This window comes from Mustela lutreola, chromosome 7 (assembly GCF_030435805.1).
Source record: "Mustela lutreola isolate mMusLut2 chromosome 7, mMusLut2.pri, whole genome shotgun sequence".
NCBI lineage: Eukaryota > Metazoa > Chordata > Mammalia > Carnivora > Mustelidae > Mustela > Mustela lutreola.
The window spans coordinates 17695563-17839741 of NC_081296.1; the positions used below are offsets into that span (position 1 = coordinate 17695563).

A 144179-nucleotide genomic window follows, 5' to 3' on the forward strand; every position below is an offset into this window, starting at 1 on the left:
TATTTTTCATTATTGTCCCAACCAACTTGCTCTATCAACTTATGTTTTAGAAATTAAATTTTTTTCCTCATTTTTATAGGTTTATTCCATCCCTTCATTGTGCCTACTCTTATATGTCTTTCATGCTTTAAAAACCTTGGGAGGTAGTTTCCTCTAAGAGACCAAAATACTCCCAAAATTAAGAGAGTGACCCTGTTCTAGTCACAAGTCTAGTATATATATATATATTTTTTTTCTTTTTTAATATTTTTTCCTTGTTTTCTTTTTTTTTAAAGCATTTTTTCCCCTTGAACTTATTTTTTATCCCCTTTCGTTCTCCCACAACTTGGGGTCTCTTCTGATTTGGTTAAAGCAAATTTTCCAGGGGTCTTTACCATCCTTTTAGCATTTAATTGCTCCTTTGTATATTCTTATATGCTCAAAATGACAAGGTGGAAAAACTCACTGCAAGAAAAAGAACAAGAAGCAGTACCAAAGCTAGGGACCTAATAAAAACAGACATTGGTAATATGACAGAACTAGAGTTCAGAATGACAACTCTCAGGGTTCTAGATGGGCTTGAAAAAGGCATGGAAGATATTAGAGAAACCCTCTCCAGAGATATAAAAGCCCTTTCTGGAGAAATAAAAGAACTAAAATCTAACCAAGTTGAAATCAAAAGAGCTATTAATGAGGTGCAATAAAAAATGGAAGTTCTTACTGCTAGGATAAATGAGGTAAAAGAATTAGTGATATAGAAGACCAAATGATGGAGAATAAAGAAGCTGAGCAAAAAAGAGAGACAAACAAATACTGGACAACGAGGAGAGAATTTAAGAGATAAGTGAAACTATAAGACGACACAACATTAGAATAATTGGGATCCCAGAAGAAGAAGAAAGAGAGAGAGGGGAGCAGAAGGTATATTGGAGATAATTTTTGTAGAGAATTTCCCTAATATGGCAAAGGGAACATACATCAAAATCCAGGAGATGCAAAGAATGACCCTCAAAATCAATCAAAATAGATCCACACCCTGCAACCTGATAGTAAAATTTACAACTGTTAATGACAAAGGGAAAATCCTGAAAGCACCCTGGGAAAAGAAGTCTGTATTGTACAACAGTAAAAACATTTGACTGGCAGCAGACTTATCCACAGAGACCTGGCAGGCCAGAAAGAACTGGCATGATATATTCAGAGTGTTAAGTGAGAAAAACGTGCAGCCAAGAATACTATATCCAGCTAGGCTATCATTGAAAATAGAAGGAGAGATTAAAAAGCTACCAGGACAAACAAAAGCTGAAAGAATTTGCAAACACCAAACCAACTCTCCAGGAAATATTGAAAGGGGTCCTCTAAGCAAAGAGAGAGCCTAAAAATAGTAGATCAGAAAGGAACACAAACAATATACAGTAACAGTCACATTATAGGCAATACAATGCCACTAAATTCATATCTCTCAATAGTTATCCTGAATGTAAAGGGCCTAAATGTACCAATCAAAAGACACAGGGTATCAGAATGGATAAAAAGCAAAACCCGTCAATATGCTGCCCATGAAACTCATCATAGACCCGAAGATACCCCCCAGATTGAATGAGAGGGGGTGGAAAACAATTTACCATGCTAATGGACATCAGAAGAAAGCTGGGGTGGCAATCCTTATATCAGATCAATTAGATTTTAAGCCAAAGACTATAATGAGAGATCAGGAAGGACACTATATCATACTCAAAGGGTCTGTCCAACAAGAAGACCTGACAATTTTAAATATCTATGTCCTTAACATGGGAGCAGCCAACTACATAAACCAATTAATAACAAAATCAAAGAAACACATCGACAATAATAAAATAATAGTAGGGGAATTAACACTCCCCTCATTGAAATGGACAGATCATCCAAGCAACAGATCAACAAGGAAAAAGGCCTTAAATGACACACTGGACAAGATGGACAACACAGGTATATTCAACAGACTCCATCCCAAAATAACAGATACACATTCTTCTCTAGTGCACATGGAACATTCTCCAGAATAGACCACATCCTGGGTCATAAATCAGATCTCAATCATTATCAAACGATTGGGATCATCCCCTGCATATTCTCAGACCACAATGCTCTCAAACTAGAACACAAATACATGGAGGCTAAACAGCATCCTTCTAAAAAATGAATTGGTCAACCAGGAAATTAAAGAAGTATTGAAAAAATTCAGGGAAACTAATGATAATGAAAACAAAAGTGTTCAAGATATGTGGGATACAGCAAAGGTAGTAAATGTTAAGTGTTTATCATTATTTCAGCCATGTTTTTCTATGCTTAACTGCTCAAAGAAATTACACAGTCTGGTTTCTAAATATTCTACCAGGCTGTTAAACTAATGCAAAGTGTTTTATGGAATTTTCTATAACACCATCTAGATTTTCTACATTGGCTGTCACTCCTGAAAATTCTCAGTTTATAAATGTGCATGCATTGAAACAGCATATATTTACATTATAGTTAATACTCACTGGTTATTTACCTGGTTTATTACTGTATTTTAATCCTTTCTAATTGTTCACTTTCTTCCATGTTTCCCCCTTATTTCTACAAATGTCAATCAATCACATGTTATGTAAAGTGAAACAAAGAGGAACAGCTCTTAGTAGAAAGGATTAATAGGTGATTTGATGTTACTCTGTGAGATATTAAGTAATAGGCAAGGTATTTCCATATCATCATTTTAATATATTTCAGGAATAAAGCATAGTTGTTTTGCTTTAATTAAACCTTCATTTCGTCGTTTTATATATATATATATATTTTTTCCTAACTCACAAGTCCTCCCTTCATGTCCCATTCAAAACCCACTCATTTTATGGATTAATTGTTTTATCTTCCCAGTACAATCTTCATTTAACTTATTGCTGTGGTGTGCTCCTTTGGCAGCACATATATTAACTTATTGTTCTGGGTATACAAAAGGATAGGAATAGAATATTTTGTAATATGATATTTTGTCCTTTCTACACTACAGAGTCTGTGTAAGCATTCTTTGATCAGAGACCTAAGGAGGAGGTCCAAATTGAAGAAAAACAAACAGAAAAAAGGAAAATGTTCTCAGCCTTTTCTTGTAGTTTCATTTGCAGGAACCACAGAAGCAAAGATATTAAAATGGTTTTTTTTCTTATTTTTTAAAAGTAGTTTTAAGCTTTTTATTGGATTATGCTCCCTTAAACTCATCTGATACCATGAATAGAAAACCAAAGCAATCCACCAAATATTCTTTCATGATGTTGCCTTTAAACATGTTGCCTTTAAAAATTTTACAGAGTAGTCTCATCTGTAGAGTAGATGAGCCTTGACTCAAAAGTGTCATCAAAGACTGTGGTCACACTTTTCTTGCCACACACCCGCTGCTCCTGCCATGGCAGGCTCTCCTGCTTCATGACCGTTTCCCGACAGTAAGGCCAACGGCTCCTTCTCTTCTCCCGGGGCGGCGTGCTGTGCCTTCCCCAGACATGCTCCTGGGGAGTGCAGTGACAGACGACTCCCTTTCCTTAAGGCTGTTTCCACAGGCATAACCACGCTTCTCTCCCAGGCCGAGGGGATGCCGGACAAAGAGGATTTCGCTCCATGCGGGTGTATTACACCGTGCTTTGGAGACAAACTCAGACAAGCAGCAGCTGCATCCCACAGACCCGACTCTGATTTCCCCAAGAATGCTGTGCTTTCCCAGAGGGGATGCCCAGGCAAAGAGGCTTTTGCTCTATGCGGGTTTCTCCCAATATGCTGAGAATACTAAGGTAAGGCAACCAGCAAGAGCAGCCCAGAGAAATGACTCTGATTTCCCAGCGATGGCTATGCTTTCGCAGAGGTGTTCAGCTTGCTGCGAACCGCACTTCGCTGCTGCTTCTTCAGCAACGCTTTGGGCGTTTGCTCTGTCCCGTCAGAAATGAAGAGCGGTGGGAGAGCTGGTGCCTCTTAGGCCTTGCTTTCCTGGGCTCCATGTATGCGTCCTGGGTTCACCGTGCCAAGCCGAAATAAGCAGAAACATTCACAACCCTGCATGGCCTAGGATGGCACTCTATGCACTCTACAATCTCCCAGTGTAGGAAACGCTAGGCCTTTTGCTCTGGCGCTCAAGCCCATCTGCAGAAGGGACAGGTGGCCAAGGAGCTGCTTTTCCCTTGAGCCCAGGGGCACAGCACAGGCATGCCTTCTGCTCCTCAGAGTGGAGCACGCACCCCTACCTATTCGGCCCCTTGTGTCTTCCTCTCAGACAGGTTTCCAATTCTCCACACAGAGAGTGTGTGACACTTGTCTTGCCACCGGCCCACTTTTCCTACCGGGGCAGACTCTCCTGCTTCGCGACTGTTTCATGACAACAGGGCCAACGGCACCTTCTCTTCTCCCAGGGCGGCATGCTTCACCTTCCTCAGACTTGTTCCTGGGGGGCTCAGTGACAGATTTGTCCCTTTCCTTAAGGCCCTTTGCAGATGTGCAACCACTCTTCTCGCTCAGGCAGAGCGGGGATGCTAGGGAAAAAAGAATTTTGCTCCATGTGGGATTCAGCTAACGTGCTGCGGAGACTAGCTCAGGCGAGCAGCAGCAGCATCCCAAAAACACGATTCTGATTTCCCAACAAATGCTGTGCTTTCCCAGAGGAGATGCCCGGGGAAAAGAGGATTTGGCTGTATGAGGGGTTTCTCCCACAGTGAGACTGGGCTCCGGCAAGAAGCAGCAGCAGCCAGCAGATCCAACTCTCATTTCTCAGCGAATGCTGTGCTTTCGCAGAGGCTTTGGGCTTGGAGCGAACAGCACTTCGCCTCTGTTTCCTCAGCAAGGCTTCATTCGTGTCAGGGAAGAGAGTTGCGGGAGAGTTGGTGCCTCTTGGGCCTTGCTTTCCCGGCTCCATGGTCGCGTACTGGATTCAAACTGCCAAGGTGAAATAAGCATACACAGCCTCCACCCTGCAGCAGCGTGCATGGCCTACGATGGCACTGTGCTCACAATGCCATCTCCCAGTGTAGGCAAGGTCTGCCCTTTTGCTCTGGCGTTCAGGTGGACAGGGGACTAGGCCAGTGCTTTCTCCAGCCGAGAAGAGACGCGACAGGATCAATGTACACCACCCGCGCCCTGGGATGGGGAGTAACTGTTCCTCCTTCCCCGGGACACCCACTGCCTCCGCAAACGCTACCACATCCTGAAGGAAGACGGCTTCTGACTGCCCGTTCCTCCTGGAGCTGTTACTGTGAGTTCAGGGCGGGGCACCTGGAAGCAAGCCCACTTCTGCCCTATGGACAGGTGGCCAAGTAGCAGCTGTCCCCTTGGGCCCAGAGGCACAAGACAGGCCAGCTTTCTGCCCAGATGCCTTCCTCACAGTGGAGCACGCGCCCCTGCCCTCGTCGTATCTTCATGTCTCCTTAGCAGCCAGGCGTTGGTCTCCCCGCACAGGAAGCGGGTTACACTTGTCTTGCCACCGGCCCACTCTTCCTGACAGTGCCGGCTCTCATGCTTCGTGACCTTTTCCCGACAATAAGGCCAACGGCTCCTTCTCTTCTCCCGTGAAGCATGCTGCACCTTCCCCAGACATGCTCCTGGGGAGCGAAGTGACAGACTTGTCCCTTTCCTTAAGGCTCTTCCCACAGGAGCAACCAAGCATCTCTCTCAGGCAGAGGGGATGCCTGGGCAAAGAGGATTTTGCTCCATGCCGGTTTATTACACCGTGCTGTGGAGACTAGCTCAGGCAAGCAGCAGCAACATCCCACAGACCTGACTCTGATATCCCAAAGAAAGCTGTGCTTTCCCAGAGGGGATGCCTGGGCAAAGAGGCTTTTGCTCTATGCGGATTTTTCCCACCATGCTGCGAATACTAGGCTAAGGCAAGAAGCAAGAACAGCCCACAGAACCGACTCCGATTTCCCAGCCAATGCTATGCTTTCGCAGAGGTTTTCAGCTTGGCACGAACTGCACTTCTCTGCTGCTTCCTCAGCATGGCTTTGGGCGTTAGCTCTGTTCCGTCATGGAAGAAGAGCCCTGGAGAGCTGGTGCCTCCTTGGCGATGCTTTCCCGGGCTCCATGTTCACGCCCCGGGTTCCACCTGCCAACCCAAACTAAACAGACACAGTCAACCCTGCAGCAGCATGCGTGTCCTAAGGTGGCACTCTGCCAACTTCCATCTCCTGGCGTAGGCAAGGCTTGGCCTTTTGCTCTGGCGCTCAGGCGGACTTGGGATCTAGGCCAGTGCCTTCCTCACAGGAGAGGAGAGGCAACAGGATCCCTGCACACCGCCCGTGCACTGGGATGTGAAGTTGTGGGGGACTGTACCCACTCCTTCCCCAGCACACTTCCTGCCACCGACAACGCTGCCACATCTTGGAGGAAGATGGCATCTGACTGCCCATTTCTCCAGGGAGCTGTTTCTGCGAGTTCCAGTTATGGCTACTGGTGGCAAGCCCAAGTCTGCCCTAGGAACAGGTGGCCAAGGAGATGCTGTCCCCTTAGGACCAGAGGCACAGTACAGGCCTGCCTTCTGCCCAGACACCTTCCTCTGTGTGGAGCACTCGTGCCTACCCTAGTCGTCCCCTTGTGTCTCCTTAGGAGCCAGGCTTGTCTCTCCGCACAGGGAGTGGGTGACACTTTTATTGCCATCAATTCGCTGTTCCTAGCAGGGTAGGCTCTCCTGCATCGAGACTGTCTCCCGACAACAAGGCCACCGGCACCGTCTCTTCTCCCGGGGCGGCGTGCTGCGCCTTCCCCAGAATTGCTCGTGGGGAGCATGGTGAAAGACGTGTCCCTTTCCTTAAGGGCATTTCCAGATGTGCAACCACGCTTCTCTCTCAGACAGAGGGGATGCTAGGGCAAGGAGAATTTCGCTCCATGCGGGTTTTTTCCACCGTGCTGTGGAGACTAGCGCAGGCAAGCAGCAGCAGCATCCCACAAACACGATTCTGATTTCCCAACAAATGCTGTGCTTTCCCAGAGGAGATGCCTGGGGAAAAGAGGCTTTCGCTGTATGCAGGTATCTCCCACTGTGAACTGGTCTCAGGCAAGCAGCAGCAGCAGCCCGCAAATCCGACTCTGATTTCTCAGCGAATGCTGTGCTTTCATAGAAGTTTTGGGCTTGGAGTGAACCTCACTTCGCCGCTGCTTCCTCAGAAAGCCTCAGTCTCGTCAGGGAAGAAGTGCTGCGGGAGAGTTAGTGCCTCTTGGGCCTTGCTTTCCCGGGCTCCATGTTCGCGTCCTGGGTTCACCCCTCAATTCGAAATAAGCAGACACAGCCTCGACCCTGCAGCAGCGTGCGTGGCCTGGGATGGCACTCTGCTCACAATGCTATCTCCCAGCGTAGGCACGGCCTGCCCTTTTGCTCTAGCATTCAGGTGGACAGGGGACTAGGCTAGTGCCTTCTTCAGCCGAGAGGAGACGGGACAGGATCACTGCACACCGCCCGCGCCCTGCGATGGGGAGTAATTGGTAACTGTCCCTCTTCCTGGGGCACCCGCTGCCTCCGCCAATGCTGCCACATCCTGGAGGAAGGCAGCATATGATTGCCCGTTCCTCCAGGAGTTGTTTCTGCGAGTTCAGGACCGGGCGCCTGGTGCAAGCCCACTTCTGCCCTATGGACAGGTGGCCAAGGAGCTGCTGCCCCTTGGGCCCAGAGGCACAGGAGAGGCCTGCCTTCTGCCCAGACTCCGTCCTCAGAGTGGAGCACGCGTGCCTGCTCTAGTTGTTCGCTCGTGTCTTCTTAGCAGCCAGGCTTCCTTCTCTCCATACAGGGAGCGGGTGACACATGTCTTGCCACCCGCCTGCTGTTCCTGACATTGCAGGATCTCCTGCTTCGCAACCTTTTCCCGACAATAAGGACAACGGCACATTCCCTTCCCCCAGAGCGTCGTGCTGCCCCTTCCCAGACATGCATGCTCCTGGGGAGTGCAGTGACAGATGTGTCCCTTTCCTTAAGGCTGTTTCCTCAGGCGCAACCAGGCTTCTCGTGCAGGCATAAGAGATGCCTGAAAAAGAGTATTTCGCTCCATGAGGGTTTATTACAAAGTGCTGTGTAGAATGCTGTGCTTTTCGCAGCACGGTGGGAGAAACCCACATAGAGCGAAAGACTCTTTGCCTGGGCGTTCCCTCTGGGAAAGCACCGCATTCTTTGGGAAATCAGAGTCAGGTCTGTGGGATACTGCTGCTTGCCTGAGAAGGTCTCCACAGCACGGTGTAATAAACCCGCATGGAGCGAAATCCTCTTTGCCCCGGCAGCCCCACTGCCCGAGAGAGAAGCGTGGATGCGCCTTTGGAAAGAGCCTTAAGGAAAGGGACACGTCTGTCACTGCGCTCCCCAGGAGCATGTCTGGGGAATGTGCAGAAGGCCGCCTCGGGACAAAAGAAGGAGCCTTTGGTGTTATTGTCCAGAAACGGTCGCGAAGCAGGACAGTCGGGCCTGTGAGGAACAGCGTGTCAGTGGCAAGAAAAGTTTCACCCTCTACCTGTGCAGAGAAATGTGAGCCTGGCTGCTAAGGAGACACGAGAGGACGACTAGGGCAGGGGCGCGTGCTCCACTCTGAGGAAGGAGTCTGAGCAGAAAGCAGGCCTGTCCTGTGCTTCTGGGACCAAGGGGACATTAGCTCAAGACCACCTGTCAATAGGGCAGAAGTGGGTTTGCTACCAGGCGCTCGGCCCTGAACTCGCAGAAACAGCTCCAGGAGGAACGGGCAGATAGATGCCGTCCTCCTCCAGGATGTGGAAGCGTTCGCGGAGGCACGGGGAGTCCGGGAAAGGAGAGGGGACAGCCCCCCACAGCTCCCCATCACAGTGCATGGGCGGTGTGCAGGGATCCTGTCACCTCTCCTCTCCTGTGGAAAAGGCACTGGCCACGTCCCCGAGTCCACCTGAGCGCCAGAGTAAAAGGTCAAGCCTCACTTACGCCAGGAGATTGTAGTGGGCATAGAGTGCCATCCTAGGCCACGCACGCTGCTGCAGGGTGGAGGCTGTGTCTGCTTATTTTGCCATGACAGAACCCAGGACGCGAAAATGGAGCCCGGGAAAGCAAAGCCAAAGAGAAACCAGTTCTCCTGCAGCTCTTCTTCCCTGACGCGACAGAGCGATCGCCCAAAGCATTGCTGAGGAATCAGCGGTGAAGTGCTGTTGGCTCCAAGCTCAAACCCTTTGCAAAAGTACAGCATTTGCTGAGATATCAGAGTCGGTTCTGCTGGCTGCTGCTGCTTGCCTGAGCCCAGTCTCACGGTGAAAGAAACCCGCATAGAGTGAAAGCCTCTTTGTGTGTGCTCCCCTCTGGGAGAGCGCAGTATTTGTGGAGAAATCAGAATCGTGTTTGTGGGATGCGGCTGCTGCTTCCCTGAGCTAGTCTCCGCAGCATAGTGGAAGAAACCCGCATGGAGCGAAATTCTCCTTGCCCTAGCATCCCATCTGCCTGAGAGAGAAGCGTGGTTGCACATCTGGAAAGGGCCTTAAGGAAAGGGACACGTCTGTCACTGCACTCCCCAAGAGCATGTCTGGGGAAGGTGCAGCATGCTTCCTGGGTGAAGGAGCCGTTGGCATTTTTGTCGGGAGACAGTCGCGAAGCAGAAGAACCTGCCATGGCAGGAACAGCAGGTGGGTGGCAAGACAAGTGTCACCTGCTCCCTGTGCGGAGAGAATGAAGCCTGGTTCATGAGGAGATACGAGGGAACGACTAGGGCAGGCGCGCGTGCTCTACTCTGAGGAAGGACTCTGTGCGGAAGGGAGGCCTGTCCTGTGCTCTGGTCCCACAGAGACATCATCTCCTTGGCCACCTGTCCGTACGGCAGGCTTGTGCTTGCCACCAGGCACCATACCCCGAACTCGATGAAACAACTTCCTGGAGAAACGGAAGTCAGATGCCCTCTTCCTCCAAGATGTGGCAGCGTTGTCCGTAGCAAGGGGTATGCTGGGGAAGGAGTGGCAACACTCTCCCACAACACCTCATCCCTGTGCACGTGCGGTGTGCAGGGATCCTGTCCTCTCTCCTCTACTGTGGGGAAGGCACTGGCCTAGTCTCCGAAACAGCCTGAGCAACAGAGCAAAAGGCCAAGCCTTGCCTACGCCAGAAGATGGTACTGTGCATAGAGTGCCATCCTAGGTCACGCACGCTGCTGCGGGTTGTGGCTGTGTCTGCTTAGTTCGTCCTGGCAGGGTGAACCCAGGGCGCGAACATGGAGCCCGGAAAGCAAGGCCCAAGAGGCACCAGCTCTTCCATAGCTCTTCTTCCCTGACGCGACAGAGCGAACGCCCAAATCCTTCCTGAGGAAGCAGCAGCGAAGCGGTTCGCGCCAAGATCAAAACTATTGTGAAAGCATAGCAGTCGCTGGGAAATCAGAGTCGGTTCTGTGGGCTGCTCTTGCTGCCTGCCTTAGTCTAGTATTCACAGCACGGTGGGTGAAACCCTCATAGAACGAAAGCCTCTTTGCCCTGGCATCCCCTCTGGCAAAGCACAGCATACTTTGGGAAATCAGAGTTGGGTCTGTGGGATGCTGCTGCTGTTTGCCTGAGCTAGTCTCCACAGCACGGTATAATAAACCCGCATGGAGCGAAATCCTCATTGACCGGCATCCCCTCTGCCTGAGAGAGATGCTTGGTTGCGCTTGTGGGAAGAGCTTTAAGGAAAGGGACACCTCTGTCACTGCGCTCCCCAGGAGCATGTCTGGGGAAGGTGCAGCAGGCTGCCCCGGGAGACGAGAAGGAGCTGTTAGCCTTGTTTTCAGAAACGGTCTTGAAGCAGGAGAGTCGGTCCTGTCAGGAACAGCGGGCCGGTGGCAAGACATGTGTCACCCGCTCCCTGTGCGGAGAGACGGAAACCTGGCTGCTAAGGAGAGACGTGGGGACGACTAGGGCAAGGGCGCTTGCTCCACTGTGAGGAAGGAGTCTGGGCAGAAGGCATGCCTGTCCTGGGCCCCTGGGCCCAAGGGGCAGCAGCTCCTTGGCCACTTGTCACTTGTGCAGACATGTGCTTGCCACTAGGCGCCTACACTGAACTGGCAGATGTAGCTCCCTGAAAGAACGGACCATCAGTAACCGTCCTCCTCCATGATGTGGAAGCATTCGCGGAGGCACGGGTTGTCCCGGGAAGGAGTGAGGACAGTCCACCACTACTCCCCATCCTAGTGCACGGGCGGTGTGCAGGGATCCTGTCGCCTCTCCTCTTTTGTGAGGAAGGCACTCGCCTAGTCCCCTATTCCACGTGAGCACCAGATCAAAATGCCACGCCTCGCCTACGCCAGGAGATGGTAGTGGGCATAGAGTGCCATCCTAGGCCACGCACGCTGCTGCAGGGTTGTGACTGTGTCTGCTTATTTTGGCTGGTAGTTTGATCCCAGGATGCGAAAATGGAGCCCGGTAAAGCAAAGCCAAGGAGGAATTAGCTCTCCCGCAGCACTTCTACCCTGACGGGACAGATCGAACGCCCAAAGCCTTGCTGAGGAAGCAGCGGCGAAGTGGTGTTGGCTCCAAGCCCAAAGCCTTTGCGAAAGGACAGCATTTGCTGAGAAATCAGAGTCGGTTCTGCTGGCTGCTGCTGCTTCCCTGAGTCCACTCTCATGGTGGGAGAAACCCGCATAGAGCGAAAGCCTCTTTGCCCGGGCATCCCCTCTGGGAAAGCACAGCATTCTTGGGGAAATCAGAGTCGGGTCTGTGGGATGCTGTTGCTGCTTGCCTGAGCTAGTCTCCATAGCACGGTGTAATTTACCGGCATGGAGCGAAATCCTCTTTGCCCGGGCATCCGCTTTGCCTGAGAGAGATGCTTGGTTGCGCCTATGGAAAGAGCCTTAAATAGGGACACGTCTGTCACTGCACTCCCCAGGAGCATGTCTAGGGAAGGTGCAGCATGCCGAACCGGGAGAAGAGAAGGAGCCGTTGGCCTTGCTGTCGGGAAACGGTAGTGAAGCAGCAGAGCCTGCCCTGTTGGGGACAGCGGGCCAGTGGCAAGACAAGTGTCACCCGCTCCTTGTGTGGAGATATGGAAGCCTGGCTGCTAAGGGACACGAGAGGACTAGGGCAGGGGCGCGTGCTCCATTCTGAAGTAGTTTGAGCAGAAGGCAGGCCTGTCCTGTGCCTCTGGGCCCAGGGGGACAGCAGCTCATGGGCCACATGTCCATAGGGCAGACGTGGGCTTGCCACCAGGCGCCCGGCCCTGAACTCGCAGAAACAGCTCCAGGAGGAACGGGCAGTTAGATGCTGTCCTCCTCCAGGATGTGGAAGCGTTCGCGGAGGCACGGGGTGTCCGGGGAAGGAGTGAGGTAAGTTCCCCACAGCTCCCCATCCCAGTGCACGGGCGGTGTGCAAGTATCCTGTTGCCTCTCCTCTTCTGTGGTGAAGGCACTGGCCTAGTCTCTGAGTCCGCCTGAGCGCCAGAGCAAAAGGCCAATTGTTGCCTACACTGGGAGATGGTAGTGTGCATAGAGTGCCATCCTAGGCCATGCACGCTGCTGTGGGTTGTGGCTGTGTCTGCTTAGTTCGTCCTGGCAGGTTGAACCCAGGACGTGAACATAGAGCCCCGTAAACCAAGGCCCAGTATCTCACAGAGTAACATCAAATCACCTATTAATCCTTTCTACTAACAGCTGTTCCTCTTTGTTTCACTTTACATAACATGTGATGGATTGACATTTGTAGAAATAAGGGGGAAACATGGAAGAAAGTGAACAATTAGAAAGGATTAAAATACAGTAATAAACCAGGTAAATAACCAGTGAGTATTAACTATAATGTAAATATATGCTGTTTCAATGCATGCACATTTATAAACTGAGAATTTTCAGGAGTGACAGCCAATGTAGAAAATCTAGATGGTGTTATAGAAAATTCCATAAAACCCTTTGCATTAGTTTAACAGCCTGGTAGAATATTTAGAAACCAGACTGTGTAATTTCTTTGAGCAGTTAAGCATAGAAAAACATGGCTGAAATAATGATAAACACTTAACATTTACTTAACTTTTTGTTAATTTTTATCCTTTAATGCCCCTATTGTGTTCATAATGTCCTAAGTATTTGTGGTTGTTAGAGCAAAGTAAATTTGAAAATTTCCTTGGGGAGGGGAAATGGTATCTGTTTGTAAAACAAAACAAAACAAAGCAAAAACACAGGGCACCTTTCTTATGGTTGTGAGCTGCCCTTCCCTTACTGCTCAATGCATTTTCATTAACACCCATCTCACAGTCCATAGGAAACCATCTGTGTTCCCATCTTTAAGAAATTTTATCCTACAAGTCTTTCCCCATGACGCTGTTAGCTATTACATAAATCAAACAGACATTCAACCTCTTGGAATGGAATCAGAAACCCACAAAGCTGACTGCTGTCAGGACTCATAAGGAAGGCAATTAATAAATTTATTATTTAGGAGAGGAGTTGTTTGCTTTCCAAAAATCCATGCAAAATTGGAATGTTATCCGGAGTGTATATCAAACTAACGAAGCTAAAAGTGTCTTTTTATCTCAGGTTCACCCATTTGACAATCATTATATTTTCTCCTTTATCTCTGGTTTGGTCAGCCATGCTAGTGTCAGAACACTTAATTCATTCAGTCAATCAACAAAGACTTATTTAGTACTAACTTTTTGTGGGTGGGATGAATAAGACAAATATCTGCCACAATGCAGCATATGATCTAGAGTTTAAAATTCATATTTGAATTACTTACATACCACCACATACATGAATTACATACTTACCACCACAAATGTAAACAACACTTATAAAATTGAAAAAGAAATAGATGATAATGATGTTAAGGAGAAGACTTTAATATTAAAAGCAATAAAATTGATATGTCTATTAGTAGAAATAAAAAATGGTCATATATTAACTAAAGTAAAATTTAGGGGTCCCTGGGTGACTCAATAGGTTAAGCAGCTGCCTTTAGCTCAGGTCATGATCCCAGAGTCCTGGGATTAATACCTGCATTGGGCTCACTGCTGGGTAATAAGCCTACCACTCAATCTTCCTCTGCCTGCCACTCTGCCAAATTGAGCTCTCTCTCTCCCTCTGTCAAATAAACAAAATCTTAAAAAAAAAAAAAAGATAAATATAAAGTAACACTTACTGAAGATTTGGGGATGGTGATGTCATCAAGTTGGCAACATGGATGCATGGATGGATAAAGGTAAATGTATAGTCAAAACCAGATTCTCTAATATTGTAATGGTGATATATAAATCATTTACTAGTCTAGTTTAAAAGTTAAAAAAAACAAGCCTATTAAAAATAACTATAACTGCAATCATTTGTTACTGAAAGTACAATATAAAAATGATCAAAAATGTAAAAACATCAATAACCTGTTGTTATAGAAGTATAAATTTTCTGTACACTATTGAAATTCAGTTGTTTTCAACATAAAATGGAATGTTATAACTAACGTATTTTATATAAGCTTAATGCTAAATATAAAAAAATATGTAGTCGATACACAAAAGATTTTGATAAAGAAGTTAAAACGCACTGCCACAAAAAGTCATTAGATTACAAAGAGAACAATACAGGAAATAAAGAGCAGAGCATCTACAGAAGAGCAATTAACAGCGAAACAAAACAGATAAACACTGGGGAAAGAAAAAAATTTAAAAGAAAAAGGGAGGGGAAGGCAAACCATTTTACACTTAACTATACGTAACAAACTGTTTCTGGAGGGGAGATGGGCAGGGGAATGGGCTAAGTCAGTAATAATTATTAGGAGGTCACTTGTGATCAGCATTGAATGTTATATGTAAATGGCGAATTACTAAATTCTACTCCTGAAACTAATATTACACTATATATTAACTAAAATTTAAATAAATCATGAAATATCAAAAGAATGAAAGGCAAAAGTTAAGTCCTTACCTATCAATAATTACTTTAACTGTAAGTGAATGGAATCATCCAGTTGGAACACATACAAAGCTAGAATTGATTAAAAAAAACAAACAAAAATCACAAGATCCAACAATATGTTGCGTATAAAAGAATCACTTTAGCTTTAAGGACACACATGGACAGAGAGTAAAGCGATGGAAAAAGATATTCCAAGCTAAAGATAACAAAAGAAAACAAGAGTAGCATTAACTATAACAGACAAAATAGGGTTTATATAAGCTAAAAATCACCACAGGAGTCAAAGAAGGTCATTATACTATAAGCAAAGTGTCATCATTTCATCAATACAGTAATTGTAAATATCATGTACCTAATATTGAGCCACCAATATATAAAACAAATACTAAAAAAACAAAAAGGAGAAATAAATAGCAATACCATAATATCTGGGGACAATAATATCCCACTCTTACCTATGGATAGATCATCCAGACAGAAAATCAATAAGAAAATAGTGAATTTAAACACTATGCCTGGACAAATGGGTGGCTCAGTCAGTTAACCCTTTGCCTTTGGATCAGATCATGATCCCAGGGTTCTGAGATAGAGTCCCACATTGGGCTCCCTGCTCAGGAGGGGGTCTTCTCACTCTGTCTCTGCCCTTACCTCTTGCTCATTTTCTCTGCCCGGCTCTCTCAAACAAACAAACAAACAAAACAAAAAAAACAAACAAGAACTATGTCAAATGAACCAAACATATTTACAGGATATTCCATTTAATACTATCATAATAAATATTCTTCTCAAACACACGTGGAAAATTTTCTAGGATAGATCACATTTTAAACCACAAAACAAGAGTCCCCCCAAAATCAATAATATAGAAAGCATATTGAGTATATTTCCAGCCAAAATAATATGAAACTAGAAATCAATACAGAAGGAAATTTGGAAAATTTACAAACACACAGACATACACAGTTTTAAACAAACAAAAAATCAAAAAAAGAAGACAAAGTGGGAATAAAAATACATCTTGAGAAAAAAATATATATATCAAAAAATTATGAGAAGCAGCAAAAAGTTATAAAAGGAAATTTTGTAGCTATAAATGTATATTAAAAAAGATTTCAAATAAAGAACTTAATATAACAGCTCACAAAAACTACAAAGAGAACAAAGTAAACTTAAAAGTAGCAAAATGAAGGAAAAAAATAAAAATGAGGGCAGAAATAAATTAAATATAGAATTAAAAAAGTAGAAAGTTTTTATTAAATGGTAAATAAAGTTAGACTTGGTAATGATAAATTAAAAAAAAAACAGCTAGACTAACAGAAAAAAGAGAGAAGACTCAATAAAATCAGAAATGAAAAAGGAGACATTATCACAGATACCACAGAAAAATAAAGGATAAAAGACAGTTAAATGCTAGCGAATCAAAAGCCTAGAGGAAATGGACAAATTCCTAGGCACATACAACCTATCAAGACTGAATCATAAGGACATAAAAAATGTGAACAGACCAATAAGGGGTAAGGAGATTGAATCCATGATAAAAGACTTCTAACAAATAAAAGTCCAGAGTCAGATGATTTCCACAGTGAATTCTACCAAACACTTTAAGAAGAAATAATACAAACACTTTTAAAACCCTTCCCAAAAAGTTGAAGAGGTTGAAATACTCTGAGGCACATTTTACAAAGCCAGCATTATCTTGATATCAAAACCAGACAGGAGCACTACAAAAAAAAAAAAAAATCAACAACAAAAAGAACTACTGGATAATATCCCTGATAAATAAAAATGTTAAAATTCTCTACAAAATGCTACAAAACTGAATTCACCAGCACATATCAGTAAATTTGATGCATGATATTAATAGAATGATTAATAAAATCTCATATGATCAACTCAATATATGCAGAAAAGGCATTTGACAAAATTCAACACCCTTTCATAATAAAAATACTCACCTAACTGGGTACAGAAAGAATACACATAAACACAATAAAAACCACATATTCTGTGGAAGGATTCAAGGTGGCAGAGAAGTAGCAGGCTGAGGCGACTTCAGGTAGCAGGAGATCAGCTAGATAGCTTATCTAACCATTGCAAACACCTACAAATCTAATGGGAGATCAAAGAGAAGGAGAGCAACAATTCTAAAAACAGAAAATTGATCACTTTCTGAAAGGTAGAACCGGCAGAAAAGTGAACCCAAAAAACGGGAAGTTAGACCGTGGGGGGAGGGGCCAGCTCCCGGCAAGTGGTGGAGCAATGGAGCAGAAAATCAAGACTTTTTAAAAGTTTGATCCAATGAGGGATATCACCCCAGAGGCTAAACCAGAGTGAAGCCTAAGTGGGGTCAGCATAGCCCCAGGTGTCTCAGGGTCAGAGAAGGACCAGGGGTATCTGAGTGTCACAGAACTCACAGGTATTAGAGTGGGGAAGCTGGCTACAGAGACAAAGCTGAGGAGTGAGCTCTCAACCCAGGGTTACTTTGAACCAGGCATAGGCAGGGTGAGCTTGGAGCATGGCCAAGGGCAAGGGAGATGGGAGTAATTGAGCTCTTTTCTCCAAGCATGGCCAGAGGCCAGGGAGATGAGAATGACCAATGACTTTTCTCCAAGAGCGAATGACAGAGTGCTTTTCTCCAAGCATGGCCAGAGGCCGGGAAGATGGGAGTGATTAAGCACTTTTCTCTGAGGGTGCCCTGAGGAGTGGGGCCCTGAGCTCTCCACTCCTCTGGGCCGGATTGTGAGACCGCCATTATCATTCCATCATCCAGAACTCCACGGAAAGCCTTCAGGGAACAAAAGCTTCTGGATTACTTAGCCCTACCCCAGGTAAGGGCAGGACAAGTCCATCTCGGGCAAAGACACTTGATAATCAATACAACAGGCCCCTTCCCCAGAAGACCAACAAGAAACCCAGCCAAGATCAACTTCACTTACTAAGGAGAACAGTGGAATTCCAGAGGAGGAGAAAGCAAAACAAGGAATTCATGGCTTTCTCCCAATGATTCTTTAGTCTTGCAGTAATATATTTTTCCTTTTTTCTTCGGATAATATATTTTTTAACTTTTACCCTTTCCTCTTTGAATGATTTTTTTTAAACTAGTTTATTTTTAAAATACCTTAAAAAATAATCATCTATTTTGAACCGTCATTATTATAGTCATATTTTATCCTCCATTGTATCTAACTATATATTTTTTTAAATGTACGGTTTTTTCTTCTAAAACATTTGGGGTATAACTTCTCCTAATAGATCAAAATATACCCTACATCTACCTCCAAGATTGTTCTAGTGTCCAGCCTGAGAAAATTCTCTCCAGTTTATTTTTCATTATTGTCCCAACCAACTTGCTCTATCAACTTATGTTTTAGAAATTAAATTTTTTTCCTCATTTTTATAGGTTTATTCCATCCCTTCATTGTGCCTACTCTTATATGTCTTTCATGCTTTAAAAACCTTGGGAGGTAGTTTCCTCTAAGAGACCAAAATACTCCCAAAATTAAGAGAGTGACCCTGTTCTAGTCACAAGTCTAGTATATATATATATATTTTTTTTCTTTTTTAATATTTTTTCCTTGTTTTCTTTTTTTTTAAAGCATTTTTTCCCCTTGAACTTATTTTTTATCCCCTTTCGTTCTCCCACAACTTGGGGTCTCTTCTGATTTGGTTAAAGCAAATTTTCCAGGGGTCTTTACCATCCTTTTAGCATTTAATTGCTCCTTTGTATATTCTTATATGCTCAAAATGACAAGGTGGAAAAACTCACTGCAAGAAAAAGAACAAGAAGCAGTACCAAAGCTAGGGACCTAATAAAAACAGACATTGGTAATATGACAGAACTAGAGTTCAGAATGACAACTCTCAGGGTTCTAGATGGGCTTGAAAAAGGCATGGAAGATATTAGAGAAACCCTCTCCAGAGATATAAAAGCCCTTTCTGGAGAAATAAAAGAACTAAAATCTAACCAAGTTGAAATCAAAAGAGCTATTAATGAGGTGCAATAAAAAATGGAAGTTCTTACTGCTAGGATAAATGAGGTAAAAGAATTAGTGATATAGAAGACCAAATGATGGAGAATAAAGAAGCTGAGCAAAAAAGAGAGACAAACAAATACTGGACAACGAGGAGAGAATTTAAGAGATAAGTGAAACTATAAGACGACACAACATTAGAATAATTGGGATCCCAGAAGAAGAAGAAAGAGAGAGAGGGGAGCAGAAGGTATATTGGAGATAATTTTTGTAGAGAATTTCCCTAATATGGCAAAGGGAACATACATCAAAATCCAGGAGATGCAAAGAATGACCCTCAAAATCAATCAAAATAGATCCACACCCTGCAACCTGATAGTAAAATTTACAACTGTTAATGACAAAGGGAAAATCCTGAAAGCACCCTGGGAAAAGAAGTCTGTATTGTACAACAGTAAAAACATTTGACTGGCAGCAGACTTATCCACAGAGACCTGGCAGGCCAGAAAGAACTGGCATGATATATTCAGAGTGTTAAGTGAGAAAAACATGCAGCCAAGAATACTATATCCAGCTAGGCTATCATTGAAAATAGAAGGAGAGATTAAAAAGCTATCAGGACAAACAAAAGCTGAAAGAATTTGCAAACACCAAACCAACTCTCCAGGAAATATTGAAAGGGGTCCTCTAAGCAAAGAGAGAGCCTAAAAGTAGTAGATCAGAAAGGAACAGAAACAATATACAGTAACAGTCACATTATAGGCAATACAATGCCACTAAATTCATATCTCTCAATAGTTATCCTGAATGTAAAGGGCCTAAATGTACCAATCAAAAGACACAGGGTATCAGAATGGATAAAAAGCAAAACCCGTCAATATGCTGCCCATGAAACTCATCATAGACCCGAAGATACCCCCCAGATTGAATGAGAGGGGGTGGAAAACAATTTACCATGCTAATGGACATCAGAAGAAAGCTGGGGTGGCAATCCTTATATCAGATCAATTAGATTTTAAGCCAAAGACTATAATGAGAGATCAGGAAGGACACTATATCATACTCAAAGGGTCTGTCCAACAAGAAGACCTGACAATTTTAAATATCTATGTCCTTAACATGGGAGCAGCCAACTACATAAACCAATTAATAACAAAATCAAAGAAACACATCGACAATAATAAAATAATAGTAGGGGAATTAACACTCCCCTCATTGAAATGGACAGATCATCCAAGCAACAGATCAACAAGGAAAAAGGCCTTAAATGACACACTGGACAAGATGGACAACACAGGTATATTCAACAGACTCCATCCCAAAATAACAGATACACATTCTTCTCTAGTGCACATGGAACATTCTCCAGAATAGACCACATCCTGGGTCATAAATCAGATCTCAATCATTATCAAACGATTGGGATCATCCCCTGCATATTCTCAGACCACAATGCTCTCAAACTAGAACACAAATACATGGAGGCTAAACAGCATCCTTCTAAAAAATGAATTGGTCAACCAGGAAATTAAAGAAGTATTGAAAAAATTCAGGGAAACTAATGATAATGAAAACAAAAGTGTTCAAGATATGTGGGATACAGCAAAGGTAGTAAATGTTAAGTGTTTATCATTATTTCAGCCATGTTTTTCTATGCTTAACTGCTCAAAGAAATTACACAGTCTGGTTTCTAAATATTCTACCAGGCTGTTAAACTAATGCAAAGTGTTTTATGGAATTTTCTATAACACCATCTAGATTTTCTACATTGGCTGTCACTCCTGAAAATTCTCAGTTTATAAATGTGCATGCATTGAAACAGCATATATTTACATTATAGTTAATACTCACTGGTTATTTACCTGGTTTATTACTGTATTTTAATCCTTTCTAATTGTTCACTTTCTTCCATGTTTCCCCCTTATTTCTACAAATGTCAATCAATCACATGTTATGTAAAGTGAAACAAAGAGGAACAGCTCTTAGTAGAAAGGATTAATAGGTGATTTGATGTTACTCTGTGAGATATTAAGTAATAGGCAAGGTATTTCCATATCATCATTTTAATATATTTCAGGAATAAAGCATAGTTGTTTTGCTTTAATTAAACCTTCATTTCGTCGTTTTATATATATATATATATTTTTTCCTAACTCACAAGTCCTCCCTTCATGTCCCATTCAAAACCCACTCATTTTATGGATTAATTGTTTTATCTTCCCAGTACAATCTTCATTTAACTTATTGCTGTGGTGTGCTCCTTTGGCAGCACATATATTAACTTATTGTTCTGGGTATACAAAAGGATAGGAATAGAATATTTTGTAATATGATATTTTGTCCTTTCTACACTACAGAGTCTGTGTAAGCATTCTTTGATCAGAGACCTAAGGAGGAGGTCCAAATTGAAGAAAAACAAACAGAAAAAAGGAAAATGTTCTCAGCCTTTTCTTGTAGTTTCATTTGCAGGAACCACAGAAGCAAAGATATTAAAATGGTTTTTTTTCTTATTTTTTAAAAGTAGTTTTAAGCTTTTTATTGGATTATGCTCCCTTAAACTCATCTGATACCATGAATAGAAAACCAAAGCAATCCACCAAATATTCTTTCATGATGTTGCCTTTAAACATGTTGCCTTTAAAAATTTTACAGAGTAGTCTCATCTGTAGAGTAGATGAGCCTTGACTCAAAAGTGTCATCAAAGACTGTGGTCACACTTTTCTTGCCACACACCCGCTGCTCCTGCCATGGCAGGCTCTCCTGCTTCATGACCGTTTCCCGACAGTAAGGCCAACGGCTCCTTCTCTTCTCCCGGGGCGGCGTGCTGTGCCTTCCCCAGACATGCTCCTGGGGAGTGCAGTGACAGACGACTCCCTTTCCTTAAGGCTGTTTCCACAGGCATAACCACGCTTCTCTCCCAGGCCGAGGGGATGCCGGACAAAGAGGATTTCGCTCCATGCGGGTGTATTACACCGTGCTTTGGAGACAAACTCAGACAAGCAGCAGCTGCATCCCACAGACCCGACTCTGATTTCCCCAAGAATGCTGTGCTTTCCCAGAGGGGATGCCCAGGCAAAGAGGCTTTTGCTCTATGCGGGTTTCTCCCAATATGCTGAGAATACTAAGGTAAGGCAACCAGCAAGAGCAGCCCAGAGAAATGACTCTGATTTCCCAGCGATGGCTATGCTTTCGCAGAGGTGTTCAGCTTGCTGCGAACCGCACTTCGCTGCTGCTTCTTCAGCAACGCTTTGGGCGTTTGCTCTGTCCCGTCAGAAATGAAGAGCGGTGGGAGAGCTGGTGCCTCTTAGGCCTTGCTTTCCTGGGCTCCATGTATGCGTCCTGGGTTCACCGTGCCAAGCCGAAATAAGCAGAAACATTCACAACCCTGCATGGCCTAGGATGGCACTCTATGCACTCTACAATCTCCCAGTGTAGGAAACGCTAGGCCTTTTGCTCTGGCGCTCAAGCCCATCTGCAGAAGGGACAGGTGGCCAAGGAGCTGCTTTTCCCTTGAGCCCAGGGGCACAGCACAGGCATGCCTTCTGCTCCTCAGAGTGGAGCACGCACCCCTACCTATTCGGCCCCTTGTGTCTTCCTCTCAGACAGGTTTCCAATTCTCCACACAGAGAGTGTGTGACACTTGTCTTGCCACCGGCCCACTTTTCCTACCGGGGCAGACTCTCCTGCTTCGCGACTGTTTCATGACAACAGGGCCAACGGCACCTTCTCTTCTCCCAGGGCGGCATGCTTCACCTTCCTCAGACTTGTTCCTGGGGGGCTCAGTGACAGATTTGTCCCTTTCCTTAAGGCCCTTTGCAGATGTGCAACCACTCTTCTCGCTCAGGCAGAGCGGGGATGCTAGGGAAAAAAGAATTTTGCTCCATGTGGGATTCAGCTAACGTGCTGCGGAGACTAGCTCAGGCGAGCAGCAGCAGCATCCCAAAAACACGATTCTGATTTCCCAACAAATGCTGTGCTTTCCCAGAGGAGATGCCCGGGGAAAAGAGGATTTGGCTGTATGAGGGGTTTCTCCCACAGTGAGACTGGGCTCCGGCAAGAAGCAGCAGCAGCCAGCAGATCCAACTCTCATTTCTCAGCGAATGCTGTGCTTTCGCAGAGGCTTTGGGCTTGGAGCGAACAGCACTTCGCCTCTGTTTCCTCAGCAAGGCTTCATTCGTGTCAGGGAAGAGAGTTGCGGGAGAGTTGGTGCCTCTTGGGCCTTGCTTTCCCGGCTCCATGGTCGCGTACTGGATTCAAACTGCCAAGGTGAAATAAGCATACACAGCCTCCACCCTGCAGCAGCGTGCATGGCCTACGATGGCACTGTGCTCACAATGCCATCTCCCAGTGTAGGCAAGGTCTGCCCTTTTGCTCTGGCGTTCAGGTGGACAGGGGACTAGGCCAGTGCTTTCTCCAGCCGAGAAGAGACGCGACAGGATCAATGTACACCACCCGCGCCCTGGGATGGGGAGTAACTGTTCCTCCTTCCCCGGGACACCCACTGCCTCCGCAAACGCTACCACATCCTGAAGGAAGACGGCTTCTGACTGCCCGTTCCTCCTGGAGCTGTTACTGTGAGTTCAGGGCGGGGCACCTGGAAGCAAGCCCACTTCTGCCCTATGGACAGGTGGCCAAGTAGCAGCTGTCCCCTTGGGCCCAGAGGCACAAGACAGGCCAGCTTTCTGCCCAGATGCCTTCCTCACAGTGGAGCACGCGCCCCTGCCCTCGTCGTATCTTCATGTCTCCTTAGCAGCCAGGCGTTGGTCTCCCCGCACAGGAAGCGGGTTACACTTGTCTTGCCACCGGCCCACTCTTCCTGACAGTGCCGGCTCTCATGCTTCGTGACCTTTTCCCGACAATAAGGCCAACGGCTCCTTCTCTTCTCCCGTGAAGCATGCTGCACCTTCCCCAGACATGCTCCTGGGGAGCGAAGTGACAGACTTGTCCCTTTCCTTAAGGCTCTTCCCACAGGAGCAACCAAGCATCTCTCTCAGGCAGAGGGGATGCCTGGGCAAAGAGGATTTTGCTCCATGCCGGTTTATTACACCGTGCTGTGGAGACTAGCTCAGGCAAGCAGCAGCAACATCCCACAGACCTGACTCTGATATCCCAAAGAAAGCTGTGCTTTCCCAGAGGGGATGCCTGGGCAAAGAGGCTTTTGCTCTATGCGGATTTTTCCCACCATGCTGCGAATACTAGGCTAAGGCAAGAAGCAAGAACAGCCCACAGAACCGACTCCGATTTCCCAGCCAATGCTATGCTTTCGCAGAGGTTTTCAGCTTGGCACGAACTGCACTTCTCTGCTGCTTCCTCAGCATGGCTTTGGGCGTTAGCTCTGTTCCGTCATGGAAGAAGAGCCCTGGAGAGCTGGTGCCTCCTTGGCGATGCTTTCCCGGGCTCCATGTTCACGCCCCGGGTTCCACCTGCCAACCCAAACTAAACAGACACAGTCAACCCTGCAGCAGCATGCGTGTCCTAAGGTGGCACTCTGCCAACTTCCATCTCCTGGCGTAGGCAAGGCTTGGCCTTTTGCTCTGGCGCTCAGGCGGACTTGGGATCTAGGCCAGTGCCTTCCTCACAGGAGAGGAGAGGCAACAGGATCCCTGCACACCGCCCGTGCACTGGGATGTGAAGTTGTGGGGGACTGTACCCACTCCTTCCCCAGCACACTTCCTGCCACCGACAACGCTGCCACATCTTGGAGGAAGATGGCATCTGACTGCCCATTTCTCCAGGGAGCTGTTTCTGCGAGTTCCAGTTATGGCTACTGGTGGCAAGCCCAAGTCTGCCCTAGGAACAGGTGGCCAAGGAGATGCTGTCCCCTTAGGACCAGAGGCACAGTACAGGCCTGCCTTCTGCCCAGACACCTTCCTCTGTGTGGAGCACTCGTGCCTACCCTAGTCGTCCCCTTGTGTCTCCTTAGGAGCCAGGCTTGTCTCTCCGCACAGGGAGTGGGTGACACTTTTATTGCCATCAATTCGCTGTTCCTAGCAGGGTAGGCTCTCCTGCATCGAGACTGTCTCCCGACAACAAGGCCACCGGAACCGTCTCTTCTCCCGGGGCGGTGTGCTGCGCCTTCCCCAGAATTGCTCGTGGGGAGCATGGTGAAAGACGTGTCCCTTTCCTTAAGGGCATTTCCAGATGTGCAACCACGCTTCTCTCTCAGACAGAGGGGATGCTAGGGCAAGGAGAATTTCGCTCCATGCGGGTTTTTTCCACCGTGCTGTGGAGACTAGCGCAGGCAAGCAGCAGCAGCATCCCACAAACACGATTCTGATTTCCCAACAAATGCTGTGCTTTCCCAGAGGAGATGCCTGGGGAAAAGAGGCTTTCGCTGTATGCAGGTATCTCCCACTGTGAACTGGTCTCAGGCAAGCAGCAGCAGCAGCCCGCAAATCCGACTCTGATTTCTCAGCGAATGCTGTGCTTTCATAGAAGTTTTGGGCTTGGAGTGAACCTCACTTCGCCGCTGCTTCCTCAGAAAGCCTCAGTCTCGTCAGGGAAGAAGTGCTGCGGGAGAGTTAGTGCCTCTTGGGCCTTGCTTTCCCGGGCTCCATGTTCGCGTCCTGGGTTCACCCCTCAATTCGAAATAAGCAGACACAGCCTCGACCCTGCAGCAGCGTGCGTGGCCTGGGATGGCACTCTGCTCACAATGCTATCTCCCAGCGTAGGCACGGCCTGCCCTTTTGCTCTAGCATTCAGGTGGACAGGGGACTAGGCTAGTGCCTTCTTCAGCCGAGAGGAGACGGGACAGGATCACTGCACACCGCCCGCGCCCTGCGATGGGGAGTAATTGGTAACTGTCCCTCTTCCTGGGGCACCCGCTGCCTCCGCCAATGCTGCCACATCCTGGAGGAAGGCAGCATATGATTGCCCGTTCCTCCAGGAGTTGTTTCTGCGAGTTCAGGACCGGGCGCCTGGTGCAAGCCCACTTCTGCCCTATGGACAGGTGGCCAAGGAGCTGCTGCCCCTTGGGCCCAGAGGCACAGGAGAGGCCTGCCTTCTGCCCAGACTCCGTCCTCAGAGTGGAGCACGCGTGCCTGCTCTAGTTGTTCGCTCGTGTCTTCTTAGCAGCCAGGCTTCCTTCTCTCCATACAGGGAGCGGGTGACACATGTCTTGCCACCCGCCTGCTGTTCCTGACATTGCAGGATCTCCTGCTTCGCAACCTTTTCCCGACAATAAGGACAACGGCACATTCCCTTCCCCCAGAGCGTCGTGCTGCCCCTTCCCAGACATGCATGCTCCTGGGGAGTGCAGTGACAGATGTGTCCCTTTCCTTAAGGCTGTTTCCTCAGGCGCAACCAGGCTTCTCGTGCAGGCATAAGAGATGCCTGAAAAAGAGTATTTCGCTCCATGAGGGTTTATTACAAAGTGCTGTGTAGAATGCTGTGCTTTTCGCAGCACGGTGGGAGAAACCCACATAGAGCGAAAGACTCTTTGCCTGGGCGTTCCCTCTGGGAAAGCACCGCATTCTTTGGGAAATCAGAGTCAGGTCTGTGGGATACTGCTGCTTGCCTGAGAAGGTCTCCACAGCACGGTGTAATAAACCCGCATGGAGCGAAATCCTCTTTGCCCCGGCAGCCCCACTGCCCGAGAGAGAAGCGTGGATGCGCCTTTGGAAAGAGCCTTAAGGAAAGGGACACGTCTGTCACTGCGCTCCCCAGGAGCATGTCTGGGGAATGTGCAGAAGGCCGCCTCGGGACAAAAGAAGGAGCCTTTGGTGTTATTGTCCAGAAACGGTCGCGAAGCAGGACAGTCGGGCCTGTGAGGAACAGCGTGTCAGTGGCAAGAAAAGTTTCACCCTCTACCTGTGCAGAGAAATGTGAGCCTGGCTGCTAAGGAGACACGAGAGGACGACTAGGGCAGGGGCGCGTGCTCCACTCTGAGGAAGGAGTCTGAGCAGAAAGCAGGCCTGTCCTGTGCTTCTGGGACCAAGGGGACATTAGCTCAAGACCACCTGTCAATAGGGCAGAAGTGGGTTTGCTACCAGGCGCTCGGCCCTGAACTCGCAGAAACAGCTCCAGGAGGAACGGGCAGATAGATGCCGTCCTCCTCCAGGATGTGGAAGCGTTCGCGGAGGCACGGGGAGTCCGGGAAAGGAGAGGGGACAGCCCCCCACAGCTCCCCATCACAGTGCATGGGCGGTGTGCAGGGATCCTGTCACCTCTCCTCTCCTGTGGAAAAGGCACTGGCCACGTCCCCGAGTCCACCTGAGCGCCAGAGTAAAAGGTCAAGCCTCACTTACGCCAGGAGATTGTAGTGGGCATAGAGTGCCATCCTAGGCCACGCACGCTGCTGCAGGGTGGAGGCTGTGTCTGCTTATTTTGCCATGACAGAACCCAGGACGCGAAAATGGAGCCCGGGAAAGCAAAGCCAAAGAGAAACCAGTTCTCCTGCAGCTCTTCTTCCCTGACGCGACAGAGCGATCGCCCAAAGCATTGCTGAGGAATCAGCGGTGAAGTGCTGTTGGCTCCAAGCTCAAACCCTTTGCAAAAGTACAGCATTTGCTGAGATATCAGAGTCGGTTCTGCTGGCTGCTGCTGCTTGCCTGAGCCCAGTCTCACGGTGAAAGAAACCCGCATAGAGTGAAAGCCTCTTTGTGTGTGCTCCCCTCTGGGAGAGCGCAGTATTTGTGGAGAAATCAGAATCGTGTTTGTGGGATGCGGCTGCTGCTTCCCTGAGCTAGTCTCCGCAGCATAGTGGAAGAAACCCGCATGGAGCGAAATTCTCCTTGCCCTAGCATCCCATCTGCCTGAGAGAGAAGCGTGGTTGCACATCTGGAAAGGGCCTTAAGGAAAGGGACACGTCTGTCACTGCACTCCCCAAGAGCATGTCTGGGGAAGGTGCAGCATGCTTCCTGGGTGAAGGAGCCGTTGGCATTTTTGTCGGGAGACAGTCGCGAAGCAGAAGAACCTGCCATGGCAGGAACAGCAGGTGGGTGGCAAGACAAGTGTCACCTGCTCCCTGTGCGGAGAGAATGAAGCCTGGTTCATGAGGAGATACGAGGGAACGACTAGGGCAGGCGCGCGTGCTCTACTCTGAGGAAGGACTCTGTGCGGAAGGGAGGCCTGTCCTGTGCTCTGGTCCCACAGAGACATCATCTCCTTGGCCACCTGTCCGTACGGCAGGCTTGTGCTTGCCACCAGGCACCATACCCCGAACTCGATGAAACAACTTCCTGGAGAAACGGAAGTCAGATGCCCTCTTCCTCCAAGATGTGGCAGCGTTGTCCGTAGCAAGGGGTATGCTGGGGAAGGAGTGGCAACACTCTCCCACAACACCTCATCCCTGTGCACGTGCGGTGTGCAGGGATCCTGTCCTCTCTCCTCTACTGTGGGGAAGGCACTGGCCTAGTCTCCGAAACAGCCTGAGCAACAGAGCAAAAGGCCAAGCCTTGCCTACGCCAGAAGATGGTACTGTGCATAGAGTGCCATCCTAGGTCACGCACGCTGCTGCGGGTTGTGGCTGTGTCTGCTTAGTTCGTCCTGGCAGGGTGAACCCAGGGCGCGAACATGGAGCCCGGAAAGCAAGGCCCAAGAGGCACCAGCTCTTCCATAGCTCTTCTTCCCTGACGCGACAGAGCGAACGCCCAAATCCTTCCTGAGGAAGCAGCAGCGAAGCGGTTCGCGCCAAGATCAAAACTATTGTGAAAGCATAGCAGTCGCTGGGAAATCAGAGTCGGTTCTGTGGGCTGCTCTTGCTGCCTGCCTTAGTCTAGTATTCACAGCACGGTGGGTGAAACCCTCATAGAACGAAAGCCTCTTTGCCCTGGCATCCCCTCTGGCAAAGCACAGCATACTTTGGGAAATCAGAGTTGGGTCTGTGGGATGCTGCTGCTGTTTGCCTGAGCTAGTCTCCACAGCACGGTATAATAAACCCGCATGGAGCGAAATCCTCATTGACCGGCATCCCCTCTGCCTGAGAGAGATGCTTGGTTGCGCTTGTGGGAAGAGCTTTAAGGAAAGGGACACCTCTGTCACTGCGCTCCCCAGGAGCATGTCTGGGGAAGGTGCAGCAGGCTGCCCCGGGAGACGAGAAGGAGCTGTTAGCCTTGTTTTCAGAAACGGTCTTGAAGCAGGAGAGTCGGTCCTGTCAGGAACAGCGGGCCGGTGGCAAGACATGTGTCACCCGCTCCCTGTGCGGAGAGACGGAAACCTGGCTGCTAAGGAGAGACGTGGGGACGACTAGGGCAAGGGCGCTTGCTCCACTGTGAGGAAGGAGTCTGGGCAGAAGGCATGCCTGTCCTGGGCCCCTGGGCCCAAGGGGCAGCAGCTCCTTGGCCACTTGTCACTTGTGCAGACATGTGCTTGCCACTAGGCGCCTACACTGAACTGGCAGATGTAGCTCCCTGAAAGAACGGACCATCAGTAACCGTCCTCCTCCATGATGTGGAAGCATTCGCGGAGGCACGGGTTGTCCCGGGAAGGAGTGAGGACAGTCCACCACTACTCCCCATCCTAGTGCACGGGCGGTGTGCAGGGATCCTGTCGCCTCTCCTCTTTTGTGAGGAAGGCACTCGCCTAGTCCCCTATTCCACGTGAGCACCAGATCAAAATGCCACGCCTCGCCTACGCCAGGAGATGGTAGTGGGCATAGAGTGCCATCCTAGGCCACGCACGCTGCTGCAGGGTTGTGACTGTGTCTGCTTATTTTGGCTGGTAGTTTGATCCCAGGATGCGAAAATGGAGCCCGGTAAAGCAAAGCCAAGGAGGAATTAGCTCTCCCGCAGCACTTCTACCCTGACGGGACAGATCGAACGCCCAAAGCCTTGCTGAGGAAGCAGCGGCGAAGTGGTGTTGGCTCCAAGCCCAAAGCCTTTGCGAAAGGACAGCATTTGCTGAGAAATCAGAGTCGGTTCTGCTGGCTGCTGCTGCTTCCCTGAGTCCACTCTCATGGTGGGAGAAACCCGCATAGAGCGAAAGCCTCTTTGCCCGGGCATCCCCTCTGGGAAAGCACAGCATTCTTGGGGAAATCAGAGTCGGGTCTGTGGGATGCTGTTGCTGCTTGCCTGAGCTAGTCTCCATAGCACGGTGTAATTTACCGGCATGGAGCGAAATCCTCTTTGCCCGGGCATCCGCTTTGCCTGAGAGAGATGCTTGGTTGCGCCTATGGAAAGAGCCTTAAATAGGGACACGTCTGTCACTGCACTCCCCAGGAGCATGTCTAGGGAAGGTGCAGCATGCCGAACCGGGAGAAGAGAAGGAGCCGTTGGCCTTGCTGTCGGGAAACGGTAGTGAAGCAGCAGAGCCTGCCCTGTTGGGGACAGCGGGCCAGTGGCAAGACAAGTGTCACCCGCTCCTTGTGTGGAGATATGGAAGCCTGGCTGCTAAGGGACACGAGAGGACTAGGGCAGGGGCGCGTGCTCCATTCTGAAGTAGTTTGAGCAGAAGGCAGGCCTGTCCTGTGCCTCTGGGCCCAGGGGGACAGCAGCTCATGGGCCACATGTCCATAGGGCAGACGTGGGCTTGCCACCAGGCGCCCGGCCCTGAACTCGCAGAAACAGCTCCAGGAGGAACGGGCAGTTAGATGCTGTCCTCCTCCAGGATGTGGAAGCGTTCGCGGAGGCACGGGGTGTCCGGGGAAGGAGTGAGGTAAGTTCCCCACAGCTCCCCATCCCAGTGCACGGGCGGTGTGCAAGTATCCTGTTGCCTCTCCTCTTCTGTGGTGAAGGCACTGGCCTAGTCTCTGAGTCCGCCTGAGCGCCAGAGCAAAAGGCCAATTGTTGCCTACACTGGGAGATGGTAGTGTGCATAGAGTGCCATCCTAGGCCATGCACGCTGCTGTGGGTTGTGGCTGTGTCTGCTTAGTTCGTCCTGGCAGGTTGAACCCAGGACGTGAACATAGAGCCCCGTAAACCAAGGCCCAGTATCTCACAGAGTAACATCAAATCACCTATTAATCCTTTCTACTAACAGCTGTTCCTCTTTGTTTCACTTTACATAACATGTGATGGATTGACATTTGTAGAAATAAGGGGGAAACATGGAAGAAAGTGAACAATTAGAAAGGATTAAAATACAGTAATAAACCAGGTAAATAACCAGTGAGTATTAACTATAATGTAAATATATGCTGTTTCAATGCATGCACATTTATAAACTGAGAATTTTCAGGAGTGACAGCCAATGTAGAAAATCTAGATGGTGTTATAGAAAATTCCATAAAACCCTTTGCATTAGTTTAACAGCCTGGTAGAATATTTAGAAACCAGACTGTGTAATTTCTTTGAGCAGTTAAGCATAGAAAAACATGGCTGAAATAATGATAAACACTTAACATTTACTTAACTTTTTGTTAATTTTTATCCTTTAATGCCCCTATTGTGTTCATAATGTCCTAAGTATTTGTGGTTGTTAGAGCAAAGTAAATTTGAAAATTTCCTTGGGGAGGGGAAATGGTATCTGTTTGTAAAACAAAACAAAACAAAGCAAAAACACAGGGCACCTTTCTTATGGTTGTGAGCTGCCCTTCCCTTACTGCTCAATGCATTTTCATTAACACCCATCTCACAGTCCATAGGAAACCATCTGTGTTCCCATCTTTAAGAAATTTTATCCTACAAGTCTTTCCCCATGACGCTGTTAGCTATTACATAAATCAAACAGACATTCAACCTCTTGGAATGGAATCAGAAACCCACAAAGCTGACTGCTGTCAGGACTCATAAGGAAGGCAATTAATAAATTTATTATTTAGGAGAGGAGTTGTTTGCTTTCCAAAAATCCATGCAAAATTGGAATGTTATCCGGAGTGTATATCAAACTAACGAAGCTAAAAGTGTCTTTTTATCTCAGGTTCACCCATTTGACAATCATTATATTTTCTCCTTTATCTCTGGTTTGGTCAGCCATGCTAGTGTCAGAACACTTAATTCATTCAGTCAATCAACAAAGACTTATTTAGTACTAACTTTTTGTGGGTGGGATGAATAAGACAAATATCTGCCACAATGCAGCATATGATCTAGAGTTTAAAATTCATATTTGAATTACTTACATACCACCACATACATGAATTACATACTTACCACCACAAATGTAAACAACACTTATAAAATTGAAAAAGAAATAGATGATAATGATGTTAAGGAGAAGACTTTAATATTAAAAGCAATAAAATTGATATGTCTATTAGTAGAAATAAAAAATGGTCATATATTAACTAAAGTAAAATTTAGGGGTCCCTGGGTGACTCAATAGGTTAAGCAGCTGCCTTTAGCTCAGGTCATGATCCCAGAGTCCTGGGATTAATACCTGCATTGGGCTCACTGCTGGGTAATAAGCCTACCACTCAATCTTCCTCTGCCTGCCACTCTGCCAAATTGAGCTCTCTCTCTCCCTCTGTCAAATAAACAAAATCTTAAAAAAAAAAAAAAGATAAATATAAAGTAACACTTACTGAAGATTTGGGGATGGTGATGTCATCAAGTTGGCAACATGGATGCATGGATGGATAAAGGTAAATGTATAGTCAAAACCAGATTCTCTAATATTGTAATGGTGATATATAAATCATTTACTAGTCTAGTTTAAAAGTTAAAAAAAACAAGCCTATTAAAAATAACTATAACTGCAATCATTTGTTACTGAAAGTACAATATAAAAATGATCAAAAATGTAAAAACATCAATAACCTGTTGTTATAGAAGTATAAATTTTCTGTACACTATTGAAATTCAGTTGTTTTCAACATAAAATGGAATGTTATAACTAACGTATTTTATATAAGCTTAATGCTAAATATAAAAAAATATGTAGTCGATACACAAAAGATTTTGATAAAGAAGTTAAAACGCACTGCCACAAAAAGTCATTAGATTACAAAGAGAACAATACAGGAAATAAAGAGCAGAGCATCTACAGAAGAGCAATTAACAGCGAAACAAAACAGATAAACACTGGGGAAAGAAAAAAATTTAAAAGAAAAAGGGAGGGGAAGGCAAACCATTTTACACTTAACTATACGTAACAAACTGTTTCTGGAGGGGAGATGGGCAGGGGAATGGGCTAAGTCAGTAATAATTATTAGGAGGTCACTTGTGATCAGCATTGAATGTTATATGTAAATGGCGAATTACTAAATTCTACTCCTGAAACTAATATTACACTATATATTAACTAAAATTTAAATAAATCATGAAATATCAAAAGAATGAAAGGCAAAAGTTAAGTCCTTACCTATCAATAATTACTTTAACTGTAAGTGAATGGAATCATCCAGTTGGAACACATACAAAGCTAGAATTGATTAAAAAAAACAAACAAAAATCACAAGATCCAACAATATGTTGCGTATAAAAGAATCACTTTAGCTTTAAGGACACACATGGACAGAGAGTAAAGCGATGGAAAAAGATATTCCAAGCTAAAGATAACAAAAGAAAACAAGAGTAGCATTAACTATAACAGACAAAATAGGGTTTATATAAGCTAAAAATCACCACAGGAGTCAAAGAAGGTCATTATACTATAAGCAAAGTGTCATCATTTCATCAATACAGTAATTGTAAATATCATGTACCTAATATTGAGCCACCAATATATAAAACAAATACTAAAAAAACAAAAAGGAGAAATAAATAGCAATACCATAATATCTGGGGACAATAATATCCCACTCTTACCTATGGATAGATCATCCAGACAGAAAATCAATAAGAAAATAGTGAATTTAAACACTATGCCTGGACAAATGGGTGGCTCAGTCAGTTAACCCTTTGCCTTTGGATCAGATCATGATCCCAGGGTTCTGAGATAGAGTCCCACATTGGGCTCCCTGCTCAGGAGGGGGTCTTCTCACTCTGTCTCTGCCCTTACCTCTTGCTCATTTTCTCTGCCCGGCTCTCTCAAACAAACAAACAAACAAAACAAAAAAAACAAACAAGAACTATGTCAAATGAACCAAACATATTTACAGGATATTCCATTTAATACTATCATAATAAATATTCTTCTCAAACACACGTGGAAAATTTTCTAGGATAGATCACATTTTAAACCACAAAACAAGAGTCCCCCCAAAATCAATAATATAGAAAGCATATTGAGTATATTTCCAGCCAAAATAATATGAAACTAGAAATCAATACAGAAGGAAATTTGGAAAATTTACAAACACACAGACATACACAGTTTTAAACAAACAAAAAATCAAAAAAAGAAGACAAAGTGGGAATAAAAATACATCTTGAGAAAAAAATATATATATCAAAAAATTATGAGAAGCAGCAAAAAGTTATAAAAGGAAATTTTGTAGCTATAAATGTATATTAAAAAAGATTTCAAATAAAGAACTTAATATAACAGCTCACAAAAACTACAAAGAGAACAAAGTAAACTTAAAAGTAGCAAAATGAAGGAAAAAAATAAAAATGAGGGCAGAAATAAATTAAATATAGAATTTAAAAAGTAGAAAGTTTTTATTAAATGGTAAATAAAGTTAGACTTGGTAATGATAAATTAAAAAAAAAACAGCTAGACTAACAGAAAAAAGAGAGAAGACTCAATAAAATCAGAAATGAAAAAGGAGACATTATCACAGATACCACAGAAAAATAAAGGATAAAAGACAGTTAAATGCTAGCGAATCAAAAGCCTAGAGGAAATGGACAAATTCCTAGGCACATACAACCTATCAAGACTGAATCATAAGGACATAAAAAATGTGAACAGACCAATAAGGGGTAAGGAGATTGAATCCATGATAAAAGACTTCTAACAAATAAAAGTCCAGAGTCAGATGATTTCCACAGTGAATTCTACCAAACACTTTAAGAAGAAATAATACAAACACTTTTAAAACCCTTCCCAAAAAGTTGAAGAGGTTGAAATACTCTGAGGCACATTTTACAAAGCCAGCATTATCTTGATATCAAAACCAGACAGGAGCACTACAAAAAAAAAAAAAAAATCAACAACAAAAAGAACTACTGGATAATATCCCTGATAAATAAAAATGTTAAAATTCTCTACAAAATGCTACAAAACTGAATTCACCAGCACATATCAGTAAATTTGATGCATGATATTAATAGAATGATTAATAAAATCTCATATGATCAACTCAATATATGCAGAAAAGGCATTTGACAAAATTCAACACCCTTTCATAATAAAAATACTCACCTAACTGGGTACAGAAAGAATACACATAAACACAATAAAAACCACATATTCTGTGGAAGGATTCAAGGTGGCAGAGAAGTAGCAGGCTGAGGCGACTTCAGGTAGCAGGAGATCAGCTAGATAGCTTATCTAACCATTGCAAACACCTACAAATCTAATGGGAGATCAAAGAGAAGGAGAGCAACAATTCTAAAAACAGAAAATTGATCACTTTCTGAAAGGTAGAACCGGCAGAAAAGTGAACCCAAAAAACGGGAAGTTAGACCGTGGGGGGAGGGGCCAGCTCCCGGCAAGTGGTGGAGCAATGGAGCAGAAAATCAAGACTTTTTAAAAGTTTGATCCAATGAGGGATATCACCCCAGAGGCTAAACCAGAGTGAAGCCTAAGTGGGGTCAGCATAGCCCCAGGTGTCTCAGGGTCAGAGAAGGACCAGGGGTATCTGAGTGTCACAGAACTCACAGGTATTAGAGTGGGGAAGCTGGCTACAGAGACAAAGCTGAGGAGTGAGCTCTCAACCCAGGGTTACTTTGAACCAGGCATAGGCAGGGTGAGCTTGGAGCATGGCCAAGGGCAAGGGAGATGGGAGTAATTGAGCTCTTTTCTCCAAGCATGGCCAGAGGCCAGGGAGATGAGAATGACCAATGACTTTTCTCCAAGAGCGAATGACAGAGTGCTTTTCTCCAAGCATGGCCAGAGGCCGGGAAGATGGGAGTGATTAAGCACTTTTCTCTGAGGGTGCCCTGAGGAGTGGGGCCCTGAGCTCTCCACTCCTCTGGGCCGGATTGTGAGACCGCCATTATCATTCCATCATCCAGAACTCCACGGAAAGCCTTCAGGGAACAAAAGCTTCTGGATTACTTAGCCCTACCCCAGGTAAGGGCAGGACAAGTCCATCTCGGGCAAAGACACTTGATAATCAATACAACAGGCCCCTTCCCCAGAAGACCAACAAGAAACCCAGCCAAGATCAACTTCACTTACTAAGGAGAACAGTGGAATTCCAGAGGAGGAGAAAGCAAAACAAGGAATTCATGGCTTTCTCCCAATGATTCTTTAGTCTTGCAGTAATATATTTTTCCTTTTTTCTTCGGATAATATATTTTTTAACTTTTACCCTTTCCTCTTTGAATGATTTTTTTTAAACTAGTTTATTTTTAAAATACCTTAAAAAATAATCATCTATTTTGAACCGTCATTATTATAGTCATATTTTATCCTCCATTGTATCTAACTATATATTTTTTTAAATGTACGGTTTTTTCTTCTAAAACATTTGGGGTATAACTTCTCCTAATAGATCAAAATATACCCTACATCTACCTCCAAGATTGTTCTAGTGTCCAGCCTGAGAAAATTCTCTCCAGTTTATTTTTCATTATTGTCCCAACCAACTTGCTCTATCAACTTATGTTTTAGAAATTAAATTTTTTTCCTCATTTTTATAGGTTTATTCCATCCCTTCATTGTGCCTACTCTTATATGTCTTTCATGCTTTAAAAACCTTGGGAGGTAGTTTCCTCTAAGAGACCAAAATACTCCCAAAATTAAGAGAGTGACCCTGTTCTAGTCACAAGTCTAGTATATATATATATATATTTTTTTTCTTTTTTAATATTTTTTCCTTGTTTTCTTTTTTTTTAAAGCATTTTTTCCCCTTGAACTTATTTTTTATCCCCTTTCGTTCTCCCACAACTTGGGGTCTCTTCTGATTTGGTTAAAGCAAATTTTCCAGGGGTCTTTACCATCCTTTTAGCATTTAATTGCTCCTTTGTATATTCTTATATGCTCAAAATGACAAGGTGGAAAAACTCACTGCAAGAAAAAGAACAAGAAGCAGTACCAAAGCTAGGGACCTAATAAAAACAGACATTGGTAATATGACAGAACTAGAGTTCAGAATGACAACTCTCAGGGTTCTAGATGGGCTTGAAAAAGGCATGGAAGATATTAGAGAAACCCTCTCCAGAGATATAAAAGCCCTTTCTGGAGAAATAAAAGAACTAAAATCTAACCAAGTTGAAATCAAAAGAGCTATTAATGAGGTGCAATAAAAAATGGAAGTTCTTACTGCTAGGATAAATGAGGTAAAAGAATTAGTGATATAGAAGACCAAATGATGGAGAATAAAGAAGCTGAGCAAAAAAGAGAGACAAACAAATACTGGACAACGAGGAGAGAATTTAAGAGATAAGTGAAACTATAAGACGACACAACATTAGAATAATTGGGATCCCAGAAGAAGAAGAAAGAGAGAGAGGGGAGCAGAAGGTATATTGGAGATAATTTTTGTAGAGAATTTCCCTAATATGGCAAAGGGAACATACATCAAAATCCAGGAGATGCAAAGAATGACCCTCAAAATCAATCAAAATAGATCCACACCCTGCAACCTGATAGTAAAATTTACAACTGTTAATGACAAAGGGAAAATCCTGAAAGCACCCTGGGAAAAGAAGTCTGTATTGTACAACAGTAAAAACATTTGACTGGCAGCAGACTTATCCACAGAGACCTGGCAGGCCAGAAAGAACTGGCATGATATATTCAGAGTGTTAAGTGAGAAAAACATGCAGCCAAGAATACTATATCCAGCTAGGCTATCATTGAAAATAGAAGGAGAGATTAAAAAGCTACCAGGACAAACAAAAGCTGAAAGAATTTGCAAACACCAAACCAACTCTCCAGGAAATATTGAAAGGGGTCCTCTAAGCAAAGAGAGAGCCTAAAAGTAGTAGATCAGAAAGGAACAGAAACAATATACAGTAACAGTCACATTATAGGCAATACAATGCCACTAAATTCATATCTCTCAATAGTTATCCTGAATGTAAAGGGCCTAAATGTACCAATCAAAAGACACAGGGTATCAGAATGGATAAAAAGCAAAACCCGTCAATATGCTGCCCATGAAACTCATCATAGACCCGAAGATACCCCCCAGATTGAATGAGAGGGGGTGGAAAACAATTTACCATGCTAATGGACATCAGAAGAAAGCTGGGGTGGCAATCCTTATATCAGATCAATTAGATTTTAAGCCAAAGACTATAATGAGAGATCAGGAAGGACACTATATCATACTCAAAGGGTCTGTCCAACAAGAAGACCTGACAATTTTAAATATCTATGTCCTTAACATGGGAGCAGCCAACTACATAAACCAATTAATAACAAAATCAAAGAAACACATCGACAATAATAAAATAATAGTAGGGGAATTAACACTCCCCTCATTGAAATGGACAGATCATCCAAGCAACAGATCAACAAGGAAAAAGGCCTTAAATGACACACTGGACAAGATGGACAACACAGGTATATTCAACAGACTCCATCCCAAAATAACAGATACACATTCTTCTCTAGTGCACATGGAACATTCTCCAGAATAGACCACATCCTGGGTCATAAATCAGATCTCAATCATTATCAAACGATTGGGATCATCCCCTGCATATTCTCAGACCACAATGCTCTCAAACTAGAACACAAATACATGGAGGCTAAACAGCATCCTTCTAAAAAATGAATTGGTCAACCAGGAAATTAAAGAAGTATTGAAAAAATTCAGGGAAACTAATGATAATGAAAACAAAAGTGTTCAAGATATGTGGGATACAGCAAAGGTAGTAAATGTTAAGTGTTTATCATTATTTCAGCCATGTTTTTCTATGCTTAACTGCTCAAAGAAATTACACAGTCTGGTTTCTAAATATTATACCAGGCTGTTAAACTAATGCAAAGTGTTTTATGGAATTTTCTATAACACCATCTAGATTTTCTACATTGGCTGTCACTCCTGAAAATTCTCAGTTTATAAATGTGCATGCATTGAAACAGCATATATTTACATTATAGTTAATACTCACTGGTTATTTACCTGGTTTATTACTGTATTTTAATCCTTTCTAATTGTTCACTTTCTTCCATGTTTCCCCCTTATTTCTACAAATGTCAATCAATCACATGTTATGTAAAGTGAAACAAAGAGGAACAGCTCTTAGTAGAAAGGATTAATAGGTGATTTGATGTTACTCTGTGAGATATTAAGTAATAGGCAAGGTATTTCCATATCATCATTTTAATATATTTCAGGAATAAAGCATAGTTGTTTTGCTTTAATTAAACCTTCATTTCGTCGTTTTATATATATATATATTTTTTTTCCTAACTCACAAGTCCTCCCTTCATGTCCCATTCAAAACCCACTCATTTTATGGATTAATTGTTTTATCTTCCCAGTACAATCTTCATTTAACTTATTGCTGTGGTGTGCTCCTTTGGCAGCACATATATTAACTTATTGTTCTGGGTATACAAAAGGATAGGAATAGAATATTTTGTAATATGATATTTTGTCCTTTCTACACTACAGAGTCTGTGTAAGCATTCTTTGATCAGAGACCTAAGGAGGAGGTCCAAATTGAAGAAAAACAAACAGAAAAAAGGAAAATGTTCTCAGCCTTTTCTTGTAGTTTCATTTGCAGGAACCACAGAAGCAAAGATATTAAAATGGTTTTTTTTCTTATTTTTTAAAAGTAGTTTTAAGCTTTTTATTGGATTATGCTCCCTTAAACTCATCTGATACCATGAATAGAAAACCAAAGCAATCCACCAAATATTCTTTCATGATGTTGCCTTTAAACATGTTGCCTTTAAAAATTTTACAGAGTAGTCTCATCTGTAGAGTAGATGAGCCTTGACTCAAAAGTGTCATCAAAGACTGTGGTCACACTTTTCTTGCCACACACCCGCTGCTCCTGCCATGGCAGGCTCTCCTGCTTCATGACCGTTTCCCGACAGTAAGGCCAACGGCTCCTTCTCTTCTCCCGGGGCGGCGTGCTGTGCCTTCCCCAGACATGCTCCTGGGGAGTGCAGTGACAGACGACTCCCTTTCCTTAAGGCTGTTTCCACAGGCATAACCACGCTTCTCTCCCAGGCCGAGGGGATGCCGGACAAAGAGGATTTCGCTCCATGCGGGTGTATTACACCGTGCTTTGGAGACAAACTCAGACAAGCAGCAGCTGCATCCCACAGACCCGACTCTGATTTCCCCAAGAATGCTGTGCTTTCCCAGAGGGGATGCCCAGGCAAAGAGGCTTTTGCTCTATGCGGGTTTCTCCCAATATGCTGAGAATACTAAGGTAAGGCAACCAGCAAGAGCAGCCCAGAGAAATGACTCTGATTTCCCAGCGATGGCTATGCTTTCGCAGAGGTGTTCAGCTTGCTGCGAACCGCACTTCGCTGCTGCTTCTTCAGCAACGCTTTGGGCGTTTGCTCTGTCCCGTCAGAAATGAAGAGCGGTGGGAGAGCTGGTGCCTCTTAGGCCTTGCTTTCCTGGGCTCCATGTATGCGTCCTGGGTTCACCGTGCCAAGCCGAAATAAGCAGAAACATTCACAACCCTGCATGGCCTAGGATGGCACTCTATGCACTCTACAATCTCCCAGTGTAGGAAACGCTAGGCCTTTTGCTCTGGCGCTCAAGCCCATCTGCAGAAGGGACAGGTGGCCAAGGAGCTGCTTTTCCCTTGAGCCCAGGGGCACAGCACAGGCATGCCTTCTGCTCCTCAGAGTGGAGCACGCACCCCTACCTATTCGGCCCCTTGTGTCTTCCTCTCAGACAGGTTTCCAATTCTCCACACAGAGAGTGTGTGACACTTGTCTTGCCACCGGCCCACTTTTCCTACCGGGGCAGACTCTCCTGCTTCGCGACTGTTTCATGACAACAGGGCCAACGGCACCTTCTCTTCTCCCAGGGCGGCATGCTTCACCTTCCTCAGACTTGTTCCTGGGGGGCTCAGTGACAGATTTGTCCCTTTCCTTAAGGCCCTTTGCAGATGTGCAACCACTCTTCTCGCTCAGGCAGAGCGGGGATGCTAGGGAAAAAAGAATTTTGCTCCATGTGGGATTCAGCTAACGTGCTGCGGAGACTAGCTCAGGCGAGCAGCAGCAGCATCCCAAAAACACGATTCTGATTTCCCAACAAATGCTGTGCTTTCCCAGAGGAGATGCCCGGGGAAAAGAGGATTTGGCTGTATGAGGGGTTTCTCCCACAGTGAGACTGGGCTCCGGCAAGAAGCAGCAGCAGCCAGCAGATCCAACTCTCATTTCTCAGCGAATGCTGTGCTTTCGCAGAGGCTTTGGGCTTGGAGCGAACAGCACTTCGCCTCTGTTTCCTCAGCAAGGCTTCATTCGTGTCAGGGAAGAGAGTTGCGGGAGAGTTGGTGCCTCTTGGGCCTTGCTTTCCCGGCTCCATGGTCGCGTACTGGATTCAAACTGCCAAGGTGAAATAAGCATACACAGCCTCCACCCTGCAGCAGCGTGCATGGCCTACGATGGCACTGTGCTCACAATGCCATCTCCCAGTGTAGGCAAGGTCTGCCCTTTTGCTCTGGCGTTCAGGTGGACAGGGGACTAGGCCAGTGCTTTCTCCAGCCGAGAAGAGACGCGACAGGATCAATGTACACCACCCGCGCCCTGGGATGGGGAGTAACTGTTCCTCCTTCCCCGGGACACCCACTGCCTCCGCAAACGCTACCACATCCTGAAGGAAGACGGCTTCTGACTGCCCGTTCCTCCTGGAGCTGTTACTGTGAGTTCAGGGCGGGGCACCTGGAAGCAAGCCCACTTCTGCCCTATGGACAGGTGGCCAAGTAGCAGCTGTCCCCTTGGGCCCAGAGGCACAAGACAGGCCAGCTTTCTGCCCAGATGCCTTCCTCACAGTGGAGCACGCGCCCCTGCCCTCGTCGTATCTTCATGTCTCCTTAGCAGCCAGGCGTTGGTCTCCCCGCACAGGAAGCGGGTTACACTTGTCTTGCCACCGGCCCACTCTTCCTGACAGTGCCGGCTCTCATGCTTCGCGACCTTTTCCCGACAATAAGGCCAACGGCTCCTTCTCTTCTCCCGTGAAGCATGCTGCACCTTCCCCAGACATGCTCCTGGGGAGCGAAGTGACAGACTTGTCCCTTTCCTTAAGGCTCTTCCCACAGGAGCAACCAAGCATCTCTCTCAGGCAGAGGGGATGCCTGGGCAAAGAGGATTTTGCTCCATGCCGGTTTATTACACCGTGCTGTGGAGACTAGCTCAGGCAAGCAGCAGCAACATCCCACAGACCTGACTCTGATATCCCAAAGAAAGCTGTGCTTTCCCAGAGGGGATGCCTGGGCAAAGAGGCTTTTGCTCTATGCGGATTTTTCCCACCATGCTGCGAATACTAGGCTAAGGCAAGAAGCAAGAACAGCCCACAGAACCGACTCCGATTTCCCAGCCAATGCTATGCTTTCGCAGAGGTTTTCAGCTTGGCACGAACTGCACTTCTCTGCTGCTTCCTCAGCATGGCTTTGGGCGTTAGCTCTGTTCCGTCATGGAAGAAGAGCCCTGGAGAGCTGGTGCCTCCTTGGCGATGCTTTCCCGGGCTCCATGTTCACGCCCCGGGTTCCACCTGCCAACCCAAACTAAACAGACACAGTCAACCCTGCAGCAGCATGCGTGTCCTAAGGTGGCACTCTGCCAACTTCCATCTCCTGGCGTAGGCAAGGCTTGGCCTTTTGCTCTGGCGCTCAGGCGGACTTGGGATCTAGGCCAGTGCCTTCCTCACAGGAGAGGAGAGGCAACAGGATCCCTGCACACCGCCCGTGCACTGGGATGTGAAGTTGTGGGGGACTGTACCCACTCCTTCCCCAGCACACTTCCTGCCACCGACAACGCTGCCACATCTTGGAGGAAGATGGCATCTGACTGCCCATTTCTCCAGGGAGCTGTTTCTGCGAGTTCCAGTTATGGCTACTGGTGGCAAGCCCAAGTCTGCCCTAGGAACAGGTGGCCAAGGAGATGCTGTCCCCTTAGGACCAGAGGCACAGTACAGGCCTGCCTTCTGCCCAGACACCTTCCTCTGTGTGGAGCACTCGTGCCTACCCTAGTCGTCCCCTTGTGTCTCCTTAGGAGCCAGGCTTGTCTCTCCGCACAGGGAGTGGGTGACACTTTTATTGCCATCAATTCGCTGTTCCTAGCAGGGTAGGCTCTCCTGCATCGAGACTGTCTCCCGACAACAAGGCCACCGGCACCGTCTCTTCTCCCGGGGCGGCGTGCTGCGCCTTCCCCAGAATTGCTCGTGGGGAGCATGGTGAAAGACGTGTCCCTTTCCTTAAGGGCATTTCCAGATGTGCAACCACGCTTCTCTCTCAGACAGAGGGGATGCTAGGGCAAGGAGAATTTCGCTCCATGCGGGTTTTTTCCACCGTGCTGTGGAGACTAGCGCAGGCAAGCAGCAGCAGCATCCCACAAACACGATTCTGATTTCCCAACAAATGCTGTGCTTTCCCAGAGGAGATGCCTGGGGAAAAGAGGCTTTCGCTGTATGCAGGTATCTCCCACTGTGAACTGGTCTCAGGCAAGCAGCAGCAGCAGCCCGCAAATCCGACTCTGATTTCTCAGCGAATGCTGTGCTTTCATAGAAGTTTTGGGCTTGGAGTGAACCTCACTTCGCCGCTGCTTCCTCAGAAAGCCTCAGTCTCGTCAGGGAAGAAGTGCTGCGGGAGAGTTAGTGCCTCTTGGGCCTTGCTTTCCCGGGCTCCATGTTCGCGTCCTGGGTTCACCCCTCAATTCGAAATAAGCAGACACAGCCTCGACCCTGCAGCAGCGTGCGTGGCCTGGGATGGCACTCTGCTCACAATGCTATCTCCCAGCGTAGGCACGGCCTGCCCTTTTGCTCTAGCATTCAGGTGGACAGGGGACTAGGCTAGTGCCTTCTTCAGCCGAGAGGAGACGGGACAGGATCACTGCACACCGCCCGCGCCCTGCGATGGGGAGTAATTGGTAACTGTCCCTCTTCCTGGGGCACCCGCTGCCTCCGCCAATGCTGCCACATCCTGGAGGAAGGCAGCATATGATTGCCCGTTCCTCCAGGAGTTGTTTCTGCGAGTTCAGGACCGGGCGCCTGGTGCAAGCCCACTTCTGCCCTATGGACAGGTGGCCAAGGAGCTGCTGCCCCTTGGGCCCAGAGGCACAGGAGAGGCCTGCCTTCTGCCCAGACTCCGTCCTCAGAGTGGAGCACGCGTGCCTGCTCTAGTTGTTCGCTCGTGTCTTCTTAGCAGCCAGGCTTCCTTCTCTCCATACAGGGAGCGGGTGACACATGTCTTGCCACCCGCCTGCTGTTCCTGACATTGCAGGATCTCCTGCTTCGCAACCTTTTCCCGACAATAAGGACAACGGCACATTCCCTTCCCCCAGAGCGTCGTGCTGCCCCTTCCCAGACATGCATGCTCCTGGGGAGTGCAGTGACAGATGTGTCCCTTTCCTTAAGGCTGTTTCCTCAGGCGCAACCAGGCTTCTCGTGCAGGCATAAGAGATGCCTGAAAAAGAGTATTTCGCTCCATGAGGGTTTATTACAAAGTGCTGTGTAGAATGCTGTGCTTTTCGCAGCACGGTGGGAGAAACCCACATAGAGCGAAAGACTCTTTGCCTGGGCGTTCCCTCTGGGAAAGCACCGCATTCTTTGGGAAATCAGAGTCAGGTCTGTGGGATACTGCTGCTTGCCTGAGAAGGTCTCCACAGCACGGTGTAATAAACCCGCATGGAGCGAAATCCTCTTTGCCCCGGCAGCCCCACTGCCCGAGAGAGAAGCGTGGATGCGCCTTTGGAAAGAGCCTTAAGGAAAGGGACACGTCTGTCACTGCGCTCCCCAGGAGCATGTCTGGGGAATGTGCAGAAGGCCGCCTCGGGACAAAAGAAGGAGCCTTTGGTGTTATTGTCCAGAAACGGTCGCGAAGCAGGACAGCCGGGCCTGTGAGGAACAGCGTGTCAGTGGCAAGAAAAGTTTCACCCTCTACCTGTGCAGAGAAATGTGAGCCTGGCTGCTAAGGAGACACGAGAGGACGACTAGGGCAGGGGCGCGTGCTCCACTCTGAGGAAGGAGTCTGAGCAGAAAGCAGGCCTGTCCTGTGCTTCTGGGACCAAGGGGACATTAGCTCAAGACCACCTGTCAATAGGGCAGAAGTGGGTTTGCTACCAGGCGCTCGGCCCTGAACTCGCAGAAACAGCTCCAGGAGGAACGGGCAGATAGATGCCGTCCTCCTCCAGGATGTGGAAGCGTTCGCGGAGGCACGGGGAGTCCGGGAAAGGAGAGGGGACAGCCCCCCACAGCTCCCCATCACAGTGCATGGGCGGTGTGCAGGGATCCTGTCACCTCTCCTCTCCTGTGGAAAAGGCACTGGCCACGTCCCCGAGTCCACCTGAGCGCCAGAGTAAAAGGTCAAGCCTCACTTACGCCAGGAGATTGTAGTGGGCATAGAGTGCCATCCTAGGCCACGCACGCTGCTGCAGGGTGGAGGCTGTGTCTGCTTATTTTGCCATGACAGAACCCAGGACGCGAAAATGGAGCCCGGGAAAGCAAAGCCAAAGAGAAACCAGTTCTCCTGCAGCTCTTCTTCCCTGACGCGACAGAGCGATCGCCCAAAGCATTGCTGAGGAATCAGCGGTGAAGTGCTGTTGGCTCCAAGCTCAAACCCTTTGCAAAAGTACAGCATTTGCTGAGATATCAGAGTCGGTTCTGCTGGCTGCTGCTGCTTGCCTGAGCCCAGTCTCACGGTGAAAGAAACCCGCATAGAGTGAAAGCCTCTTTGTGTGTGCTCCCCTCTGGGAGAGCGCAGTATTTGTGGAGAAATCAGAATCGTGTTTGTGGGATGCGGCTGCTGCTTCCCTGAGCTAGTCTCCGCAGCATAGTGGAAGAAACCCGCATGGAGCGAAATTCTCCTTGCCCTAGCATCCCATCTGCCTGAGAGAGAAGCGTGGTTGCACATCTGGAAAGGGCCTTAAGGAAAGGGACACGTCTGTCACTGCACTCCCCAGGAGCATGTCTGGGGAAGGTGCAGCATGCTTCCTGGGTGAAGGAGCCGTTGGCATTTTTGTCGGGAGACAGTCGCGAAGCAGAAGAACCTGCCATGGCAGGAACAGCAGGTGGGTGGCAAGACAAGTGTCACCTGCTCCCTGTGCGGAGAGAATGAAGCCTGGTTCATGAGGAGATACGAGGGAACGACTAGGGCAGGCGCGCGTGCTCTACTCTGAGGAAGGACTCTGTGCGGAAGGGAGGCCTGTCCTGTGCTCTGGTCCCACAGAGACATCATCTCCTTGGCCACCTGTCCGTACGGCAGGCTTGTGCTTGCCACCAGGCACCATACCCCGAACTCGATGAAACAACTTCCTGGAGAAACGGAAGTCAGATGCCCTCTTCCTCCAAGATGTGGCAGCGTTGTCCGTAGCAAGGGGTATGCTGGGGAAGGAGTGGCAACACTCTCCCACAACACCTCATCCCTGTGCACGTGCGGTGTGCAGGGATCCTGTCCTCTCTCCTCTACTGTGGGGAAGGCACTGGCCTAGTCTCCGAAACAGCCTGAGCAACAGAGCAAAAGGCCAAGCCTTGCCTACGCCAGAAGATGGTACTGTGCATAGAGTGCCATCCTAGGTCACGCACGCTGCTGCGGGTTGTGGCTGTGTCTGCTTAGTTCGTCCTGGCAGGGTGAACCCAGGGCGCGAACATGGAGCCCGGAAAGCAAGGCCCAAGAGGCACCAGCTCTTCCATAGCTCTTCTTCCCTGACGCGACAGAGCGAACGCCCAAATCCTTCCTGAGGAAGCAGCAGCGAAGCGGTTCGCGCCAAGATCAAAACTATTGTGAAAGCATAGCAGTCGCTGGGAAATCAGAGTCGGTTCTGTGGGCTGCTCTTGCTGCCTGCCTTAGTCTAGTATTCACAGCACGGTGGGTGAAACCCTCATAGAACGAAAGCCTCTTTGCCCTGGCATCCCCTCTGGCAAAGCACAGCATACTTTGGGAAATCAGAGTCGGGTCTGTGGGATGCTGCTGCTGTTTGCCTGAGCTAGTCTCCACAGCACGGTATAATAAACCCGCATGGAGCGAAATCCTCATTGACCGGCATCCCCTCTGCCTGAGAGAGATGCTTGGTTGCGCTTGTGGGAAGAGCTTTAAGGAAAGGGACACCTCTGTCACTTCGCTCCCCAGGAGCATGTCTGGGGAAGGTGCAGCAGGCTGCCCCGGGAGACGAGAAGGAGCTGTTAGCCTTGTTTTCAGAAACGGTCTTGAAGCAGGAGAGTCGGTCCTGTCAGGAACAGCGGGCCGGTGGCAAGACATGTGTCACCCGCTCCCTGTGCGGAGAGACGGAAACCTGGCTGCTAAGGAGAGACGTGGGGACGACTAGGGCAAGGGCGCTTGCTCCACTGTGAGGAAGGAGTCTGGGCAGAAGGCATGCCTGTCCTGGGCCCCTGGGCCCAAGGGGCAGCAGCTCCTTGGCCACTTGTCACTTGTGCAGACATGTGCTTGCCACTAGGCGCCTACACTGAACTGGCAGATGTAGCTCCCTGAAAGAACGGACCATCAGTAACCGTCCTCCTCCATGATGTGGAAGCATTCGCGGAGGCACGGGTTGTCCCGGGAAGGAGTGAGGACAGTCCACCACTACTCCCCATCCTAGTGCACGGGCGGTGTGCAGGGATCCTGTCGCCTCTCCTCTTTTGTGAGGAAGGCACTCGCCTAGTCCCCTATTCCACGTGAGCACCAGATCAAAATGCCACGCCTCGCCTACGCCAGGAGATGGTAGTGGGCATAGAGTGCCATCCTAGGCCACGCACGCTGCTGCAGGGTTGTGACTGTGTCTGCTTATTTTGGCTGGTAGTTTGATCCCAGGATGCGAAAATGGAGCCCGGTAAAGCAAAGCCAAGGAGGAATTAGCTCTCCCGCAGCACTTCTACCCTGACGGGACAGATCGAACGCCCAAAGCCTTGCTGAGGAAGCAGCGGCGAAGTGGTGTTGGCTCCAAGCCCAAAGCCTTTGCGAAAGGACAGCATTTGCTGAGAAATCAGAGTCGGTTCTGCTGGCTGCTGCTGCTTCCCTGAGTCCACTCTCACGGTGGGAGAAACCCGCATAGAGCGAAAGCCTCTTTGCCCGGGCATCCCCTCTGGGAAAGCACAGCATTCTTGGGGAAATCAGAGTCGGGTCTGTGGGATGCTGTTGCTGCTTGCCTGAGCTAGTCTCCATAGCACGGTGTAATTTACCGGCATGGAGCGAAATCCTCTTTGCCCGGGCATCCGCTTTGCCTGAGAGAGATGCTTGGTTGCGCCTATGGAAAGAGCCTTAAATAGGGACACGTCTGTCACTGCACTCCCCAGGAGCATGTCTAGGGAAGGTGCAGCATGCCGAACCGGGAGAAGAGAAGGAGCCGTTGGCCTTGCTGTCGGGAAACGGTAGTGAAGCAGCAGAGCCTGCCCTGTTGGGGACAGCGGGCCGGTGGCAAGACAAGTGTCACCCGCTCCTTGTGTGGAGATATGGAAGCCTGGCTGCTAAGGGACACGAGAGGACTAGGGCAGGGGCGCGTGCTCCATTCTGAAGTAGTTTGAGCAGAAGGCAGGCCTGTCCTGTGCCTCTGGGCCCAGGGGGACAGCAGCTCATGGGCCACATGTCCATAGGGCAGACGTGGGCTTGCCACCAGGCGCCCGGCCCTGAACTCGCAGAAACAGCTCCAGGAGGAACGGGCAGTTAGATGCTGTCCTCCTCCAGGATGTGGAAGCGTTCGCGGAGGCACGGGGTGTCCGGGGAAGGAGTGAGGTAAGTTCCCCACAGCTCCCCATCCCAGTGCACGGGCGGTGTGCAAGTATCCTGTTGCCTCTCCTCTTCTGTGGTGAAGGCACTGGCCTAGTCTCTGAGTCCGCCTGAGCGCCAGAGCAAAAGGCCAATTGTTGCCTACACTGGGAGATGGTAGTGTGCATAGAGTGCCATCCTAGGCCATGCACGCTGCTGTGGGTTGTGGCTGTGTCTGCTTAGTTCGTCCTGGCAGGTTGAACCCAGGACGTGAACATAGAGCCCCGTAAACCAAGGCCCAGTATCTCACAGAGTAACATCAAATCACCTATTAATCCTTTCTACTAACAGCTGTTCCTCTTTGTTTCACTTTACATAACATGTGATGGATTGACATTTGTAGAAATAAGGGGGAAACATGGAAGAAAGTGAACAATTAGAAAGGATTAAAATACAGTAATAAACCAGGTAAATAACCAGTGAGTATTAACTATAATGTAAATATATGCTGTTTCAATGCATGCACATTTATAAACTGAGAATTTTCAGGAGTGACAGCCAATGTAGAAAATCTAGATGGTGTTATAGAAAATTCCATAAAACCCTTTGCATTAGTTTAACAGCCTGGTAGAATATTTAGAAACCAGACTGTGTAATTTCTTTGAGCAGTTAAGCATAGAAAAACATGGCTGAAATAATGATAAACACTTAACATTTACTTAACTTTTTGTTAATTTTTATCCTTTAATTCCCCTATTGTGTTCATAATGTCCTAAGTATTTGTGGTTGTTAGAGCAAAGTAAATTTGAAAATTTCCTTGGGGAGGGGAAATGGTATCTGTTTGTAAAACAAAACAAAACAAAGCAAAAACACAGGGCACCTTTCTTATGGTTGTGAGCTGCCCTTCCCTTACTGCTCAATGCATTTTCATTAACACCCATCTCACAGTCCATAGGAAACCATCTGTGTTCCCATCTTTAAGAAATTTTATCCTACAAGTCTTTCCCCATGACGCTGTTAGCTATTACATAAATCAAACAGACATTCAACCTCTTGGAATGGAATCAGAAACCCACAAAGCTGACTGCTGTCAGGACTCATAAGGAAGGCAATTAATAAATTTATTATTTAGGAGAGGAGTTGTTTGCTTTCCAAAAATCCATGCAAAATTGGAATGTTATCCGGAGTGTATATCAAACTAACGAAGCTAAAAGTGTCTTTTTATCTCAGGTTCACCCATTTGACAATCATTATATTTTCTCCTTTATCTCTGGTTTGGTCAGCCATGCTAGTGTCAGAACACTTAATTCATTCAGTCAATCAACAAAGACTTATTTAGTACTAACTTTTTGTGGGTGGGATGAATAAGACAAATATCTGCCACAATGCAGCATATGATCTAGAGTTTAAAATTCATATTTGAATTACTTACATACCACCACATACATGAATTACATACTTACCACCACAAATGTAAACAACACTTATAAAATTGAAAAAGAAATAGATGATAATGATGTTAAGGAGAAGACTTTAATATTAAAAGCAATAAAATTGATATGTCTATTAGTAGAAATAAAAAATGGTCATATATTAACTAAAGTAAAATTTAGGGGTCCCTGGGTGACTCAATAGGTTAAGCAGCTGCCTTTAGCTCAGGTCATGATCCCAGAGTCCTGGGATTAATACCTGCATTGGGCTCACTGCTGGGTAATAAGCCTACCACTCAATCTTCCTCTGCCTGCCACTCTGCCAAATTGAGCTCTCTCTCTCCCTCTGTCAAATAAACAAAATCTTAAAAAAAAAAAAAGATAAATATAAAGTAACACTTACTGAAGATTTGGGGATGGTGATGTCATCAAGTTGGCAACATGGATGCATGGATGGATAAAGGTAAATGTATAGTCAAAACCAGATTCTCTAATATTGTAATGGTGATATATAAATCATTTACTAGTCTAGTTTAAAAGTTAAAAAAAACAAGCCTATTAAAAATAACTATAACTGCAATCATTTGTTACTGAAAGTACAATATAAAAATGATCAAAAATGTAAAAACATCAATAACCTGTTGTTATAGAAGTATAAATTTTCTGTACACTATTGAAATTCAGTTGTTTTCAACATAAAATGGAATGTTATAACTAACGTATTTTATATAAGCTTAATGCTAAATATAAAAAAATATGTAGTCGATACACAAAAGATTTTGATAAAGAAGTTAAAACGCACTGCCACAAAAAGTCATTAGATTACAAAGAGAACAATACAGGAAATAAAGAGCAGAGCATCTACAGAAGAGCAATTAACAGCGAAACAAAACAGATAAACACTGGGGAAAGAAAAAAATTTAAAAGAAAAAGGGAGGGGAAGGCAAACCATTTTACACTTAACTATACGTAACAAACTGTTTCTGGAGGGGAGATGGGCAGGGGAATGGGCTAAGTCAGTAATAATTATTAGGAGGTCACTTGTGATCAGCATTGAATGTTATATGTAAATGGCGAATTACTAAATTCTACTCCTGAAACTAATATTACACTATATATTAACTAAAATTTAAATAAATCATGAAATATCAAAAGAATGAAAGGCAAAAGTTAAGTCCTTACCTATCAATAATTACTTTAACTGTAAGTGAATGGAATCATCCAGTTGGAACACATACAAAGCTAGAATTGATTAAAAAAAACAAACAAAAATCACAAGATCCAACAATATGTTGCGTATAAAAGAATCACTTTAGCTTTAAGGACACACATGGACAGAGAGTAAAGCGATGGAAAAAGATATTCCAAGCTAAAGATAACAAAAGAAAACAAGAGTAGCATTAACTATAACAGACAAAATAGGGTTTATATAAGCTAAAAATCACCACAGGAGTCAAAGAAGGTCATTATACTATAAGCAAAGTGTCATCATTTCATCAATACAGTAATTGTAAATATCATGTACCTAATATTGAGCCACCAATATATAAAACAAATACTAAAAAAACAAAAAGGAGAAATAAATAGCAATACCATAATATCTGGGGACAATAATATCCCACTCTTACCTATGGATAGATCATCCAGACAGAAAATCAATAAGAAAATAGTGAATTTAAACACTATGCCTGGACAAATGGGTGGCTCAGTCAGTTAACCCTTTGCCTTTGGATCAGATCATGATCCCAGGGTTCTGAGATAGAGTCCCACATTGGGCTCCCTGCTCAGGAGGGGGTCTTCTCACTCTGTCTCTGCCCTTACCTCTTGCTCATTTTCTCTGCCCGGCTCTCTCAAACAAACAAACAAACAAAACAAAAAAAACAAACAAGAACTATGTCAAATGAACCAAACATATTTACAGGATATTCCATTTAATACTATCATAATAAATATTCTTCTCAAACACACGTGGAAAATTTTCTAGGATAGATCACATTTTAAACCACAAAACAAGAGTCCCCCCAAAATCAATAATATAGAAAGCATATTGAGTATATTTCCAGCCAAAATAATATGAAACTAGAAATCAATACAGAAGGAAATTTGGAAAATTTACAAACACACAGACATACACAGTTTTAAACAAACAAAAAATCAAAAAAAGAAGACAAAGTGGGAATAAAAATACATCTTGAGAAAAAAATATATATATCAAAAAATTATGAGAAGCAGCAAAAAGTTATAAAAGGAAATTTTGTAGCTATAAATGTATATTAAAAAAGATTTCAAATAAAGAACTTAATATAACAGCTCACAAAAACTACAAAGAGAACAAAGTAAACTTAAAAGTAGCAAAATGAAGGAAAAAAATAAAAATGAGGGCAGAAATAAATTAAATATAGAATTAAAAAAGTAGAAAGTTTTTATTAAATGGTAAATAAAGTTAGACTTGGTAATGATAAATTAAAAAAAAAACAGCTAGACTAACAGAAAAAAGAGAGAAGACTCAATAAAATCAGAAATGAAAAAGGAGACATTATCACAGATACCACAGAAAAATAAAGGATAAAAGACAGTTAAATGCTAGCGAATCAAAAGCCTAGAGGAAATGGACAAATTCCTAGGCACATACAACCTATCAAGACTGAATCATAAGGACATAAAAAATGTGAACAGACCAATAAGGGGTAAGGAGATTGAATCCATGATAAAAGACTTCTAACAAATAAAAGTCCAGAGTCAGATGATTTCCACAGTGAATTCTACCAAACACTTTAAGAAGAAATAATACAAACACTTTTAAAACCCTTCCCAAAAAGTTGAAGAGGTTGAAATACTCTGAGGCACATTTTACAAAGCCAGCATTATCTTGATATCAAAACCAGACAGGAGCACTACAAAAAAAAAAAAAAATCAACAACAAAAAGAACTACTGGATAATATCCCTGATAAATAAAAATGTTAAAATTCTCTACAAAATGCTACAAAACTGAATTCACCAGCACATATCAGTAAATTTGATGCATGATATTAATAGAATGATTAATAAAATCTCATATGATCAACTCAATATATGCAGAAAAGGCATTTGACAAAATTCAACACCCTTTCATAATAAAAATACTCACCTAACTGGGTACAGAAAGAATACACATAAACACAATAAAAACCACATATTCTGTGGAAGGATTCAAGGTGGCAGAGAAGTAGCAGGCTGAGGCGACTTCAGGTAGCAGGAGATCAGCTAGATAGCTTATCTAACCATTGCAAACACCTACAAATCTAATGGGAGATCAAAGAGAAGGAGAGCAACAATTCTAAAAACAGAAAATTGATCACTTTCTGAAAGGTAGAACCGGCAGAAAAGTGAACCCAAAAAACGGGAAGTTAGACCGTGGGGGGAGGGGCCAGCTCCCGGCAAGTGGTGGAGCAATGGAGCAGAAAATCAAGACTTTTTAAAAGTTTGATCCAATGAGGGATATCACCCCAGAGGCTAAACCAGAGTGAAGCCTAAGTGGGGTCAGCATAGCCCCAGGTGTCTCAGGGTCAGAGAAGGACCAGGGGTATCTGAGTGTCACAGAACTCACAGGTATTAGAGTGGGGAAGCTGGCTACAGAGACAAAGCTGAGGAGTGAGCTCTCAACCCAGGGTTACTTTGAACCAGGCATAGGCAGGGTGAGCTTGGAGCATGGCCAAGGGCAAGGGAGATGGGAGTAATTGAGCTCTTTTCTCCAAGCATGGCCAGAGGCCAGGGAGATGAGAATGACCAATGACTTTTCTCCAAGAGCGAATGACAGAGTGCTTTTCTCCAAGCATGGCCAGAGGCCGGGAAGATGGGAGTGATTAAGCACTTTTCTCTGAGGGTGCCCTGAGGAGTGGGGCCCTGAGCTCTCCACTCCTCTGGGCCGGATTGTGAGACCGCCATTATCATTCCATCATCCAGAACTCCACGGAAAGCCTTCAGGGAACAAAAGCTTCTGGATTACTTAGCCCTACCCCAGGTAAGGGCAGGACAAGTCCATCTCGGGCAAAGACACTTGATAATCAATACAACAGGCCCCTTCCCCAGAAGACCAACAAGAAACCCAGCCAAGATCAACTTCACTTACTAAGGAGAACAGTGGAATTCCAGAGGAGGAGAAAGCAAAACAAGGAATTCATGGCTTTCTCCCAATGATTCTTTAGTCTTGCAGTAATATATTTTTCCTTTTTTCTTCGGATAATATATTTTTTAACTTTTACCCTTTCCTCTTTGAATGATTTCTTTTAAACTAGTTTATTTTTAAAATACCTTAAAAAATAATCATCTATTTTGAACCGTCATTATTATAGTCATATTTTATCCTCCATTGTATCTAACTATATATTTTTTTAAATGTACGGTTTTTTCTTCTAAAACATTTGGGGTATAACTTCTCCTAATAGATCAAAATATACCCTACATCTACCTCCAAGATTGTTCTAGTGTCCAGCCTGAGAAAATTCTCTCCAGTTTATTTTTCATTATTGTCCCAACCAACTTGCTCTATCAACTTATGTTTTAGAAATTAAATTTTTTTCCTCATTTTTATAGGTTTATTCCATCCCTTCATTGTGCCTACTCTTATATGTCTTTCATGCTTTAAAAACCTTGGGAGGTAGTTTCCTCTAAGAGACCAAAATACTCCCAAAATTAAGAGAGTGACCCTGTTCTAGTCACAAGTCTAGTATATATATATATATATATATATATATATATATATATATTTCTTTTTTAATATTTTTTCCTTGTTTTCTTTTTTTTTAAAGCATTTTTTCCCCTTGAACTTATTTTTTATCCCCTTTCGTTCTCCCACAACTTGGGGTCTCTTCTGATTTGGTTAAAGCAAATTTTCCAGGGGTCTTTACCATCCTTTTAGCATTTAATTGCTCCTTTGTATATTCTTATATGCTCAAAATGACAAGGTGGAAAAACTCACTGCAAGAAAAAGAACAAGAAGCAGTACCAAAGCTAGGGACCTAATAAAAACAGACATTGGTAATATGACAGAACTAGAGTTCAGAATGACAACTCTCAGGGTTCTAGATGGGCTTGAAAAAGGCATGGAAGATATTAGAGAAACCCTCTCCAGAGATATAAAAGCCCTTTCTGGAGAAATAAAAGAACTAAAATCTAACCAAGTTGAAATCAAAAGAGCTATTAATGAGGTGCAATAAAAAATGGAAGTTCTTACTGCTAGGATAAATGAGGTAAAAGAATTAGTGATATAGAAGACCAAATGATGGAGAATAAAGAAGCTGAGCAAAAAAGAGAGACAAACAAATACTGGACAACGAGGAGAGAATTTAAGAGATAAGTGAAACTATAAGACGACACAACATTAGAATAATTGGGATCCCAGAAGAAGAAGAAAGAGAGAGAGGGGAGCAGAAGGTATATTGGAGATAATTTTTGTAGAGAATTTCCCTAATATGGCAAAGGGAACATACATCAAAATCCAGGAGATGCAAAGAATGACCCTCAAAATCAATCAAAATAGATCCACACCCTGCAACCTGATAGTAAAATTTACAACTGTTAATGACAAAGGGAAAATCCTGAAAGCACCCTGGGAAAAGAAGTCTGTATTGTACAACAGTAAAAACATTTGACTGGCAGCAGACTTATCCACAGAGACCTGGCAGGCCAGAAAGAACTGGCATGATATATTCAGAGTGTTAAGTGAGAAAAACATGCAGCCAAGAATACTATATCCAGCTAGGCTATCATTGAAAATAGAAGGAGAGATTAAAAAGCTACCAGGACAAACAAAAGCTGAAAGAATTTGCAAACACCAAACCAACTCTCCAGGAAATATTGAAAGGGGTCCTCTAAGCAAAGAGAGAGCCTAAAAGTAGTAGATCAGAAAGGAACAGAAACAATATACAGTAACAGTCACATTATAGGCAATACAATGCCACTAAATTCATATCTCTCAATAGTTATCCTGAATGTAAAGGGCCTAAATGTACCAATCAAAAGACACAGGGTATCAGAATGGATAAAAAGCAAAACCCGTCAATATGCTGCCCATGAAACTCATCATAGACCCGAAGATACCCCCCAGATTGAATGAGAGGGGGTGGAAAACAATTTACCATGCTAATGGACATCAGAAGAAAGCTGGGGTGGCAATCCTTATATCAGATCAATTAGATTTTAAGCCAAAGACTATAATGAGAGATCAGGAAGGACACTATATCATACTCAAAGGGTCTGTCCAACAAGAAGACCTGACAATTTTAAATATCTATGTCCTTAACATGGGAGCAGCCAACTACATAAACCAATTAATAACAAAATCAAAGAAACACATCGACAATAATAAAATAATAGTAGGGGAATTAACACTCCCCTCATTGAAATGGACAGATCATCCAAGCAACAGATCAACAAGGAAAAAGGCCTTAAATGACACACTGGACAAGATGGACAACACAGGTATATTCAACAGACTCCATCCCAAAATAACAGATACACATTCTTCTCTAGTGCACATGGAACATTCTCCAGAATAGACCACATCCTGGGTCATAAATCAGATCTCAATCATTATCAAACGATTGGGATCATCCCCTGCATATTCTCAGACCACAATGCTCTCAAACTAGAACACAAATACATGGAGGCTAAACAGCATCCTTCTAAAAAATGAATTGGTCAACCAGGAAATTAAAGAAGTATTGAAAAAATTCAGGGAAACTAATGATAATGAAAACAAAAGTGTTCAAGATATGTGGGATACAGCAAAGGCAGTCCTGAAAGGAAAATATAAAGCTGTACAAGCCTTTCTCAAGAAACAAGAAAGATCTCAAATACACAACATAACCCTACACCTAAAGGAGTTGGAGAAAGAACAACAAAGAAAGCCTAAACCCAGCAGGAGAAGAGGAATAATAAAGATCAGAGCAGAAATCAATGACATAGAAAACAAACAACAACAACAAAAAAATCCACACCACCACCAACAAAAAAAAGCATTGAACAAATCCACGAAACTAGGAGGTGGTTCTTTAAAAGAATTAATAAGATTGGTAAACCCCTTTCCAGACTTATCAAAAAGAAAAGAGAAAGGATCCAAATAAATAAAATCATGAATGAAAGAGGAGAGATTACAACCAACACCAAAGAAATACAATCAATTATAAGAACATACTATGAGCAACTCTACGCCAACCAATTCAACAATCTGGAAGAAATGGATACCTTCCTAGAGACATATAAACTACCACAACTGAACCAGGAAGAAATAGAAAACCTGAACAGACCCATCACCAGTATGGAGATAGAAACAGTCATCAAAAATCTCCAAACAAACAAAAGCCCCAGGCCAGATGGCTTCCCAGGGGAATTCTACCAAACATTTAAAGAAGAATTAATTCCTATTCTCCTGAAACTGTTCCCAAAAAATAGAAATGGAAGGAAAACTTCCAAACTCTTTTTTTCTGAGGCGAGCATCACCTTCATCCCAAAACCAGACAAGGATCCCATCAAAAAAGAGAACTTCAGACCAATATCCTTGATGAATACAGATGCGAAAATTCTCAACAAAATACTAGCCAATAGGATTTAACAGTACATTAAAAGGATTATTCACCACGACCATGTGGGATTTATTCCAGGGCTAAAAGGTTGGTTCAACATCTGCAAATCAATCAATGTAATACAACACATTAATAAAAGAAAGAACATGAACCACATGATACTCTCTATAGTAGCTGAAAAAGCATTTGACAAAGTGCCGTATCCCTTCCTGATTAAAACTCTTCAAAGTGTAGGGATAGAGGGCACATATTATCAATATTATCAAAGCCATCTATGAAAAACCCACTGCAAATACCATTCTCAATGGAGAAAAACGGAATACTTTTCCGCTGAGGTCAGGAACACGGCAGGAATGTCCGTTATCATGACACTGCTATTCAACATCGTACTAGAAGTCCTAGCCTCAACAATCAGACAACAAAAAGAAATTAAAGGCATCCAAATTTTGCCAAATTGGCAAAAGAGAAGTCAAACTATCACTGTTTGCAGATGAAATGATACTGTATGTGGAAAACTTAAAGGACTCCACTCCAAATCTGTTCTAACTTGTATAGGAATTCTGTAAAGTGTCAGGATATAAAATCAATGCACAGAAATTGGTTGCATTCTTTTATACCAACAAGACAGAAGAAATAGAAATTAAGGTGTGAATCCCATTTACAATTGCTCCCAAACCCTTCAGATACCTATGTATAAACCTAACCAAAGAGACAAAGAATCTATACTCAGAAAACTCTAAAGCACTCATGAACGAAATTGAAGAAGACACAAAGAAATGGAAAAATGTTCCATGCTCCTGTATTGGAAGAACAAATATTGTGAAAATGTCTATGCTACCTAAAGCAATCTACACATTTAATGCAATCCCTATCAAAATCCCATCCATTTTTTTCAAAGAAATGGGACAAATAATCCTAACATTTATATGGAACCAGAAAATACCTCAAATAGCCAGAGGAATATTGAAAAAGAAAGCCAAAGATGTTGGCATCACAATTCCAGGCTTCAAGCTCTATTACAAAGTTGTCATCATCAAGATAGTAGGGAACAGTCACAAAAACAGACATAGATCGATTGAAAAGAATAGAGAGCCCCAAAATACACCCTCAACTCTATTGTCAACTAATATTCAACAAAACAGGAAGGAATATCCAATGGAAAAAAGGTAGCCTCTTCAACAAAAGATGTTGGGAAAATTGAACAGCCACATGCAGAAAAATGAAATTGGACCATTTCCTTACACCATACATGAAAATAGACTGGAAATGGATGAAGAAGCATAATGTGAGAAAGGAATCCATCAAAATTCTTGAGGAGAGAACAGGTAGCAAGCTCTTTGACCTCAGCAGCAGCAACTTCTTCCTAGGAACATCGCCAAAGGCAAGGGAAGCATGGGCAAAAATGAACTATTGGGATTTCATCAGATCAAAAAGTTTTTGCACAGCAAAGGAAACAGTTAACAAAGCCAAAAGATAACTGTCAGAATGGGAGAAGATATTTGAAAATGACATACCAGATAAAGGGCCAGTATCCAAAATCTATAAAGAGCTTATCAAACTCAACACCCTAAGAACAAATAATCCAATGAAGAAATGGGCAGAGGACATGAACAGACATTTCTGCAAAGAATACATCCAAATGGCCAACAGACTCATGAAAAAATGCTCCACATCACTCGGCATCAGGGAAATACAAATCAAAACCAGAATGAGATACCACCTCACACCTTTCAGAATGGCTAAAATGAACAAGTCAGTCAATGACAGATGCTGGCCAGGATGTGGAGAAAGGGGAACCCTCCTACACTGTACGTGGGAATGCAAGCTGGTGCAACCACTCTGGAAAACAGCGTGTAGGTGCCTCAAAAAGCTGAAAATAGAACTACCCTATGACCCAGTGATTGTATTACTGGGTATATACCCTAAAGATACAAACGTGGCATTCTGAAGGGGCACAAGCACCCACCTGTTTATAGCAGCAATGTCCACAATAGTTCAACTATGGAAAGAACCTAAATGTCCTTCAACAGATGAATCAATAAATAAGATGTGGTATATATGTACAATGGAATACTATGCAGCCATCAAAAGAAATGAAATTCTGCTATTTGTGATGACGTGGATGGAACTAGAGGGTACTATGCTTGGCGAAATAAATCAATCTGAGAATGAAAACTATCATATGATCTCCCTGATATGATGAAGTGGAGATGCAACATAGGTGGTTTGGGGTGTACGAAAAGAAAAATAAAAGAAGATGGGATTGGGACAGACACAAACCATAAAAGACTTAATCTCACAGAAGAGACTGAGGGTTGTTGGGGAGATGTGTGTTGGGAGAGGATGGTGGGGGTATGGACATTGGGGAGGGTATGTGCTATGATGAGTGCTGTGAAATGTGTAAACCTGGTGATTCACAGACCTGTACCCCTAGGGATAAAAACACATTATATGTTTATTAAAAAATTTTAAAAATCCATTAAAAAACACATATTACAAGCCCAGAGCTAATCTCATATTCAATCAAAAAAGTTTGAAAGTTTTCCCCTTAAAGATCAGAAACAAGACAAGTGTGTCCACTTTCACTACTCTCATTTGACATAGTACTGGATGTCCTAGCCAGAAAAACCAGGAGCACAAAGAAATAAAAAACTCCAAAAAAAAGGAAGAAGTAAAATTTTCTTTTTTTGTAAAAAAATCCTAAAAACTTCACAAAAAAATTTGAATAAACAAATTTAGTAAAGCTGCCAAATACAAGATCAATATATAAAAGACAAGAATTTTGTTTTGTTTTGTTTTGTTTTTAATATGGAATGCTTCCCAGTTTTTCATGTCATCCTTGTTCAGTGATCACGCTAATCTTCTCTGCATCATTCCAACTTTAGTATATGTGCTCCCAAAGTAAGCACAAGACAGGAGCATTTTAACACTCTAATGATGAACTATCTGAAAAAATAAAGAAAACAATCTAATTCACAATAGCATCAAAAATAATAAAATACTTAGGAAAAGATTTAACTAAGAAGATGAAAGATCTGTACCCCATAAAGTATGACATTGATAATGAAATGGAAGGAGATACAAATGGAAAAATAGCACATATTTATGAAAGGTAAGAATTAACATTGTTAAAATGTCCATACTACCGAAAACCATCTGTAAATTCAATTCCTATCAAAAATCCAATGTTAGGGGTGCTTTGTTGGCTCAGTGGGTTAAGCCGCTGCCTTTGGCTTAGGTCATGATCTCACGGTCCTGGGATTGAGTCCCCGGTCGGGCTGTCTGCTCAGCGGGGAGCCTGCTTCCTCCTCTCTCTCTCTGCCTGCCTCTCTGCCTACATGTAATCTCTCTCTGTCAAATAAATAAATAAAATCTTTTAAAAAAATAAAATACTTAGGAAAATATTTAACTAAGAAGATGAAAGATCTCTACCCCATAAACTATGACATTGATAAAGAAATTGAAGGAGATACAAATGAAAAGATAGCCCATATTTGTGAAAGGTAAGAATTAACATTGTTAAAATGTCCATATTACCGATAACCATCTGTAAATTCAATTCCTATCATAAATCCAATGTTAGGGGTGCTTTAGTGGCTCAGTGTGTTAAGCCGCTGCCTTCAGCTCAGGTCATGATCCCAGGGTCCTGGGATCGAGCCCTGCATCAGGCTCTCTGCTCAGCAGGGAGCCTGCTTCCTCTTCTCTCTCTGCCTGCCTCTCCGCCTGCTTGTCATCTCTCTCTGTCAAATAAATAAATAAATAATCTTTTTAAAAAATCCAATATTATTTTTTTACAGAAGTAAGTAAAGAATCCTAAAATTTATATGAGACCATAAAAGACAACAAATAATCAAAGCAGTTCTGAGAAAGAATGAAGAAGAGAAATTACACTTCTTGATTTGAAATTATACTACAAAGCCCTCATGCTCAAAACAATAAAGCATACTGGCATAAAAACAGACCAATAAACAAGTAGAGCAGAATTGAGAGTCCAGAAATAAGTCCTTTCATACAGTCACCTAATATTTGACAGGGGCCAACATATGTAATGGGTAAAATAGTCTGTTCAATAAATGATATTTAAAACTGAATAGTCACATAAAACAGTATGAAACTGGAACCTTATATCACTCATAAATCTTAACTTGAAATAGATTAAAGACTTAAATGTGATGCATGAAACTAAATTTCCAAAAGGAATACATAGGAAAATTTCTCCTTGACATTGGTCTTGCCAATAGTTTTTGGGATACCAGACCAAAAACACAAGCAAAAAAAGCAAAAATAAATAAATGGTATTACATCAAACTAAAGTTTCTGCATTGCCAAAAAAAAAAAAAAAGAGAGAGAGAGAGAGAAGAATGAAAACACATCCACAGAATGGAAGAAAATACTTACAAATCTTATATGTGAAAACAGGTTAATAACCAACAGATACAAATAGAAAAAATATATATAATTTAAAAAATAGCAAAAGGATCTCAATAGACTTTTATTTTTTCCAAAAAGTTATATAAATGACCAACAGGAGCATTAAAAAGTGCTCAACGTATAAACTCAGGGCAAAGCCATTATGTTGTTGTTGTTGTTTACCTCTGAAAAACACAGCAAGATATTACTACCTATTAGAATATATACTACCAAAAAAAAAAAAAAAAAAAAAAAAAGAATATATACTACCAAAAAATTAAAACTAACAAATTTTGGTAAATATTGGGGAAAATGGGGAACTTATGCACTGTGACCGGGATATAAATTTGTATGGAAAACAGTATGGAGATTATTCATATTATTAAAAGTAAAATTACCATATGATTCAGTAATCCCACTTCTAGGTATATATCTAAAGGAAACAAAGTCACTATTCGAAGACATATCTGCACTCTTATGTTCATTATAAAATTATTAACTCTAAGCAAGAGATGGAAATAACTTCAGTATCCATTAATGGATGAATGAATAAAATAAGTATGGTAAATATATACTATGGAATACTACTTAACCATGATAAATTAAGAAATACTGCCATTTACAACAGCATGGATGGATCTTGAAGGTATTATACTAAGTGAAATATTTCAAAGATTTTATATATATTTTTTATTTATATCTTATGATATCCCTTACATACAGAATCTGAAGAAAAGGCAAACTAATGGAAACTTAGAGTTGAGTTGACAAGGGGTGAACCTGGGGTGGAATAAGGTGGTCAAAGCGTACAAACTTGCAACTATAATATGAAAACGTTCTGGGGATCTAATGTACAGCATGAAGATCATAGTTAATAATATATACATACTTTTTTATTGTGCTTCCCTTTATTAAACTTTGCATATATCACCTTCTTACAAGTTGAAAGTTTATAGCAATCTTGTATAAAATAGGTCTGCTGCCACCATTTTTCTAACAACATTTGTTCATTTTGTGTCTCTCTGTCACATGTTGGTAATTCTTTCAATATTTCAAGTTTTTTCATTATTATTGTATTTGTTATGGTGATCTGTGATCAGTAATTATGACCCACTGAAAACTCAGAACTAGTTTACTTAAGGTATATACATTGTTTTTCTTTAAAGACATAATGCTTTTGAACAGTACAGTATAGTGTTTATTTTTTATATGCACTGGGAAACATAATTTTTTATATGCACTAGGAAACCAAAAAAAAAAAAAAAAAACAATTTGACTTAGTTTATTGAGATAATCGCTTTATTGAGGTGGTCTGGAACAAAACCCACAAGACCTCTGAAGTTTATCTCTACTGTACTATACACATAAAAGTTGCTAAGAGAGTAGATCTAAAATTCCTTATGAAACATGCATAAAAACAGTGGCAACTATATGAGATAGTAGATGTATTAACATTTTTATGTAGATTATATTGCAATACAAATGTATACCAATTTATCGAATTGTACAAAATTTACAAAATGTTAAAAGTTTGCAGTGTTATAAGAAATCATTTCTTAAATTTACACATTATAATATGTCGATTATTTTTCAATAAAGCTGGAAAAAAACTTTTTGTAGAATTAATCTATTTTTTCAAAAAAGGAAGTAAGGAAGTAGAAACTGCAACTAACTCTGAAATAATAGAATATAAAATCCATTTTAGTTATATACACTATGACAAATACTATTACTTAGTTTTCAATGAAGGAATACTTATGAAGCATGAAGGATGGTCTATAAATAAGGCTGAAAGAGCTCAGTTTTAAGGTTTAAATTTAAAATCTTCTTTTGAAATACTGAACTGACCACCCAGTTTTCCAAACATAAATGTCTTAACTGCATGAATTTATTGCATACAACACTATCATCTAGCTTCATAAGAAAGCAGCATGCAAATTTTGAATAAGACAGACTTGCTTAAGTTTCAACAGTAAAGGATATTTCCCTAAAAATAAATAGAAGAAAAATCAGCATATTTATTATGATAATTATTATTCACAATGAGATTCATATTGAATTAGGGAATATATATCCTCAGAGAGGGTAAAGTAAAATGAAATTTATTTTGTAAATGTGTCTATAAATAGTCAATACAATGCCTCAATATAAATGAATATTTTGAACAATTTAATTACTATTATTAGAATTATTATAAGTATAAAAATAGCTATCATTTTAGCATGGAATATGAGACTCTCATGCTCCATGCTTCATTACATCCACACAACAACTCTGCATAATAAGTATTATCATCACCATTTCGTGGGTGAAAAAACTGAGACTAACACATTTTAGATAACTGGTTTATGATTACATGGCTAGCAAAGATGCATCAAACTAATTTAGGCTTTATGATTTCAGAATTGTACTCTTTCCACTGCACATTCTATTACTCTGTAAATACTTGGCTTGTTTTCATTTAGTTCTTCAATTTTACTCATGTGGTGATGGCTTAAAGCTTCATTTAAAGGAAGCTTAAAAAATTCATTTAGCCAAAAGCTCCCAAGAATTAAAAATTTCATGGATCTAATGTAGACATGGATATCATTAGTTAATGGGTAACTATATATTTTCCACTCTAGTGAGATAACAGAGTATTTTTCTAAGTTTTAGTCTCTGAGTTTTAAAAAGGACTTTGTTAAAATAGAAATATTTAGACAAAGGTGATCAAAAGTCTAGATCAGGTCACCTTAAGATAAATATTAGGAAACTGAGGAAACAAATGGAGATTTGAACACTGAACTATGATATAAGGAATGGTTTAAAGTATTTAGTAGAGTATAGAGAAAAGCCCTTTAAAGCCTGGTCTTAGCCTAGCATTGCAGCTTCTGGTATATCTATCTATCTATCTAGATATAAATTGGAAAACTTTTTTAACTTAAATATTTTGAGAAATAGAACATAATCAGCACCATAGAAGATCTCTTTATGATAACAACCTAGCCCCTCCTCCCAGTTTGTTAATATTCTCTCTTATTTAATGTAACATTGTGCAAATATACCACTACTGATCTGCCGTTATGAATGAAATAACTATAATCATCTGTTTGCATATCCTGGTGAAAATATTCATTTAGTTCCATGTTGTATTTCTAGGAATGGACCAAATTTTTTTTTTATTTTTAAGTTTTCTAAATATTGTCCAACTTACCTCAAATGTTTTTATTATGGGCACTGTCATTCTTTCACATTCTTCCAAGACATTTTCACTGTGCCCAATATGGTAAGTGTGTAATAGTATGCCATTCTGGGTTTTAATTTAATTCCAGATTCATAATAAAGATAAGCAGTTTTTATATATGAGTGGCCATTTGGATTACCCTTTCTGTAAAGTACATGCTCAAATCTTTTGATATCTTAACATTGTGTCATACTGACTTCTTTAATAGTAGAATTTCTGAATGAACTTTTAGCTGTGTAGGTCTTCTCTATTTTATTTTGAACTTGTTTTCATTTCAAAATCTTTATATTTATTTTCATAATCTGCTTTGATTTTGCTTTGTCTATTATCTATATATTTATATGTTTATTTATTTATTAGCAAGCAAGAGAGAGAGCGAGTGAGAGCGCAGGGAGGGATAGAAAAAGAAGGGAAAAGAATCTTAAGCAGGCTCCAGGCTCAGCACAGAGCCCAACTCTGGGCTCTATTTCACAACCCTGACATCATGACCTGAGCCAAAATGAAAGAAATAAAATAAAATTAAGGTGTTAAAAAAAAGGAAAAAGAATTGGAGGTTTAATTAAGTGAGTCACCCACGCACCCCTGCGGTATCTTAAATTAGCTGTCATATCTTTAAAGTTCTAGAGTATCCATTTGGTTCATTTATAAAATCTTTCTCAATATCATTTTTAGTTTCAGTTTTTTGTTCAATTTGCTTCCCCTCTCATTTCTTTGAGCAGAGTAATCAAGCCATTTTGCAATCTTATTGATCATTTTAATATAATACTTAATCCCATTTTGTCTATCAAATCTTGTTAATGGTTTTTCTTTGTGTACTTTGTTACATTTTGCTATGTTCAAGACATTATATTTGAAACTCTTATTGAGTAGGGATAATTAAGAGCTATAATAATGGTATGGTCCTCCTTGGCAGGATTTTCTCTTATATCTGAGACTCTACAAGACAATCATACTCCAAATTCAGTGATTGACTTTCTCAGTTTACACAGAAGGCAAGGTAGGCTCTAGTCTTATTTCTGCTTCTCCTTGTGCTTTGGGGATCTCAACTTAAATTTGGGTTGTACCAAAGTCCTCAAATTTGATTGCTGCTGGATTTTGAATTTTGTTTCTCTAGTATCAAGAGTCTATTAAAAACACAGCTCAGTGTGTTTTAGCAGTTTCAAATGCTCTCATAGCTAAAATGGCTTCAGGGCATATATCTCTAGGCTCTCATTGTATTTCGTATTTTGGCCCAGTAATCCCTCACTTATTTTTATAATCATTCTGATATTTTTAACTTTAAAAGCTATTTTGTCTGGATTTTTAGTTGTCTTAAGTAGGAGTTTTTAGATCACCATTACTAGACTCAACAACAAATATACAAGAAAATATCTACAATAATTTATCACATCTTTATGGCTTTGAACTTCCATAAGCTGAGGCATCCTTCTCTAATCACTTAGGCAAACTCCAATTTACCCTTTAAAACAACACAAGAATTGCTTCATTTAAGAACATGTTCAGGGATGACTCTTCCCCACTGTTCTTACCAACATTCCCACACACTCTTTGCTAACCACACCTTGTTTATGATCTTTCATTAGGTATATCAGCGTCACCAGGATTTTGCTCTAGTGTACTTTTGTCCTTTAAAGCTTTAATTAAATATTAATTCCATAGAAAGTCTGTCCCTTTTCTTTCAAACCTGGGTTGGTTATTTCTTCTCATCCTTTGTCAGAAGTTACTTTATTAGAGAAACTTACAGCTGTATTGTGACTTTGGAGCCTTTACAGTTTTTTGACTGGAAAAATCACCCACCTCTAGATCTTTACGCAGCTTCATAGCTGATATTATTCAGAAATCTGTTCAAAACAGACTTTTTAAGGGAGTCCTTTTCGGACCACTCAGTTCAAAAACCTCTTCTCAATCACTGCTCTTTTTAAAATGTGCTTATTTAGCTCAAATATGCATCACTATTGAAGAAAAACCAGTACAATTGTTTTTTTAAGTTGGCTTACCTATTATCTATCTCTCCCATTAAAATGCTTCCTCTGGGCTGAGGTTTTGTTGTGCTCATCTTAGGCCAGGCACTCAATAAATTGTCTCTGATTGAATTGTTTGAATCCCTTGCTAGGTCCTCAACTTCATGAGGCCAAGGATTGTTCTATTCAGTCCTTCTTTATCCTCAATGTCTGTTATATTGCAGTCACTTACGTGACTAATGGGAAAAATCACAGAGAGAAAGAGTTAAAACTACAGAAAATCCCTGTAGGTTCAATAACACAAAGCTTTCTAAAATTATTTAGCCCAGGGATTGAATACTGGCTGCACTTTTGGTTATTTTTTAAATGATATTGAATTTAATTTAAATGGAAATACTTGAATAGTAGAATAATAAAAAAAATTATAAAAGCAACTTGTTCCTTAAAGTAAGAATTATATAGGGCTTGCTTTAGGTAGCATAGACATTTCCATAATATTTATTCTTCCAATCCAGGAGCATGGAACATTTTTCCATTTCTTTGTGTCTTCCTCAATTTCTTTCATGAGTACTTTATAATTTTCTGAGTATAGATTCTGTGCCTCTTTGGTTAGGTTTATTCCTAGGCATCTTATGGTTTGGGGTGCAATTGTAAATGGGATGGACTCCTTAATTTCTCTTTCTTCTGTCTTGTTGTTGTAGAGAAATGCAACTGATTTCTGTGCATTGATTTTATATCCTGACACTTTACTGAATTCCTGTACAAGTTCTAGCACTTTTGGAGTGCAGTCTTTTGGGTTTTCCACATAGAGTATCATATCATCTGCGAAGAGTGATAATTTGCCTTCTTCTTTGCCGATTTAGATGCCTTTAATTCCCTTTTGTTGTCTGATGGCTGAGGCTAGGACTTCTTGTACTATGTTGAATAGCAGTGGTGATAATGGACATCCCTGGAGTGTTCCTGACCTTAGCGGAAAAGCTTTCAGTTTTTCTCCATTGAGAATGATATTTGCGGTGGGTTTTTCATAGATGGCTTTGATGATATTGAGGTATGTGCCCTCTATCCCTACACTTTGAAGAGTTTTGATCAGGAAGGGATGCTGTACTTTGTCAAATGCTTTTTCAGCATCTATTGAGAGTATCATATGGTTCTTGTTCTTTCTTTTATTGATGTGTTGTATCACATTGACTGATTTGCGGATGTTGAACCAACCTCGCAGCACTGGAATAAATCCCACATGGTCGTGGTGAATAATCCTTTTAATGTACTGTTGAATCCTATTGGCTAGTATTTTGGTGAGAATTTTCGCATCTGTGTTCATCAAGGATATTGGTCTATAGCTCTCTTTTTTGATGGGATCCTTGTCTTTTGGGGGGATCAAGGTGATGCTCACCTCATAAAATGAGTTTGGAAGTTTTCCTCCCATTTCTATTTTTTGGGAACAGTTTCAGGAGAATAGGAATTAGTTATTCTTTAAATGTTTGGTAGAATTGCCCCGGGAAGCCATCTGGCCCTGGGCTTTTGTTTGTTTGGACATTTTTAATGACGGTTTCAATCTCCTTACTGGTTATGGGTCTGTTCAGGATTTTTAGTTCTTCCTGGTTCAGTTGTGGTAGTTTATATGTTTCTAGGAATGCATCCATTTCTTCCAGATTGTCAAATTTGTTGGCATAGAGTTGCTCATAGTATGTTCTTATAATAGTTTGTATTTCTTTGGAGTTAGTTGTGATCTCTCCTCTTTCATTCATGATTTCATTTAGTTGAGTCCTTTCTCTTTTCTCTTTGATAAGTCTGGCCAGGGGCTTATCAATTTTATTAATTCTTTCAAAAAACCAGCTCCTAGTTTCGTTGATTTGCTCTATTGTTTTTTTGGTTTCTATTTCATTGATTTCTGCTCTGATCTTTATGATTTCTCTTCTCCTGCTGGGCTTACGGTTTCTTTGAAGTGTGAAAACCTGGAGATTCACAGACCTGTATCCCTGGGGATAAAAATATATGTTTATAAAAAATAAAAAATTAAAAAAATAAGAATTTTATATGGCATCTCTTCTAGAAGCAAAATTTTCAAATGTCAAACATTGGAAAGCATAGAAGGAGAAGTAAGAGTGTGAATTGTACTTCAATGCTCTTTTCTTTATATTCAGCAAACAGCTTCATTCACACCTTTCCAATTTTTTCAACTCTTTTGACAAAGCCTTCAGAGAAGTTACTGCTGATGACAACCATCACAGCCTAACAGGAGAAATTTTATAAAGAAAAATAATAGCATGTTTTTCCCAAATTGTTAAGGACATGGTGAAACTCTGTCAGATTCAAAGGAGGAATGTGCAATTCCATGCTCTATATAATAATAATTTATTTTAATAGTGGCTTTTCAATTTTTCAGATATATCCATTTACTGAAACTGCTAACAAATAAACAAAAACAAAGAAATTAACAGGGGTTCGAGACAGGAATGATCTAATCTAAAAATAGCACATGTTCACAGAATACACAACACATATCCCAAGTACTACTATAGGTTTCAAGTAATAGTCAAAACAATAGTAAAAATGAATCAGACCCTACCAGTCAAATCATAAATGGGACCTTAACTGTAAATCCTTATCTTTAGATCAAAGCGGGTAATTGGGTGCTGAAGATACATTATAGAACTAATATGTTATAGCACTCCTCTGAAATGAGTCATTTATTCCATCACTTTTCCTGCACAGCTGCTGACCCATGTGTTGGTTCCTGGAAATAGCTGCTACCCTTAAAAGCACATATATTGATAACTCTACTCATTCCTCCATTCCTCTGTGACTGTCACTGTGTTAAAATGTGGAGCCAGCTGACTCACTTGTGGTCGTAACTTGTAGAAATAATAAAGTATATGAGTTTGCAAAGTATTTTGTTATTTCTAAAAATGCAAACACCAAATTACATTGAAATCATAAGGGGTTTTTCAGGGAGAGCTGTAGGATGTGGTTTCTTGTGTAATCCACAGAGATTAGCTCCAACACATATTTAAACTCTCCTCTAGGAGCAACCTTAGTGGTAAAGCAAGAAGATAAACAGATGTATACACACCCTGGCACAAAATTATCACTTATGTTTGGCTTCCTAGTCTCCTCGTGTTACTTATTTATCTTAACCTCTCTCTGAAATCAGGGAACACAGAATCTCAATCAGTTGACATTTTTCTACTGAATTACCCAATAGTCTGATCATACCCCTAAGACTTTTTTAAATTAGTTCACTCATAATCCCAAATCTGCTTTGCCTCCTCAGCGCAGTACACTGTAATTTGATTTCAAAATGAGGACAGTTGTCAGTAATGCCACATTCATTGATCTATTTTACAATTCCATGTACTTAGAACGATGAAAATATGTTCATAACATCCATTCCAATAAGCCACCCTAAATTTATTATCATGAAACAAGACCTCAAGAAAGAGAATTCAAAATCATCCATGTATTTGCAATTTATTGCAATAAAGCCTTTATCAATAGACTTCCCTGTGCACATGGTGGTCAAATTGCTGGTGAAAACCAGCCAGATCTATTACAAGCTTTCTCATGGCTTCTAGGTAACCCAAGTGAGCCTTTATTGATACTGGGAAGGGATAAAGCAGGGAAGGGATAAACAGTGATGTTAGAATTGGCTAGACAAAAGTAATGACTCTCATTACAAACTGAGTATTTTAAAGCAAAGGAGCCTGTTGGGAATATTGTTTTATAAAATAGTGGTATATTTTTACTAACTTTTAAAAATTCAATTAGTTAACATATAGTGTACCATTAGTTTCAAATGTGGATTTCAGTTATTCATCCATAGCATATAATAGCTAATACTCAGTACTTACTGTTATATCTTCTTGAAAGCAGAATTTTAACCCACTGAGCCAGCCAGGCGCCCTTGAAAGCAGAAGTTTAGATCATATTTTCTGATTACTTCCATGTAGTACAACACTTTTCTGCTAGCAACCTTCAAAACATACTGTTTGTTAGAGGAATTTCTTTAATAATAAATAAATAGGAATTTATTTAAATTTATAAATATATAAAATAAATAGGAATTTATTTGAATTGATTTATATATTGCATGCTGTTTCATTGTTCACAAATAAGGTGATGATATTATAGCCATTAGTTGGTAGCACTGATATATAACTTTCTTTTTACACAAAATAGATATATATTTTAAAAGAATCTGAATCTGTGGCAAACTTTTAAAAAAACCTAAACAGTAAAGTTTATCATTTTAAGTAATCTCAATTATCTTCCTCAATTGTGATAGTATATCCTTTTATCTAGGCCAGATATTGTATGAGGGATTTGAAGAGACATACTTTTCTAAATTTCAGTTTTCTCATCTGCAAAATGCTGATCATGATCCTACAATAAAATGCACTTACAATTTTTTGATGAGAATTTATTTATTTATTTATTTAAAGATTTTATTTATTTATCAGAGAGTGGGCGAGAGAGCAAGCACAGGCAGACAGAATGGCAGGCAGAGGCAGAGGGAGAAGCAGGCTCCCGGCCGAGCATGCAGCCTGATGCGGGACTTGATCCCAGGACGCTGGGATCATGACCTGAGCCAAAGGCAGCTGCTTAACCAACTGAGCCACCCAGGCGTCCCTTTTGATGAAAATTTAATCTGTATAAACAATATATTTCCTGTAATGCGTGGTTCATGGAAAACATCTTATTTAATTATAAGCAACAACAGTATTAGAAATTAAGTAAATGTGTCTATAATATTTAAAGTTTTAACACATAATTCCAGTGCTTTGCCTTATTTTCTCAAATCCCTTTACCATTTTCACTGACAGAGTCAAATGTCCTTTTTCTACTAGTAGCCAGCTCTTTGTCTTTTGTCAGATAGATGCCCTTGTGAATTATTTATAATAGAGATATTAGCAATAATAATAATAATAATAATAAATAGCAATGAAATGTTTAAAAAAGTATTCTTAACTAATTAGGGTTCTTAGACATCAATTAGAGGAACCACCTCTGGCAAGCAAGTTAATCTGCAAAACATTCCCAGAATTAACACGTCAATCAGATACAGGGTTGTCCGCAGACTGAAAGGTGAAGCAAAAGGACTAGATTTGGAAAATAGGTAAGGATAGTGAAAAAAATGATCAAATTTTTGGACAAAATAAATTCTTAGGTGTCCTTTCAATGGAGTCCTGGGCATTATGTGGCACAAACTCTGGAGATTATCTCAATCCTTTGGAGTCACACCATTTATTAGCTTGCTATTGACAAAGTTATTTACAAACTGTAGAGCAAGAGGTTATAATGTAGAAAACTGCTGGTAATGCACAAGATTCTTGTTAACAATAATACAAGTTAATGATTTTTCATTAGAAAACATAAAATCTATAACCCAAATTATGGGCCCAGAGCACTTCTGCTGCTCAACTCTGCTTATATCCCAAATTACCATGTGAACTAGTTTTGATATCTGCTTCTCTTATTAATTTTTGAATAAAAATTCTTGACACAAGTATTTTATAATTGTGTGCTAATCATGCATTTAATTTCTTGGAGAACAAAACACACTTTAGCATAACTATGTTCCTTCACAGAACCAACCTTGATAACACACTTCTATATGTTAGAAATGATATAATAAATGTAGAATATTGGGCACTTGTTTGGAATTCTTTGCCATGTTTTGCACTATCTAAAAAGAGATCAGTGAACTTGGACTGGAGTTAGGAGACATGGAAGAAAATAAAATATTACAGAGAATACTCTGTGGTCCACAACCTAAACGGGCTGGGATTCCCATCATTTGGATCCCTGTAGCTTTACAAAAGTCAATTAAATTTTTGTATCTCCAATTAAAGTTGATTCCCCAGTACTTTTTCAAACATCTCTTGTAAAGTATTGTTTCCCAGAAAAAAGGGATTTTGCACATGTACCTGCCTTTGTCTCTGGTCATGATCTCAGTCAGGATCCTGGGATGGAGCCCCATATCGGGCTTCCTGCTCATTAGGGAGTATACTTCTCAGTCTCTCTCTGCAGCTACCTCCCCCTGCCCCACTCATGCTCTCTCTCTCTCAAATACATAAATACAATCTTTAATTTTTTAATTAAAAATAATATAAATAAAATAAAATAAGAAGTCTGGTCTTACTGCCCCATTTAGCTCCTTTTTTTTTGAGTTGTATTTAAAGCAGCATGAGAGAACATGAGGCTCTCAAACTTAAAAAAAAAAGGAAAAATTTGAGTTTTGTTAGTATTTAAGATCTTGTCTGCTAGACAAAAACGTTGGCTTTGTTAACATGTGAAAATTAGCAAAAGAGAATAAGATAGAATTCTAATAATTTTTGTAGAAATTAAAAATTACCTCCAACCCAATTACATACAGACCCATTAAGTAAATTCATTCCAATGTCCCAAACCAACCTTTCCTAATAGTAATGCATCTGTGTAAACAGGGTCAACCCAAGGAATGTATAAATATTATTATTTTTTTCCTGTCTCTTCCACAGTCACATCTGGGTATATTGGTAGCAAGGCAATTATCTATCTTATAAGACATGATATCATAAGGAAGGGTATTCTGTCCATTTGGAATGACTGAATATCATTGCAATTTTATCTTGGTGCGGTAACTTGAGATGGCACAGTGTGGGTTATGAATATATATTTTTTTTACTTGGAAGAAGAGATTATAGAGTTATTGGTTATCCAAGAGAGACTGACAGGTGTTGATAGTTGCCAGGTCAATATCCATCTACTTTTTCCTTTAATATCAGAAAGCACTGAGGGATTGACAACAAGGAAACTTAAAACAACATCAAATATTTTATTGTCTCTTTTCTAGTTACATTGTAACCATATGACAAAGTATCAGTCTTACAAGATATCATTCTATTTTACCTCTATCTTTCTGCCAGAAATGTGGGCTTAATGGTGAGAACTCCAACAGCAAGTTTTGCAACCGTGAATAAAAAGCCATGAAAACCTCTAAGATAGTTCACTTGACTTTCTTAAGACTCTGAACCAACACCAGAAAACACTCTCTGTAGTCTTCTTAAATGAAAAAATATGGTTAAACCACTTTTGACAGTCTACTACATACAGCAAAATGTAAATCTTAATTGAAATATGTTCTCTCAGCTGTGCTTAAGCAACTGAGTCCTGAGCTTTTCAGGTTTTCAGTCTGAAAGAGTACACCTCTGGTGCTCTGAAAGGGAAGAGAAAGGACACCCTGTTCTCCATATAAATTAAAGAAGAGAAATCTGTTCATTTAAGTGGGCCATATAAAATTTATCAAGCAATTATCTCCTAACTCCTTCCTATCCAAATTACCCGAGATGCTCTCCCTACTCCTTTATTCCACGTTACTACCTTTTCCAGGATTCTGTATCACATCACAACATGTCTTCTGTTATTTCCTTCTTGCAAGCTAGTTTTGTTTTCTCCATCTAAAAAAATCAACAATCATTGTGTATTTCAATTCCCATTTTCCTCAAATGCATTGATTCTTCTCATCTATTCCTCTTTTCTCATACTCTGTGTCTTTGTCTTTATGGGGTTTGTACTTTGCTTTTCCCCATCCTTTACTGCCATTATATAATCAAATCTAATAACTTCTTAGAGAAAGTTAAAAATTCCTGCATAGCCACACGTGAACACAAAGTCACTGATTTTTAGCAAACCTATAAGATAGTCAGACATCCATTCAATATCTTTTTTTAAAGATTTTTTTATTTATTTGACAGAGAGAGATGACAAGCAGGCAGAGAGGCAAGCAGAGAGAGAGGAGGAAGCAGGCTCCCTGCTGAGAAGAGAGACCAATTTGGGGCTGGATCCCAAGACCCTGGGATCTGACCTGAGGGAAAGACAGTGGCTTAACCCACTGAGCCACCCAGGCGTCCCTCCATTCAATTTCTTAACTGAGTCTCAAATGCATCCTGAGTTCTAACCTAAACCTAAGTTCTACTTCTTACACGTTGTTATATGACCAAATTCTTTCAGTTCAGTATTTTGTAACATTTAAATATTAATCAAGTGATGCTTTGTCTGTGAATTTCTATGAAAATAATTTGAATACAGTAGATTCATTGTTATATTTATAGATTTATAATCAAAGTTTCATCAGTTGAAGTTTTTGGAAATTTCAGATATAGTGATTAACCTAAAATGATACTGCCTCAAATACCTCTGATATCAAGGCCCAAAACCAGATTATAGCCACACCTGTGGTGGATAGTTCCATGGGAAATCAGTTACTTAACACTGATTGCATCTCATGTTCTATCTCTCATTTTAGAATGTCTCCAACACAACCCAAAAGTGTAGGAGAGTTAATGTCCTCTGAGGACAGCTCTCAGTGAAGTGGAAATAAGAACCATAGATAACATTGCCAGTTTTCAGGTCTTTATGAGGACGACTTAAAGAAGTTTCTCAGGAACTTTCAGTGAAAGCAAGCCTTCATTTTCTATCCACAACAATTATATCAACAATATACCTTTTTGACAAAGTTGCTTCTTCACTGTCTCACTTTCCCATTCTTTACTACCTTGGATAATCTCCCAGATAAACTAACAGTACTCAAATCCTTTGTCCTACTCTTTGCTCTCAGGATAAGTGGAGCCAAAAGACTTAGATTATTATCAAGTTCTGAATGGGATCTTAGAGCTATTTCTGTCCAGATTTTCATAAACATAGGGACCTTTGAATTATCAGGCTATAAATAAGTTCCAAGTGGAGGGGGCAAAAGCAAAAAGTAGAAATTTTTATGTTTGATTTTTAATCATGATTAATTGACTTTTTTGATTATTAAAAATATTAACATTATAAAAGTGTGGATCTTTGTAAAACAATGTCATAATGTAAGAAATAAGTTGCATAGTCCTTTTGAGAATATTAAACCAAGTGTTCAGGTGCCATCTAATTTCTTGTTTAATCCAGAACTTTGGTGTGCCTTATCTTGAGGAATAGGATTTTGAAGTCTGGACAGACCAACAGAAAACTGATCCAAATGTGTGTGTTTATATTCCTGCTTTTGTTGTAAAAATCAAGGTGTGATTGCTGGTTTAAAATGGTAAAACTAATAATGTTCATGGACTCTATTATAAATTTTGTAATTGTATGGGAAGAATCCAAGAAACTTATAATTAGTTGATTTGCAAATCCTCAAAGTGCTACAGGATCAGGTAGTGGTATGTTCTGATTCAACAGCATCATAATGCAGCATTTTATATGTGTGGCTAATGGATATTTTCATGAATGTTTGCTAGCTAGTCAGCCAATACAGAGAAATATTAGGTAGGGTAATTACTCACAGTTGTGTTTAATAAAATGAGAGAAAATTATGAAATGACACTAATAATAATAATCCTATGGCAGTAGATTCATTGTTATATTTATTTATAATTATATTATAATATATATATTATAATTATAATAAATATTATAATTATAATTACAATATTAATCTAGCTTTCTTCCCTGATTATGACTCTTCTCTCCTTTATCATAATGGGAGTAGCCGATTGTCTGCAATGAATTGTGAAAACTTAGCAGTGACTTGGCAGTGAAGGCCTCCCATCAATTTTGATAGGTTAAAATGATTCTGGTTGGTCTTGAGTAAATGTGTCAATTTTTTTTTTCTGTGTGTGTCATAAAAGAAAGAAGCAATAGTAAATTCTTGCTGTTATTCTATGGAGCCAATAAAATCATACTGCCAACAAGAGGCTGTTGACACCATAAGTGTAGTTAACTGTCTTGAAATACTAGGCCTGGAAATAGAATTCCAATATTTCACATAACCTCTTTTTATTTAAAGAAACAAAACAAAACAAAACAAAACAACTATACTGCTTACATTTAAGGCCCTGCTGTTGTGTAACTATTTTTGAACATGTCTACTGTAAATGTGTATATATATATAATTTTTTCTGTGCAATAAATTCATTTAGAGATAAATTTGGATTGCAAATTATTTGGGGGGAGGCATGGTATTTGTGGCTAGTTTTACAAGTTAAAAGGACTAAAAGAAAGAAGAAAAACATTTTTTATTACAGCATATTTACATCTGTCCAAAGTACTTATTTACTATAACACTGACTAATGTATAATACTGTACACAAAGAAAGAAGTTAAATGAGTTATAATTCAGTCAAAGTATAGCTGGCCATTTTAAAACTTACCACTGAATCTTTCTGGTATGAAATGTGATATCCGGCAATCTGTTCCAGTTCATTGCATCAGGTCATTTGTATGTTCTTATTACCATTTTGATAGCATAGCACATTTTATAACCCAGACATTTTACAATGGAACTATGATGCATATATTTTCAAAAGTATAGACATACATGAAGCTATGAGGTCAAAAAAGATGAATGTCCGTAGTACCATATAGACTCAACAAATAAAAGTATCCAAGGCTCTGAGTGAGATTTATGAATATTGTATAAGATTAGGCCAACATGTGGTTTTGATATAAATAATCTGTTTTTAAATTAGAATTACAATCGTTGAGTACAGTGTTGAAAATGGAAGATAGATTTTAGCTCTCTTTGCTCACTAAGGAAAATGGAAAAATGTTTAGTTTGGTCAGATTTTTACTTAACTTCTGAAAAGAGAGAACCCTTCTGAAATAAAAATCCTTAAAGATATAACCCCTTTGGCACAAGTTTTCAAGAAACTTGTTTGATGTTGTAGACAATTATATGGCACACGTACTGTTCTAGATGTTTCATGCCAATAATATGTAAGCCATACCAAGGCTACATATTCATATAGAGATGTTCCTTAGCTTACAAGGGGGCTATGTACAGAGAAACACATAAAAAATTGAAAATGCATTTAATACCCCTAAACTATCAAATATCATAGCTTACCTTGAGCTTATTTAAACATACTCAGAACACTTACATTTGCCTGCATTTGGGCAAAATCATCTTAAGCAAAGCCTATTTTATAACAAAGTATCAAATATCACATGCAATTTATTAAATATTACACTAAAAAAAAGAAGAATGGTTATATAGAGAATGGTTGTAAGTATATCAGGTGTTCACCCCTGTTATCTTCTAGCTGACTGGGAGCTGTGGCTCACTGCCCCTGCCCAGCATCACAAGACGGCACCATACCACATGTCACTGGCCCATATAAAGACCCAAATTCAAAATTCAAAGTACAGTTTCTACTGAATCACTTTCACTTTCACATCATTGCAAAATATATCATAAGTTGAATCATTGTAAATCAGGAGCCATCTTATTTGAAAGTTAAATCACAGTCACCCATATACACACACAAAAAAGCCTTCATGTAGGGCCATCTATGGATCTTTAAACAACATAGCATGACATATCAACAGCAAAAAATGGATGTGAAGGGGACAATTGCTTTGCATCAGTACTTTGAGCAGTAACATACATGGCCTTACTCACCTAGCAGAACTCCAGAGCTAGCTGTCAGCAAGGAATTTTACAAATGTTTGCTGAACAGATTAAGCACTATTATTTTAAAATCAGTGTGCATGTCTGTTTTCTAAAGATATGTTACTTTATTTTATTGACTTATTACAAAACCCAATAATTTCCTCTTATTTAAGTGGCAGGAAAATAGAATTCTTTTTAATTTAAATCAAATGGCTTTTTAGGGAAAATATATTGAAAATTCTGAAACATATTGCTTATGAATCTTTTATTGGATTTCTTATCAAGTTGTATTTTTCAAGTTTTTCCTAAATAATCTTCAATAAATTGAAAATATTTTTTGGTTTTATTCAAGGCTATTAACACACAATTTCACTTTGTTAAATATAGTGCTAAAGTTTCAACCAAAACGTTGTGTCTTTTTTTTCCTCCATCTACTAACTGGATTCTCTCTTCAACTAGCACATATATACCATTGTCTATCTTTAGGATAAGTAAGGGTTATCTTTTGTCTTTATTCTATTCCTTGTATGCTTCTGAACTTGTTGAATTTTAATATAGTCACACCATAAGCATCACATATTTCGTTCCCCTTTAAATAGTAAACAGTGCACAACCAGAACATACCTTCAAAGCTATCAATATACTTACTCGGATATATTATTTTTGTATCTTTGTAAATTAAAATAATTAAATTATAGAACAAGAGTTTCAGGTGGTAGCTGTTGTAAGTTTTACTCAAACTGACTTTGTCAAACTTGTTTTTGTCATCATATATGTCAAGTCGTTTTCTCAGGTTTATTTTTAGAATATCCTTGTATAATGAATATTTACACTGAGATCTAGTTTAAAAATCTTGCAATTTATTTTAGAAACATTAAGATATTGAAAATAAATCTATTTCTTTAATTCATTGAAGACATTTTTGGCTTGTTTCCAGTACTTTCTTACTGGTTAAAAAATGAATATAAAGTAGTCTGAATTTCATTATCATATGGCACTTTCCCTTTGATGTATACAAATATGATATTCTATATTAGCTATCTGAGAAGAATTTATGTTTTAAATTTTATTTATTTGTAAGAGAGAGAGTGAGAGAGAACACAAGCGGGGGAGCAGCAGGGTGAGGGAGAAGCAAACTCCCAGCTAAGCAGGGAATCTTTTGCAGAACTCAGTCCCACGACCCTAAGATCATGACCTGAGCTAAAGGCTCAGGCGTTTAACTGACTGAGCCACCCAGGTGTCCCAATCTGAGGAGAGTTCTGTATGTTATTCCTATTAATATGCAGTTTAAAGTCTAGGTAATTAACTTAATATTTTAGAGTCTATTACATAGATAGCACTATGTTCCAGGCAGAGAGTAAGATAGAAATATTAAATCAACCATATTCTATGCATTCTAAATGAAAATAATTAATCAATCATAATAAATCCTTCTATTTATGGAATATCAACATATGAGCTTTCCTTCATATGAACAATGCCAAATACCAGAATAAAGGGTCATCTAGTACAAATAAAGGATAGAATTAAAGAATTCTGGTAAGCCATTTAATTTTGAAAAATGGTGTTATATTGTTGCTGAGTTGTGGTTTTCAGTTACATAATATCGGATAAGTGCAGAAGTAACATGAGTGTTACGTGAGATGAGAAATGGTATATAATTAAGTTTTCTTAAAAGTACAGATAAATACAAATTTGTAAACATAGCATTATGGAGGAATAAAAATAAACGATAGCTACACACTCTAAAGTGAATAAATCTTGGAAAGTTAATAGAGAAGTAAAACAAGGACAGTGCAAAAAGTATGGTACATTTTTATGAAGTTCAAACAAATTCTGTTAAACCATAGATGGCCTTAAAGATACTATTATGTATCAAATATTGTAAAAATTAAGCAAGGAAATAGCAAACATAAAATAACCAAAGCATACAAACTTGAGTAGATACAATAGGTGTGATCATGTTCTACTTCATAAAGAGATGACTTAATAGATAAATGAAAGTAACTAGACTTTTTAGAAGTTAATAAAACTTCGCCTGTTATTTCTTAGTAATATAAAATATATGATTTTCTAACAAAAACGTTTATCTTAAAAATATTTAAAAATAAATTTCATGCTACTCTTAAGGTTATATTTACTTTTCCACTGAAGGAAAAGCTGGGTGTTGTAGTTGTAGTTGTTTGTTTGTTTTAGTCTCCTCCTAGTTTTTATTATTATAATGTGGAATGAGGAATGTTAGATTGAAAGGTGAATTATTTTATAGACAAAAATCATTACCTGATTCACCTCCTGGTACAGCAGATGGAACTCCTGAAAGCATGCCCTTTTGCCTTACGGAAGAGTAACAGTTATGCTGACTTCTGAAACATACTTGGTGGTGGCCCTAAATTGTGACACCATAGGACACATTTTGAATATTTGCAATTAATTTTTATAGTCATAGGGCTCCCAAAGGCACTGCTGGTATCTTAGCAGATATTTCAATAAAGCTAAAAGTTGCTTGACTGATTAAAATATTAACAAGGCACAAAACATGGCAGAAGTATTGTCCTCAGATATTATTTTTATCCACATGCTCCTGATTCCAGACATGACAAGTTATTATTTTTTATTTTTTAATAAAAGATTTTATTTATTTATTTGACAGAGATTATAAGTAGGCAGAGTCAGGAAGGGAGAGAGGAGGAAGCAGGCTCCCTGCTGAGCTGAGAGCCCGATGTGGGACTCAATCCCAGGATCCTGGGATCATGACCTGAGCCGAAAGCAGAGGCTTTAACCCACTGAGCCACCCAGGCGCCCCCATGACAAGTTATTTTTTATAGATATATATACAATATATTTTCCAGTTATAAGAAAAATGATTCTGCTATTTTTAACCTTTTTAAAAATTACATAATTTTTTTAATTAAAATTTTATTTTTTAATGTTTTACTTTTCAATATACTTCTTAGAATATAAAACCTATCCCATGTTGTAAGAAGTTTACCACTTAAAAAATGGTAATTTTCTTATTGTATCTTCCCCTCACATTGCTTTATTTTGAATAAAAAATTCACAATAAACATAACTGATGCTTTCCTTCTGATGGTCCCTCTGTTGGTCATATTGTATATGAGCCATGACAATTAGTTTTACAAAATTTATTGATGTTTGTTGATATGTTTTATCATAACTAATTTTCCCTCCCTTAGCTTGATTCCCCAGCTTTCAGACAGGTGGACACTTCAATAAACCATACCCAAGGGATGTATCAAGTACTTCTTAGACATTCTCTCAGATCCTTGAGGTCTCATTTTGCCTAGGGATTTGTAATAGTTTCTGCCAGAGGCACCACTGTGACAACCGATGTCCATGGTCTATCTCCTGCTAAGCTCAAGAGTTCACTGCTTTCCAAGTTTATCTATACAATTAATGCATTCCAGCAAGTTCTTTTTTTAATATTAACAAACTTATTTTAAAGATTATATGGAGAGGCAAAGACTCACAATAGTCAACATAGTGTTGAAGGAGAACAAAGTGTGAGGACTGACTTTAAAGTTTACCAAAGCAATGGGGCGCCTGGGTGGCTCAGTGGGTTAAGCCTCTGCCTTAGGCTCAGGTCATGATCCCAGGGGCCTGGGATCGAGTCCTGCATTGGGCTCTCTGCTCAGCAGGGAGCCTGCTTCTCCTCATCTCTCCCTCTGTCTGTCTCTCTGCCTATTTGTGATCTCTCTCTCTGTCAAATAAATAAATAAAATCTTTAAAAAAAAGTTTACCATAACGATAATTGTAAGCAAGATTTTGTAATACCACAGAAAGACTAGATTAAAGGAACAGAATATATTATCAATTATATTTTATATTAATTATAAAAGCAAAAGCAATATAAGAGAGCAAAATACAATCTTTTAAACAAATGGTTCTGGAGTAATGGTGAAGCTAAAGGTAAAAATACAAAATAAAATAAAATAATAAAATAAAATAAATCCAGGCAGATATCATACACTCTTCTCAAAAATTAACTCAGATTGGATTATAAACCTAAACATGAAACATGTAGAAGGTAATATAGAAGAAAATTTAAATGACCTTGGTTTTGGCAATAACTTTAGCTACAAAAGCACAAGCACTGAATTTAAAAATGTCTACTCTGAAACACAACGGCAAAGCACAGACCATGAGAAAAAATTTGCAAAATACACATCTGGCAAAGGACTGTTAATCAAAAATACACAAAGATCCCTTAAAACTCAACAATGGGGGAAAAACCTGATTAAAAATGAGCCAAAGACCTTAGCAGATACCTCACAAAAGAAAATATTACAGATGGCAAATAAGCATATAAAAAGATGCTTCACATCATATATCATCAGGAAAATGCAAATTAAAACAAAAAAGAGACACCAGTACATACCCAGAATCCAGAACACTGACAACAGAACACTAAATGTTGTTGAGGATGTGGAGCAACAGAAATGTTCTTCCATGTCTATTGAGAATAAATAATGGAAAACAACTTGGCAGTTTCTTACAAAACTAAACATATTCTTGCCAGATGATTCAGCAGTAGCAGTTCTTGGTATTTATCCAAAGAATATGAAAACTATACCCACAAAAATGTCTATATAGTTTTATTCATAACTGACAAAATGTTGGAAGCAACCAAGATATCCTTCCATAGGTGAAAGGTCAAATACATGCAAACAATGGAATATTATTTAATGCTAGAGAAATGAATTACCAAGCCATGAAAAGATATGGATATAAATATTTAATAAATATTTGATTTTAGGCTTCTACCAGTCTATCAATAGTATTAGTATATTTTAACAGTGAATGCTCAGCATTCATGAATTTACCTAATAAAATATTTTGGGTTCAATATTTTAAATACTTCAACCTCTATGATTATATTCCTAATAATTTTGAATTGGGGTAAATAAATCTTAATTTTTTGTAACTTGTTTCTTATTGCACAAGAGCTCAATGAGATTTTAGAAAATAAAAATTTACAAAAAAAAGTTTAGTTTATAATTGCCAAATAATTTAAAACTTTATCTTATATTCAAATACATATATTTTTCTAAATTGATTTATATGCTACTAAAACCAAAAACTTTTAGTTATACTAGATTTCATATCATGCAATCAATGCCAGAAAGCCATCTGGCAATGATTTGTCTTAAATAGAGTTAAGATGGGTGTTATTACAATGCAAGATGGAAACATAGATAGTATAACAATTGAGTGTTACATAACTTTCCTGTTTTGTATCAAGTCACTAATCTACAAAAGGCTTTTATCGGTGACAGACTTGGGAATTTAACAAAACTTTTAAACTAGCGTGTGTGACTCATTCCTAGAAAACAACACAATCAATAACACTTTATTTAGATTAAAGCATGACTATTTCTCCATTTGAATAAAAAAGGTAGCAACCCCAATAAGTTTATTGAACATGAAAAGTTGAAATGCTATAATGCTCCTAAGGAATTAAATGATCCAGTCATGAATTACAAAAAAGGATATAAATTACCAAAGTGTTTGTATAATTGTAATGTACAACTGCCCATTATCATACAATAGTGTAGGCTTGTACAAGAACTCTATAAAAGAACTCCACTTCTAAACTGTGGAAAATATGTTCCCTTTCCCCCTATATACAACTATTAAGCCATTCATTTAGCTTTTAAAATATCCACTTAATACAGGCTCTTTACTCATTTGAACAGGCAGCAGGGCTCTATTCTTATTGCTTACATCTGATGGATAGACTTCTAGTGTAAGAGGTAAAGCCCATAAAGGAGCCCAATAATAACAACAAAATACAGTTTAGTGAGCCCTTACAAACTGCCAGCTACCTTTCTGAGAATACTTCAATTAATAAGACATATAAAATACCTGACCACAAAGAGCTTACATTCTTTTGAAATATAATAGTGAAATAAACCAATAATAGAGGGGCACCTTGGTGGCTCAGTCCATTGAGTGACTGCCTTTGCCTTGGGTCAAGATCTCAGGGTCCTGGGATGTAACTCCCCAGCAGGCTTTCTAGGCAGTGGGGTGTTTTCTTCTTCCTCTGTGCCCCCTCCCAATTCTCTCTGTCTCAAATAAGAAAATACACCAGTAATAGAATAATGATTGATGGTTGATGGTGATAAGTGTTACAAAGAAATACAGGAAAGGTAAAAGCCATTGGAGAATGCTGGGATGAAAGTTAATTTTATTTTGTGTTGGGTGGTTATATCTCATTTATGAGATGTTCTTTGCACAAAGACCCAGGAAGTGAAGGAGGGTGTTATACAAATATTAAAGAAAAAGAGTGCTCTAGGCAGAGCAAGTAATTATATAGACTTTGTGTGAACAGCTTGTCTGTTACTTTTGAAGAAAAGCAAGGAGGCCAATGAGGAGTTCATAGTGATGGAGAGAGGAAGAAAGTATTGATGTATGACCTTCTAGTACATTGAAATGCCTTCAGTTTTTATTTAATATGAGAGGGGAAGATACCAAAAGATTTTCAACAGCAGAATAAAATCATCTGACTTGATTTTTAGGTTAAATTGCTGTACCAAAATAAATTTGCAGGGAGAAAGGAGTGCAGTATGTGTGGAATTGGGGTTATCAATCAAGTCAATAATTCGGGAACAGATGATGGTGATTTTAGCATGCTGGGTGGTTATAGACGTGGTGAGGTATGGTTTTTATTTTGAGTATATTTTGATGGTGAATATTCTGGTGAACAGGATGGGGTATGTGCAGGACAGACAATATCAACATTTATTTTACCTGCACAAACAGAAGGATGGAGTCTTCATTCCATGATATGGAGATAACTCTGAGTTCAAATGTTCTTTCTGATTAAATGGCATAGTGATGATGAGGATTTAGTCAGACAGTGAAAGAGAACAGAAAGCATAGTGTTAAGCGGTAACACTTAACATAGTTTTAAGCGGTACATTTGAACATCAAAAACATTGTGTTGTATCATCTGTTTATGTGAGTAAATAAATAAATAAAGCTTCCTGGGGTTCTGATAGAGGTAAAGAAGACTACTATATGATCCAAAGGGGCACGTGCACCGAATGTTTATAGCAGCAATGTCCACAATAGCCAAACTATGGAAAGAAACTAGATGTCCATCAACAAATGAATGAATATATATATATATATATATATATATATATATATATATATATATAGTGGAATACTATACAGCCATCAAAAGAAATGAAATCTTGCCATTTGCGATGACATGGATGGAACTAGAGGGTATTACACTTAGCAAAATAAGTCAATCAGAGAAAGATACTATCATATGATCTCTCTGATATGAGGAAATGGAGGTGCAATGTGGGGGGTTTGGGGGACAGGAAAAGAGTAAATGAAACAAGATGGTATCGGGAGGGAGATAAACCATAAGAGACTCTTAATCTCACAAAACAAACTGAGAGTTGCCGGGGGGGGGGGTGGGGAGGGTAGGGAGAGGGTGGTGGGGTTATGAACACTGGGGAGGGTATGTGCTGTGGTGAGTGCTGTGAAGTGTGTAAACCTGGCTATTCACAGACTTTTACCCCTGGGGCTAATAATACATTATATGTTAATTTAAAAAGAAGAAGAAGAAGACTACTATAAACCCAATGGTATTCAGCAAAGAGTGTGTAATCAGGCATATTTTATTAAAGTAACCAAGTAAAATGATGGTTGAAAATTGGAATAACAGAAAACATAAAAATCAAAGATTTTAAAATGAGATATGGGACAGTGTAGAAAATATAGTCAATGATATTATAATAGTGTTATATGGTGACAGATGGTGGCTATATATGTAGTAATCATAGAATAATGTATGGAGATATCGAAAATCTGAAACCAATGTAACACTGAATATCAACTATACTCAAATTTAAAAAAAATAGTAAAAATAAAACATTTTAATTTAAAAAGATAAAAAGAGGGACAAGAATTTGAAAAGTGAATTTCAAAAAGAGTAAAGATGAGGCTAAGACATACTCTGAACCTTGAGGAAAACACCATTTTGAAAATTCTTCCCATTTTGAGAAAACTCAAATGAATCAATACCATAAAAGAACCCATTTTAACTGAGAGATGTAATGAATTCTCAAGAAATAATTTTATGACAGGATAATACTTCCCTATGAAATAGCATACAGAACACAGGGGAAACACCTGGAAGCCAAATAAATTATACTGAAAATAAGAATTAGGAAAAAGATAAATGATGAAAGATAAGAAAATTAGACCTGTGACAGAGACCTAGTGAAGAGAAGTTTTAGCTTGTGGTTTAATGTTTTTGAGGATAATCTAGATTCATAACTGCCTTGAGACAGGCTGGTTGTAGGCAGTTTAGGCAGACCCCTAAGAAAGGCCTATTTTGGGCAGGTGGTGTTGAAGGAGGCCATTGAGCTGGACAAAGATAAATCCAACCATTTGACTAAAGTGTCTGTGAAGATGTTGAAGTCAGATGCAACAGAGAAAGACCTGTCAAACCTAATCTCAGAAATGGAGATGATGAAGATGATTGGAAAGCACAAGAACACCATCAACTTGCTGGGTCCTGCACACAGGAAGGTCCTTTGTACACTATCATGGAGTATGCCTCCAAAGACATACAGGAGTACCTGCAGGCCCAGAGGCCTCCTGACCTGGATTACTGTTACAATATCAGCCACACTGCAGCAGAGCAACTCTCCTCCAAGGACCTGGTATCCTCTGCCTATCAGGTAGCCTGAGGCATGGAGTACCTTGCCTCCAAGAAGTGCATACACCAAGACCTGGCCACCAGGGAAGTGCTGGTGACAAAGGACAACACGATGAAGAGCTCAGACTTCAGCCTTGCCAGAGATATCACCACATCAATTACTATAAAAAGACAACCAACAGTGGACTGCCTGTGAAGTGGATGGTCCCTAAGGCCATGTTTTATTTTTTATATATAGGATATATTTGTATTTTTAATATTCTAGTATTGCTGTCACGAAAAAATAAATCTTTAGAATGGTGGGGAGGACATAGATTGAAAAAATAAAACCAGTTATGGTTAGAGAGCTTTAAAATGTATCAGGGCTATAGAGTCACAGAGAATTTCTAAAAGCTGAAGAACTTGGAGAAGACTTCATGAAGACAGTATCTTACAAGTTGTACTTACATGAAGGAAAGTATTTTAATTGACAAGGAAGTAGTTTGCCAAAACAATTCTTCTATTTTCTCCAGGAGTAACAGAAAATGTATGATACTTGGACTTCATGAAATTATATTTATAACTGAGAAGATTTCTTTATATTATATATAAAATATACTATATTTTACTTTAAATATTTATATTAGATATGCATTTCATTTTATTGTACAAGTATCTATTACATGTAATTTATTCTAGTACATATTGTGTTGCATTTTTATTATTCAATTTGCATTATACAAGCAAATTATGGTAAAAAATAAAGCTGCCATCTGATTTCCTGAATAAATAAAATAAGCCAAATAAAGCATAACATTTTAATGCTATCAAAAAACTTATCTTTGAATTCTTGCTATTCTATTTTTTTTCTATTCCTCTGTTCTTCTTGTCTGGGAGCTGGTAATTTAGCTGCTGCACTCAGAAACTAGGGAGATTGGGAGAGAAACAGACATTTCTGTTATCACAATCACAACTCTGGGTGACAACAAAATTGATTTGACCATTATCACTTCCTCCACACCCAAAAATCATTGCAATAAATGACAGCTCTCCATCAAGTAGCAGCTTAATTTAGTGTAGTTTCATTAACTTCTCATTTTATTTTATTATTTTTATGAAGTTTTTTCTTTTACTTTTAGTATAGCTAATAGACAGTGTTCTATTAGTTTCAGGTGTACAATATAGTGATTCAAGAATTTTATATCTCATTAGTCAATCTCATCATGATAAATGTACTCAATCTCTTTCACCTGTTACACCCATCCTCCCACCGACCTTCCCTCCTATATGCTTTATTTTAAATGAGTAACTTCAGTTAAAGGTTTTTTGTTTTGTTTTGTTTTTCCCTCACAGGAACATTTTTTACTTGAAGCATGCTTTCTGAAGCATGGTTCTAAAAAAGATATGTAAAATGTTCCATCTAAGAAAAATATGATACACATTTTCTTCAAGCTTGCACAGAAGAATCCCCTAGCTAAATTACATAAAAAGAGACATAACTGGGACACCTGGGTGGCTCAGTTGATTAAGCATCGGCCTTAGGCTCAGGTCATGATCCCAGGATCCTGGAATTGAATCCCACTTTGGGCTCCTTGCTCAGTAGGGGACTAGCTCCCTCTTTCTGCTGTTTCTCTCTCTCTCTCTCTCTGACAAATTAAATAAAATCTTAAATAAAAAGAGGAACATAACACATACTACAAATGTAAGAAGATTGAAATCATACCAAGTATATTTTCTAGCTGCAATGGTACAAAACTACAGAATTGAAATATGCACCAACGTAACTTGGTAACAGAAAAAAGCAATATATAAAAAGGAAATCAGGAGGATGGGGAGGTAAGTAACACAGGCAAAGGAGATGGTGAGAGAAATGCTACACTGACAAGAAACGAAGGACAAAGCATATATTTTTATATTATTGGAACCTAAAGAGCAAGGCAGAGAGCCAGAAGCTGGGAAGCAAGAGCAGACCAAAATGGCATTTTTAATGGTTATAAAAACAGGAAGAGTTTATAGCTAGTAGTTATTGATGGAACAAACATGTCTCATATATTACTGTATTATTAGATCCACATCAAATAGATTTCAGAAAGAGATTCAAATATCCTTAAATGATGAACCACTATTGTTTATGAAAATTTCCCCAATGGCAGACCATACAATGTAAATTCGATAGTAGATAAAGTAACACATACTGCTTAGAATATTCTCATAGTCTCTTAATTTTTAAAGTCCTTATTGATATTTCAGGTAATGTAAGAACAGAATAATGAGAGAGTACGAATATTTGTAAAACCAAAAAGTCTTCCTTTTTTTTTTCCAGTCAGTTTTACATCTCAATTATAGCTTTTTTAATTGGGGCTTGACATTTTTCTGCTCTTGTTAGGCCTCTTATTAAGATAACAAGGTAAATGGGCACCTGGGTGGCTCAGTGGGTTAAAGCGTCTGCTGTCGGCTCAGGTCCTGCGAGCAGAGAGCCCGCTTCCTCCTCTCTCTCTGCCTGCCTCTCTGCCTCCTTGTGATCTGTCAAATAAATAACTAAGATCTTTAAAAAAATTAAAAAATACACTTAAGATAACAAGGTAAAAAATGCTTCAATAATTTTCTATATTTAAGGTATCTTCTCCTAAACCCCTATGGTTCATTTTGTTTTCAATTTTATATCCATAATTTAAAACCGATTCCTAAAATAAAAATTCTGTATGTTTGGACTTGGGCTTCAAGTTTGTTTGCCTTTGGTTGAGTTTTTAAAATATACGTATGCTTTCAGAATACAGGGTGCCAGCAAGCAGTTACTATATCTACATATAGCTGTATATTTCCAGCTGTTTTATAAAGCTTCAATAAAAGAAAGAACAAGAACCATATGATACTCTCAATAGATGCTGAAAAAGCATTTGACAAAGTACAACATCCCTTCCTGATTAAAGCTTATCTTTATTTTTCAATATGCACGCGAATGAATTCTTTATTCCAGTGAAATTCACATGCTTTCACAGAGCCACTACAAACTCTAAAATGAAAAGAGTTTCTTGCTGTGGAGTAGAGACATAAAAATATGTTAACTGGGAGTTATTGTAAAGCTATTTTTTTCTAAGCAATATATTCTTGGTATAATTACCTTTGCTACATCAACCAGACAAGCTTGGAATTTCGATCTTTATGAGAAAAATAAAATAAAACATGAATCTGTGTAAACTGGAAATGATAATAAAGCCAATTTTACACTTATAAAAATATACTACAATCTAATTTTCTCTAATAGGAAGATATGACACTGAAGACGAATATTATTAAACTGAAACCAGACATGGAAGTTTTGGGAAATATTTATTGTATTTAATTATTTAGAAATATAATCAATATTAAAGATAATCTGCTGCCAAAGATGAAAATGTTGAGTTAGAGCTGTTATTATTTTACTTCCAATAAAATATCTTGGAAGCTGAAAATCAGATGGGAAATAGAAAAGACAAAGTAAGACTCTGACAAAAGAATGGATCCATCACTTTTATAATGTGAATATCAAAAGTGGTTTGAACAGGAAATTGGGACTTCCACTTTCAGCTGCATGATGGACTTGCAATCCAGAATCCATGTTATTTACAGATCATACGCTGGATATCAGCTCCTAGAATTCTCTGCACAATAGCCAATAGGCTGTCTTCAGTGCCTTTTGTAAGTCTCTTTCCTGATCCCACTCTCATAAGGCAGAGTAGCCATTGGTATATGTGCTCCTAGGCTTGAGACATGGCCAAAGGCAGCAGGATGGCAGGTAGGGCCGGAGATTACTGATCTTAATACATACGTGCTGCACTGTTTTGTTGTACCAATCAATGGTGGTGTCAGAGTCCTTGTTTGCATGGAACATAACTGTAAAGTTGGAAAAGAAAAGTGGACTCCAAAGCAGAGACTTATACTTGATCTCTTATACCAGCCACACAAATGGAAGAGATAACCTGATCTCAAGATTTATTTCACTTCCCAAAATAAGTATCTCCCTGAGTAATTTATAATCCGAAACCTATATACACTGTTACAAATTTGTACTATGTGAGTGGTCTGAAAATGGTCAAATTGAATGATAACCTTTAAGTGGATTGGAAATGATTGTAGAAAACAAAAGTTACCCCTGAAAAAATTCAACCACCTCCATTCAAAAGATGAGCATCTCTTTCTTCTCCCAAATCTGAAAAATTTTATGTCAGTTTCTAAAAATGAAATTAAACTTAAAAAAATATTGTTTTAATGTTCTATTCCATATATACCATACTCACTGTGACCCTCTAAATAAGAGTGAATTAGGGACCTCCATCCAGTTGCTTGTTGTATGGCCTGCAAGTTAAGAATTTTTTTAATGTTTTTAAATGTTTTCAGATAATCAAAGGAAGAATAAAATTTTGTAACTTGAGGATTATAAAATATTCAAATTTTAGTTTCTATATAGTTTTATTATCACAGAATTCCTCTCATTTGATAATTCATTATCTGTGGCTGCTCTGTGCTCCACCTCAAGAGTTCTGAGAACCAATCTGTCTACCCTTCACCTAACCTGGACACTAAGAATGCAAAAGACACCTTATTGTCTACAGTAATTAATATGTGTTGATATTCCAAGATATTTATTAGCATACTTTTAGTTTTCTAGGGCCCTTACATCAAGGCAAATAGTTCTATTATTCATTACATGATTTGAAAGTCCCATCAACTCTTCAATGAAAAGCGTCAAACAACAGGTTGGACCCTAAGATTCTTTGAGTTATTCACTTCAGAACTCTACCTTCCTGTCTTTCCCAATCCTGGATTGTTATATCATCATTACCAATCTTAATCCAATCAAGGTCTCACATTGAAAAATTTACCACAAACAGAATTTCCAATTCTCAACAAACTTACCTCCCTCCAACTGAGATGTTGCTAAAGCTTCACAGAAGTGTTCCCTCTCTTGTGATAAGTAGTAAACTCAGCTTTGCCTTGTCAACACAATGTATTGATAATATTTAGGGAGACAGTTTCAACAATTTACTAGATGCCATCTATATGATACCTATATGGACTTGGCATTAAGGACCATATATTCCTCAAAGTCTAAAATAAGTACTAGCATTCCTTTTACAGAAGAAAATTTGTCAACCTCTGTATTATATGAATCATACTTGTCCCATTAGAATAAAAATGCCCTACTGAATCTCTTTGCAAAGGTGCATAATTGTTTCATTTATGTCAGACTACAAGAGTTTATTTCCTTGTGGATTCCAAAACAATTTCTGGGAAGGTGCTGCAGGGTATGGGGCAGATCATGGATTATGTTCATATATCCTCCAAATCTCATCTTTTTAGGTACTGAGTAAGACACCTGACTTCTATCTGGTGGATGTCCCCCTCATTTTTTTCTATATGAAGAACTTTTAATCAGTGGAAAAGATCATATTTCTTAAAAAAAATCTAAGTGTATGATACAATTGCCTACAAAATTTGGTGCAATCTTAGCAAGATTTGAAGCAATACACGTATCAAAAACAAGTGGAGAGGGTTACAGCACAAGGGTGGAGTTTGCAAATTATCAAGGTCCTTGGTGACTTACCTTCATCTCCTTCTGTGGGAATATGTGAAGAACACTCCCAATGAGAACAAGCAGGCTATTTCTTCAGACATTCAGAGATAGCTATAGCAAGGTAGTCGGTCACCATCACTTGCATTTGGTAGAGACTCAAAGACTGTCAAGGGAATGGAAAACCTTATGGTAAGCAAATGGTGAGGCTTCAGGTGTGCTCTGCTTGGAGATTGAACTGTTTCCATTTCTTCTGTTCTCAACATCTCAAGAGTGATCACAGACTACACCTGAGAGCTTGTTACTGAGATATTCTTAGCTTTCCCACTTTTTCAAAAAAATGCATTTTTCCTTTTTTCTTCATATTTTATTTACATTTTTGGACTAGACTGATTTTTTCCATTTTATTTTATTTTATTTTATTTTATTTCTCTTTAGTGTTCCAGAATTCACTATTAATGCACCACACCCACTACTCCATGCAATGCATGCCCTCCATAATATCCACCACCAGGCTCACCCACCCTCCCACCCCCCACCTCCAAATCCCTCAGTTCGTTCCTCAGAGTCCACAGTCTCTCATGATTTGTCTCCCCCTCCTCACTTCTCCCAATGTCCTCCATATTATTCCTTATATGCCACAAGTATGTTTCACAAGTAAGTGAAACCATATGCTCAAATTAACTCTTTCTGCTTGACTTATTTCACTCAACATAATCTCTTCCAGTCCTGTCCATGTTGATACAAAACTTGGATAATCATCCTTTTTGATGGAGGCATAATACTCCACTGTATATATGGACCATATCTTCTTTATCCATTTGTCTGTGGATGGGCATCTTGGCTCTTTCCATAGTTTGGCAACTGTGGCCATCACTGCTATGAACATTGGGGTACAGTTGGTCCTTCTGTTCACTACGTCTATTTCTTTGGGGTAAATACCCAGCAGTGCAATTGCAGGGTTATAGAGTAGCTCTATTTTTAATTTCTTAAGGGATCTCCACACTATTTTCCAAAGTGGCTGCACCACCTTGCATTCCCACCAACAGTGTAACAGGGTTCCCCTTTCTCCACATCCTCTCCAGCACTTGTAGTTTACTGTCTTGTTAATTTTGGCCATTCTAACTGGTGCAAGGTGGTATCTCAATGTGGTATTGATTTGAATCTCTCTGATGCCTAATGATTTTTTCATGTGTCTGTTAGTCATTTGTATTAGACTGATTTTTTTTATTGGAGCTTCTCCATGTAAGGATGAAGAGGTCAGAAACCAGTCTATACTTAGTTTTATGGTCTCCAAATGGTAAAATATGATGTTATACTCTATTTTATTTGGTATTCTAGAGATGGTTCAGAAGTAAGTGTTTGTTCATGGCTCCCAAATCATTATGTCCTGTGAACCATCTAAGAGAAAACTTGAAAGGAAAAACAACAACAACAACAAAACAGCAAAACCCTCTTCAACTCTGTGAAAGATGAGGGTTAAAAGGAGACAAAAACCTTAATTGTCTCACTTAAATAAACTCAAATAAGGATGAAAATGGCAGTTTCTTGAGAGAGGAGAATGAACATCTGGGGAAATACTTCTCAGATGCCTTGGAAGAGACCCCAGAAAGTTAAAAATCAAACCCTAAGTTGCAGACCCTGATCCTTCCACTAGATCACATAGGGAAATTATAACATTGAGAAACAAGCGAAGGAGAGAAAAACTGTCCACCAGAACATTGACACCACCAACATAACACAGTAAACTTGAGATTGTCTTCCATTTATAAAAGGAACGTTGTACCAATGCTTGGTAAGTCTTTAAGTTCCTTTCTTGTAAAATGCAAGGAAATTATATATATGATTGCCTTAATGTGAAATTACATGCTCAAAACTATCCCTGATTTCCTCAGGGACTTATAAAAAACATTGCAGAAATAATGGTCATTTGTTGTTATCTATTTTTATTAAGTAGGAAAATAGTCCTTCACAGGGAAATTCCATTTACTGATATTAAACCTTATTGGCTATCTACTGTACTGAAAACAAATTAGAGTAACTCCTTTCCCTCAGATTAATTTAGATGAAGAAGTACCATTTGGGGAAATATTAATTAACTAATTAATTAATTAATGTCTTGCAAGAGGCATTAAAGAGATGTTAAATTTAAATATATGGATGGACCTAGAGGACATTACACTAAGTTAAATAAGTTAGACTGAGAAAGATAAATATCAAATAATCCTATTTCATAAGTTAGACCTAAAAAAAAACGTGAATAAGTAAAAAAATAAAATAAAAATAAATAGCATCAAACCCATAAATACCCATAAATACAGAGAACTCATAGATACCGAAACTGATGGTTGCTAGAGAGGAGTGGAGAGGGGGAATGAGAGGATGGGCAAAATGGATGAGGGGCGGAGGAAGAGATAGGCCTCTAGTTACAGAATAAATGTATCAAGGACATAAAGGCACAGCATAAGGAATATAGTCAATGATATTGTAATAATGATGTAATGGGATAGAAGGTAGCTATACTTGTGGTGAACAGAGCATAATGTTCGAACTTGTCAAATCACCAAGTTCTACACCGAATATAACACTGTATGCCAACTATATTCACATAAAACAAGAAAGAGAGAAAGAGGGTAAAAAAATAATTTATGGGTAAAAATAAATAAATATGTTTAAATATAAGTAATGATAAAATGCTCTATTTTAACTTATAAAGGTACACTCACTTTTGAGTTTGTTGCAGAAAAGCCTGATGTTAAAAAAATAAGAGTATTTAAAACATATTGTAGTATATTGGTTTAGAAATTATATCCAGAGATTTCAGGTTTTTAAGTAATGTCTGTTGGGGAAAAATATATCATTCAAATAAACAAGATAAATATAACACAAGAAAAGTGATGAGTTTAGTTGAGTATTATCACTAGATGTGGTTTGTTGATATCTAGTTAAAAATTACAGGATGGCATTTAATGCCGAAATAGAAAATTGGAATTTATGCAAATTTGACTATGTGAAACAATTATTTTAGCTTTTTTATCAGTATTTTAGGTTAGTTGGAAAAATGAGGGGTGCCCATGTGGCTCAGTGAGTTGAACATCTAACTCTTGTTTTCAGCACAGGTCTTGATCTCAAGGTCATGAGTTCAAGACTTTCATTGAGCTCCACACTGGGTGTAGAACATTTATGAAAAAAAAAAAAAAAGTTGGAAACATGAAATTTGGAGATAAGAAGTAACTATTGACCAGTTGATAAAGTTGACCTAGGGTCAATTTGAGAAGTCAAATAATAACAACTGAAAAAAAACAAATACAACTCTCCATTGGAATCCAATGTTGGAATTGTTATATATGGCATAGTTTATTCTAAAAATGACTTTATTTAAAACAAAGTTAAAATATTATTATATTTGATTTAATATCTTTAGGCCTTATATTTTTCACTTGTAAAAAAGGAATAAGAACATGACATATTTTATAAGATTATGAACCTGTAAAATTTATTAATGAAGTTATTTGCCCACAATGAATTTACAATAAATGTTAGCTACTACTGTATCATAAACTGTAGCAACCAAATTTTCTTTAATCTTGAACAACATAATTTAAATTCTATATGTTATTTCCCTTGATATTAAATCTGATATCAAAAGTAATTTCAACTCATCATAGAGCATATGAGTTCTCCAAAAATACCCCAAATATATTTTAAGAAATAAACATTTAAATAGTATTCAGAAATGAATACTGTTACATTTTGGTGTTTACCTTCTACTTTTCACAAAATATTTTTATGCAAAGACTTTTTTTTTTAACAAGATGGAATATTTTCTTCCCCATATATCTTCAGTGTTCTCATCAAAAATACACCAAAATAGATTTTTAATAGCTATAGAGTATTCTGCTATTACCAATCTTTATTTGCCTGGTGGTCAATTATTAAACTTTAAGATTACTTGTTTTGTCAATATTATAAATAATGATTCAGAGTATATTCTACATATAAATATGCACATACCAAAAACTATTTGCTTAGGATAAATTTATAATAGAGGAAGTGCTGTCCCAAAGGAAATAACTAATTTATAAAGATTTGAATATAAGTTGTCATATTTCATTTTCAAATTTTGAATCAATTTATACCTCAAACATGCTATAAAGACTTTTTTCCCTGCACTCATGTGTATACTGAAAATTATTCCTGAACATTTGATAGACAAAGGCCTTTTCAATTTAACATAATGAAACTCAAAGGTGCACTTTACATAGTTTATTACAGCAGTTATCAAAAACTGGATAAAATAGATTCTGAAAAGTGTTTGATTCATAATAATCATTCAACAAATATATGTTGAGTGAATTCCACAGCTTCAAAGACATAAAACATAAGTTTTTACAACTTCTAATAATTTTTAATATTTTGAAAATGATTTGCTGAACAGATTAATATAACTAAACTCTACTGACAATAATCTTATTGGATTTCAAATATACTATTATCAATATCAAATAAATGTTTATGAAATAATTAAAAAATCTTTCATTTTGTGATATGTTGGTTATTTTTATAAGAACATTTATCAATATGTTATATTATTTGATATTTCATTTTGATTTCTATCTTTATAATTGATGTAATAGAGTTTCAAGAATATTCATTGATATTTAGAAACAAAGCATACTTAAAAATGTTGTTTCTACTTTCACTTCTACAAAATATAATGACTTCCCAGAGACTCTTTTAAGTTTTTAAGAAAGTCTTTGTTTATATTCTGAAATCCTTTGAGTTTTATTTGCAGAATAACTAAATACTAAGAAAACATACAACAGTTTTCTTTACTTAATATATTTTATTGCTATAACTACCAAAGAAGGAAACCCTACAGTCATATAAGTCATATGAAGTCATATAAGAAGAAGGTTTGACTTATTAATATGCTAGAATATAAATAAAATATTTCAATATAAACTCAATCCTATCTATTTCATAACATATACAGAAAACTTTTTGAGTATATTACGTAAAGGCTGTTCATATATTCCCTGCAGTAAGTTTTATTACTTATCATTTTTAAATTGCTCAGAGGTTTTCTTCACAGAGCATATGGCAAAGGACAAGGCAAAAAGAGAAACCTTCCAAATTAATTCCATGAGGCAAGAATTACCCTGATACTAAAACCAGACAGACTACTAAAAAAAAAGAACTGCGGACCAATATCCCTGATGAACATGGATGCAAAAATTCTCAATAAGGGGCACCTGGTGCAGAGTCAGTTAAGTCTCTAACTCTTGATTTAGGTTCAGGTCATGATCACATGGTCCTGAGATCAAGCCCTGCATTGGACTTTGAACTGGACTGGTTGCCTACTTAGGATTCTTTTTCCCTCTCCTTCTGCTCCCCAACCCCCTCAAAAAATGGAAAAAAAACACCTCAATAAAATGCTAGCAAATTAAATCCAACAGCATAGTAAAAGAATCATTCACCACAATCGAGTGGGATTTATTCCTGGGCTATAAGTGTTGTTCAATATTCACATATCAATCAACATGATATACCATAGTAAGAAAAGGTAAGAACCATAAGATGCTTTCCATAAAATCAGAAAAAGCATTTGACAAAGTATAACATCCAATTCATGATAATAAAAAACCTCAACAGAGTAGGGTTAGAGGGAACATACCTCAATATCATAAAGGCCATATATGAGAAATCCAGAGCCAACATCCTCAATTTGGAAAAATTGAGAGCTTGTCCTTTATGGTTAAGACCTAAGACATGATGTCTACTCTCACCTCTGTTACTTAACATAGTACTAGAGGTCCTAGCCACAAAAATCAGATAACAAAAATAAATAAAATCATCCAAATCAGCAAGGAAAAAGTTCAACTTTCACTATATGCAGATGACATAATACTCTATATAGAAAACCCAAAAGGCTCCACCAAAAAATTGTTAGAACTGATACAAGAATTCTGAAAAAGTTGCAGGATATAAAATCAACATACAGAAATCTCTTGCATTTCTACATATCAATAATGAAGCCACAGAAAGAGAAAACAAGGAATCCATCCCCTTTACAATTGCACCCCAAACCATAAGATACCTAGGAATAAATCTAACTAAACAGGTTAAATATTTGTATTCTGAAAACTATAAAATAAAGATGAAAGAAATTGAGGATGACACAAAGAGATGAAAAACATTCCATGCTCGCAGATTGGAAGAACAAGTATTGTTAAAATGGATAAAGAAGATGTGGTATATATACACAATGGAATACTATGCAGCCATCAAAAGAAATAAAATCTTGCCATTTGTGACAACGTGGATGGAACTAGAGGGTATCATGCTTAGCGAAATAAGTCAAGCGGAGAAAGACAACTATCATATGATCTCCCTGATACGAGGAAGTGGAGATGCAACATGTGTGGTTAAGGAGGTAGGAGAAGAATAAATGAAACAAGATGGGATTGGGAGGGAGACAAACCATAAGTGACTCTTAATCTAACAAAAGAAACTGAGTCTTGCTGGGGGGAGGGGAGTTGAAAGAAGAGAGGTGGAGTTATGGACATTGGGGAGGATATTTGCTATGATGAGTGTTGTGAAGTGTGTAAACCTGGTGATTCACAAACCTGTACACCTTGGGATAAAAATATATGTTTATAAAAAATAAAAAATTAAAAAAAATAAAATCTATTAAAAAGATTTTGAAAAAATGCTATACTACCCAAAGAAATCTACACATTTAAAGCAATTCTTATGAAAATATCAGCAGCATTTTTCACAGACCTAGAACAAACAATCTCAAAATATGTATGAATTTTAAAATAACCCAACTAGTCAAAGCAATCCTGAAAAAGAAAAACAAAGTTGGAGACATTAAAACTCTGTACTTCAAGTTGTATTACAAAGCTATAATGATCAAGATGGTATGATACTTGGCACCAAAACAGACACATGGATCAATGGAACAGAATAGAAAAGCCAGAAATGGACCTTCAGCTATATGGTCAACTAATCTCCAACAAAGTGGAAAAAGTATCCAACGGAAAAAAACACAGTCTCTTCAATAAATGATGTTCGAAAAACTGGACAGCAACATGCAAAAGAATGAAACTGGACCACTCTCTTGCACCAGACACAAAAACAAATTCAAAATGGATTAAAGACCTAAATTTGACATAGGAGACCATTAAAATGCTGGAGGAGAACGTAGGGAATAACCTCTTTGACATCAGCCATAGCAGCGTCTTACTAGATATGCCTCCTGAGGCAAGGGAAACAAAAGCAAAGTGAACTATTGGGACTTTATCAAAGTAAAAAGCTTCTGCACAGCAATGGAAAAAAAATCATCAAAACTAAAAGGCAACCTACAGAATGAAAGAAGATATGTGCAAATGACATATCTGATAAAGGGTTAATACCCAAAATCTATAAAGAACTTAGAAAACTCAACATCCCCCCCAAAAAACAATCAAGTTAAGAAATGGGCAGAAGACATGAATAGACATTTTTCCAAAGAGGACATACAGATGATTGATGGATACATGAGAAGATGTTCAACCTCCCTCATGTTAGGAAAATACAGATCAAGACTACAATTAGATACCAACTCACAGCTGTCAGAATGGCTGAAATTAACAACACAGGAAACAATAGATGCTGGCAAGGATGCGAAGAAAGGGGAACCCTCTTACAATGCTGGTAGGAGTGCAAACCACTCTGGAAAACAGCATGGAGTTTCCTCAAAAAGTTAAAAAAAGAGCTATCCTATGACTCAGCCATTGCACTACTAGGTATTTACCCAAAGGATTCAAAGATACTGATTTGAGGGATACATGAATTCCAGTGTGTATAGTAGCATTATCAACAATAGCCAAATTATAGAAGAACCCGAATGCCCATCAGCTGATTAGTAGATAAAGATGTGGTGTGCACACATGCACGCACACACATGCCCACAGACTGGAATATTCCTCTGCCGTCAAAAAGAATGAAGTCTTGCCATTTGCAATGATGTGGGTAGAGAAAGAGAGTATTATGTTAAGCAAATAAGTCAGTGAGAGAAAGACATATACTATATGATTTTACTCATATGTGGAATTTAAGAAACAAAACAAATGAACATAGGGCAGAAAAGAGAGATGCAAACCATAAAACATATTCTTAACTATAGAGAACAAAGTGAGGTTACTGTAGGGGAGGTGGATGAGGGGATGGGTTAAACAGGTGATGGTATTAGGAGGGCAATTGTGATGAATAACAGGTGTTGTATGTAACTGATCAATCACTAAATTTTACACCTGAAACTAATATTGCACTGTATTTTACATAGTTGGAATTTTTAAAATTTAAATTTATTTTCCAGTGTTCCAGGATTCATTGTTTTAGCTGGAATTTAAATGAAAACTGGGTGAGGGGGAAGACAACTGAAGGAGAGAATAGAGTTGTCCATATATAATATACATAGGAGTTTTTGAGAACATATATATGTACATGTGTATGAGTTGGTTGAAATATGCAATCCCTTAACAACTTGGTTTCAGCTGTAAGTATAAATTTAAGATGAAAAACTCAAAAGATAGTTCTACTTGTTGTAGAAGTAGGAAATAGTGGATTTGAGGTGATAAGGGAACAAGATAGACTAATATGTACCACTGGAGTTTTCCAGAGACAGTGCCTGACACAAAAATCCTAAATAAAGTGACTTATTTTGGAGATGAATAAAACATGAATAGAGACTGAAAAATAGGGGGTGGACAGCAAGTTATTTATTTTCAAGGTAGCTACCATTGAATATATCTAGAGCTTACTCCAACAGAGAATATTAATTTGAGATCTTGTATAGAACATTCATCTGAGGTTTGTTCCAAGAGAACTGAGGTACTTATTCACATAGTCCTATCATTAGTTGACGGCTGTTCTACAGGCGTTAATGACTGAGCACTCCCAGTATAATATTATACAAGGTAATTTGTAATTCTGCAAAGCCTGTAACAATAACAACAACAAAAAGGGATTCATTGCTTCATTGCTTTATTCTTTGTTTTCACTTAAAAACTTTTTCAAAAGCTTCTATAAAAATATCTGAACCCCTTCAGGAATTCTAGGAATATTGATAATACACAAGCTGACTTTTAGGTAATAAAATGATTACTATATAACTCTTTCTCTGGAGAAGTAGAAATGGATAGCTCTAAACTCCAGGGGAAGGGTAGGAATAGCACACCAACAAAACGAAAAGTTAATGCAAGTCTACACTGAAAACAAAAATTAAAAGAGATACCACTCATGAGCTACTTTCCTAATTTGTTTTAAGAATACTAGAACTGGGGCACCTGGGTGGCTCAGTGGGTTGAGCCACTGCTTTCAGCTAGGGTCATGATCTCAGGGTCCTGGGATCGAGTCCCGCGTCGGGCTCTCTGCTCAGCAGGGAGCCTGCTTCCATCTCTCTCTCTCTGCCTGCCTCTCCTTCTACTTGTGATTTCTCTCTGTCAAATAAATCAATAAAATCTTTAGAGCGTATCATGCTTAGCGAAATAAGTCAAGCAGAGAAAGACAACTATCATATGATCTCCCTGATATGAGGAAGTGGTGATACAACATGGAGGCTTAAGTGGGTAGAAGAAGAATAAATGAAACAAGATGGGATTGGGAGGGAGACAAACCATAAGTGACTCTTAATCTCACGAAACAAACTGAGGGTTGCCGGGGGGAGGGGGTTTGGGAGAAGGGGGTGGGATTATGGACATTAGGGAGGGTATGTGATTTGGTGAGTGCTGTGAAGTGTGTAAACCTGGTGATTCACAGACCTGTACCCCTGGGGATAAAAATATATGTTTATAAAAAATAAAAAAAAATCTTTAAAAAAAAAAGAATACTAGAACTGGATTTAAGACACAAATGGGGGGGGGGAGACATATGGAAACTAATTGAAAGATCACCCACTGAATTTGTTCTGTAATATAAGATACTAGCACAATAGAGTAGTAACCCAATTCACATCCCCTGCCTCTGCCATGGTGACTTGACTAGTTTTCCAGTGCCTTATTTATTGGTAGGATTTAGTCGGTTAAATGTTGCCAGAAATGTAAGGGTTGACAACAATGGGAAGTCAGAAATTGGAGGCTGAACATGAAAGAAGGGTAAAGGTAATACTACCCAGGAAGAATACGATGATAAATTCACAAAAGCAAAATTATCCTGTTGTCCTAAAGAAGAATTTCTGGAAGAAATATCTTCAAGGGAAAACAAGAACAAAACACAAGTAAGTGAACAAAACAAACCAATAATAAAAAATGTTGGGATATAATTTTCTATGGGTCTTTCGTGGGTTTTGTTAACAACGCACTGATGTTTTATCCCGGACCATCTCCTTGGAAATGTTTTCTTTACACATAGCCTTGAAAGACAATAACTCCTTCCAGAACAAAGGGCAGACATGCTTACTGTCTATTATATAAAATACAGGCTCTCTAAACCTTAGCTATCCAAAGGCGTAACACACTCCATTGTGTGTGGAAGTGTCATCCTTGTAACACCTTGTGGAAATAGGAGCTCAGTAATAAGGTAAAAAATACTTACTTACCCCTTAGCTATTTCTGTTGCTGTGAGTAATAAAACAGTTCTTCGTGTCTGATGCCAGAGGTCTGTGGTTTATCCCAACAGCCATGCAACAGACTGGCTAACTTATAAGCTTGCAGGTAGAGTAAAAGTTCATATCCTTCACCACTCTGGAAACCTTCTTGATTTCACTTTGTGTTTGAGTGCATGAAACTTTTTCACTTTTACTGATAAATTTAGGGATGAATTAGTGAAGGATACAAAGAAACCTAAGCAAAGGCATACAAAAATCAGGAATTGTTTTCAACTTCAAAAGAAAAAAATTTGCAAACTTTTTTTTATTTTATTTTACTCTTATGCAATGTTATAATTGTTAAAAATTTTTTTAAATTACAATTTTATTTTATACAATGTTACTGTACTAATTGATCAGCTCTGTGTGATATTTATGCCTTTTTTAATTAAAAGACTGTGTAAGTGGTTAGAATTGTGTCTCTAAATGTTGAAGTCCTAACTTCCAGGACCTTCAAATCAGGCATTGTTTGAAAATAAGGTCTTTGCAAACATAATGTATTTAAGAAGAGATTAGACTGTATTAGGGTAAATCTAAATGCAACCTTGGTATTCTTAGATGGAGAGAGGAATCTCCACACAGACACAGAAGACACAGGAGAACAGAGACAGAGATTGGAAGAATACATCTACAAACCAAAGGAAGGTAGGATCATTATCACCTGCCAGAAGCTAAGAGGCAACGAAGGCAACGTTTTAGACCGAATATGACCCTGTTGACACCTTGATTTTTAAATTTCTCCCAAACTGTGAAAGAATAAATTCCTGGTATTTCAAACTTTCCAGCTTGCAGCAATTTGTTACATCAGCCTTAAGAAACCAAGACAGACATTAAGAGCAAAGTCTATTTATATTTTTCTGAATTTTGAAGAAATGATCAAATACAGCATGATTATGACAGGGAAAGAAAATAGGTTTCCCAGATATGGCAAAATCCTTCCTTGTTCAGACTATATCACCAGCTATTATGTATACACATGAGAGATTTTGGAGGACAAAGAAGGCTACAGAGAGGCCTTGTTAGGAAATGAAGCTACATAGATTCTCCTTTGAAAACTCTATTAAAAATATACACATTTTCTCCTATGCTGATCATATCTGTAATTATTATATTCTTCTAAGTTAGTTTTATTCCTAGTATGGGATGACAATGGGAGCTCAAATGTGTTCTAACATTCCATGAGCTCAGAACTTTTCACACAGAGAAAAACCCAGAGGAAGTAAAAGGTTCTTATCAGAGTCCAACTGATTGAATAGCAGACTGAAGAAGAATGCTTCTGACTTTTAAAAGCAAACACGGGTAACACAAAACAGACATCCACTAGTCATTCATGGCGATGGTAGGGAGAGGTAGAAAATGAACCACAAAAATAATTGATCTTTTAATTATCATACAGCTTCAAGTGCCGTCATGATGATATGTATGAGGTTGCTAATCTATGAGAGTGATAGTTTGAGAACTAAATTTCAAATCTTTACCAGAATCATTAGGATAGGCTGCATCAACAGGTTATAGTGAGTGCTACAAACCGTAGCATCCCTTTAAATTCATTCCTTTAAGAAACTTGTTATTTTATTAACTCTATTGTTCTTTTATATGGAATAATTACAGAAGCAATACTAAAATATATTTTTCATCGGTAATATCACTTTAATTATTTGCACTGACATATTACATGACAACTAAATATCACTTGCGATGTAAATGCATAGCTTTGATTTTTCTAATTTTTCTTTTTGCCTTCATAAAAGGTAGAATATTATAATTTACTGTATAGTTCATCTACTTATATAATTATCAGATAAGCATTTTACTCTAAAAATAAACTTCAGTGTATTATGTGGTGCACATTATTTTAAAATTTATTGTACATTTATATAAGATTAATTTTGCAAACAGAAATTCATCATATATTTAATGAACACTTCTCATATTTAAATTGAAAAGAATTTTATTTTTCAAATAAAACTAAAGCCCAAATTCAGCAACAAATCTAGGGAAATTCTTGAACAAAGAGAATCTATTCTAATTAGTTACTTAGAAACCCATATTCCATTTTATTAGGAAATACTACGAATTTCAAATATTTATAAATCCGTTTTGTTGCCCCACTGAATGGAGAGAATTTGATTCAGAATATAATATAACATACTATATATACATACATACATGCATACATACTCTGTATGTCATTGACCATAGCTGCATAGTCTGAGTCCTAAAGACAAGACCCAAACAGTTCTACAAATAATGCTCATTTAGACTGCCAAGCCTTTGTCTAAACTACCATATTATCTTCAAGTAAAAATATCCCCCTTCTTCAATAATAAATTTGAACAAGGAATATAAATTAAAAAAAAACAGAAAAATTGAAAAAAACTTAAATAAATACTTTTAACGAAAAAAATGTATTTTAAAAAAGGGATCTATGACTTTCTTTTTTTTTCTTGTTACTGTCAATGACATGAAGACAAAGTCAGCCTAACCTAGCCCTGTCAGCTATTAGCATGATCACTTATTTCAATGTGGAGTTAATTTAAAATGAACACTCTGGGAGAAATAAACTATATAAATCAAATATATAAGCATTATTCTAAAGTTTTGGACTTTGCTTCAAGAGAGTTGGCATATCTTTAGTTTCACTGTGAGAGCAATAACCAGTCACTGGGATATCTAGTAGGATAGAATGAATGCTAACTGAAATGAATGCTAATATAAACAAACTGAAATGAATGCTAATATAAACATCCATATACATGTATGCATTGTTTATATGGTATAATCATATATTAAATCCCATGGCTTTGGAAGAAAGTTCTGAACAGCTCTAATATAAAATTATAGAGAATATTGCAAAATAGAATATGTAGACTTTCAAATTGGAATTCAAAATTTTGTGACAATTGTCAATATTTGACAAACTTTTCAGTAGGTTCTTTGATGCCTGATTCTTTATTTGGCTATCAGAAAATCTTTTTCCCATATGGAAGCTTTACACATATTCCTAAGCCATATGGAATAGACACTTTGACTTATATGCAAAAGATTTGTGTTCTTTGCAGAGTCATTACAATTTCTCTTGTGGTACAGATGAAGCCATAAATAAATATATTTATATTTATTTATAAATAAATATATTTACATATGTACTTTATACTTTATTTATACTTATAAATAAGTATATTTATAAATATACACATATTACATAAATTGTCTCATATGTTTTTGAGTATCTTACTTGCTCTTACTCATCAGAGGTAAATCACTGCCCATACTTAAAGGAAGTGTGCACAGTGGGTTTCATCAAATATAATATTTTTCTTCTCTTTGTACCCTCATCCAATTCCAGTAAGTACTTTACTTACACTAAATCCCATCAACTTAACCTGTACTGGTTATTCTTGTAAAAAAGAAATTCTAAAGAGTCTCGAAAACATGGTATTTTTTCCTTCTAAAATTTTGTCTCTTTTTTAATGTAAGCTAAAAAGAAAAGATAATCATTCTGTTAGACACTTAGCCAACTGCATTTTCAGGTCTTCCTCTGTTATAACATATTTTTAGTATGTCCTTCATACTATATCTCTAATAGTATTCATTTCACAGCCTTTTGTGCTCAGAAAGGAAAATAAAGAAGACCTTGAGATTATAATAGCATTTACTAGTATTAAATGTGAGAATTTGATACCCAAAAAGGATAGCATTTGTTCAAGTTTACTTTGGTTTTAAAAATTAATATTTATTTATTTGAGTAATAAATTCATAAACCTAATTCATTCTTATATTTTTAAGTTCAACAGGCAAAATTTATTACTCCATTTATAACTCAAATAATATTAACAATCACTTCTCAGGAGACTGAGATTACTTTATAAACACATTAAAAAGTTAGCTTAGGTAACCTGAGTGGCTCAGTCAGTTAAGCATCTGACTCTGGTTTTGGCTCAGGTGGTGATCTCAGGGTTGTGAGAAAGCCCCAAGGTGGGCACTTCACCCAGCATGTCTGCCTGTACCTCTCCCTTTGCCTCTGCCTCTCCCCCTTGCTCTCAGGAACATGCACGCACACACACCGTCTCTTTCCCTCTCAAATAAATATATAAAATCTTTTTAAAAATTTTTAAATGTTAGTTTAGATTTCTTTAAATATTTTTAATTGCATCTATATCTATTTGGAAAATTAATCGTCCAATTTACAGACATATTTAAAATCTTTCATATATTTAACTCTTCTATACAAAATAAATTAAACTTATAGACATGATGGACATCAAGTTCTCTTAAATATTCCAATATTATGCATAATCTTTTGACCTTTGACTTTAAAACCACAAGACTAAAATGATTATGCAGGCTACACATTTTGAATTAGAATCCTTATCTCATGTTATTTTTAATGTGGTGGTTGACATGAAGACTAATAACCAATAACCCTCCAGATTCATGGTAAGAATGTGCTTTGAAAATAGGTAGGGCCATGTGATTTGTTTTGGCCAATAAAATAAGAACAGAAGCAACATGTGTTGCTTGGATGCCAGAAAACTTCAAGAGGCAGTGCTATATTGTCTTCCCACAGAAACATTGATCAGCATTGCTCCAGATCGTGGTGACTCTGTCAGTGTCAGTCCCTGGTATTTTCCTGTCCTTCCTTTTGTAAGAACACGGGTGGAAACTGAGGGCATCATGCCAAGTGAAATTAGTCAGAAAAGAAAAATATCATGTGTTCTCTCTTATATTTGGAATCTGAAAAAGGCTTTCTACTTAGAGAGTAGAATGGTGGTTGCAAAGAGTTAGGTGCTGAGGAATATGGAGAGATGTTGGTCAAAGGGTACAAACTTTCAGGTAAAAGATGAATAGGTTCTGAGGATATAGCCACCCAGGCAACCCTATAATGATTACTGTTTTAAAGACTGATAATACCAAGTGAAAATGTGGATCTACAGGAAATCTCAAACATTATTGATGGGAATATAAAATAATGTCATTGCTTTTGAAAAAAAAATTTATACTTTAAGTTACATGTAACACCTACACATGACCCAGTATTTCAAAAAAAAAAATAAATAAATAAAACTATATTTCCACCCAACATCTTCTATTTGAATTTTTAAAGAACTTTATTCAGAATAGCCCAAACTAAAAACAACCCAAGTGTTCATTAAATAGTTAATGGATTAACACATTGTGGAATATTCACACAACAAAATACTACTCAATAGTAAAAGAATATGAACATAAGGGAATAATATCTTATATATACAACATTGCAAATTAATTTTAAAGCATTATGCTAAGTAAAAGAAGCCAGGTACAAACACCAGATGTTATATGATTCCATAAACTACAGTGTAATGTGTAAAGAAAAGCAATTATCTAAGGTCACTGAAGACTGAGCAAAGCAGACATATGTCACAGGTAAGTCAACACTTGCTAGAAGAGAAAAATCCTAGGTAAGCTTCCTAGTTTCACTACTCAGAGCCTGAGGACAGACAGAACCAACATTAGTGCAATGTTGTGCAACTACAATACGGATGTGATAAAACATTTTTAATAGAGTGATGAACCAAGAAGAGCAGAGTCTGGGACAACTACACAGCTGAAAAATTTAGAGGGTGCAGAGTAGAGTGAGGGCAGGATTTCTAAAAAGAGAGATAAGGTAGAAACATCATATTATGCCTAAATATTTGGCGAACTTGCCATGCATCACATGGAAATGTAGTTTGAGTTCTGTCAAACTGCACACTCAAAAACAACAACAACAACATTCCTTGAAAGTATATAACCTAATCCAGAATCTCTACAATGTATAATTCATACCCAGAACACAAATCCAAATTACACAAATTCCAATGAAATGGAAAAATGCCACACTCAAAGAAAAAAACAAACAGCAAAGACAAAAGTAGAGATGGACCAAGATGTTGGCATCAGAACAGATTTTAAACAAGCTACTATAATTATCTTCATGGATATGGAAATACATTGATGATGAATAAAAAGACAAATTTCAGCAAAGGAATAGAAGCTATAAGAATAAAAAAGAAATTAAAAAGTGGAAAATACAATCTGAAATAAAAATTTCACCTGACAGGATTAACAACATATCGAGGATAAAGTAAATGAACTTTAAGACAGATAAATAATAAATTAGATAAGAGAGAATTAAATGCAAAAAATTAACAGACTCAGAAACAGTGCAACAATTGAATATGGCCTAACATATATGCAGTGATTGTACCAGGAGAGGAAAAAAAAATAAAGGGACAGACTAAATGAATGAAGAAATGTGGCTTGTTTCTCAAATTTGGTGAAAAACATAAATGTACAAATTCAAGCTCATTAGAACATAAGCATAGTAAATGCAAGGAAAATAACATCTACAAACATACAGTCAAATGTATGCTTCATTTGAAAGTTTTGAAAGCAGCCATAGAAAAACAACATATTAAACAACATACAGAAGAACAAAATTTACTTGAGATCAGTCAAGGTAACTCTTCAATCTCCACAATGTAACGCAGAGATGTCAGAAATAGTAGAAATCTTGTAGATATTTACTGAAGAGATAACATATTTAATGAGATGTCCAAAAGAGGCTATTAATTACTTCAGTTGGTGTAGGTAATGGGAAAATCACAATATTTGGGGGTAGAAGAGCTCAGTTAAGGTTCACATTGACCCTCAAGTAGCTGAGATTCTGAACAAGTTTCTTAGACTCTCTAACTCTCTAAGTCTAATCTGCTTATCTTTAAAATTGAAATAATTGCTCCACAAGGTCCTTGTGAAGATGACCTAAGACAATCCACATGAAGAGGTGCCTGGGTGGCTCACTCTGTTAAAGTGGCTGCATTCAGCTCAGGTGGGATTTCAGGGTCCTGGGACCAAGCCCAGAATTTGGATCCCTGCTCATTGGGGAGTTGACTTGTCCTTCTCCCTATGCCCCTACCCCTGCTCCATCCCACTTGTGTGCCCACACTCTCTCCCTTTCTTTCCCTCTCAAATAAACAAATGCAATCTTGAAAAAAAAAAGATGATCCATGTGAAAATGTCTGTTTTTAACATATACAAATTATAATATTTATGATATTTAGTTGAATCCAAATGATGTTTCATTTTCATTATCATTTGTTTCCATGATTATTTTCAATTCTTCTTTAATTTCCCTGTTGACCCATTCATTCTTTAGAAGGATGCTGTTTAGTCTCCATGTATTTGGGTTCTTTCCAAACTTCCTTTTATGGTTGAGTTCTATCTTTAGAGCATTGTGGTCTGAAAATATGCAGGAAATGATCCCAATCTTTTGATACCGGTTGAGTCCTGATTTAGGACCAAGGATGTGATCTATTCTGGAGAATGTTCCATGTGCACTAGAGAAGAATGTGTATTCTGTTGCTTTGGGATGAAATGTTCTGAATATATCTGTGATGTCCATCTGGTCCAGTGTGTCATTTAAGGCCTTTATTTCCTTGCTGATCTTTTGCTTGGATGATCTGTCCATTTCAGTGAGGGGAGTGTTAACGTCCCCTCCAATTATTGTATTATTTTTGATGTGTTTCTTTGATTTTGTTATTAATTGGTTTATATAGTTGGCTGCTCCCACGTTGGGGGCATAGGTATTTAAAATTGTTAAATCTTCTTGTTGGACAGACCCTTTGAGTATGATATAGTGTCCTTCCTCATGTCTTATTATAGTCTTTGGCTTAAAATCTAATTGATCTGATATAAGGATTGCCACTCCTGCTTTCTTCTGATGTCCATTAGCATGGTAAATTCTTTTCCACCCCCTCACTTTAAATCTGGAGGTGTCTTCGGGCTTAAAATGAGTTTCTTGGAGGCAACATATAGATGGGTTTTGTTTTCTTATCCATTCTGATACTCTGTGTCTTTTGACAGGTGCATTTAGCCCATTAACATTCAGGGTAACTATTGAGAGATATGAATTTAGTGCCATTGTATTGCCTGTAAGGTGACTGTTACTGTATATGGTCTCTGTTCCTTTCTTATCTACCACTTGTAGGCTCTCTCTTTGCTTAGAGGACCCCTTTCAATATTTCCTGTAGAGCTGGTTTGGTGTTTGCAAATTCTTTCAGTTTTTGTTTGTCCTGGAAGCTTTTAATCTCTCCTTCTATTTTCAATGATAGCCTAGCTGGATATAGTATTCTTGGCTGCATGTTTTTCTCATTTAGTGCTCTGAAAATATCATGCCAGCTCTTTCTGGCCTGCCAGGTCTCTGTGGATAAGTCAGCTGCCAATCTAATATTTTTACCATTGTATGTTACAGACTTCTTTTCCCAGGTTGCTTGCAGTATTTTCTCTTTGTCACTAAGACTTGTAAATTTTACTATTAGGTGACGGGGTGTGGGCCTATTCTTCTTGATTTTGAGGGGCGTTCTCTGAACCTCCTGAATTTTGATGCTCATTCCCTTTGCCATATTGGGGAAATTCTCCCCAATAATTCTCTCCAGTATACCTTCTGCTCCCCTCTCTCTTTCTTCTTCTTCTGGAATCCCAATTATTTTAATGTTGTTTCATCTTATGGTGTCACTTATCTCTCAAATTCTCCCCTCGTGGTCCAGTAGCTGTTTGTCCCTCTTTTGCTCTGATTCTTTATTCTCTGTCATTTGATCTTCTATATCACTAATTCTTTCTTCTGCCTCATTTATCCTAGCAGTGAGAGCCTCCATTTTTGATTGCACCTCATTAATAGCTTTTTTGATTTCAACTTGGTTAGATTTTAGTTCTTTTATTTCTCCAGAAAGGGCTTTCATATCTTTCAAGAGGGTTTCTCTCATATCTTCCATGCCTTTTTCGAGCCCGGCTAGAACCTTGAGAATTGTCATTCTGAACTCTAGATCTGACATATTACCAATGTCTGTATTGATTAGGTCCCTAGCCTTCGGTACTGCCTCTTGTTCTTTTTTTTGTGTTGAATTTTTCCGTCTTGTCATTTTGTCCAGATAAGAGTATATGAAGGGGCAAGTAAAATACTAAAATGGTGGCAACAACCACAGGAAAATATGCTTTAACCAAATTAGAAGAGATCCCAAATCGTGAGGGGGGAGAAAGGGGATAAAAAGAGGTTCAAAAAGGAAGAAAGAAATAAAAAAAAAAGAAAGAAAAAAGAAAAAAAAGAAAAGAAAAGAATTTAAAAAAGAAAACAAATAAGAAAAATATAAAAAAGAAATAATATATATATTAGATAAACTGGTTAAAAAAAAACGTTAAAAAAGAAAAAGGTAAGGGGTGCCTGGGTGGCTCAGTGGGTTAAAGCCTCTGCCTTCAGCTCAGGTCATGATCCCAGGGTCCTGGGTTCGAGCCCCACATCGGGCTCTCTGCTCTGCTGGGAGCCTGCTTCCTCCTCTCTCTCTCTCTCTGCCTCTCTGCCTACTTGTGATCTCTGTCTGTCAAATAAATAAATAAAATCTTTTAAAAAAAATAAGAAAAAGGTAAAAGTTAAAAAAAAATTTTAACAGAAGGCGAGAAAAAAAAATGAAAAAGAAAAAATTAAATTAACTGCTAGACTAAAAAAAATCACAGGGAAAATGCCATGAGTTCCGTGCTTTGCTTTCTCCTCCTCTGGAATTCTGCTGCTCTCCTTGGTATTGAAACTGCACTCCTTGGTAGGTGAACTTGGTCTCGGCTGAATTTCTTGTTGATCTTCTGGGGGAGAGGCCTGTTGTAGTGATTCTCAAGTGTCTTTGCCCCTGGCAGAATTTCACCGCCCTTACCCAGGGGCCGGGGTGAGTAATCCGCTCGGGTTTGCTTTCAGGAACTTTTGTTCCCTGAGCGCTTTCCGTAGAGTTCTGGAGGACGGGAATAGAAATGGCGGCCTCCTGGTCTCCAGCCCGGAGGAGCCGAGAGCCCAGGGCCCCACTCCTCAGTGAGCCCTCAGAGAGCAGCGCCCAGTTACTCCCGTCTGCCTGACCTCCGGCCGCGCTCCAAGGTCACCGAGCTTGCGACCGGTTCAAGGTAACACCGAGCTGTGAGCTTACTGTCGGCTGTGTCTCTGCAGCCGGCTTTCCCGTTCCAATACCCGCAAGCTCTGCGACACTCAGACACCCCTGATCCTTCTGTGACCCTGCGGGAACTGAGGCCACGCTGACCCCGCGTGGGCTTCGCCCCGGTTTAGCCTCTGGAGCGATGTCCCTCAGCGGAACAGACTTTTAAAACTCAACACCCAAAGAACAAATAATCCAATCAAGACATTTCTGCAAAGAAGACATCCAGATGGCCAACAGACACATGAAAAAGTGCTCCATATCACTCGGCATCAGGGAAATATAAATCAAAAACACAATGAGATATCACCTCACACCAGTCAGAATGGCTAAAATCAACGTCAGGAAATAACAGATGCTGGCGAGGATGCGGAGAAAGGGGAACCCTCCTACACTGTTGGTAGGAATGCAAGCTGGTGCAGCCACTCTGGAAAACAGCATGGAAGTTCCTCAAAATGTTGAAAATAGAACTGCCCTATGACCCAGCAATTGCACTATTGGGTATTTACCCTAAAGATACAAACATAGTGATCCAAAGGGGCACGTGCACCCGAATGTTTATAGCAGCAATGTCCACAATAGCCAAACTATGGAAAGAACCTAGATGTCCATCAACAGATGAATGGGTCAAGAAGATGTGGTATATATACACAATGGAATACTATGCAGCCATCAAAAGAAATGAAATCTTGCCATTTGTGACAACATGGATGGAACTAGAGCGTATCATGCTTAGCGAAATAAGTCAAGCAGAGAAAGACAACTCATATGATCTCCCTGTATGAGGAAGTGGTGATGCAACATGGGGGCTTAAGTGGGTAGGAGAATAAATGAAACAAGATGGGGTTGGGAGGGAGACAAACCATAAGTGACTCTTAATCTCACAAAACAAACTGAGGGTTGCTGGGGGGAGGGGGTTTGGGAGAAGGGGGTGGGATTATGGACATTGGGGAGGGTATGTGCTTTGGTGAGTGCTGTGAAGTGTGTAAACCTGGTGATTCACAGACCTGTACCCCTGGGGATAAAAATATATGTTTATAAAAAATAAAAAATTAAATAAAAACTACAAATGATGTTTCATGTTTGAGTATTTCTTACAAAGATACACTGTTTAATTTCTGCAGAAAGGCCATAATTTTGGTACCATTTTTCTGTATCAGTGGTTTATGGACTAAAAATTATTGTCCAATATAAAGGCAAATTACCTGTTGACATCTGCAAAATGACTTAAATCTTTAAAATCTTGTCCATATGTCCTCTCACTTCCCAGCATGGTGACAGAATTTTTAATTAATACTTCTAGATATTGATTTTCTACAACTGACCATCCTCCAAAATTTTCTTACATGGACTTTTAAAAATAATTCTTATATTAAGATTTCTGGGGGCACCTGGGTGGCTCAGTGGGTTAAAGCCTCTGCCTTTGGCTCTGGTCATGGTCCCAGAGTCCTGGGATCGAGCCCCACATCAGGCTCTCTGCTCGGCAGGGAGCCTGCTTCTTCCTCTCTCTCTCTCTCTCTCTGCCTGCCTCTCTGCCTACTTGTAATCTCTGCCTGTCAAATAAATAAATAAAATGTTTAAAAAAAGATTTCTAATAAATTGAAATTAATTTTCCTTAAAATTATTTGAGAATTTTATTTTTCATTTGCCATTTATTCCATCTCATTAAACATCATTATCTAATATCTACCTCCAAATAGCTACTAGAATTTTTAACATTTATACCACAATAAACTTTGATGATTTTTTTAAAGATTTATTTATTTATTTATTTGACAGAGAGAGATCACAAGTAGGTAGAGAGGCAGGAAGAGAGGCAGGCAGAGAGAGAGGAGGAAGCAGACTCCCGGCCGAGCAGAGAGCCTGATGTGGGACTCGATCCCAGGACCCTGAGATCATGACCTGAGCTGAACGCAGCGGCTTAACCCACTGAGGCACCCAGGCGCACCTAAACTTTGATGGTTGAAGAGTTGTCAAAGTATACTGCAATGTTTAGCTATACTGCTATTGCATATAAAATCAGGACTTCGTAAAGCATACCAAATATACACAAATGTACATTTTTTATCCAGTAAGATTCAATTTATCTGAGGTAGACTGTTTTATATAGAAGTATCTCGAACAAATAGGAATATGTTTTCTTCTTTATAGATTAATACTTCCAAAAAGAGATAGCTTATTTGACAAAGTTTCTAAAACAAACTATGACCTCCTACAAAACTGAAGTGGTTGAAAAGGCAAAATATTACTAAATAACCAACAATACTATGTTTTTATTCGCTGGAATCTGGAGATTAAGGGAAAAATACACTCTAAGCCATGTTAGGTTGGAATTATTATCCTAATACTGTGAAAAAAATTTTCATTAAGTCATGGATTTTTAATTGTGAACTACAAGTAGAGAATTATCTTTAGGAAATGGGAGAAAATTGCAACTACTTTTCAAATGTAACCTTGACATTTTGAAAAATGCAGTCATGGATCTATCCCCATGGGGACAAATATATTACCCTTCTTTTCTGCACCAAAATTCAGCACATCATAGCCAGATCTGATCTAATCTCCATGGTCTGTCTTAGGGGGGTTATATGCTTATAAAGATATGTCCCAATGAACAGCAAAGATTCACTGAATGTTTCTGTTCCCCACCATTTCAATTGATACTGACAGTCATCCTTTTTTTTAGCCTCAGGTTTTTCAAGATAAAAATCAGTTTTTATGCAGTAAAATAGATGATTCAGTCAAAAGAAAAAGTTTGTGAGAACTTCAAAGCAACCACAATCCTTGGGACTAAGAATTAGACCCAATGGCTCCATTCTCCCAGTAGGACACACTTACAGAAATTAACATTGCTTACAAGCATCCAGAGTTTGCCTTCATTTAACCCCTTATTAATGATAAATGGAAGGAAGGTTTAGAGTCACTAAAATCCACTGCCACGTAGGTCATTATTTTCTTTTTTTCTCCTCTTTGCATTGAGATAATCTATACAAAAGTGCTTTACCTGGTACCGGAAATAAATTAGTTATCCAATAATGTGTTCATTGTGGTCTTTTAATTGTTTTGTTTCATTCATTTTTCCCTTTACACCTTGAAAAGATACTCATTAAGAAATTTTAATCAATACAGTCAAACAGCAGACATCCTGTTTATTATCTGCAGACCGTTCTAAATCTCTAGAACAAAAACAAAACTTTTTAATGAATCTCATCATTGGCAAGTTCTTACTGGTAATTTCATACGTGTGAGTCATTAAATTTTTGCCTCTGTGTATGCTGAGGAATAGGAGAACTCCGATTTGTGTCACTTTGCCAATGTGCTCGACTTAAGCATGATCTCTTCTTATATTTCAATGTTGCTGTCTATCATGGGGTCTGAGGACCTGGCCTTTGAAAGCACTATAGAACTTGCTTCCAATGCAAACACAGTAATTTCACTTCAACACCATATCACAATATATCTAAACAGCAAAATCACATAGTTAACCCAATATAACTCAATAACTTATTCATTTCAGGGTTTTATTTTTTCTTAATTGCTTTATATTTGTACTGTCCACATGGAATTTTGCTTTTATGTACCTCCATTTCCATAGTAGGCATATCAAACATTATGAACACAGTTCACTTACAAAGGCAAAAACCTTATGATAATTCATTTCATGCATTACTGTTTTTAACCTAATTGATTTTCCTTATGGAAAATTTTAACACATAAAATGACGTAGTGACTTTTTTGTTTACTTACTTGCCATCTCTCTTCTACACTAGAATATCAAGTTTAGGAGGGCAGGAACTGTATTTCTTTGCTGCTATATCCTCATTGAATACAGTACCTAGCACACATCAGATGTACAATAAAGATTTGTTAGATGAATGAGCAAATAAACAAAAGCACAGTAAATGTCTGTCTGTACTTGTTCAATCTTATGGAGGGTCAAAACCTTACACTATTAGGTGGGACAATATGGCTCCAACGGAATGGAATTGAGTATTTTGCTCCTCTTAGGTCACTTAGGCTCTGTCAAAGGACCAGAAGTAGGGTGTGGTTAAATCCCCTAAATAAGAAATATATTAAGAGCTGACATTATTATTTGTAATCTCAAGGACTCCAAATTCTGTTTTTTTTATTCCATTTGTATCTTCCTTTCCCCAAATTATTTTATAGAGATCTGTCTGATCTATTGATCAGAGATCAACACTCTAGGTCAGAAATAGCCTAATAGAATCTGTATTCTTAATATTTCTAATAATGTTCTAAAAATAAAACCAAAACCAATGTACTCATAAACATCATTTGAGAATCATAAATTTATGACATTTCTCTGTTGACATAATATGTGCACATACATGTACACTATATACTCATATTCTTACAAAATCAAGAATATAAAATGTATACACAAATTGAGAAATAAACCAGGAAAATAGTTTATAAAGAAGGAATGGTTCATATCAATTAAAATTGTACAAGTTTTCATAAATTTCTAGTTGGCCTATTAGCAAATTGGAGGTTTTTTTGAATGGCCAATTATCTCTTTAGGAAGTATATATCTTCTAGCCTCCAAAGGTGACAGACAGGGCCAAAACAGGAAATATTATTAGTTGAATGAATATTATTAGTTGAATGGTATTAACAAGTTCTGAGTTCCAAGGTTGGAAAGTAAACTAGAGTGCTCCAAATGTGGAATTCCTGAAAATTCAGAGAAATAAGTTCAACAAAAGAGCAACTGGCAAGGGATGGGTTGTCTTAAAATTTGTTCATTGCATATATGATGTCTTTAAATATGCAGGTTTTGTTGTGCTAAAAAAGTTCCCTTTTATAACTAGTGTTTTAAAATTTTGTAATCATTGAAAATACTGAACTTTATAAAATGTTGTTATGGGGTCTATGGGTGCCTTGGTAGGTTAAGTATCTATCTGCCTTTGGCTCAGGTCATGATTTGGGAGTCTTGGGATGGAGCCCCATGTAGGGCTGCCTGCTCAAGGAGCCTGCTTCTCCTTCTCCTCTGCCCCTCTCCTCACTTGTGCTTTCTTTCTCTCTCTCAAATAAAATCTTTTTTAAAATGTTATGACATCTACCAAGATACATATTTTTTTTTGCACAGTGACACATTGCCTGATACTCAAATGATAAATCATCCTTGAATATTTGGATTAGATTCTTTCTTTAATGTAATGTAATGTAATGTGTTACCATATTTTACATAGTAAACATACTATTGAATTTATATTATTTTACTGACCTTTTCCTTTATTACAAGTTTTTGGATTACCTTTACACTGTTGGACTGATTTCATTGTATAGGTTACCTCAAATCATTTTTTGGATCAGGTGGGGTAAAAATAATCACACATTTATGGCACAAGAAGGATAAACAGAAGAACAACTTTGACTCTCATGCTTCCATCAATGAGAAAATAGTTATGTTTCTATATATACATAAATATACATATTTATGTCATTATGTACATATTTGTACCCATATGAGATGTTACAATCAGTATATTGAGCAGTGATTCTTTTTTTATTAAAGGTTTTATTTATTTATTTGACAGAGATCACAAGTAGGCAGAGAGGCAGGCAGAGAGAGGGGGAAGCAGGCTCCCACTGAGCAGAGAGCCCGATGCGGGGCTCGATCCCAGGACCCTGAGATCATGACCTGAGCTGAAGGCAAAGGCTTAACCCACTGTGCCACCCAGGAACCCTGAGTTTAGTATAATTTCTAGTTCAAATTTAATTTATAACTCTATCTTTATTAAAATATCAAACAATCAGGGTAACACAAGAAGTAAAAATAGTACAGGTTCCTCGCTATATTTTAGCCTCTCTATACATATATATTTCTGCTGTTAAAGGCTCTAGACTCTATTCCTTCAGTATATAGACAGAGAGAGAGAGACCAGCCCTAGAAATAGTAGTTGTAACATCAGAATCATACAGTAGCAAAGCTTTTCAGTAAAAGGGTCGAGAAATAATCCTAACTGAGAATATCTTCTACCCTTCTATTGGAAGAAGGTCTCAACTATTACCCTAGAGTATTATGCAGTAAAACACCTGGTACACAAGGTCAAATAACATTACTGATTTTACATATATTATATATATATGTATATATATATTTCTATTTTTATGACTGCCAATCAGGAAAATACTTCTCAGTCTATCTGTACATTTTAACACATATTCAATCCCCAATGTGGGGATGAGATAAATGACTGACCCATCTGACTCAAAAGTAGTATCCATTTCTATCACAGTAATTATAAACTATGTGAGTATACGGGAGGCTATCCATTTAAATTACTTCATATTCTTTGTTCTAACTGAATTCTGTCCCCTATACTCTACAAAAAATATGTTAGAATCATAATCTCCAGCACCTCAGAAGGTGATTCTGTTTTGGAAATGGGATCTTTATAGAGTCAAGTTAAACCGAGGCCATTTGGGTGGCCCCTAATCCAAAAGAACTGTTATCCTGATAAAAATGGGACATGTAGACAGAGAGACAGTGACACGTAGAGGGAAGATGATATGAAGAGACATAGGGAAAAGACAGCAACTGACAAGCCAAGAAGAGAGGCCTAGAACAGCTAACTGAACATTAAAAAGAAAGAAAACGAAAGAACAAAAGAAAGAAAAGAACCTTCTCTCGTAAAGCCACACCTGATGACACCTTAATCACAGACCTCCAGCCATTAGAACTGCAAGGAAATAAATTTCTTTTGCTTAAGTCATCAAGTGTATGGTATTTTGTTATGGCAGCCCTAGAAAACTAACATGCCTAGTTTCCCATAATGGTAGCATTATGCAACAGTAGAGTAAAATATCGCAACTGGGATACTGACATTGATAGAGTCAAGATACAGAACAGATCCATTACTACAAGGATTTTTCCTGTTGCTTTTTTAACACTACATGCATCTTCTTCCCACCTCCCTCTTCTGGTCCCTGAATGCCAGTGACAGCTAATTTGTAAGAATGTCATATAAATGAATCATGGGGTATATAAACTTTTGGGATTGGCTTCCCCCCCCCTCAGAAAATTACATAGACATTTATCCAAATAGTTGTGTACATCAGGAGTCTGTTATTGAGTAATATTCCTTGATATGGATGAACCCAGGATATTTAACCAATCACCCCTTAAAGAATGTGTTTAGTATCTCTAGTTCTTGGCAATGATGAATGGATCTTCTTGGAATAATTGTGTACAGGTTTCTGGGTGAACATAAATGTTAATTTCCTGGAGATAAATGACCAAATATGCAATTGGGTCATTTGATAGTTACATAATTTGTTTTATAAGAAATTAACAACCTGGGGGCACCTGGGTGGATCAGTCATTGGGCATCTGCCTTCGGCTCAGGTCATGGTCCCAGGGTCCTGGGATCAAACCCTGCAACAGGCTTCCTTCTCAGTGGGAAGCCTGTTTCTCCCTCTCCCACTCCCCCTGCTTATGTTCCTTCTCTCATTGTGTTTCTCTCTGTCAAATAAATAAATAAATCTTAAAAAAATAAATAAAATACATGGAATATCATAAAAAATAACACCCTGTTTTTCAGAATCACTGTACCGTTGTATAATCCCATCAACAACCTATGAATGATCTAGTTTTCCTATATCCTCATGCATATTTGATGTTGAGACTATTATTTTTAATTTCAGTCTTTGTGATAAGTACAAAGTGAAAATTCATTGTGATTTTAATTTACATTTCCATGATTGATGATGATGTTGAATATTTTTATTTGCTTAATTTATATTTATATGTATTCTTTGGTGAAACGTCTATTCATATCTTTTGTTCATTTTCTAAATGAATTGTTTCCATATTGTTGAGTTTTTATTTTTTTTGTATTTTAGACAAAAGTTCTTTGTCAGATATGTGATTTGCAAATATTTTATCCCATTCTGTACCTTTTCTCCCCCCGCCCCCCGTTAACAGGGTCTTTTGTTGAACAAATGTTTTTAATTGTGATTAAGTACAGTTGCTCAGTTCTTTCATTTATGGATCATGCTTTTTAATGTCAAGTCAAAAAATCTTGCCTAGATCTTGGGTCCTAAGATATTTTTCTTTTATTATTTGTTATTTAGTTTTGTCTAAGACTTTTATAGTTTTATGTTTTACATTTAAATTTGGGATATATTTTGCATTAATTTTTTGTACAATGTGAGGCTTAGGCTGAGGTTCTTTTAAAAACTTCTTTATGGGGAGAAACTGGGTAGCTCAGTTGATTCTGTCTGACTCTTGATTTTGGCTTAGGTCATGACGTCAAGGTTGTAAGATTGAGTCCCACATTGGGCTCCAAGCTGGGCATGAAGCCTGCTTAAGATTCTCTCTCTCTATATGCCCTTCCCCCTCCTTTTCTAAATAAATAAAAATAAAATAGAGATAAAATAAAAATAAAAAATTGTGCTTATGGGTACCCAGCTGCTTCAGTACCATTTGCTAAGAAGGCTCTCCTCAACTGAATTGTGTTTTGCTTGTTTGTTTGTTTTTCTTTGCATTTTTGATAACAAATCATTTAGGTACATTTCTATGGGCCTGCTTCTGGGTTATCTTGTTTTGTTTCATTGATCTATGTGTTTTCCATTTTTCCAACATCATACCGTCTTAATATATATCTGTAGGTGCTTATCAGGCTTTATATTAGGTACAGTGATTCCTCCCACCATATTTTCCTTTGTCAAGTTTGTTTTTGCTATTGCAGGATGTGTGCCTTTTTGTTTAAATTTTATTATGAGTTTAACTTTGCAAAAACGCTTTCTTGGATATTGTGTTTTTAGTTTTAGTTTTCATATTCATTGTTAGTATACAGAAATGTGGTGACTTTTTGTGTGTTGGTCTTGTATCCTATGACCTTGCTGAACTACTAATTAGTTCTAGGGTTTTATTATTGTTGTTGTTAGCTTCCTATGGATTTTTAATAGACAGTCATACCATCAGCAGATAGGAGCAGTTTTATTTACTTAATTCCAGTCTATATATTTCTTTCTTTCTTATCTCATTGTAGTGGTTAGAACCTTCATATTTTGTTTAAATAAGAATGAGGGAGTGGATCTTTGCCCTCTTGCAATCTTAGATAGAAAGTTATCAGTCTTTCATTCCTAAATATAATGTGGGTTATAGGAAGTTTTTGTACATGTTGTTTATTAAGCTGAAGAAGTTCCCATATGTATCTTGTTTGGTAAAAGTTTTCATGTGAAGGGGTTTTGGATTTTGTAAAATACTACTTTATCAACTGATATCAAAATATGATTTCCTTAGTCTGTTCATATAGATGGTAGATTATAAAGATTGGTATTTGAATGTTAAAACACTTTAGCATAACCGGAATAAATCCTGCTTGACAATGGTATATATATTCTTTGTAGACATTGCTGGATTGGATTTGCTATACTTTGTTGACAACTTCTGTATCTAAGTTCATGAGAGACAGTATCTGTAGAGTATTTTTTTTTTCTTTTTTATATTGTCTTAGCCTGGTTTTGGTAACAAAATAATACTAGCCTCATGAAAATTACTTGAGAAGTGTTTCCTCCTCTTCTGTTTTCTGGAGGTAATTCTATAAAATAGGTATTAATTTTTCTTTAAATATTTGGTAAAATTCTCTAGAGAAGCAATCTAGGCCCAAAGATTTCTTTTTCAGTAACCTTATTTTAATTGGAAGTACTCTGAGAAACACATACTCCTGCTTGGAAGGGTAGGAAAAGGGTAAGAAGAGATGTGATGGAAGAAAAATCATCAACTTCTTGCTCAGTGCCAATGAAACCATAGTGGGGAGGGAGGGAAGCATCCTGGTTTTTCTGTTAGTATTTAGCTGGAGTAGAAAATAGATTACCAGACAACATCTAATGTTGGGTTGTCCAGTTTGGGGCCATTTGGTTATAGTTGCAGGCTTTATTGGAGATTTTTTGATTTGTTTGTATTGGTGATTCAGGATTGGATGCTTCTCTAGGACATTAAGAAATCCAGGGAACCCCCTGACATGCTATTCTTCAAGTCCTCCATTCTCCAAGCACCATGTTTTCTTATTCCCATCTTTCAGAGAGTTCCCATGCTTTATGTGCAGGGCTTTTTTGTTATGTGTGAGAAGACCCATGAGGAATGGGACTATTCCACACTGACAGAATTGGAAATCCATCTATGTTGCCCTATTTTTTGGGAATAAAATAAAAATTGAGATAATGTTTGTGAGAATTACATGATGTGATGATTAACTCAAAGCCTGGAATATTAAGAGTATATACTTTGAGCTATTAAGGGTCTTCTAATGACTTTGATGAGAAATAAGTTCAGAAGCAGGAAGAGTGGGGAAGAAATGAGAAAAATGGAAAGTAAAAAAGGCCAGAGTATGAAGTACAGGTTAAAGCTCTGAAGGACTGAGGTGACAGATACTCAGTTCAAGCACACATCTGGTGACCTAAAAGTGCTGGGTGGGACTGGGCCATCCTCTCTCCTGTCTTTCAGTGCCAATCCACTTGCCTGATATCAGATATTTCTCAATGTCAGAGAAATACTGATATGGCTAATGGAGAGAAAGTGAAGATAAATTTTATTTTCATCTGAGGGTAGATAAAAATGAATTATTTTAATCATCTGTACTTTTTTTCTTGGCTTTACTACAAACTCACATTTAGAATATCTACTATAATCTAGTCATGAAAAACACAAATTTAAAGCTATGTCAACAATCATGCAATAATTCATAGAGGTAGGAGAAAATACCTGAGACTTGAAAATAAAATATTAATATTTGGTGATTTAGAAATACTCCTAATAAGTAAAATAAAGCAAAGTCAGGAAATATAAACATAATCACTGTATCAATATTTAATCATAATATTTTATCAATCCCATAAATCTTCTCATTTCTCTAGAATTCTGAGTGAAGTTCATTTGAATCATAAAATAATCATCCATCTTTTATAAACTTCACTAATGTAAATAAAGTTAAGTATTGACAGTAAAATTAATTTTATAAGACCATCAGATAAATATCTTTTTTTTCCCTAACAAGATAGTGGACATTTTTTTTTTCAACAGTTAATTTAACATGTTATGAGTTTACTGGTAACAGGGGGCTGAGTAAACTTCTACCAACCTTTAAGAATCATTGAATTCAACATCACTTTTTTCTAGAAAGGACCATATTCACATGCTGCTAGATAAATTAAGTTTTCCTTTCTTTCTTTTTTTTTCACTTTATGGCAAGCATTTTTATCTTTAAACAACTTTAAACTAACATAAAAATGACAAGAAAAGTACCAAGAATTTCTTTTTGCCCTTCACCTGGATTCTGCAATTGCTGACATTTTGTCATATTCAATTTTATTACTGTCTTTTTGATTCATTAGAGAGTAGGCAGCAATCACAGGACTCCTTTCCTATTAAGTATGTCAGTTCAGATCCCCAAATTATCCAAAATTGGCAACTTAATAATTAATTAATAATTAATAAAATAATATTGGCTAAGTAAAGATTTCAAGTTTTTTTTAATTTAACACTTAATTTATTATTTGCCCCAGGGATACAGGTCTGTGAATTATCACGCTTACACATGTCCCAGCACTCACCATAACACATACCTTCCCCATTGTCCATACCCAGCCATCCTATTCCTACCCCTCCACCCTCCAGCAGCCCTCAGTTTGTTTCACGAGATTCAGTGTCTCTTATGGTTTGTCTCCTTCTGTTCCCATTAGATTTCAAGCTTTGTAGATTGTCTCAATAATGTTTGTTACGGCAAAAATTATATTTCTGCTCTATGATACAATCTTGAATCACATTTCACATTTAGATTTGGCATCTTTTTTATTAATTAAAACTAATATTTAATGAGTATTTACTAAGATTCAGGCATTTGTGGAATGTTTTTGCATTGGTATTTTATTTATTTATTTACATTTTTTTAATGTTAAAAAACCTCATCAGTTTTTGAGGTAGTGTTCCATGATCCATTGTTTGTGTACAACACCCAGTCCTCTATGCAATATGTGCCCTCCATAATACCCATTACTGGGCTTACCCATCCCCTCTACACCCCCCAACCCTCATTTGATTCCCAGAGTCCACAGTCTCTCATGGTTCATCCAGCCCTCTGAATCCCTCTCCCCCTTCATTTTTCCCTTCCTTCTCCTAATATTCTCCATGCTATTCCTTATGTTCCACAAATAAGTGAAACTGTATGATAATTGCCTTTCTCTGTTTGACTTATTTCTCTTAGCATAATCTCCTCCACTTACATCTGGGTTGATGCAAATATTGGGCATCCATCCTTCCTGATGGCTGAGTAATATTCTATTGTATATGTGGACCTCATCTTCTTTATCCACTCATCTGTTCAAGGGCATCTCAGCTCCTTCCACAGATTGGCTACTGTGGACATTGATGCTATGAACATCAAGGTGCATATGGCCCATCTTTTCACTATATCTGTATCTTTGTGTTAAATAACCAGTAGTTCAATTGCTGGTTCATAGGATAGCTCTATTTTTAACTTTTTGAGGAACCTCCACACTGTTTTCCAAAGTGGGGCGCCTGGGTGGCTCAGTGGGTTAGGCCGCTGCCTTCGGCTCGGGTCATGATCTCAGGGTCCTGGGATTGAGTCCCGCATCCGGCTCTCTGCTCAGCGGGGAGCCTGCTTCCCTCTCTCTCTGCCTGCTTCTCTGCCTACTTGTGATCTCTGTCTGTCAAATAAACAAATAAAATCTTTAAAAAACAAAACAAAACAAAGTGTTTTACCACCTTGTATTCCCACCAGCAGTGTAACAGGTTACACTGGGGAAAGGATCCCCTTTCTCCACAACCTCTGCAACATTTGTTTTTTCTTGTCTTGTTAATTTTTGCCAAGCTGATTGGTGTAAGATAGTATCTCAGTGTGGTTCTGTTTGAATTTCCGTGATGGTTAATGATAATGATCATTTTTTCATGTGTCTGTTAGCCATTTGTATGTCTTCTTTGGAGAAGTGTCTGTTCATGTCTTCCGCCCATTTTTTTGACGTGATTATCTGTTTTGTGTGTGTTGAGTTTGAGGCGTTCTTTATAGATCTTGGATATCAATCCTTTGTCTGTAGTGTCATTTGTGAATATCTTCTCCCATTCCGTGGCTGTTGCTTTGTTTTGTTGACTGTTTTCTTTGCTGTGCAGACTTTTGATCTTGATGAAGTCCCAAAAGTTCATTTTTGCTTTTGTTTCCCTTGCCTTTGGAGACATGTCTTGATAGAAGTTGCTGTGGCTGATGTCAAAGAGGTTACTTTCTATGTTCTCTAGGATTTTGATAGATTCCCACCTCATGTTGAGGTCTTTCATCCATTTTGAGTTTATCTTGTGCATGGTGTAAGAGAATGGTCAAGTTTCATTCTTCTGGATGTGGCTGTCCAATTTTCCCAGCACCATTAATTGAAGAGACTGTCTTTTTCCATTGGATATATTTTTTTGCTTTGTCCATAGAGTTGAGAGTCCATATATGGGCTCTCTATTCTGTTCCATTGATCTTTGTATCTGTTTTTGTGCTAGTACCATGCTGTCTTGATTATCACAGCTTGGTAATGTATCTTGAAATCAGAAAACATAATGCCCCAGCATTGATTTTCTTTTTCAACATTTCCTTGGCAATTCACGTTTTTTTTCTGGTCTCATACAAATTTTAGGATTCTTTATTCTAGCACTTTGAAAAATGCCATTGGTATCTTGATTGGGATGGCGTTGAAAGTATAGATTGCTCTGGGCAGTATAGACTTTTTAACAAAGTTTATTCTTCTGACCCATGAGCATGGAATGTTTTTCCATCTTTTTTGTATCTTCTATAATTTCCTTCATAAGTCTTCTGTAGTTTATCTAGAGTATAGATCCTTCACCTCTTTGGTTAAGTTTATTCCAAGTTATCTTACGGTTTTTGGTGCTGCTGTAAATGGAATCAATTCTCTAATTTCTCTTTCTACAGTTACATTGTTAGTGTATAGAAAAGCAACTGATTGCTGTGTATTAATTCTGTATCTTGCCACATTACTGAATTGTTGTATGAGTTCTAGTTATTTAGGGGTGGAGTCTTTGGGGTTTTCCACAGAAAAGTATCATGTCACCTGCAAAGAGAGAGAGTTTGACTCCTTCTTTGCCAATTTGAATATCTTTTATTTCTTTTTGCTGTCTGTTTGCTGTTGATAGGATTTCTAGTACTAAGTTGAACAATAGTGGTGAGAGTGAGTATCCTTGTCATGCTCCTGATCTTAAGGGAAGAGAATGATATTTGTTGTGGGCTTTCATAGACGGTTTTTATGAAATTGAGGAATTTTCCCTCTATCTCTACAGTTTGATGAGTTTAAATCAGGAAAGGATGCTTATTTTGTCAAATGCTTTTTCTGCACCAGTTGAGAGGACTATATGGTTCTTCTCTCTCCTCTTATTAATGTGTTCTACCACATTGATTGATTTGCAAATGTTGAACCACCCTTGTATCTCTGGGATAAATCCCACCTGCTCTTGATGGATAATCCTTTTAGTGTATTATTGGATCCTATTAGCTAGGATCTTGTTGAAAATTTTGGCATCCATATTCATCAGGGATATTGGTCTGAAACTCTTCTTGATGGGGTCTTTGCCTGGTTTTGGGATCAAGGTAATGCTGGCCTCATAGAATGAGTCTGAAAGATTTCCTTCTGCTTTTATTTTTTGAAAAAGCTTCAGGAGAATAGGTATTATTTCTTTAAATGTTTGGTTGAATTCCCCAGGGAATCCATCAGGCCCTGCACTTTTGTTCTTTGGGAGGTTTTTAATCAATGCTTCAATCTTGTTTATGGTTATTGTTTGTGGAAACTGAGGCTGTCAGTTTCTCCTGTTTCAGTCTTGGTAGTTCATAGGTTTTCAGGAAGACATCCATTTCTTCCAGGTTGCTTAATTTATTGGCATATAATGGTTGATAATAATTTCTAATGATTGTTTCCATTTCTTTGGTGTTAGTTGTGATCTCTCCCCTTTCATTCATAATTTTATTAATTTGGGTCCCTTCTATTTTCTTTTGAATAAATCTGGCTAGTGGTTTATCGATCTTATTAATTCTTCCAAAGAACCAACTTCTAGTTTTGTTGATTCCCTATACTATATTTCTGGCTTGTAATTCATTGATCTCTGATCTAATCTTAATAACTTCTCTTCTAATTCATGATTTAAGCTTTATTTGTTGTTTTTTCTCCAGTTCTTTAAGGTGTATAGTTAATTTGTGTATTCAGGATATATATAATTATTTTTATTTTTTACTTTTTTGATTAAGGCTTGGATGGCTATGTATTTCCCTCTTAGAACTGCCTTTGCAGGATCCCATAGGTTTTCTCCAATGTGTTTTTATTCTCATTGGTTTCCATGAATTGTTTAAGTTCTTTCTTGATTCCCTGGTTGACCCAAACATTCCTTAGCAGGATGGTCTTTAGATTCCAAGAGTTTGAATTTCTTCCAAATTTTTCTTGTGATTGAGTTCCGGTTTCAAAGCATTATGGTCTTAGAATATACAGGAAATAATCTCAGTCTTTTGGTATCAGCTGAGTCTTGATTTGTGACCCAGTATGCGATCTATTCTGGAGAAATATCCAAGTGCATTCAAGAAAAATTAATATTCTGTTATTTTAGGGTGGATTCTGTATATATCTATGAGGTCCATCTGGTGTGGTATCTCATTCAGAGTTCTTGTTTCTTTATTGATTTTCTGCATCAATGACCTGTCTATTGCTGAGTTGAGGGCTGAGGTCTCCTCCTGTTAGCATGTTATTATCAGTATGTCTCTTTATTTTGGTTAATAGTTGGTTATGTAATTGGCTGCTACCATGTTGGTAGCATACCATATTTACAATTGTTAGATACTCTTGTTGGATAAACCCTTTAATATTTATATTGTGTCCTTCTGTAAAGACTATAGTCTTTAACTTAAAACCCAATTTGTCTGATATAAGAATTGCTACCCCAGCTTACTTTGAGGTCCACTGGCATGAAAGATGGCCCTCCATCCCTTCACTTTCAGTCTGGATGCATCTTGAGGTTGAAAATGAGTATCATGTAGAGAGCGTATGGATGGGTCCTATCTTTTTATAATCTGCAACCTTGTGCTGTTTCATGGGAGCATTTAGGCCATTCATGTTGAGAGTGATTATTGAAAGATATGATTTTATTTTCATCATGTTGCCTGTGAAGTCCTTGTTTCTATAGATTGTGAATTTCTGTTCTATATCACTCTTGGGGTCTTTCTCCTTTTATAGACCCCCCTTTAATATTTCTTGTAGGGTTAGCTTGATGGTAACAAATTCTTTCCATTTCTGCTGGTCTTGGAAGCTCCTTGTCTCTCCATCCATTCTGTTATCTTGCTGGATAAAGTATCCTTGGCTGCATGTTTTTTCACTTATTACCCTGAATATGTCTTATAGCCCTTTCTGGCTTGCCAAGTATCTGGGGACATGTCTGACATTATTCTAATTTTGCTCCCTTTATAAATAAGAAACTCTTCCCTCTTCCTGCTTTCAAGATTGTTTCCTTGGATCTAAATTTGCAAATTGTGCTATTATATGCTGTGGCATTGGTCTGTTTTTGTTGATCTTTTGAAGGGTCCTCTCTGACTCTTGGACATGAATGCTCATATTTTTCCCCCAGATTAGGGAAGTTCTCAGCTACAATTTACTCAAATATATCGTCTAGAACCCCCCCTCTCCCCCTTCAAGGATCCCAATAATTCTTAAATTGAACATTTCATTCTGTCACTAATCTCTTCCAGTTTGATTTCTTGGTTTTTAATTTGTTTTTCCCATGCCGCCTCAATTTCCATCTCTTCTATCATCTTATCTTCTATCTCACTAATTTGTTCTTCTGCCTCGTTTACTCTGACAGTCAATGTATCCTGCTTAGACTGCATTTAATTCACCACATTTTTAAGTTCAGTCTGATTAGATCCCATCTCTGTCCTTAGAGATTCTACATTGTTGTTAATATTTTTTCAGGCCTAGATATTGCCTTGATAACTGTTACTCTAAAATCAATTTTTGACATCTTGATTGTATCCATATCCAGTAGTTCTATGGCAGAGACCACTTTTTTGGTTCTTTCTTTTAGGGTTCCTTCTCCTAGTCATTCTGTTGAGGGGTGGTTGAAGGGATGTACAGAGTCCAAATTATTGACCACAACCCAAGCAAGATGCACCTGTTTTATAGGGGTCTTAGGGATGTTGGCCTCTTGTTCTTCCAGCCTATTTTCTGGTGGATGGTGGATAGGTCTGTGGTGCTATTACTCAGACAACTTTGTTTGGGCGAAATTACCCTGCCCCCTGTGGGGAGGGGATGTATTCATTGAAACCTTTTTAGTTTTGACTTTTGTTGTTGTTGTTGTTGTCTGGCATCTTTCCCTGGCAGCTTTGTGCATCTCTTCTGAGAGTCAGAGCAGAAGTGATTGTATCCAAACTTTTGTCTCAGAATAGAGAGAATGCAGTCTGATCTTCATGGAACTCTCCAGGCCACACTGTCTCTGCTTTTGTATGTGCTGCTAAAACCCACAGTGTTCTGGGTTGTGCACCCCACAGCAGCACTCCCAGCCCTTGCTTCTAGGTCCAGGCATGTCTCTACCCTTTGTGCTTCTACAACTGCAAGGCACCCTTGGGTTCCTAGGTATAAGTCTGGTGGACTGTCCTAAAGTCCTTCCTTACTGCTATGGATCTTCAAGAATGTGCCTGGACCATAGTGTGGGCAGCTTTTGAGTGCTCTTTTGCTATTTCACCTTCCAGGCTGAAGAGAGAAGCAGGTCTCTTCTCCTTCTGTTTATCTTACAATATTTGTACACAGAATCATGGATCCCTGCTTCATACCTCAATACCAACCACCAGAGATACTCTGTGGAGATCCAGATATATCTTCTTATATCTCAGGCTGATTTTGTGGTGTTATGACTAGTCTGGTATATATCCTGCCCAATTCAGGGGACCAGCTGAAATAGGGTCCCCTACTGCTCTACCATATTTTTCCTCTTTCTCTGCCATCTTTTTTATTGCTATGTAATTTACATTTACCCTATTAAAGTGTTGTTGGGTTTTGTGGGTTTTTTTGCACTTATTTGGTTTTTAGTATATTCACAAGGTTGTATAAAAATCACCACTATTTAATGCTTGGAATATTTTTATTACTTCAAAAGAAAAACTGCATATATACTAGCAGTTATACCTCATTCTCCCCTCCCCCAGCCCTGGCTGCCACTAGTCTGATTTCAGTCTCTTAGATATGCTTTTTATGGACAATTCAGTTTTATGAAATTATACCATATTCAGCCTTTTGCGTCAATCTTCTTTCATTAGCATAAGGTTTAAAAATTAATCTTTATTGTAGCACATACAATATTTTATTTCTTTTAATAGTCTAATACTATGCCATTGTATGGATATATCACAATTTGTTTACCCATTTTTAGTTGTTGGACATCTGTGTTGTTTCCATTTGGAGCTGTTAAGAATAATGTTGTTATAAACATTCATATACATGGTTTTCTTTATGTAAACATATGTTTTCAGTTCTGTTAGAAATATATACCTAGTAGTATAATTCTTGGTTTATATGATAACTCTAAATTTGACTTTTTGAGGAACTGTCAAATTGTTTGACAGAGGAAATCCATCATTTTATGTTTCTTTTTCTTTTAATTACTCCATTTGTATAGAATATTTAGTTTTTCAATTATTTTATGATGAATAATACTATGGTTGACATTCTTATAGATTAATTTTTGTACAGATACTTGATTATATCTTTAGCATAAATTCCTAGGTGTGGAATTATTTAAATCTTAAATTCATTTGATTTTTTACTTTTTCTTTGTTTTCTTTTCTTTTTTTTTTAAGTTAACATATAATGTATTATTTGTTTCAGGGGTACAGATCTGTGATCCATCAGTCTTATACAATTCACAGTCTTCATTATAGCACATACCCTCCTCAATGTCCATCACCCTCATTTTATGTTTCAACAAGGAATAGATGAGGATTCTAATTTCTCAACATATATGGCAACACTTTTTATTTTCTGACTTTACTGATTATTGCCATCTTGATTGGTATGAAGTAACATTTCATTGTGGCTTTAATAAGTACTTACCTAATGGCTTGTGATGTTGTGCCTGTTCACATGCCCTTATTGGCTATTTGTATTCTTGGAGAAATGTCTATTCAAGTTATTTCCTTATTTTCTAATTGGGTGGTTGTCTCTTTGTCATGTTGTAAGAGTTCTTGATATACACTGGATGTGAAAGTCACAAGATCTATGAATTGCAAATATCTTCACCCATTCTGTGGATATTCTTACATTTTCTTGATCATGTCCTTGGAGATGGAGAAAAAAATAATTTTGGTGAAATCTTATTTATCTGTTTTTTCTTTGTATGATTGACTTTATGAATTATTTCTAAGAAACTATTACCTAATTCAAGATCAAAAAAATTTACACATATGTTTTATTCTAAGGGTTTTATAGTTTTAGCTCTTATAGTTATTTGAACAACGGTTCAAAACATGTGGGACATAACAAAGGCAGTCCTGAGAGGAAAATATATAGCAGTACAAACCTTTCTCAAGAAACAAGAAAGGTCTCAGGTACACAACCTAACCCTACACCTAAAGGAGCTGGAGAAAGAACAAGAAAGAAACCCTATGCCCGGGTTATTTATTTAGATAGTTATTTTTAAAAATTAGATAGTTAATTTTTATATATGGTAAAAGGTAGGAGTCCAACTTCATTCCTTTGCATAAGATTACTAGCTGTCCTTAAGCACTAATTGTTGAAAAGACTATTCTTTCACCTACTGAGTTGTCTTGGGACCCTCATCAAAAGTCAGTTTCTCAAAGATAGATGGTGTTATTTTGGAACATTAATTTTTATCCCATTAATTCATTCATCTACTCTTAATCCAATAACACACATAATTAAAATTTTAACTTTGTGATGAGTTGTGAATTCAGGAGGTATGAGTCTTCTAGTTTTCTTCTTTGAATTTTTTTTTTTTTTGCTATTTGGAGCCCTGCTGGTTTTGATAGAAATTGTATTATATCTATAGATCAATTTGAATAGGATTGTCATTTTAATAGTATTAAATGTTCCAGCTCATGAACATGGTATATCTTTTAATGCATTTAGTATTTTATAAAATTTCTTTCAGTGATTTTTATATTTTTTACTGTACAAGTTTTGTAGTTCTTTTAAGTTTATTTCCACTTAATTTATTATTTTTTTTCTATTGAAAATTAAATTGCTTTCTTAATTTCATTTCCAGATTGTAAAGATCGGAGCAGAAATCAATGAAATAGAAACCAAAAAAACAATAGAGGAAATCAATGAAACTAAGGGCTGGTTCTTTGAAAGAATTAATAAAATTGATAAATCCCTGGCCAGACGTATCAAAAAGAAAAGAGAAAGGACCCAAATAAATAAAATCATAAATGAAAGAGGAGAGATCACAACTAACACCAAAGAAATACAAAACTATTATAAGAACATACTATGAGCAACTCTACGCCAACAAATTTGACAATCTGGAAGAAATGGATGCATTCCTAGAAACATATAAACTACTACAACTGTACCAGGAAAAAATAGAAAGCCTGAACAGACCCATAACCAGTAAGGAGATTGAAACAGTCATTAAAAATCTCCAAACAAATAAAATCCAGGGCCAGACAGCTTCCCCGGGGAATTCTACCAAACATTTAAAGAAGAACTAATTCCTATTCTCCTGAAACTGTTCCCAAAAAATAGAAATGGAAGGAAAACTTCCAAACTCATTTTATGAGGCGAGCATCACCTTGATCCCCCAAAAAGACAAGGATCCCATCAAAAAAGAGAGCTATAGACCAATATCCTTGATGAACACAGATGCAAAAATTCTCACCAAAATACTAGCCAATAGGATTCAACAGTACATTAAAAGGATTATTCACCACGACCAAGTGGGATTTATTCCAGGGCTGCAAGGTTGGTTCAACATCCACAAATCAGTCAATGTGATACAACACATCAATAAAAGAAAGAACAAGAACCATATGACACTCTCAATAGATGCTGAAAAAGCATTTGACAAAGTACAGCATCCCTTCCTGATCAAAACTCTTCAAAGTGTAGGGATAGAGGGCACATACCTCAATATCATCAAAGCCATCTATGAAAAACCCACCGCAAATATCATTCTCAATGGAGAAAAACTGAAAGCTTTTCCGCTAAGGTCAGGAACATGCCAGGGATGTCCCTTATCACCACTGCTATACAACATGGTACTAGAGGTCCTAGCCTCAGCAATCAGACAACAAAAGGAAATTAAAGGCATCCAAATCGGCAAAGAAGAAGTCAAATTATCACTCTTCGCAGATGATATGATACTATATGTGGAAAACCCAAAAGACTCCACTCCAAAACTGCTAGAACTTGTACAGGAATTCAGTAAAGTGTCAGGATATAAAATCAATGCACAGAAATCAGTTGCATTTCTCTACACCAACGAGACAGAAGAAAGAGAAATTAAGGATTCCATCCCATTTACAATTGCACCCCAAACCATAAGATACCTAGGAATAAACCTAACCAAAGAGGCACAGAATCTATACTCAGAAAACTATAAAGTACTCATGAAAGAAATTGAGGAAGACACAAAGAAATGGAAAAATGTTCCATGCTCCTGGATTGGAAGAATAAATAATGTGAAAATGTCTATGCTACCTAAAGCAATCTACACATTTAATGCAATTCCTATCAAAGTACCATCCATCTTTTTCAAAGAAATGGAACAAATAATTCTAAAATTTATATGGAACCAGAAAAGACCTCGAATACACAAAGGGATATTAAAAAGAAAGCCAACGTTGGTGGCATCACAATTCCGGACTTCAAGCTCTATTACAAAGCTATCATTATCAAGACAGCATGGTACTGGCACAAAAACAGACACATAGATCAATGGAACAGAATAGAGAGCCCAGAAATAGACCCTCAACTCTATGGTCAACTAATCTTCGACAAAGCAGGAAAGAATGTCCAATGGAAAAAAGATAGCCTCTTCAATAAATGGTGTTGGGAAAATTGGACAGCCACATGCAGAAAAATGAAATTGGACCACTTCAAGAAAATAGACTCTAAATGGATGAAGGACCTCAACGTGCGAATGGAATCCATCAAAATCCTTTAGGAGAACACAGGCAGCAACCACTTCGACCTCAGCCGCAACAACATCCTCCTAGGAACATCGCCAAAGGCAAGCGAAGGAAGGGCAAAAATGAACTATTGGGATTTCACCAAGATCAAAAGCTTTTGCGCAGCAAAGGAAACAGTTAACAAAATCAAAAGACAACTGAAAGAATGGGAGAAGATATTTGCAAATGACATATAAGATAAAGGACTAGTGTCCAAAATCTATAAAGAACTTAGCAAACTCAACACCCAAAGAACAAATAATCCAATCAAGAAATGGGCAGAGGACATGAACAGACATTTCTGCAAAGAAGACATGCAGATGGCCAACATACAATGAAAAATTGCTCCATATCACTCAGCATCAGGGAAATACAGATCAAAACCACAATGAGATATCACCTCACACCAGTCAGAATGGCTAAAATCAACAAGTCAGGAAATGACAGATGCTGACGAGGATGCGGAGAAAGGGGAACCCTCCTACATTGTTGGTGGGAATGCAAGCTGGTGCAATCGCTCTGGAAAACAGTATGGAGGTTCCCCAAAATGTTCAAAATAGAACTTCCCTATGACCCAGCAATTGCACTACTGGGTATTTACCCTAAAGATACAAATGTAGTGTTCCAAAGGGGCACGTGCACCCGAATGTTTATAGCAGCAATGTCCACAATAGCCAAACTATGGAAAGAACCTAGATGTCCATCAACAGATGAATGGATCAAGAAGATGTGGTATATATACACAATGGAATACTATGCAGCCATCAAAAGAAATGAAATCTTGCCATTTGCGACAACCTGGATGGAACTAGAGCATATCATGCTTATCAAAATAAGTCAAGCGGAGAAAGACAACTATCATATGATCTCCCTGATATGAGGAAGTGGTGATGCAACATGGGGGCTTAAGTGGGTAGGAGAAGAATCAATGAAACAAGATGGGGTTGGGAGGGAGAAAAACCATAAGTGACTCTTAATCTCACAAAACAAACTGAGGGTTGCTGGGGGGAGGGGGGTTGGGGGAAGGGTGGTGGGGTTATGGACATTGGGGGTTATGTGCTTTGGTGAGTTCTGTAAAGTGTGTAAACCTGGTGATTCACAGACCTGTACCCATGGGGATAAAAATATATGTTTATAAAAAATAAAAAATTAAAAAAAATGCTTCTAGAAAAAGAGTCTAATTTTAAGACAAAATTAATATCACCATAGAGAAAACTGTATTTGTGACATAGAGATGATAAAGTATTTCCTTAAATATCAAAGATAATAGTTAGACTCATTGGCCTCTGCCGTCACCTCAGATCATGATCCCAAGGCCCTGAGACTGAGCTTGACTCCCTGCTTGGTGGGGAACCTGCTTCTTCTTTTCCCTCTCCCTCTGCAGCTTCCCTTGCTTGTGCTTGTTCTCTCTCTCTCTCTCAATAAATAAAATTTTAAAGTTAAAAAAATTGGGGCGCCTGTGTGGCTCAGTGGGTTAAGCCGCTGCCTTCGGCTCAGGTCATGATCTCAGGGTCCTAGGATCGAGCTCCGCATGGGGCTCTCTGCTCTGCAAGGAGCCTGCTTCCCTCTCTCTCTCTGCCTGCCTCTCCATCTACTTGTGATTTCTCTCTGTCAAATAAATAAATAAAATCTTAAAAAAAAAAGTTAAAAAAATTAAAAAATAAGCATCAAAGATAAATCCATAAGGTAAAAATATTTATTAACTTGATTAATTAATTTAATTAAAATTAAATATTTCCTTGCAATTAAGTACAGTGTGGAGAAAAAGTTAATAGACAACTGACATAGGAATGAACAATACTTAAAATATTTAAAACTGACAAGGAATTATTAGATTTAGACTCCATGATGATCTCTATGTATGTGCATATAAAACACCTTAAAATACTTTGTAGGAATGTGCTACAGGAAATTAAAGAGACAGGGCGATAAAGGGGGAAAAAATAGCTCAACTTGAAATGAGTAGTTGGTTGCCACTGTGTTTTATTTACATTTTCCACCACTTTTTTGGTCAATGAAATTATTTTACATGTATCTATTATTATCTTGTAGGACATGTTACACTAATATCATTATTAATGAAGTTGAGAATAAGAATATGATGCCTCATTTCATCAAAATTGTTAAAAATGATCCCTGAAGCTGGTAAATGCAGGAAGCCAGAAACAGAAATAATAATTAGCACTAGTTCAAAAGCTTGTCCACCTGGAACCCATAAGAAAATCCAACTAGATCCTTAAAATAATGAGTGATTTGAGGAAACTGGACAGGGATATAGATTTCCAGATGCTTTTTACTTATATTGGCAATAGCAACTTAGACAATGTAATGGAAAAAAATCTATTAATTGGCAGTAGGAAAATTATTAAAAAAATATAAACCATAAGCCAATGAGCTTGGGAAAATTAAGAAGAATCTACATAAACATATAAAGAAACAATATGTATTTGCCAAGGCACATTCACATTTTTAAAAATAAGTTAAAAGGTGAACAATATGCCATAATACATATATCAATGTTTTTCATAGAAGTTTAGTATAAAAAATAAACATTTTAAATAATTTATTTGGAAATTGATATCACATATCTGAAAAACTTGGAAGAAGAAATGGATAACCATGACTAAACAAATGTAGCTGAAAAATGATTTACAATAATAGATAAAAGCTATTCAAAAATGCAGTGAATGTTGGCCAAAGCTTAGAAAAATTGATAAAATATAAAATGTAAAATGAATTCATAAATGAAAAATAGAATCCCATTAAATCTAATTTGGAAAGAACTAATAATTTTTTTTTGCCTGAATCTGCTCTGCCTTTCATTAGTTGGGACACTGACCAAGCCCACTCAGCTCCTCTCTCATGCCCAGTAATAGTAAAGTCAGGGACATTAATTACTTCTGGGATGAATTTTAACCACTGTGGATAGGATGCAGAAGCCAGTGGGTTAAACAGATTCTTTCTTGTTTCAGGAAAATAATTCTGAGATGTATTCTGTGCATTAGGATTGATGCTCAGTTGTCCACAATCATAATCCACTCAGTCTGAACACATATATGTTTCTCCTGGATCACTTAGCTCTTCTCATTCTCTCCTCTTCCACGTGATCAAATCCCAAAATAATTATTTAGGTTGTGTATGCAAGTCCTGATTTTGAAGGGAAACTCAGTTACAGAAAGAGATGAAAATAAAGATACAGGAAAAAAAAAACGGTGCACTTGGGTGACTCAATTAGATAAGCATCTGACTCTTGATTTCAGCTCAGGTTGTTATCTCAGGGCGATGAGATCAAGCCCCTGTAGGCTCTGTGCTGGGCAAGGAGGTTGCTTAAGATTCTCTCTTCTTATCCCTTTCCCTCCACCCCTCACCTCCCACACTGTCTTTCTCTTAAATAATAAGCACTGCTAAACTATCTTAGATTATGTACCTTCTCTCCAGCCATGAACCTATCACTGTCTTTAACTCTTGAAAACTTCATTAGATAAATTAATGTGGTGAAGGAAGCAATATGAGAAAGCCTATTAATCTGATGAGGATGGAACTGAACAAACCCTATAGATACTTTCCCTTTGACTTCTAGCCTATCAATACCTACAGTGAGTTACATACACTCAAGATTATTGTTTTTATTGTATACTTCATATATTCATTAATTTTTGACTCGTTATCATTTTGTTGAAGTGTTTAACTATGGTAATAAACAAACTTTTAATTAACTTTTCCTCCTATGATACAAATATAACTAACTTGCACTTGCGCTTTAGCTAATTTTATGTTCTAAAATTGCCAAAACAAAATGATCAAGGTTTCTAGATTATTTACTATATTTTCTACTATATAATATTGTTCTATCTCTTCTGTATAAATAAAATGAATGCTTGGGGCTCTTGGGTGGCTCCGTGCGTTAAAGCCTCTGCCTTCTGCTCAGGTCATGATCCCAGAGTCCTGGGATAGAGCCCTTCATCAGGCTCTCTGCTCAGCAGGGAGCCTGCTTCCCTTCCTTTCTCTCTGCCTGCCTCTCTGTCTACTTGTGATCTCTGTCTGTCAAATAAATAAATAAAATCTTAAAAAAAAAAAAAGAAAATGAATGCTTGATAACTAAATGAATGCTTTACTGAACAAATTAAATACGGCAATAGCATTTTATTTTATTGTGCTTTACATATTAAACTATAATATTATATCACTGGTCTACAAATAATCTACTCACATAGTCATTTGGAAGCTTTTAGCAAAAGAATTCTTCCGCCTGATTGTAGTATAAAAGCCACAGAAATATATAGAAGACTCCTAGGATAGAAAGCTAAGTCCAGTTATCCGTGATGCCTTGAGTAGGACCTGACCTATGTATGTCCTGGGATGCACTAGTAACTGTTACATGTGATAGGATTATATTTAATATATTGTTTCATTTACTTCACAAAGGAGATATAAATTTGAGAATAAAATATTTGATGAATCTATAAAGTCTGTATCTATTTGTAATCAATGTGGTAGAATTAAGATGTTAATTTGAAAAAAAAATTTCATTGAACACATACACATATTCAATTGTTTTTATATATATAAACAGCATTATTTATTTATGTAAATAAATGCATTTCCGTAAAATCCATTTACTTATCAATCATAAGGGTAATTTTAAGTACTAAGAATAAAAAATATGTGAAAAGATAAGTGTTCAAGAGTGCAGTTTGTGGTAATTAATACAATATGATAGGCTCATAAAAAAGATATATTACTTGAACTTAAAAGCTTCTATAATTAAGCGATGACCACTTGAAATTTGTAATTAGTCTTGCTGCAGTTTTTCCTTGCACTTATTGCCCTTCCCCAGAAGTTCATTAAGAATTTCTGTGAATGTCCTTATGTTTAATCTCATTCATGGATTCCACTGCTGCTCACAAAACAAAGCCAAAAAGAGAGGTAACTCTATGTGGCACTCCATCCATAAGCAATATATTCATAAATAATTAAAAAGCTCTCTACTTCATTTGTTACCCATTCAGCTGATAATTTAAGTGAGTAACTGAGGCCATTTTATCAGCATTTTTAATAGAATGTGACTCAGAAACTCCACAGTGTTATTTAAGAAGAAATGTTCCTGTGTTAAGGCTTTTATTTTTTTTAAATCAACAAAATAATTTTCAAATATTAAAAGCAAATGTCTCCTTTTCCTCCAAGTTTCCTTTCTATGTCCAAGTTATAAATAAATACATTACAATCGTATTTTGAGTAGTAGATAAAAACAAATGTTTTGAAACTGTCTGTGGGTTGAGTGTCTGGGTTAACTTGTATAAATATCTGAACACAATGTATTTAGACTTTATTAGATGGTTTTTTTAATTAGACTATTTAAAAATACATGCTCAGATAATGACTTAACATTATTTTATTCATTTTAATAAATAAATTATTTTATTTAATTACTTTTAGATATTTATTTATTAAATTAATGATTTAATATTTAATAATCTAAATGTGAAATATTTTAAATTCTAAAAATATTTATTTAATTAAATTGATATATTTTATAAAAATATTTAATAAATTATTTAATCATTATTATAATTATGATATATATTATGTATTGTGTAATAATTGCATTTAAATAAATAAATAAATGTACTATTTACATTATTCTATTTTATTTTATTTTATTTAGTTGACAAAGAGAGGGAGAATGCAAGCAAAGGGAGCTGCAGGCAGAGGGAGAGGGAGAAGTTGGCTCCCAGCTGAGCAGAAAGTTCAACCTGGGGTTTCATCCCAGGACCCTGGGATCGCCACCTGAGTTGAAGGCAGATGCTTAACTGACTGAGCCATTAAGATGCCCAAGGCTTTGTATTCTTAGCTTCTAAATATTGATGCTGCTTCATCTCTTGAGTTAGTAAATTGATGTTGAGAATTCATATCAAAGAATTGATAGTAGCTGCTAAACAGAAACATGTAATTTAGGGAAAAAAAAAGAACAGAAGGAAGAAAAAGGCCAAAAGTCAAAAGCACATTAATATAAAATTTAATTAGATAAATAAAGCTGATATTCCTAAAGGGGGCTAATAAAAGAGCTGCAAAGAGCTGATAGGATTAGGAAAATTGTCCACTCCTGGTCATTTCACAATTTTAAACTATTCCTTATTAATAAATATACTTAGTTCCAGAAACACAACCACATAAGGACATTTCCACCAAGTTTCCTCTAACAGCATTTACAAATTAGACGTTCAAACAATGTAGTTCGTTACATGTTGCATCTGTATCTTAAAGTTTAAACACTTTCTGTCACACATTTTCTAACAATTAAAAAAAATATATATATATAACCCTTATCCCTAAATGGAAAAAAATATATATATATTTTAATATTAATATTAATAAATATATATTTTTCCCATTTAGGGATAAGGGTTATATATATATTTTTGGAAAAATATATATTTTAATATTAATATTAATATATATTAATATATATATTTTTTCCATTTATGGATAAGGGTTATATATATATATATATATATATATATATAAAGAAAACTTATCCCTAAATGAAACCTTATCCCTAAATCCTTTCTTTGTTTATTAGCTTAAATAGGTAAATTAACAACAACAACAAACAGCTAATATTATAGAGGTAGGAACAATTTACCTTTTCATTCATTGCTATTTTCTAAAAATTCCTATTTTATTTTTTTCTCAAGTCTGTCATAATAATTTTCTAAATCTCCTGCCTTATTCAATTATTTTCTTTTAGTGGAAATCTCTATTTCATATTTATTTTCTCTTCCTCCACTCTTTGCTCTAATAATTCAATGTATTCTTAGATTTTCTGTTTTTCTCTTTATCCAGATATATCTTTTCTTTCTTTTTTTTTAAAATAATTTGATTTGCTGGCATTTTACATCAGTACATGCTTTCTTATGGATGTTAGAAATGTCTGTGGAACTACTAGAAGAATAAACTTTTTTACCTTTAAGAAGTTTACAGTCTAGAGTGCCTGGGTGGCTCAGTTGGTTAAGTGTCTGCCTTCAGCTTAGGTCATGATGCCAGGGTACTAGGATACAGTCCTGCATCAGCTGCCTGCTCAACAAGGAGTCTGGTTCTTCCTCTCCCTCTGCCCCTCCCCGCCCACTCTCTCTTTCTCTAATAAATAAATAAAATCTTAAAAAAAACTTATGAAATCTGAGACTGAATTACTAAATTCAGTCTTAATATAAGACAGCTAAACAAAGCAATGATAGCAACTGGAAAATTCAGATCATGGTTTAACATTTTTGGTTGACACAGGACCTCTTTCAGTAACAACTTTCCTTAAATATCAATTTCTTTTTAAGGCAAAAATTTTTGACAAGAAATTCAGATCCTTCTCATCATTTTCACATCAATTTAATGATGACATCCTCGGAGTATATAATCAAATATGTAATTATTCTATCTGTTGCCTTGTATATTGCCTATATCTTTTTCAGACTCAAAGTTCCATTGAGGTAGAGTTTTTTGTTTTTTTTTTTAAGCAGAGATTTTTAATGTGTTTGATATATACAAGATGCTTAATAAGTGTTTACAAAACCCATGTATTTCAGAAGCCTTAAACAGGCTTTAAAATAATGTAGGTAATATTAGTAGTCATATCAAACAATTTGTAGGTTTCAGTCATGTAAATAACTACATTTCTCAGAGACAGAGAAACATACAAATGATGTGGGTCCAGTAGGATAATGCTAGCATGTGTTTTAAATTCTCTTATATGACCTTATTCTTGCAAGAATTGGTTATGTGGCAGAAAAAAAAATGTATCACTATCTTATACTTTATTATTTAAAGAGATTTATGGAAGTTGTTAATTTCTTACACTACCCCTTTGTTTCAGTGGACCCAATTTCCATGGTAATGGTGAGAGGAAAGTAGGCAATTTAGGCAGCAGCAAAATTCTCCTACAAGGCACTATAAAATAAGGCCTGTTCTAGATCATGGGTCTGTCCAAAGGGGAATGTAAAGGGGTAGGATGGATGATGGATGCATTGTGGACTTATAACTATAAGATTAATACTGTTATGCCCCAATAATGGGTCTATGATTAAAGGAGCGAGACTGATACAAAGCGAAGGTCAAGCAAAGCTTTTTTTCACACCAAGCATCAAGAATCTTACCGAACGTTTGGGGCCACACCTCTTACGAGAGAAGGCAACACTTTTCTGTTTCACAGTCTAGCTTTTAAGGGCAAAGGCCATGCGGTCAGGCCTGGCCATGCACAGGTGACCAATGAGATTTTAACACACACAGGAAACTCCACAGTGATGCTAGGTGACCAATTGAGGTACAATTTACCCTAGTATAGACATTTGACCCAGCCTATTACACCTTGATTAGGATTGGTGCCAAAAAGGTTCCCAAAGGGCAGAGGAGTGGGGCATACTCCTTAGTATCTAGGGAGACAGTATGAAGTCCCGCCCCCCCCGCACCCCCCCCTGATTGATGTCTCCACCTGGCCTGACCCACCCTTGTATATGGGCTTTGTTACTGGGAGCTGATTTCCAGGATTTGTTTTTAAGTGAATCCCCTGGGGGAAGGGGAGCAAGGACAGTTTAAGGGTTAAACAACGTTTTGTTTAACCTCAAGGAAAGCCTTTTGCTAAAATATAAAA

General features: G+C 38.6%; 1 non-coding gene across 1 annotated transcript; it reads right to left on the reverse strand.

The window, feature by feature from the left end:
- Window positions 1–60293: 60293 nt before the first annotated feature.
- On the reverse strand, window positions 60294–60400 carry LOC131837409 (U6 spliceosomal RNA). Its single transcript, XR_009356022.1, has one exon. It is a non-coding gene; the product is annotated as a U6 spliceosomal RNA (small nuclear RNA).
- Between the last annotated feature and the right edge of the window lie 83779 nt (window positions 60401–144179).